General features: G+C 55.4%; 7 protein-coding genes across 9 annotated transcripts in view; 3 read left to right on the top strand and 4 right to left on the bottom strand.

Moving 5' to 3' along the window:
- ONECUT3 (one cut homeobox 3) overlaps window positions 1-10,857 on the top strand; it is a gene marked incomplete at both ends in the record, with an annotated part of 18,853 nt that extends 7,996 nt beyond the window's left edge. The window contains one exon of the mRNA XM_081093416.1: window positions 10,568-10,857. Within this exon, the coding sequence (XP_080949542.1) occupies window positions 10,568-10,857 (290 nt within the window). The remainder of the gene's footprint in view (window positions 1-10,567) is intronic.
- Window positions 10,858-14,988: 4,131 nt separating this feature from the next.
- On the bottom strand, window positions 14,989-39,411 carry ATP8B3 (ATPase phospholipid transporting 8B3; the record flags this gene model as incomplete). Its single annotated transcript, XM_081092732.1, has 29 exons — window positions 14,989-15,020; window positions 16,649-16,820; window positions 17,986-18,113; window positions 18,317-18,455; window positions 18,650-18,883; window positions 19,713-19,796; window positions 23,198-23,421; window positions 23,516-23,897; window positions 24,159-24,276; window positions 24,493-24,568; window positions 25,324-25,435; window positions 25,567-25,731; window positions 27,710-27,822; window positions 27,911-28,099; window positions 28,789-28,945; window positions 29,040-29,062; window positions 30,811-31,019; window positions 31,115-31,305; window positions 32,341-32,429; window positions 32,855-33,013; window positions 34,301-34,383; window positions 34,810-34,880; window positions 35,006-35,078; window positions 35,590-35,651; window positions 35,958-36,056; window positions 37,104-37,217; window positions 37,952-38,043; window positions 38,518-38,576; window positions 39,323-39,411. 29 exons carry the CDS (start codon window positions 39,409-39,411, stop codon window positions 14,989-14,991), a joined length of 3,738 nt encoding a protein of 1,245 aa, XP_080948858.1.
- Window positions 39,412-42,068: 2,657 nt separating this feature from the next.
- REXO1 (RNA exonuclease 1 homolog) lies at window positions 42,069-64,463 on the bottom strand (the record flags this gene model as incomplete). The annotated part of the gene is made up of 19 exons (XM_081092731.1): window positions 42,069-42,788; window positions 42,875-42,959; window positions 43,056-43,176; window positions 43,336-43,474; window positions 43,609-43,724; window positions 44,293-44,403; window positions 44,620-44,693; window positions 45,310-45,423; window positions 45,571-45,708; window positions 45,845-45,958; window positions 46,632-46,755; window positions 46,844-46,975; window positions 49,587-49,741; window positions 51,523-51,733; window positions 52,517-52,621; window positions 53,871-55,618; window positions 55,815-55,853; window positions 63,708-63,746; window positions 64,307-64,463. 19 exons carry the CDS (start codon window positions 64,461-64,463, stop codon window positions 42,767-42,769), a joined length of 3,744 nt encoding a protein of 1,247 aa, XP_080948857.1. The 3' UTR covers window positions 42,069-42,766.
- A 3,158-nt stretch (window positions 64,464-67,621) lies between these two features.
- Window positions 67,622-77,382, bottom strand: KLF16 (KLF transcription factor 16; the record flags this gene model as incomplete). The annotated part of the gene is made up of 2 exons (XM_081093424.1): window positions 67,622-69,854; window positions 76,926-77,382. The coding sequence occupies 2 exons, from the start codon at window positions 77,380-77,382 to the stop codon at window positions 69,553-69,555; spliced, it is 759 nt and encodes a 252-aa protein (XP_080949550.1). The 3' UTR covers window positions 67,622-69,552.
- Window positions 77,383-87,418: 10,036 nt separating this feature from the next.
- ABHD17A (abhydrolase domain containing 17A, depalmitoylase) lies at window positions 87,419-96,327 on the bottom strand. The gene is made up of 5 exons (XM_081093418.1): window positions 96,173-96,327; window positions 91,975-92,514; window positions 90,656-90,850; window positions 88,012-88,191; window positions 87,419-87,908 (listed from the first exon to the last, which is right to left on the bottom strand). The coding sequence occupies exons 2-5, from the start codon at window positions 92,304-92,306 to the stop codon at window positions 87,683-87,685; spliced, it is 933 nt and encodes a 310-aa protein (XP_080949544.1). The 5' UTR covers window positions 92,307-92,514; window positions 96,173-96,327; the 3' UTR covers window positions 87,419-87,682.
- An 18,854-nt stretch (window positions 96,328-115,181) lies between these two features.
- On the top strand, window positions 115,182-120,623 carry ADAT3 (adenosine deaminase tRNA specific 3). Its single transcript, XM_081091874.1, has 2 exons — window positions 115,182-115,260; window positions 119,183-120,623. The coding sequence occupies exon 2, from the start codon at window positions 119,200-119,202 to the stop codon at window positions 120,262-120,264; it is 1,065 nt and encodes a 354-aa protein (XP_080948000.1). The 5' UTR covers window positions 115,182-115,260; window positions 119,183-119,199; the 3' UTR covers window positions 120,265-120,623.
- On the top strand, window positions 115,182-136,810 carry SCAMP4 (secretory carrier membrane protein 4). Of its 3 annotated transcripts, XM_081091876.1 has the most exons (8): window positions 115,190-115,260; window positions 121,553-121,645; window positions 121,736-121,783; window positions 124,987-125,115; window positions 125,414-125,570; window positions 126,583-126,684; window positions 133,752-133,869; window positions 134,821-136,810. In XM_081091876.1, the coding sequence occupies exons 3-8, from the start codon at window positions 121,777-121,779 to the stop codon at window positions 134,998-135,000; spliced, it is 693 nt and encodes a 230-aa protein (XP_080948002.1). In that variant the 5' UTR covers window positions 115,190-115,260; window positions 121,553-121,645; window positions 121,736-121,776; the 3' UTR covers window positions 135,001-136,810. The 3 variants fall into 3 exon arrangements, with proteins under 3 accessions (XP_080948001.1, XP_080948003.1, XP_080948002.1); XM_081091875.1 differs by lacking the exon at window positions 121,553-121,645 and having other exon boundaries at window positions 115,182-115,260; XM_081091877.1 differs by lacking the exons at window positions 121,553-121,645; window positions 126,583-126,684 and having other exon boundaries at window positions 115,182-115,260.
- Window positions 136,811-139,049: the final 2,239 nt, after the last annotated feature.

Genomic DNA, 139,049 nt, shown 5'->3' with positions numbered 1-139,049 from the left:
TGGGGTCCGGGTAGCACTCAGGGAGGGCGGGGCGGCGCTGCACGCAGACCACCTTGGACACGTCGCTTCCCATCCCCCATCCCGTGCGCACCTCCTTCCCCCAGATGAAGACTGGACTCCCCAGCCCAGAGCCGGCGGGAAGTGGATAAAGAAAAAGGCTCCCCGCCCCACCCCCGCCCCCCCCAACCCACCCCCGCAGTAAAAGCAACGACAAAGCCTCCGCTCTCTCCCTCCGCCTTTCTTCTGTCCCCACTTCTTTAAAAACGCCTAGTACTTTTTAAAGTTCACACATTCTCCAGGCTCCAGGCTTTTTCTGCTCCTAGAAAGAGGTTACACTGAATATTTTCCTTCTCCTTTTCTTGAAGAAATACACACACACACACACACACACGCGCGCGCGCGCGCTGGAGAGAGTCCACTCTGTTCCCTTCCAGACCCCAGAACATCCCACATCGGGAAAGACAGCGCCTCCAGGTCGCTCTTGCCGCCGCCGGGTGCTCTTCCCTTTGTCCGTTTCCTTCTTTCTTCAGCCACCGACCTGCCCAGTGATTCTCTGTCGCCCTGGGGCTGTGGCGAACACCTGTGCGGGGACCATCCCGCATGGGGGGTGATCCGTGCCTTTGTTTCTCAGTTATTGAAAGGCTGGTGACCCTCACCCCTGGTTTCTGTGTTGGCCTCTCTGCTCTTTTTCTTATCACTGGGTTCTTTCCTGTCATCTTTTTCAAATTCATTTCCAACTGTTGGCTGCTGTGACTTCTCAACATTTAAAAAAAAAAGCTGGGGGGGGGGTGCCCCTTTGTGACTGTGCCTGAATGGGGGGAGGAGTCTCCGAGCCACGCCCCCCCCCAACCTGGTGGTGCAGCCTCCCGATGAAGGCCCAGGAGGGGTGGCCCAGAGTCCAGTGGAAACACTTATTTTCCTGATAAGTCACTGAAAGGCTCAGAACTAATTTGAAAATGTGGCCATTAAAATCTCATCTAGGGGAGAGGAGGGAGGGAGGGAGGGAGGGAGGCAGGGCCTTTCTGAAGGCTGGGCTGCAGCCCGGCACAGGTACCTGCTGAGGCTGGGCAGGGAGGTGTAGGCCAAGCTAGCAGGGGAGAGGAGGAGACACAGAGTGGAGAGGCAGCAGGAACGGAGTGGGGACAGATGAGGGGCTGCCAAGGCCTCCAGGGGTCCTCATCTGAGGGCAGGGGCCTGGCTCAGCTCTGACTTGCCCCCCCACACACACACTCACGGGAACCCCTTTCCCTCAGGGGTGCAGGGTGTGGGTTAAGAGGGTGGGCACATGTTCTCCAGGCCCCCCTCAGAGTGAGCTCTGTGTCACCTTGGGCTAGTCACCCACCTTCCTCGGCCTGGGGAGGCCAGCAGAGGATGCTCAGGGCAGCTCAGCCCAGTGGGACAAGCCACAAGGTGAAGGCATCAATGTTCCCCACATCTGGGGCTGGGCAGCTGGTGGCCCGGGGCGGGACTCGTCGCCAAGGAAACCGGTCATCATCCCAGCCGGAGACTGGGCTCCGTATTGAATTGTCTGCTCCGTGAAGCCAGAGCTGGGCACTGGAGGTGGCCAGAGGGGAGGGGACAGCCAGCTCCAGCTCTTGCTCCCACACCCCCACCCTTTATGCCCCATTTGACAGACACTGGGGCAGGAAGGCTGGGGGTGGGGCGGAGACAAGAATGCTCAGTCGCTGCTTTGAGTACTGCACACACAGCACCACGCAGACGGACAAGAACTGTCACTCAGGTGCTCCATCATCAGTTTCAGGGACACCATCCTGTTGTCCTTCCCTGTCAAACCCAGCCTTGTAGGTGGGGGGCGGGGTGGGGGGCAGCTCATCCTCCTGATGCCACTCTGGCTCATGTCTCTTCTCCTCCCCTTGACTTTACTGTCCCCCCCACCCCCACCCCACCGTCCCAGACACCCAAGCTCTGTCTCCAGTTCCATCCTCCTTGCCCAGGTCTGTCCCCACATGGAGGTCTCTCAGAACCCAGACCTGCTCACATCTTCCCCCCACAAATTCCCCACCCGGACTCCACTTCCATTCCCCCACCTCCTGCTGCTCTGAGGCCTGTTCTGGAACCAAGATTGATAAATGTATGCGGAAGGAAGAAAGAGGTTGCAGAGTCCCGTTCATTCAGCACTTACTGCACAGATCTCATGAGCCCTGCACAGTGAGACCGCTGTCACCCCACTTGTAGACAAGGATGTCAGGGTCATGGGTCACGGTGTTCACTTGATAAGCCAGAAAACTGATGTCCATAGAGTGTGTGTCAAGGCCACTTTGCCTATGGAGCCCGGGCCTGCCGTCCCTGCTGACCATGAGTGGCCACGGGGGGAGTGGGCAGCTGCCTGGAGCCCGGCAGACAGGACCTGTCCTGGAGGAGGGGGGTCTAGATGGACACAGCCTGCATCCCATGGACTCAGACATGGAGGGCTTCCACCCACCCGATGTCACAATGCCACACCCCGTTGTATCACATCACACTATTAGCTCTTCACACGCATCCTCCTGTTTAACATTCACACTGTGCGTCCCAAGGCCAGCTGCGATCACACGTCACACTGAGCGCTGCAGCCCCGAGCGCTTTCCCTCTAGCTCTGGGCCTCTTCCCTCCATCGTCCCTCAGGTCCCCACGCTGCTGCCCTTCTGTCCCGCCTAGATGACCCCTGTTACCATCACAGGTTGTCCCGGTTACTCAGAGGCTCACACACGTGTGGACACACAGCCCGTAGCAAAGAACACCACACACCCATGCCCATACTGCCCTTCAGCCAGCCAGGCCCCACATTACCACACTCAGAGGACAGGAACAGACAGGTGCTTGCACATTCAGTCCGCTCAAGGCCAGGGATAGAAAGGATGAGCAGGAGACGATGAAGAGGGAACAAGACCGACCAACCGACCAACCTAGGAGAGGGAGGCAGAGGGGGCGGGAGGAGAGGGGACAAGACAGGGAAGGGGAAGGAGAAGGGAGAAGTAATGGAAGAGGAGCAGGCAGAAGGAGGGGGAGGATGGAGAAGAAGACGGGTGTCTTTCAGGAGATGATGGGGGTGAACAGGGTGGGTCCCAGCTTCCTGAGGTGCAGACCTGATTCTGCTCAACCCACTGAGGAGTGACTGAATCTGGGCTCCCCTTCTCCCCCTGCCTGTGAGCAGGCCCAGCTGCTCCCTCACTGGCTGGGGGTAGGGTGCTCCCTGCTGAGGGTGCTCCCAGGGGTCCTCCAAGGCAGTGGCCAGCTGGGTCCCCCCTAGCAGGGTCCTGAGTCTGGGCTGAGTCCCCTTACCGTCACATTACCCAAATTGGGGTGTCACCAGGAGCATCCGTCATTGGACAAACACCCAGCCAGCAGCCTCCTGCGGATGATTCCATGCTGGGGGTCCCGGAGGAGGGAGCAGGAGCTCTGATGGGGGAGGGGGAGGGGAAGGTTTTCCTGGGGGAAAGGCCACTGCTGCAGGGCATTGAGGGATGTGTAGGAGTTCTCTGGCTGGGGCAGCCCGACCCCCGGCTCCTGACCTCAGGTTCTCCATCCCCCCTCCCTCCAGTAAGAGTCCAGAAGAGGTGCTGAGGCTTGAGGCCTGTCCTGAAAGGGGGAGAAACCTCATGTCCTCCCGGAAAGTGGGTCCCAGAGCTGGGATCCTCCCAGGGATTCTCAGATAGGAACTTGGGGTCTCATCCCAGTCCCACCAGGGTCTTCAGGACTTTTCTAGCTAAATCCCTTTCCACAGCCCAGCAAGATAGAGGCCATGGGTAAGACCATTTTTCAGCTGAGGAAGCTGCGCTCAGAGCTGACATCGGACAACAATCCACCAGCTGGTGGCGCCCCGGCTCTTCCTTGGCCCCTGGAGGAGTCCTGGTGGGTGGGGGTGGTCTGCTGAGCCCAGCACCTTTCTAGAAAGGCTGGAAGCAGGAAGAGAGAGGAGCTGTGGGGGCAAGTCCCAGGGGGTCTGAAACGAAAGGGCTTTCATCTGGAACTGGAGGGTCCCAGGATTCACCTCCTTGGCACCGGCCTGGACGCGGGCCTGCGGCCCTGGCCCCGCCCCTCCTGCGTGAGCTGGTGCAGGACAGCTGCCCTCTGCCGGTGGCGTCGGGAACCTCGGGGCAGGTGCTGCAGAAGGGCCCCAGGGAGCGCCCTGCCTGGGTGATGGGGCTGGGTGATGGGGTTTCCTTTAATATCCTCCCAGAGCCTCTGCCCAGCAGCCTGCCCCAGACCCTCCTCATGTCCGGCCTCTGAAAAGACTCGGAGCAGAGGGGGGGCAGGTTGGGGTGGGGCACCGATGTCCTGGGATCCGAGGGTCTGATTCAGCGGTTCTTAGCACCAGGCTCTGAGTCCCTGGGGTCCCCCAAGGCGGACGGGAGAGAAAGTTGGGACCCAAACCCTCACCAAGGGGCCTCTGGACAGAGTGGGTGGAGCGTTGTAAGTGCTGTGGACAAGTTGCAGTATTAAATTGAGGGTCAGGGAAGGCCTCACAGAAGAGATGTTTGAGCAAAGTCTCTAGATGGAAGTGAGAAAGCCATAAAGAAATGGGGGGGGGGGGGAGATTCAGGCAGGGGTGATGCCAGTGCAAAGGCTCTGAGGTGGGGCCATGCCAGGGATGAGACCCATGTGACATGGCGTGAGGGCAGCAGTCAGAGGTGAGGACAGAGAGGTGACTGAGTCGGTGGGGGGGGGGCTCACTGAAGTGGGGAGAGCTTGGAGCAGCTACGTTCACTGAAAAATCTTTGAAGGAGGCAGTGCCCCAATTTTGCAAGTGGGGAGACTGAGGCCTGCAAGGGACTGACTTGCCCAGGGTCCCAGAGGGTGTCAGATGCCCCAACTCCCCCAACAAACCCTGCTGGCTCCTCCACCCGCTGTCATGGCAACCACAGTTAGTGGTGAAGGTCTGTGTCTGGGGCCACTCCCTGTCCCCCCACCCCAGGCTGAGTCCCTTTGTGCTGGGCGCATTCCAGGTGGACCCTGGGGTGGTGTTTGGTGAGGTAGATGAAGATAATGGAGGAGATGGTGGTGGAGGTGCTGGTGCAGGTGACAGTGACGGAGGTGAAGAAAACAGTAGCTGGATGGTGGTAATGAAAAGGCGGGAGTGATGTAGGGGAGGTGATGGCAGCGCAGGTGATGAAAATGGAGGCAATGCTATTGATAGAGGTGATGGTGGAGGTGGTGGAGGTGGTGGAGGTGCAGGAGCTGATGGGGTGGAAGGGGTACTGATGGTGAAGGAAGTGATGGTGGTGGAAGGGATGGAGGTGGGAGAGAGATGAATTACTGGTACTGATGGAGGTGATGGTGGAGAGGTGATGGCAGCGATGATAGGAGGCATGATGAGGTAGAAGTGACATTGAAGGTGGAGGAGGTCATGATGGAGGATGCAATGGAGATAGAAGGGGTGCAGGTGGTGGAGGAGCTGAGGGTGGAGAAGATGATGGATGGAGGATGGATGCAGGTAGAGGAGGTGATGGTGAAGGAGCTGAGGGTGGAGAAGATGATGGATGGAGGATGGATGCAGGTAGAGGAGGTGATGGTGAAGGAGCTGAGGGTGGAGAAGATGATGGATGGAGGATGGATGCAGGTAGAGGAGGTGATGGTGAAGGAGCTGAGGGTGGAGAAGATGGATGGAGAAGGGGTGCAGGTAGAGGAGGTGATGGTGAAGGAGCTGAGGGTGGAGAAGATGATGGATGGAGAAGGGATGCAGGTAGAGGAGGTGATGGTGAAGGAGCTGAGGGTGGAGAAGATGATGGATGGGGAAGGGATGCAGGTAGAGGAGGTGATGGTGAAGGAGCTGAGGGTGGAGAAGATGATGGATGGAGAAGGGATGCAGGTAGAGGAGGTGATGGTGAAGGAGCTGAGGGTGGAGAAGATGATGGATGGAGAAGGGATGCAGGTAGAGGAGGTGATGGTGAAGGAGCTGAGGGTGGAGAAGATGATGGATGGGGAAGGGGTGCAGGTAGAGGAGGTGATGGTGAAGGAGCTGAGGGTGGAGAAGATGATGGATGGAGGATGGATGCAGGTGGTGGGGAAGGAGGTGATGGTGAAGGAGCTGAGGGTGGAGAAGATGATGGGTGGAGAAGGGGTGCAGGTAGAGGAGGTGATGGTGAAGGAGCTGAGGGTGGAGAAGATGATGGATGGAGGATGGATGCAGGTAGAGGAGGTGATGGTGAAGGAGCTGAGGGTGGAGACGATGATGGGTGGAGAAGGGGTGCAGGTAGAGGAGGTGATGGTGAAGGAGCTGAGGGTGGAGAAGATGATGGATGGGGAAGGGGTGCAGGTAGAGGAGGTGATTGTAGAGGACATGGTGCAGGTGGCGGTCCCCAGTGGAGATCTTTGTGGAAGGGGTGGCCATCACAGTGGCAGCACAGACTGGTGAGGGGTGCCCCGGGGAAGTCCAACACTTCTCATGCTGAACCTCCGTCCCCTGGCCTGCTTCCTGGCCAGTCATTCTCTCCCAGCCTCAGTTTTTACTTCCGTAAAAGGGGTTCATACCCAGGGCCTCTTCCCCTCTTGGGGCTGCCCTGGGCAGCACAGGAACGGCCGTGGCCTTTAGAGCTGTTGGGGAGGATCCTGAGTGCCAGGAAGGATGCTGATGGAGGGGCGTTCGGGCCACTGGCAGGGGCCTCCAGGCTGGCGAGGGGCCTGTGGGGGATGGAAAGGATGACAAAGCTGCTCGGGTAAACAGCTCCAACTGGAGCCTGGATCGATTGGGGCTGTGAGGAGCTGTAATTAGATTGAACGCTGGGAAGGAAGGGGGCGGGTGAACGGAGCCTCTTTTTGCTGTGATGGACAAAACGCGAAAATTTTTCTCAACTCTGTTTCCCCCAGGCCCCGCCCCCGGCCTCTGCACCCACTGGGCGCTTGGTTGGACAAAGGGGAGATGGGTGGGAAAGGAGCGACCCACATCTTCACTCCCCTCCTGTCTGGGCGAGTCAACACTGATTCCTGTTCTGTTCTACCCTGCCTGGCTTGCTGGGCAACCTGGGGCAAGTGGCTCGCCTTCTCCGAACACTGAAGGAGAAAAATCCCTGCTTTATGGAATTATTATAGGATTAAAAAATAACGTTCTTGTGAGCTTTCTGAGGAGCTTTTGCATCTCTGTCCCTACTGTGAATGTATGATGAATCTGTGAGTAAAATGCTAAGTGAATGAGTGAGTAAATGAATGGATGGAAGAGACAGGGATTAAAGACCTGGGGCTGTTTTGACTCTTCCCCCTCCCCGGCCCTTTGAAAGAATGGGAGACCCCCTCCCATGACCCAGGCTCGGAGGAGATGGGAGGTCAAGCCGTTCCTTACACTTCCTTCCAAAAAATGAACATTAAAAAAAAGGACCTAAGTTCTTTCTCCTTTGTTTTGTATACAGAAGGCTACGTAGCACCCTATTCCTCCCCTGGGTTTGCCTCACCATCATTCCATATTCATAGCACACCCTCTCCCCCTGTCAGCTTTTCAATATAGTTACAAATGCATTATTTTGCCTAAATCAATATTCAGTATTAACATTATTATGATTTCAGTGAATATCATGACAACTGGAATACTGGGACTGCATTTCCTTTCCCGCACAACTGTTTGTTTTCCACAAGTTAATAATTGTCAGTCACAAATTCTTCCCACACTCTCCAACAAAATGCAAAAATAATTCAGTGGGATTTCCCACACATCTTGGGTCATCTCCCCTACACACCTCTGGCGGCGCTCCTGCTCTGATCTGGGTGTGGCTTTCCTCCTGCCCTCGGTGCAGTTGTCCTGCTGTCTTCTAGGCCTCCCCTCCTCGTTTGGGGGACCTCTTTTTCCTTTCTCCTAGTTTGAACCACACTTCTTGAATCCCTTCCTCTTTTTTATTTAACTCCTTATTTTGATGGAACACATCCTGCAGCATCTTTCTCAGAAAGACGTTGGCTGTCTGGCTGTATTTTCATTCCCACCGTCATGCTTGATGTTTGGCAGGCCATACAGTTTTAAATGAACATAACAGTCCCTCAGAATTTTAAAGGCATCACTCCACTGGCTGTTAGTATTTTAGACGTCCAAAGCCACTCTGAGTCTTAGTCCTTTGTAAGATACCTGCCTTTGCTCTCTCAGGGCTTTTACAATCTCCTCTTTTTTCTGGGTCACGAAAACGTCACAAGGATGGGCCTTAGGAGTGCCTTCTTTCATTCCTTGAGCTGAGCACTTCCTGGGCTCTTTTAAACTGGACTCTCGTGTCCCTCGAACCTGCATTCTTTTTTTTTCATTATTTATGTGACAGTTTCCTCTACTTTTGGATTGCCTCTTGACCAAATGCCAAACCTGCTCAATTCATCGCCTAACTTTACTATCTGTCCCTTATTTTCCATCTCTGCGCCTGCTTTGTTCTGTTTCCTGGGATATTTGCTTAACTGTATGTTCCAATCCTTACATTGATTTTATTCCAGGCATTATAGTATATATTTATATCCTAACACACTGTCTGACCCTCCCATGATCCTTTTTTTTTTTTTTTTTTTTTAGTATTTCTTTTTAGGGAGATAGTAGATCTTTTATTTTATTTTATTTTTAAAATTATTTTTATTGATTTCAGAGAGGGAGAGAGAGATAGAAACATCCATGATGAGAGAGAGTCATTGATTGGCCACTTCATGCACACCCCACACTGGGGGTCAGGCCCGCAACCCAGGCATGTGCCCTTGACTGGAATCGAACCTGGGACCCTCCAGTCTGCAGGTCAACGCTCCATCCACTGAGCCAAACCAGCCAGGGCTCCATGATCCTTTTTATGGAAAACCACCCTGTTCCTGTTTCGTGGATACAGCATTTTTCTCACACCGCTCCGAGAATATTAATTACAGCTTTCCCTGTTCTGTCTGTTTCTTTTGAGATCATCATCCCCCTCACCTCCTACCATTTCTCTCTTTCTCTCTCTTTCATGTTAGAAACTTTTCTAAAATGTCCAGTAAGCTCCAGCCATCACTCCTATTTAATCATAAAGCCTGAAGCAGCCAATAAGAAGTGCCATGAGTTCCAGGTCCAACAGGGCGACAAGGAGTGCAGCGGTGTCAGTTCACATGAGAGGACCTGTTGTCCCTGAGAACTGAGCCACAGCACAAGGAACATTCGTCTCTTTTTATGGACGTGTGCGGACATTGATCTGGTTCACACTGTTCTGGAACCGAAACAGTGAGCTCAGTGTGTGGGCCCGGCGGGGCGGGGCGGGCAGTGGAGGTCTGCTGGGACAGCCTGCACCACGGCCACTGCTGGGGAAGTAGCTGAGGGTGTGGCCTTCACGTGGAGGCGGAATAGGGCGGACTCTCCGCTGCCTGCTGTCCTGGACTGTGTGTGACAGGGAAATTAGGACTCTGATAGCATTTGTGCTGAAGCTATAAGCGTGCCCAGCCCTGGGTGGAGGTAGCCCACTCAGGCTGACAGAGCCCGTTTTCTCCACCCACTGGCCCCGACGCTACTGCATTTGAGGAAGGAGTCCCCTCAGGAGCTGGAGGGGGGCGGGGCGGGAGGACCACAGGTGCCAGCTCTGCTCCACACCCCTGAGCTGCTGCTGCTTCACCTTTGCAAGCATCTGCCAGCCAGAGGCAGCCTCCTGCAGCCTCTCCCTGCTCTGCACCAGGTGGCCCAGTAGAGGGAGGGGTGGTCCTGCACCCACCCTACCCCCATCCTCAGATCCTCCCAGCTCCCTTGGGCACTTGAGCAAGGCCAAGCCTGGGTCTCAGCCTGCCGATGGGGGTGGGGGGCCTGCCGATGAGGGGGGAGGCAGGACAGAGTGGCAGCTCAGACGCTGGAATCAGACTGGACGCCAATGGTAGCCTGATAGCGGGTCCCTCCGGTAGGTCAGGCCTCCGATGACAGCCCAGGGAAGGAGGCATGGACCTTGACAGTCCTGAGAACTGGACTGCCCGTCATCCCAGGGGGGGGTTACTGGGATTTGTGACTCACCCCAAGGACCTATTAATTAACTGCTTCTTTTGCCCACCTACAGTGAGGCAAATAATTCAATTTCCAAGTCATTTTCCCCAACATCCTCCAGGTGTGGGCTGCGGCGGGGAGGCGGGGGGGGGGGGGGGCGGGGGCTGGAGAAGGGGGAGGGAAGCCACCACCACCAATTGTTGTACTCTTTGGGGTGGGGAGCCTTCGGCGGGGGTGGGTCAAGAGGTTTGGGGGTATGAGCTGGGGACGGGACTAGCCCGCAGAAGAGGCATTGGAGGGTGGTGGGCCATGCCTGTAGAGGTGCTCACACTGTTCCCCTTCTTTGTCTCCCCGCCACCCTCTCTACCTGCCCCGTGCCCTTGTCTCCTCACCTGTGACTGTCTGCCCCCCCCCCTTCTGCTCCTGTATGTCTGCCCCACCTTCTTGCTGCCTCTTGGTCTCTTCCATGTCACCCTGCTGACACTTCTGTGTCTCCCATCTCTTTCGGTCCTGCCCCCCCCCCCCTCCCCCCCCCCGTGTCTCCATCTCCCCGTGCTTCCCACCTGTCTGCTTTCCTGATGTCCCTGCGCTCGGCGGTCTCTTTCCGGTGCTGCCTGTCTCCTCCCACCCGGCCGCGCGGTGGCGCTGTCCCCGCCCGCCCGCCCGCCGGCGCGCCGTGGACCGCAGCCTGCAAGCGCAAGGAGCAGGAGCAGCAGAAGGAGCGCGCACTGCAGCCCAAGAAGCAGCGCCTGGTGTTCACCGACCTGCAGCGACGCACGCTGATCGCCATCTTTAAGGAGAACAAACGGCCGTCCAAGGAAATGCAGGTCACCATCTCGCAGCAGCTCGGCCTGGAGCTCAACACCGTCAGCAATTTCTTCATGAACGCGCGGCGCCGCTGCATGAACCGCTGGGCCGAGGAGCCCGGCGCGGCCCCCGGGGGTCCCGCCGGCGCCGCCACCTTCTCCAAGGCGTGAGGCGCCCCAGCTCCGCGCCCTCCCTGCGTCCATGGTCTGGGCGCTGCCCTCCCGCACCTCCCACCCCACCCAGACGGCCCGGAGACCCGCCCCTGGGGCCACCTGGAGGGGGTGCAGTCCGGGCCTCCCATACCCAGGGGGGGACGCAGCACGTCCCTCAGCCCAAGTGCACAAAAGGGCCCCCCTCCTCCCTCCGTCCCACCCCTCCAGGCCAAAGGAAGCCCTCCACCTTCCCCACCCCCAGGGCGGGGGTGACGGAAAGGGGCTCCCCAGCTCCCTCTCCATTTAGGATGCACAGGGGCCTTGGGAAAACCAGGGCTCTCCGCGTCCTCCCCGAAAGCGGGTCAAGAAGCACATACTAGAAATATAAACCGGGTATTTAAACAAAGAAAAGGAATTTTCAGAATAATCCCTTCTTAGCCAGACCCCCCGACCGCCCCCCCCCCCCAGATCGCCCCTTCTAAAGTCGCCATGTCCAGCGAGATCCCTACAGTGTCCCCTCCCAACACCAAGACCAACCCCATCTGATCGCTGACCTGCCACCACAGCCAAGAACCCAGCTGCCCCTCCTAGCGGCAGCCAGGATTCCTTGTGCCAAGAATTGCTTGCCTTAATGACTGGGAAGGGGGCCTGCAATGGCGACCACCCAGCACCAATAGGCGAGCACCCTCTCCCACCCCATCCCAGACTGGAGGGATGGCACATTCAAACCTGCCGGTCAACTCCAGACGCTTCCCCTCCCCCTGCACCCGTCTGTCAGTTCACTTTAGCTTTCGACACCTTGATGAATGACACCCAGGGAGAGACAGACCACAGGAAACAGAAGAAGACATCCAGATTCCACAGAGAATTCCACGGACACCGAGACAGCACCGGAGCTGGGGTCATGGTGTTCCTGTCTGCTTGGAACCCCTTGGAAATCACTCACCACCTTCCAGCACTTGGGGTGCTGCGCTGGGCCTGTAGGGGCAACAGGGGTGGACCTGTGCTTGCCATGTCTCTCTCCACAGAGAAGAAGGTGGAATCTGCTTGCTCCGTTTTTTGCCAAAAAAAAAAAAAAATTTTGACTAGGGGGTAGGAAGGGTCAGAAATGAAGATGAGCGCCACCCACCTCCCCTGCTCAGCTGGTCCGGGAGACCTCCAAGACTGGCCTGCAGCTGATCCCAAGAGCCCACCTCCTGGGGGTTCATGATCTAGAGGCTAGAAGGAACCTTCCCCAAACCTGGGCCTCTCTGCTGCCTCGCCTTGAGAATGCAAGAGACACTTGTAGTGAAATGCCCTTCCCCCTTCCCCAGGTAAAGGCTACCTCACTCAAATGTTCATGTCTGTGATTGGAAAAATCACACCTGATACCAAAGATTCCCCCCCTCCCTCCCAAGGACTTGTGCTGGTTGTTAGAATTCCCTCGATCGCCTCTGACTGTGTGCTCCAGGGCCTGCCCGGAGCCTGCCCTCTAGGTACCCGCCCCCCCAACCAAAGAGAGTGAAAGAAGAGAGGGAGAGAGGATAGTGAGGTCGATGAGTGCCTTTTTCTTGAACCAAAGATGTGTGTGAAATGTTCTCTTGTCCTTATCGACTCGCTATTGTCCGGGCCTTTTAAGCAACTGGATCTAAGTGATGCTTCTAAAGCCTTTGGGTGTTGGGCATTATCCTAAGGATGCCCATTCTGGCTCAGCAACCGACTCCTTCCCCCCAAACACAGGTGGACACAGCCCCTTTTCCCCCCGCATCCACCTCCATACCCCACACCCACTGACACCTGGCCCCACTGGCCAGAGCGCCCGATGGCAGGGACACAGCTTCTTGGACACTCCGCTGGGCAAGCCACTTGCTCTTCCCAACATTTGAGGCCCAAGGATAAGGGGCCAGGAGCCTCCGGATTGGTCCCCTGCTGGGAATTTAGAAATTGTCTTAGGACCCTTCTGGTGGTAGAACATTCTAGTAACGGTGAACTGTAGTCAGATCAGGTCAAGCCCCATTGACACGGGTCACAGAAGCATCCTCCCGTTCGTTCCTGGTTCCCTTTTGAACACCTTCACATCACACACGTGCACACATGCACACGCACACCAGCTCCTGCACCCCCTGCCCCGGCTGGCCAGTCCCCCTCCAGCAGGCCTGCACCCGGCCCCCTCCCTGAGCCCCCTCGGGTCCCAGCCCTCCTGTCGCCAACACCCAGCTGGTCATCACAAACCAAAGACCATCCTCCATGCAGGGAACACCACCTCCAGCACAGCTCCTTCGAGCCTTTGACAATTTTCTCTGAAATACCTCAAAATATTTAATGTATAGTTTATGTGATTTAAAAAAATCCTTAGCTAGTTTTTGGAATACGTGACTTGAAGCTTTATACCGTAAAATTATAATTTTGCAGACGATGGTATGTCATTTCTTTGACGAGTTCCGTGGGAGACATAATGAATGTTGGGGCAGCGAAAGCTGGGTGGTCAGAAGAGAAAGACAGAGGGAGCGAGAGCGAGAGCCTGAGCTCGAAGGACTGAAGGACCAGGCGTTTACAGATTTCTTATTTAAACGAGTCCTTTAGGAAAGAGGAAGAGAGAGAGAGAGAGAGGGATACTTTTGTGTTCTCTGGTGTGTTCTGCTTCTTGTTTTTGGAGTCATGTCTTATAAGAGTATTTATTATTCTATGTGGTCTGTGTTCAAATGTAATTTAAGAAAAAAAAAGGAAGAAAATGGAAAAAAAGACAAATGGAACTTGATTTGATGCATGACTAATGTACTCTTTCTTGATAATGTACTAGTGGATGGGCGGGGGGTGGGGACGGGCGCGGGCCGGAGCCCGCAGGCCATGTGCATCCGTGTGTTTTGTGCCGAGCCGCCGTCGGGCCCCTGTGCCCTGCTCTCTGTTGACTCCCCCCTTCCCAGCTGGCGGGAGGTGGGGAGGAAAGAGGAAGGCAGACAGCAGGGCTTCAGCACCCAGACCGGCTCCCACCTCCTGGCACCCACGTGCCGCCCGCCTGTGCTGCGGAGTCTCCCGCTCCAGGCGCTTGGGCGCGGGTGGCTGTCGCTGTCATCCTGGACCCCCGTTGGTTTCACGTTCGCATGAGTTCCCAAGTGTCTTGTTCAGAGGAGAGAGACAATCAGTTCGAGTCTTGTCGCCCAGGGCGGTGTGAGGCTGGGGTGTACCCCAACTTCCCGAGGTCCTAACAACCCTCCTGAGACACCCCCCAGGGACCCAGGACAGGCACCTGGCCAGGCTCCACCCAGACACCCCCAGCCTCCTCAGCTCTGGGCTGGGCTGAGTATACCTCTCTGACTGGCCTGGGAGGTCGGGGGTTACATTTCCTCCTTCCAGCCTACACTGGGACCCTACACAACAGAGGGGACCCCAAAATCATACAAGAGGACTCCATGCCTGTAACTCCACTTCCGGCACGAGGCCCCACACATCCACCTGGATAGCCCACCTTCTAAGACAGGCCCCAGGAAGGGGGTCCCTCATGCCCTGAAGGACAAAAAGCCAGTTTGGAGGGTCAGCCCCCCCCAAAATGGGGTGGGGGAGCACATGCCTCAGGGCACTGTCACCCAAAGCAGTTCTCTGCCCAAAGCAGTATAAGCCCATCAGATCTTGGGCTCCTCCTTGTGGCCCTGGCAGACCACCACCGCCCCCCTTACCCCCCCCACCCCCCGCCCCCATCCCAGGGGCTGGTCTTTGGGTGGATTTCCTCAGCCGGGGGTGAGGGAGAGCCCTGAGTGTTCAATCAAGACTGGACACTAGGGCTGTTTTCAGGGGAGACACTACTGGGGTCATCCAGAGTCCCTCCCAATGCTAGAGGGGACAGAGCCCTCTTCACCCCACCCTCAGGCGACAGGCTTAAAAGTAAAAAAAAGAAAAAAAGAAAAAAAAGAATCATCGTCATTGTTAACCATTGCTGTGCTGGATTTGTTGTTTTGTTTTTCTCCAATAAATTATTTTCTAGTCACTCACCTGGGCGTGTGTGTTGGCCGACAGTGTGGAGGTGGCGGGGTGCAGGAGGGGGAGGGAGGGGGCTCGCCCACCATGAAATGGGGAGGAACAGAGGGGCCCAGGGAGGAGGAAGTCTACCCCCCCAGCCCAGGCCTCTCCGGGCAAACCCTGCCCTGCCCCATGGCCACAGCCACCCCTGAGCCCTCAGCCCCACAGGGCGCCACCTTCTCGGGAACCTTAAAGAACCAGAGAAAAACTCAAGGCCTTTGAGCCAACCAAGCCTGACAACAAAGATCCTGTTGAGACTCGCATCTGAGGCATCACTGCCCACGGCTTCCTGGAGCCTGAATTGTAAGGTGGTCCATTCGAAGGGAAGAAAGCGGGTGGCCTGGTAAGGGAATGGGCTGGGTTGGTGCCAGGATTGGACCTCATCAACTGCCCTGGGAGGGGCCAGCAGGCAGCAGCCAGGGGCCAGGACTGGTAAGCGGAATCTGCTCAGCACATTTCTCTATTTTGAGAGCAATAAAGTTTTATCCACATTACCTACCCCAGGGGGAAAGGGGGAAAGTAAACCCATAAATAAAGCAAGCTTCAGTGCCCTGGCTAGCAGGCTCAGTGGTTAGAACGCTGGCCTGCACACTTGGATGGTCACAGGTCTATTCCAGGTCAAGGGCATGTACCCGGGTGGCAGGTTCAATCCCTGCCCAGCCCCCGGGCCAGGGGCAGGGGGCAACCAATCGATGTGTCTCTCTCACAAGGATGTTTCTCTCTCCCTCCCTCTGTCCCTCCCTCCCTCCACTCCTTCCACTCTTTCTAAAAATGAATGAAAAAAATATCCTCAGGTGAAGATTAACAACAAGCTTTTCCTGCAAATCCTCCATCTGGCCACTAGAGGTGAGTGTTTTGATTTTTAAAACCCGGAAAGACTTCCAGGTTGCATCACAGAAAGAAGCATAGGAAAAGAGTGACCTCGGGAGCCCTGGGGTCAGACAGACCCTGGTTTATTAGAAAAAGAAAAGGCTGTGAAGCCCTTGTCATAGTGGGGAGGGGGGGAGGGAGCGGGGGGGGGGAGTCATGCTTGCCGGCTGACGTTTCCTGAGCCGGGAATTCCTGTTCCTCCCGAAGCAGGCGTGGCTGCCCCCCCAGAACAGGTGGCACTTGGCTCCCAGGGGCACTGGCCGGCTCTCCATGGATGACGGCTGCCTCTCGAGGGCCAGGGCGCCACCTCTGTAGGTTCTTTAATTGTGGATGATTCTCTCTCCTCCTCCACGGATGCTGGCTGGTTCCCTTTTTTAAATGACTGGCCGGGTCCTAGCTGGTTTGGCTCAGTGGCTAGAGCGTGGGTCCGCGGACTGAAGAGGCTCAGGTTTGATTCCGGTCAAGGGCATGTACCTTGGTTGCAGCTTGATCCCTAGTCGGGGGGCGTGTGGGAGGCAGCTGATCAATGTTTCTCTCTCATTGATGTCTCTGACTCTATATCTCTCCCTTCCTCTCTGCAAAATCAATAAAAATATATATATTTTTAAAATGACTGGCCTGGAGGCCACGGCTGGCTCTTAGAAAGTGGCACCTGGCTTTCTCTGGGGGACGGCGGCCTCTCCTTGGTTGCTGGCAGAGTCTCAGGAGAATACGGCCTGGCTGCTTCCCTGGCAGTTTCCCGGGGAAAGAACCAGACGGCCTGTCTGTGGAGGGAGCCTCGTTTTTGGAGAAAGAGCACTGCTCCTCCCCAGTAAAGGAGGAGCTCATCGGGGAGGTGGGCTGCGTGTCCTGGGAGGACACCTTCCCGCAGGGCGGGTGCCCCTTCCTCCCCAAGAATGGCATCTTCTTCTGGTGCGAGGGCGACTCCTCGATGGGATGGTGTGACCGGCTGGAGTGTTGCTGCTGACCCCTGGTGACCTCCGCAAACCTGTGCCCTGCGTGATCAGGTCTGCGTAGCCTTCCCGGTGGGAGAAGGCATAGCTAGAGCGCCGGGCACGTGACTGCCGGCAAAGGTAGGGCAGAGGCTCCACTGCGATCTCCTCCGCCGTCTCTTCCTCCTGCAGAGCACAGGGCAAGCAGGGTCCTCAGGCTCCCATACTCTGTTGGATGCTCTCGGGTCACCTGCTCCCAGTGGGGGCCATTCATAACCCTTGGTCACCATTCTCTGGCCAGGCTCTTCCCTACCCAAGTGCACCCAACTGCAGTTCTCCCTTGGACCTAACTCTGGACCAGCCAATCACAGTCCTCCCCTGGGACTGCACTCCAGATCAGCTACCAGGTGCCTTAAGTGCTCTGGTGTGGCAAAGCCGGGGAAGTTAACCGGGGGCAGCCTGGCTGCAGCCTGTGTGGCAGAACATAGCAGGTTTGTGGCCAGGTCTTGGCCCACTGTTTCCGTCAGTCCTCCAGCCCTGCCCAGCTGCAACTGGTCCTTCTAGTTTCTTGTTACCTGATCCAGTAAGTCCCCCCTCCCCCGGCCCCCCACATACACATTTTTTTCATTTGTGGTAAAATAGACATAAAATGTACCATTTTAACCAGTTTTAAGTGTACGTCTCAGTGGCATTAAGCACATTAACATTGTTATGCAACTATCACTTCAATCTCCAGAACTTCATCTTCCCAAACTGACATTCTGTCCCCATTAAAAACGAATCCCCCAGCCCCTGGCTCCCTCCAGCTACTTTCTGTCCATAAATCTAACGCTCTAGGGACCTCCTGTGAGTGGAATCACAGTATTTGTCCTTTTGTGACTGGCTTGTCTCACTGAGCATAATGTCCTCCAGGTTCATCTGCATTGTAACAGGGTCAGCATTGCCTTGTTTTTAAAGGCTGAATGGTATTCCACTGTGTGGACGGATGAACCACACTGTGTTTATCCATTCATCTATCGATGGACACTTGGGGTGTTTCTAAGTTCCCCTTTTTGCCTAAACCTTTTCCAGGTCATTTCTGTCATCTCAACCCCCAAGTCCTGGACAATTCATGGTGGAAGTCTGACCACGTCACTGCCGGAACCAGGCTGGCCGCCTCCATCCCAGGAAGTATGGTTTCCTTCCTGAGTTCCTGGGGCCTATAATTTGTCCCTCCTGAGAGCACTGGGTGTGCATCTGGGTCTCGAACCCTCTACCCCCAGCTCCGTATCTCCTTGGAGTCCCTGCTCCCAGCACCAGCTCTGGCTGATGGGTCCCAGGAATGTGCAGGGGGGACCCCAGCCGCCCTCACCTTGGAGTGTGGCTTCTGGAGGGCCTGGTAAATGACAGGCAAGGCCAGTCTGGGCAGGGAGTTTAATGACACATTCAGCAGGACCACCAGCAGGGTGGCGGGGTGGGACAGCACGTTGCGGTCAGCATCTGGTGACAGAGCAGAGTCTCAGCCGGGCCCAGGGGGAAGCCGCCCCGAGCCTGCTCCGTGCCCCCTCTTCCAGACCCCCGCCTCCTTCCTCACCTTCACCCCCGGAATGCCTCTGTGCAAATTCTCTAAAGACACAGGCCCCACCCATTTCCAGGGCTGCCACCCTAGTCCCTGCTGCGGGTGGGGGTGGGGTGGGGCTCACACAGAAAGGGGAAGGTCTTGGGGGAGACGGTGAAGAGCCAGGAGCTCTGGCTTGCCCAGGTCGTCACCGTGTAGAAGCAGATGCTGAGGAAGATGGCCAGCGCAGCCAGGACCGTCCAGTACCTGATGATGAGGACGACCTGAGCGGGAGAGGCGGGTTCAGCCATGGGGGCGGGAGCACCAGGCAAGGCTACGTAGAGGAGGGTGGGGACCCAGCCCCCAGGTTCAAGGGGCACCTGCTAAGGCCTCTCAGGAAGGGTCACCAGGCAATGAGACCATCATGGTCTGTGTCCAAGTTCTCACCAGGGGTGGGGTGGGCAGCAGCCCTGCCTACCTCCATGGTGATGGACAGCAGGCCCGACAGGGCCACGACCACGGCGAAAGACTGATAGTCACTGAGGGGCCCAGCCGTGTCCTGACTGATGCACAGGGTCATGAAGAAGTTGACCAGGGAGGTGGCCATGCCATGGCCGATGGCTTGGAGGAAGACCCAGTAGTTGAAGAGCTCGTCCTTCTGGCCGGCAATGTACAGCTGGGGCAGCTCCAGGCTCCGCTCAGCACTCACATCCTGGCGGGGGTGGAGGGATTCTAGAGGCGATTCTAGAGGCTGGCTGCACAGCAACAAGCTGCTGAACCATGCGCGTGAGAACGGTGAGATGGCGAATTTCGTTATTGGTGTTTTACCACAGTTTTAAACTTTTTAAAAAAACGAAATGAAAGCCCTGACCGGTTTGGCTCAGTGGATAGAGCGTCGGCCTGCGGACTAAAGGGTCCCAGGTTCGGTTCCGGTCAGGGGCATGTACCTTGGTTGCGGGCACATCCCCAGTGGGGCGTGTGCAGGAGGCAGCTGATCGATGTTTCTCTCTCATCAATGTTTCTAACTCTCTATCCCTCTCCCTTCCTCTCTGTAAAAAAATCAATAAAATATTTTTTTTTAAAAAAAATGAAATGAAAGTCTTGTTCCTCAGGTCACACCAGGCCAGCCTCAAGTGCCCATCATTAGCCACCTGTGGCTGGTGGCTCCCAGCTGGACAGCACAGGCACGAGACACTTCCATCATCCTAAGCATTCGACTGGACCACCCTATTCTGGTTCTCTTAGCCAGACCCGCTCGGGAGGAGGGCAGGGCAAAGAGGAGGACTATCTTCTCTGATCCCCTCCCCACTGTGGCACGGATGGGCCGACAGTGGGACTGAGCTTTGGGAGTGTCCCAAAAGGGTGGGGGTAGCTGGGCAAAAGGACTTCACCCACCATCAGGTTGAGCTCCGGTGGGAACAGTTACATGGTCGTGGGCTAGGAGCCCTGCCCACATCCCACCCCAGCTCCCCAGGGGAGAAGGTGTGGCAGAGACAGGAGTATCTACAGGGAAGGGGGAGGCACGTCCTCAGCCTGCTCACCTGCTCGAAGAGCCCAATGTACAGAACTGGGAGGCTGGTGTACAGCAGATTGAAAAGCACCAGGAACCAGCCTTCGTACAGAGGCTAGGGAGGGGGAGGGGGGAGAAGGTGGTCAGTGGCCAGCCTTCAGGTGCCAAATGTCCAGAAGCAGATATGCTCTTCACCTGAGGAGACACCCACCCCCCAAAGGCAGCGCAGCACCTGTGGAGGGTTCCAGGTGAGTGAGAAAATTCGTTACAATCAAGGGTTGGGTTAAGTCAGTGGTTCTCAACCTTGGCTGCACATGAGAATCACCTGGGAACCTTTTTAAAATCCTGATTTCTGGGCCTCATCCTCCGGAAATTCTGTTTCTTTGTTATGGGGTGGGGCCACAACATTAGTAACAAAGAAACAGAATTTCCGGAGGATGAGGCCCAGAAATCAGGATTTTAAAAAGATTCCCAGGTGATTCTAATGTGCAGCCAAGGTTGAGAACCACTGCGTTAAGTGACGCTGGAAGGTAAAAGGCAAAGAGGAAAAGCCGGGTCTAATTCTTTTAAAACAGCACTTTGGAGTATTTGTTGTCATTGGAGGGCTTTCAAAAGAGCTACAGGAGGGAAAGTGGCTAAGAATGTGGTTTTGGTCATTTTAGATTTATGGAGTCACGGACGGATGGACTCGGAAGAGACCCCACAGGCAATGGGCCCAGCGCCTTTCCCAATGCAAGAACCTAGTTCAGTTAAAGGGTGTGGGTTCAGCCCTTGCTGGTTTGGCTCAGTGGATAGCACATCCGCCTGTGGACTGAAGGGTCCTGGGTTCTATTCTGGTCAAGGGCACATGCCTGGGTTGTGGGTTCAACCCCCAGTAGGGGGTGTGCAGGACGCAGCTGATCAATGATTCTCTCATCATTGCTGTTTCTCTCTCTCTCTACCTCTCTGAAATCAATAAAAAAAATATTTTTAAAAAAGGATATGGGTTTCCGTTCCAAAAACGATTTTATGTTCATTCTTCGAGTGAGCAAATAAGTAATGATCAATCATTTTACAAGACTCAAGTTTTTCACAGCTGGACAAGAGTCATTAATGAGTACCTGGAAAAGGCTAAGCTGAGCCTTGTTCTGTGGGCCTGGAATCAGAGACATCAGTGGGAGCTCATAGTGGTTTTTAAAAAATATATTTTATTGATTTTTTTACAGAGAGGAAGGGAGAGGGATAGAGAGTTAGAAACATCAATGAGAGAGAAACATCCATCAGCTGCCTCCTGCACACACACACACACACACACACACACACACACACACACCTGGGGGGATGTGCCTGCAACCAAGGTACATGCCCTTGACCGGAATGGAACCTGGGACTCTTCAGTCCACAGGCTGACGCTCTAACCACTGAGCCAAACTGGTCAGGGCAACTTGTAGGGTTTTAATACACACAGGATAGATGATAGATAGACAGACATAGCTCAAGCTGGTTTGGCTCAGTGAATGGAGCATCCGCCTGCAGACCAAAGGATCCCAGGTTAGATTCTGGTCAAGGGCACATACCTCGGTTGCAAGTTCCTCCCAGCCTGGGGCCCTGGTCAGGGCGGATGCAGGAGGCAACCAATCGATGTGTTTCTCTCAGATCAATATTTCTCTCTGTCTTTCCCTCTCTCTTCTACTCTCTAAAAATCAATGGAAAAATATCCTCGGGTGAGGATTTTTTTAAAAATAGACAGACATAGAAATAGAGAAAGACATAGAGATGTGCGTCTATCCATGGGTTAGTATGTGTACATTTCCTAGCTCTGTCTGCTGAGAGAGGAATAGAACCCCAGCAGCAATGAGACACCAAGAACGAACTACCATTCTCTAATGAAAAGGATCAGGGCTCCTTATGGGAGTGCCTGATTCCAGGGCTGGGGCAAAGAAAAAACAGAATGAGCCTGGAATCTCTTATAGTGCCAGAAAGTGAAGACATGCTCAGAGAGAAGCAGGCCATGTCAAAAAGACACTTCGGGGATAAATGGAGCAATAAAACATACAATCAAATAAATGTCCATGGGTCCATACTGATAAAAATGAATAATTTCAGCCCTAGCCGGTTTGGCTCAGTGGATAGAGCATCGGCCTGTGGACTGAAGGGTCCCAGGTTCGATTCTGGTCAAGGGTTGTGGGCTCAATCCCAATTGGGGGCCTGCAGAAGGCAGCTGATCAATGATTCTCTGTTATCATTGATGTTTCTATCTCTCTCTCCCTCTCCCTTCCCCTCTGAAATCAATAAAAATATATCTAAAGCCCTAACCTGTTTGGCTCAGTGAATAGAGCGTCAGCCTGTGGACTGAAAGGTCCCAGGTTCGATTCCGGCCAAGGGCATGTACCTTGGTTGCGGGCACATCCCTAGTAGGAGGTGTGCAGGAGGCAGCTGATCAATGTTCCTTTCTTATCTATGTTTCTAACTCTCTATCTCTCTCCCTTCCTCTCTGTGAAAAATCAATAAAATATATTTAAAATATATATATCTAAAAAAATAATAAAAATAAATAATTTCATAAATAAATGAGGGAGAAGGAATGGTTGGTTCTTCCTACAGAAGAATTCTAGTTAACAAATGTAGGAAGACGGAACACTGTCCTCACTAAATAAGGTTGCCAGCCCTCTCCATCTCACTGGGTGTTCCAGCCAGAGGGAAATAAAAGGCGTCCACATGGAGAGAAAGAAGGAAAATGATCTCTATTTTCAGATGACATGCAGAAAATCCCAAAGGATCCGCCAGAAATCTCCTGGAGCCAATAAAGGGAGTCAGCAAATGCACAGGGCACAGATCAACGTGCAAAAATCATCTGTGTTTCTCACACCAGCAATGAGCCACCCCCAGAGGGCATTAAGAAAGCAATTCCATGTACAGCAGCAGCTAAAAGAATAAAATATCTAGAGACAAAACAGTAAAACGAACAACATGTAGTTATCCAGGTGCCTCTGTAAAGCTCCCTCTCAAAGCCTTGGTATCAGTGACGGAGCTACTCCCTATCAGGGCCATCTGTCTTCAGACGACGTCCTTACACACAGGAAATCATCTCTCTGTGCCCCTTCTGAGGCTCCGGGCACATCCGCGCCTCACCGTGCTACTGCTGAGAGTCTTGAGGCCAGGGACCCAGCTCCCACAGTCTTCTCTTCTCTGGGGCTCAAGCGTATCCTGTCTCCCCTAGAAAGATCTACCTTTGGAGTAGCTGCCCTGCCTGGCTTCCCAGCTCAGATCTGTCAAATGTCCCTGGGACTGCTGGGCACTCAGCTGGGCAGGAAGATCCCTCCCTCTATCTGGACACTATACTTGCACGAATGCAGCCAGGGAGAAGGTCGCATTGCCCTGCGACCTCAGGCCAGCCCTGCCCCAGAGGACCCCAGAGGACCCCAGAGGACCCCAGAGGACCCTGGACAGTGTGTGTGAGCCTGTCGCCCTCCTGGAAGCCAGGAGAAGGGCCCAGCAACCCAGAGAATCCCCAAAGGGCTGTTGCCTCCAGCGCACCTGGGCAGAGAAGCCACTGTAGAAAGCGAACCAGATCTGGGCCATCATGCTGGCCAGCGTCTTGTAGATGAAGTAGCGCAGGAACTTGCACACTCGCATGTAGGACCAGCGCCCGTGCACCAGCAGCAGCCGCCTCAGGAAGCGGAACTGGGCCAGCATGTAGTCGCTGTTCTGCACCAGCCGCATGCCCTCCTGGCCCGCCAGCCCTACGCCGATGTCCGCAGCTGCGGGGGCACACGCGGCCTGTTGGCCCTGGCCCACCCCACCCCCTCCCAGCCCGCCACAGGCCTCCCCTGGGGCCCGGTGCCCACCACCCACTCTTGATCATGTTGACATCGTTGGCACCATCCCCGATGGCCAGGGTCACCACGTTCTGGTACTTCTTGACCAGCGCCACCATCAAGGCCTTCTGCCTGGGAGTCACCCGGCAGCAGATGACGGCTTGGCATCGCGAGGCCAGTTCCACGAAGGCCCGCTCCCGCCGCGCCTCGGGGCTCTCGTGGGTGTTGGAGTGCTTGTTCTTTGGCACCAACCCCGGGCGCCTCAGCTGGCCCCCCAGGGTCTGCCACACGAGAGAGGTGCGCCCGGCCTGCCGGACGTCTGTCCTCCGCTCAGCGGGCTCCCGCCAGGGCTCCTGCCCACCCACGTGCACATTTCCGACGAGCACCTGGGAATCCTTGCTCAGGGGCAGCAGTTGGTCCTGGCCAGCAGAGAGGTGGGGAGAGCGGGGGGAGGGCACATCACTCTGCCTGCACCCCTTCCCTTCGTGAACACCCCTCCTGCCCCTGCCCCCACCCCAGGCTAGCCTTGAGCTCATGGCTCCCGTCCCTCTGAGAATCATCTCTGGGTGTAGCATTCACTTGGGCTTTTCCAATAGTCCACCCCCACCCCGAGTCTGTGCTCCTCCCAGCCCCCTCCCACGTGCCAGAGGCCCCACAGTTAGCCCTGAGCTGACACTGACCAGGAACTCTCCGTTAATGACCATGGCCGTTTTGACCTGTGGCAGGAACCGGTTCTTCAGAGACCCCTGGCCACTCAGCAGGTTGTTGTTGCTCTCCCAGTAGGCCTCCAGAATCTGACTGCAGAGACCCACTGGGGCTCAGCCACGTCCGCGCACAAGCTTCCTTCCTTCCCCTCCCCCGATGTGCCTCAGTTTCCCGCTCTGGGAATCCAGCCAGGTGGAGGCTGAGGACGTTCTGCAGACCCCCAGGGCCACATCTGAGCCATGGATGTCCCCGATCCCCCACCCTCACCCTGCTCCCACCAGCTCATCCTCCCCCACTCCCACTCCTTACACGATCTCCTTCTCCTCCAGAATGAGCATGTCCTCGGACAGCAGCTGGCAGGCAAAGCTGATATTCACCGCAGTCTCTGAAAACCAGCCTAGCTCAGCCCCTGGCAGCCCCCTGCCCAGGGCCATGCCCACCCTGCCCCACCCCCTGGCAATGGTGATTGGTTCAGAGGAGGGTATGTGACCCAGCCCGGCCAGTGCGAGCCAACCCTGAGACTTTGGCTGCAGCTCTGATCAAAGGGGCCTGCACTCTGGCTGGCCGGGGCTGGGCTACTAGAGGGAAGTGAGTCTGGGCCAAGGATCATTATTAGATATATCATGCCTAGAGCCCACAGGCACTTCTAGGAACCCACAAAAATGACTTAATTTCTTTAAAATCAGAAGAAGAAGAAAAAGTGAATGTATTCCAACCTGGACATTTGTCTTTATTCCAGCACAGCTGTAAACTGTCATTTTAAATCTTTTGTGTGTGTATGTGCCTCCCGCCACAGGAGTGAATGCCAGCTTTGTTTCTAAGTGGCTGGGCAACCTCCAGCAAGTGCCCTGAGGTCGCTGAACTCACTGTGCCCATCTCCCATGCATGGGTAACCAGTTTCCAACTCATGGTGTTGCCATGAGAACCAAATACTCCAGAAGTTCTTGGCGCAGTGCCACCCATCTGAGGGAGGTGCCTGGGGGACCCCACCAGTTCTGATCATCCTATTTCTCCCTTTCCCAGGACAAGGTGGGCGGCAGGGCTGAACCCCTACAACTGGAACAGGCTGATGGTGACGCTTGAGTTGCCTCCCACCCATCTCCCTTCTCTCCCTGCTGGGGCGGCTGCCCTGGGACCTACCTTGCTTGTCTCCTGTGAGCACCCACACTTTGATGTTTCCTTGCTTGAGACACTGGAGGGTTTCAAGGATGCCGTCCTGGAGCCTGTCTTCAATGGCTGTGGCTCCCAGCAGCTGGGGGTGGAGGTGGGGGCACAGGGAACAGACTGAGCAGGGACTCAGCTATCCAGGCGGGGGAGGGAGATCTGGGGACCCAGGGCTGGAACCAGGATGTGGAGCCCCCTCACCTCCTGTGCCGCGCCCACCTGGAGGTTCTGCTCCATCTCCTCGTACACTTGGTGCAGGGCCTGGGCCCGGTTCTGAAGAAGGCTGCTGGCTTCCTGGTGCCGCTGGCGCCACTCCTGGTAGGTGTCCTCACCTACCTGTTTGTAGGCCAGGCACAGCGTGCGCAGGGTCTGCTGGGCAAAGGACTGGCGGCCGCCGGGCAGCAGGCGCCGCCCTGTCACCACCTGCTGCCCGGGCACTTCTCCAGTCAGCTCCTCTCTCTTTGCCTGGGCTCCCTGAACCTTGACCCCCCACAGTCTCTCCTCCCCAGCGGGGGCCGGGACCACGTGCTGCCATGCTCCCTAGTTGCTGTTCAGCCCCCCAAGAGGCCCAGTTCCATTCTGTCTCCAGAGCTCCCTACACTCTGTGTGGCCACTTCTAACTCTCCCTGAAAACCCTCAGTGCAGCTCTGCCAGACCCCTCCCCGGCCAGGGCTCCCGCAGCCCTTGGCCCTTGACCCCCTGCCTTTGGAATGTCTGTGCTCCGCACTCCGCCTCATTTCTAAAGGGGCTCTGGGGGTGGAGAGGGAACAGAAAGAATCCTGTGGGCCTCCAGCCCCCCCCCCCTCAGCTCCCACCAGAGGACCCAGAGATCCGGGGGTGCCCTGGGGACTGGGTGGCCGCAAGAAAGGTGTCTGTGGGCCCCTTACTTCCCTACTTCCCCATCCCCCAGGCTTTCTGCCCAGTGGGTGGCCCCAGGTCTTGCTTTTGTTCTTTTTTTTTTTTTAATATATTTTATTGATTTTTTACAGAGAGGAATGGAGAGGGAGAGGAATAGAGAGTTAGAAACATCGATGAGAGAGAAACATCTATTCAGCTGCCTCCTGCACATCTCCCACTGGGGATGTGCCCGCAACCCAGGTACATGCCCTTGACCGGAATCGAACCTGGGACCCTTCAGTCCGCAGGCCAATGCTCCACCCACTGAGCCAAACCGGTTAGGGCAGTGGTCGTCAAACTGTGGCTCGCGAGCCACATGCGGCTCTTTGGCCCCTTGAGTGTGGCTCTTCCACAAAATACCGACTTCTGCGCATGGGCCACGAAGTTTCAATCGCACTGCACATGCGCGCCCACACGTGGTATTTTGTGGAAGAGCCACACTCAAGGGGCCAAAGAGCCGCGTGTGGCTCGCAAGCCGTGGTTTGCCGACCACTGGGTTAGGGCATTGCTTTTGTTCTTGACTGGAAGTGGGCCTCAGAGGTTGGGCTTGGATATGACAGGGGCTCCCTGGCCATCGGAAGCTCCACACAAGCCTTTGCTCCTCTCGGGCCTCGGTTTACCTCTCCGTTCCATGGGGCAGTTGAACCAAGCCATCATGCCAGGCTCCTGGGCTCTGGGTCATTGTTCTGACTGCGCTCCTCAGTTCTTAGTCAGAGACCAGCCACCTGGCCCGGACTCCCCAACCTTGCAGAGCAGGGCACTCTGGGAAGTCCTGAGTGAGGAGCTCGGGGCATTCTTTGCATAAACACCCCCCTGGGCCCTATGCTGGGGACCCAGCAAAGCCCTTAGGGAACCCCAGAAGGTCAGGGCTTGGCCAGAGAGGGGTCACCTGGCATGACATGACAGCCCCATGTTAGAGTCAGGTAGGAAAGTCTCCCTGGAGGTGGAGACCTGGAGGTGGCAGAGCCCCGAGGACCAAAAGTTCCTGAGTGACAGAGCAGAGGAAGGCGTCCAAGCAGAGGGAACAGTGTGTGCAAAGGTCCCGGGGCATCACCTGAGCAGGAGGAAAACTGCAAGCCAGAGACTAGCATCCTGGGGAACACCCTGGGGGGCGGAAGAGCCAGCCCAGAGTGGTCAGCAGGGAACACAGACACAGCTGCGAAAGCGTGGCTGAGTCTGGGCTTCATCCACAGAGACAAAATGTTTGGGGCAGGAAGGCTGCCTGTGTCCGGGAACCCAGGGCTGGCTGGGGACGGGGTCAGTATCCAGGGCCAAAGCCTAACCAGAGAGGATCCTCGTATGCCTTCCAAAGATGCCCCTCTGTGCAGGTGCAGCTTGCGGTTCAGCTCCTCCCTGCCCATGTGGACACGAGCACCTGGATGCCTGAGGCAGTTTCTCTGCACACCCCCTCCTCTGCTTCCCTCCCTCTACCCCTCCCCCTCCCTCCCTTCCCACAGCGACTCACCGTCAAGGCCTCTTCCGTGGCCCCCTCTGTCAAGCCCCTCTTATACAAGCGATCAAAGATGACGGTGTCTGCGCCCTTGGTGTAGAGGTAGACGGAGCCCTCGGGGTTCCGGACTGTGGAGGGAGAGGCTCGACTGCCCATGAGCATCCCCTCCCACCCCCACCCCCACCCCCACCCCCATCCCGGGCCGAGGGCGCTCACCCAGCACAGACATGCGCTTCCGGACGCTGTTGAAGTCCATCATGGCCAGGACCTGGTACACCCGCTCCTCCCCGAGCTCCGTCACCGTGATGCTGTCCTGCGTGCGCGCTGTAAACACGTAGCCGAAATTCCGGGCGGCCGTGACCAGGGCCTCCTCATCCGGGGAAGCCGCCTGGTACGACAGCTGGCCTGGTGGGGGAGGGGACCATGGGAGTGGGCTGGGGACCACGTTCACTGAGAGCCTGTTGTCTTCTGGGGACCCACCACCCGTCTGCGGCAGGTTCCCCTTCCCTCTCTGTAGCCCCGGGGACGGAGTGGGCCCAGTGGGTGCTCACCAGAGAGTGACAAGACAATGGGCCGGTACAACCTCTAAGCCAAATAAAAGAAGGCAGGACCTAACCGGTTTGCCTCAGTGGATAGAGTGTCGGCCTGCGGACTGAAGGGTCCCAGGTTCGATTCCGGTCAAGGGCATGTACCTTGGTTGCGGGCACATCCCCAGTAGGAAATGTGCAGGAGGCAGCTGATCGATGTTTCTCTCGCATCGATGTTTCTAACTCTCTATCCCTCTCCCTTCCTCTCTGTAAAAAATCAATAAAATATATTAAAAAAGAAAAAAAGAAGAAGAAGAAGGCAGACAGTTGGGCCCTAGGCCAGATGACTTTCCTCTCCCAGTTCAGGAGCAGATCTCGAGCCCCAGGCTTGGACACCCGCTGGGTGCAGAAGAGGTGGAGCCTGGGACACGGGCCTGAGAACCTTCTAGGCTGGATGACAGGAGCCCTGGGGGGGGTGGGGGCTGGACAACCTCTCAGACCAGAAGACACCACAGGGGCCCCAGGGCCTGAGCACCCCCGCAGGCTGGGCAGCCCCAGCCCACTCACTGTCTTCCTCCTGCACCATCACCGTGTGGCAGATGGCCAGCAGGCGCCAGAACTCCCGCACCATCACGTCCTGGTTGCCACGCACCGCACTCAGGAGCCTCGCATTTTGGAAGAGCAGCTTCCCATCCGCAGATTTGCTCCATAGGTAGGGGTTCTCCTGGGGGGGGACAAGCCGGTTCTGGGTAGGTCAGTGCCCGACCCCCCACCCCCGACTCCCCACCACCATCCAGTGCTGCAGGGCCGGCACTCACCTTAGGTGGGGTCTCCTCCTCGTCTGGGCCTGAGGAAAGACCCTGCTTCAGGCCTCAGCACCCCAGACAGCTTAGGGTCCCACAGTCCCCGCCCCAATGCCAGTCTTCCTAGGGTCTGAACCCTAAACAACAGCGGACCCCCAGCTGCAGCTTTGCCTTCTGCACAAGGAGGGACAGATGGGGCCCCATCTCCTGGGGGAATCTTGCTGTTGTTGTTAATCCTCACCCAAGGATATTTTTTCCATTTATTTTTAGAGCGAGTGGAAGGGAGGGGGAGACGGAGAGAGAGAAACATCCATGTGAGAGAGACACATCAATTGGTTGCCTCCCATACGCGCCTCTATGGGGGCTGGTTAACCTGCAAGCGAGGTATGTGCCCTTGACCAGAATCCAACCTGCCACCCTGCGGTCCAAAGACTGTTGCTCTAACCACTGAGCAAACAAACGGCCAGCGCTCCTGGGGGGCCTTAGAAAGACTGTCCGGACAGGGATGCGGCCTCATGGAACACATCTTGTTTGAACTATTCATGGTGGCTGATAAAACTTGGCTGCTACTTTGAAAAAGTGGATGATTTCAAATAAAAGTCTGGCCCCAGAGTGCTTATAGAAACATGAGAGAGAGAAGAAAAACAGAGAGAGCAACATGAGAGAAACCAGCCACTTACCACAGACCCCCCCACCCTGCCCCCCGCTCTCTATCACCCACCTCCCGGGCCCTGGCTCAGGGTCAGGTGGAATTTCCATTTCTCATGCTGATGACTGCCTGCTGCCCCAAATAATTACCCAGCTGGGTCCTCTACCAGCTCCTGCTCCAAACGGAGCTAAAAACTAGACCAGGGGCTGGCGAGCTTCGCCCTGCACCATCACCAGCTTTTCTGTGACCTGCAAGCTAAAAAGAGTTTTCACATTTCTAACTGGTTGGAGGGAAATTGAAAGAAGAATATTATCTCGGGAAACTTGAAAATGCTATGAAATTCAAAATTGGTGTCCTCGGTACAGTCTGTGACAATCAGAAGCAGAAACTCTATTTTGTGACATGTGAAGATGCTATGGATTTCAAACGTCAGAGGTTTGTGAAAACCAAAATAATACTTTTCCGTGACACGTCAGCCGCACTGGAATTCGAAGCTCAGCGTCCACCCGCAGCAGAGGCTGCTTTCCGGGGACCAGGGCTGAGCTGAGTCTCCACAGAGACGGTGCCGCAGGGGAAGCTAAAAATATTGACTTGCTGACCCTGACTGGTGTGCTTGGTGTTTAGAGCGTCGGCCCGAGCACTGAAGGGTCCTGGGTCCGATTCCTGGCCAAGGGCCCATAACTGGGTTGCAGGTTCGATCCCAGCCCGGTCGGGGTGCATGCAGGAGACAACCAGTCAATGTTTCTCTCTCACCTCCATGTCTCTCTCTCTCTCTCTCTCTCTCTCTCTCTCTCTCTCTCTCTCTCCCTCCCATTCCCTTCCCTTCCCTTCCCTTCCACTCTCTCTAAAAGCAATGGGGAGAATTTCTTCAGGTGAGGATTAAGTATATGTGCACATTGACTTGCTGGCCTGTTACAGGAATAGCTTGCTGACCCCCAGAGAGGAGGCCTTTGGCTGCAGCTCTGAGCTTCAGATCCCCATCGGCCTGCAGGGGGTGGGGCCCAGGGGGCAGGCCAGCTGACCCTGAGACCCACTCAGGTCTCCTGGTGATTGCAGCGCCCCAGGGCCCTCCTGCACCCCAGGGTCAGGCGTGCTGGGCGGCGCCGTGGGGGGAGGACAGGTCAGGGAAGGCCCCACCGTAGACAAGGCCGTTGATGCAGCACTTCCTGAAGGTCATGATGTTCCGTGTGAGCGTGCCGGTCTTGTCCGAGAAGATGTACGCCACCTGGCCCAACTGGTCACTGAGGCTGGTGTTTCGGGCTCTGGCCGGCATGTTCTGGGGCTGGTAGTACATCTGCCTGTCCCAGCTGATGAAGATGCTGTTCCCCAGGTAGATGAACTCGGTTCTGCAAACACACGCTGGGTCAGGCCTGGCCCATGGCCCACCCCAGCCCCCTTCTCTCTGGCTGAGGAGTAGGTGGGGGGAGCCCCAGGGACTCACAGGATGAACATAGCCATGGGCACCATGACGCTGAGTAGAATGAGGAAACCCCAGAAGGTGAAGAAAGACTCGGTGGGCACGCTGTACATGAGCTTCTCAGACACGTAGTGGTGCTTGGCCTTGAGTTCCTTCACCTTGTCCCAGAAGCCCAAGGTCAAAGCCACGGAGATCAGCACCAGGGACACGAAGATCTGCTCAGCAAACGGGATGGTGGAGCATGTGGAGGGGCCCAGGGCAGCACCGAGACACCCCAGCGACTAGCCAACAGGGACACAGCCAGTGTAAAAGACAAACAGGAAAGGAGAAGCTCCCCCCACCCCCAAGTTCTGCCATCAGGATGGGGGAGTGGGGCTGGGGGGAGGTGGCTGGCAGTCCCAGGGGGAGGGGAACTTGCAGGGGTTTTGCTGGGTTTTGTGGCTGCTATTTTAAAAGTTATATTACAACAACTTTTAAAAAGATAAAGTTGAGCCCTGGCTGGCATGGCTCAGTGGTTAGAGGGTTGGCCCGGGCACTGCAGAGTCTCGGGTTTGATTCCCGGTCAAGAGCACATTCCTGGGTTGCAGGTTCAATCCCCACCGTGGTCAGGCTGTGGGGCACTTGTTGGAGGCAATGTGCAGCTCTCATATGATCTCTCTCTCCCTCCCTCTCTCTTCCTCCCTTCCACACTCCCTCCCTCCCTTCCACTCACTCTAAAAAGCAATGGAAGCCCTCAGTAGTTGAGCATTGACCTATGAACCAGGAGGTCATGGTTCGATTCCTGGTCAGGGCACATGCCCGGGTTGCAGGCTCAATCCCCAATAGGGGGCGTGCAGGAGGCAGCCGATCCATGATTCCCTCTCATCATTGATGTTTCCACCTCTCTCTCCCTCTCTGAAATTAATAAAAATATTCTTTTTTAAATAAAAAATACAGATAAAGTTGATTAGGCAAAGAGTTAAGAATTATTAAATGAATGTCCATGGAAGGTAGCTGAGCATTTTATAATCTCCTGTGGATTTGGAAAAAATGTCAAGATCAACATTTATTTTATAAAGACATTTCTTACGTGTCATGATTCTAAGAAGAGTCTTTGGCCCACAGACCTGTCTGTAGGGTCAGGCTGCACATTTTGCAGAGGCGGGAAGCTGAGGCCTGAAACATGACAGCCAGGGCTTCTGTCTATGGGGACCTTTCCCTTCCCTCTTCTGTGTCCTCCCAACCCCCAGGCTGGGGCTCAGGCAGCTCACCAGGATCACCAGCCTGTTCATCAGACGGTCTATCTTGGTTCTCTTCAGATGGATTTTGCCACAGTTCCTCATGATCTTCGTGTCTAAACCTGCAGGGGTTGCATCCATCTGTCTGTCCATCCATACATCCATTCATTCATACATACACACATACATCTATCCATCCGTCCATCTATTCACTCTTCCATCCATCCATCCATCCATCCATCCATCCATCCATCCATCCTCTATCCCTCTGTCACCCCTACTCATCCATTCACCTGCCCAGCCACCCAGCCATCTACATACAAGCACCCCACATTCTCCAGCCAAGTAACAAGGGTGTTGTCTCAATATGCACATTTCCACAGTTTTAGAACCCAAGCCCCATAGGAACCATGTCGGGAGCCCCACACCTATGGCAGCAGACACACAGCAGCCAGGCCTGGCCTTGTGACTTCCTGCCAACAGTTTCAGGGTCCCCCCCCCACCCCCACCAGGACAGCTCAAGCTGCAGGGCCCAGCGCGGCGGTACCGGCATAGATGACCAGTCCATAGCAGGTGTCCGTGTTCCGGATCTTGCAGCCACGTAGGAGGATATTGCCGCTGCCCAGGGAATATTTCTTGCCCTCCCACTGCAGGCACCCCAGAAAGCGGTGCATCTGACCGTTGGGTTCCTCACAAACCACCGTGCCTACGGGCGACAGGGCCATCAGGAAGCCGAGGGCATGGCTGGGGTCAGGCCACCCCTCTCCAAAGCAGGTGGGGCAGGCGTGGGGAACATTCTCTCACCTCTGGCTCTAGCAACCCCCAAGGGCCCTGCACTGCCCCAAACTTGCCCCACTGGCACCTCCATCTGCTTGCCACGCAGCTTCCCCCTGGATGCTCCAAAGCTGGCTGTTAAGCCTCAGGGGTTTTGTGCATCCTCTTCCCTGTGCCAGGACGCACACCTCCTCAGGGAAACCCTCTCTGATCCTCCAGCCAGATCAGGTCCCTGCCCCCTGAGTCCCCTTCCTCCTGGTTACAATCCTGCAGTGGTGTCCTGAACCCCTGTGAGTTCTGTGAGAGGAGGTGCCAGCCGCATCTCCTCCATGCTGGGGACCCTGGGGCCTAGCCCAGCGCCCGGCCCACAGTGGCTGGCCTCCATGTAAGCGAGGCCTTTTCTCAGATGCCGTGAAAACAAATGCAACCAACGCTTGAATATCCAGAGCAAAAGGGCTGTGTTTGAGAGGACGATTCTGCTCTAGACCCGATTTGATTAACTTGTCTTTGCACTAAGACAGGAAAAAAAATACTGTAGCCCCTTGCTGGGCTCTGGCAAACGGTAGTTCTGCCCACAGGTATGAAATGTCTCACTTTTCTGGTGGGAAATAAGAAGCTGCGATGGATGGCCCGGTTCCCTGTCTCTGTGCACAGAGGCTGCCTTTTTGATTAAACAACCAAAAACATTTGCTTTAATGTGATCACGTTTTAAAAATAAAATGTAACGCCTGATACAATGGTGCAGCATGTTTTCTAACAATAACAGAAAACTGCTCCGACTGTTACATGGATGTAAAGGACATGAAACAGGCCTGGGATAAGCTGGCCTATTAAAAGCTATCTTGCCCTGGCTGGTGTGCTCAGTGGTTAGAGTGTGGGCCTGCACATGGAAGGATTGCAGGTTGGATCCCTGGCCCGGTCCAGGTGTGTGCGGGAGAAAACCCATCGATGTGTCTCTCTCACATCAATGTTTCTCTCTCTCTCTCTCCCTCTCCCCCTCCCTCCCTCCTTTCCATTATCTCTAAAAATCAATGGAAAAAATATCCTCAGGTGAGGATTAACCAAAAAAAACACCAAAACTATTTCGACCCCCAACACCCCCCTCCAGTAGACCCCTATCACCGTCCCCCAAACCCAGTGAAATGGGGACGTTCCATGCCTGCTGTACAGAGGGGCAGACAAAGGCCCAGATGGGGTGGATGAACTCGCCACCTCTCACCTTGGAAGGAAGCCATCATTCTTTCACTGGTCAGCGCCCGGTGCGTGCCCATCGGGGCCTGCCTGAACTTCAAGTTGGTCTCCCTGGTGATGAGAAGAGGAGTGAGGTGAGAGGTGGGGACAGGCAGCGACCAGGCAAGGCACCCCAGCCCCTTCCAGAGTCACTCAGACATTTCCACGGAGCCCCTACTGCGGCTCAGATGCCAACGAGGAGGCCGAGGGGCCTTGCCCCATTGACGCAGGACGTTTGTGGAATGGCGCAGGCTTCTCGGTTTCGGACGGCCGCACCTGGAGCACAGCAGGGCCTCCAGAAATGTTGGTGCAGAGAAGGTGGGTCCCTTTCTCTGACTGAATGTTCTTGCCCCCTGCCGCTTGCAGGTCCCCCACAAATGCTCCCAGGATGAATGCCCACAATATCCCCGTGGGCTCGGGGACCCACCCTTTGTGGCCACTGGGGAAGGCCTCGCTGGCTCCCAGGCCCCCAGCCCCTAGTGCTGAGCTGTGCCTCACCCGTCGATGTCTGCTGTCTCCACGTAGCACAAACTGCCGGGCTCCGTGCTGGCCAGCAAGAGCACGTCGGCCTGGGGGGGGGGGGGGGGGGGAGGGAGAAGACACACTGGGGGAGGGGCGTGCACAGGAGGAAGACAAGCAGGAAGGCCGCCCTCCCCCAGGAGCGGGGAGTCTGAGCCAGGCGGACCCAGCTCACCGGGACAACGTTGTCCTTGTGCAGACAGACCAGGTCCCCCACACACAGGTCCTTCCATTTTCGCCACAGAAAGCTGCAGGGGGTGGGCAGCAGGTGTGAGAGGGGCCCAGCCAGGCTTGTCTTTGGAACCCTTAACCCCCCACCCCCCACCCCCAAACTGGAAAACAGGGGGAGCAGGGACTGCCCTCTGAGCTTTGCTTCCCTGCCTGCCCACCGCAGGTCTTTGTGGGGGACTCTGGGCCCAGGGGAAGTCCAACCTTCCCTAACCTTGCCTCCTCCACCCGCTTCAGCATCCAAGTTCCTTCAGACCTGCAGCTGAACTCTCAGCCCTGCAAGGTTCGCGCTCGGCTCCCAGCCTCTTTCCCCATCACAGGGCCCAGCCCTTAGCCTGGCAGACAGCAGGCTGGGTCCCTGTCAGACATCAGACTCCACCAGGGTGTCTGGGGGCATGGACGTTTCTGGGCACTCTGCTGGGCACCCCTCCCTGATATGTCCTCCACGCCCCCCCCTCCCCGGCCCCTGCCACCAGCTGTGAGGGAGTCCCCGTCCTCAGGGTGCACCCCCCACAGCACCAGCGGCCTCACCTGCTCCCCACCAGCATCTGGCAGGGCCTGTTGTTGATGGTCCTGTCACTCCTGTGTCGGCCCTGAGTCCACAGAGGTGGGTCAGAAGGGTGGTCCCACCCCTGCCCCCGCCCTGCCCCCGCCCAGGATGATCCCACCCCCAGCCACGCCCCTATGCTACCCCCACACCAGCCACATCTGCCAGGGACCCTGATGGAGGAAGGGGGGCTGCTGGGGCACTGCTACGAAGAGAAGGAAGGCCCGGTCCACCTATCACCCAGTGTGGCACCGAGGGCCATAGAGCTATGGGACACCTGTCCCTGTGGCAGCAAGACAAGGACCCCACCCGGCCCCCAACCCTTTCCCAACTGTCCCTGGGCCCCACTTACGATGTCATCTGCCAGGTCTCGGGTGGCCCGGATGATGAGGAGGCAGGTGAATGGGGCGAAGAGGGTGAACCAGGGCAGGGTGGAGATCTCGGGGATGCCCTGGCACAGAGGTTGGGTCATGCCGGGAAGGCAATACCGAACCACCATCCCGAACACTGCCCCAAACTGCATCCCCCTGGCCTCCCAGCCGGCCCCTCAACCTGGCATCCTGTGTCCCACCTGCCGACCCCCGGGGCTCCAGGCCAGCCACCTCCCCCTACAACTCTGGGGACAACTGCCCCTCTGCTTCCCATTCTCCCCACAAGCTCCTCTCCATGCCCAGCTCCCAGTCACATCCTCCAGGAAGCCCTGCCAGCCCCAAGTTTGCTCCCTCTTCAGAGCCTCGGCTTTACTCCCTGTAACCCGGCTCCTCCCAGTCACCCTTCAGGCCTGAGCGCCAAGCGAACCCCAGGCCAGCGTGGGTTGGGGTGTGGGTCCCCTTTCCATCACTGGTCCCCTCCATGTGGTTCAATGGCAGTGGGTGTCAGGGCCACCGGCAGGTCCTCAGCGTCTAGCATAGGCCCCGCCCACAGTGTGTTTATTGCGTCGATGGATCAAAGCAGAGGGGGTCAGCACGATGAGATATTGAGGGGGGTCGGGGTGCTCTGTGAGCTGCCCACTCACCGAGAGAGGGAGCTGCCCAGGTAGGACATCTGCCCATCTGGCAGGGCCACCCAGGTGCTGGGAACCTGCTCTCAACCTTCTTTCCTCCTCACCCTTTGGGGTCAGCTCAGTGGGCCGAGGCCCAGAGGGTCACGTGGCCAAGGCTGTGCATCCTGGGGAGGGGCTGTGCCCGCCTTGGGCCCAGAGGAGCCACTCATGCACCTTCATCATTGGACATCTATCCAGAGCATCTTCTGTGAACCAGGCCCTGGACTGAGCAGTGGAGACTCAGCCATGAGGGTGCTCCCAGTGTGTGAGCAGCCAGACACCGGCCCCTCCTCCCAACCACACAAACACACACTCGAACCTCCATGTGTCTACAGAGCCATGTGGCAAAGCTGGTCAAGGAGGGCTTCCTGGAGGAGGCAGGGTGAGCAGATGGAAGGAATGGTCTGTGCTCAGGTGTTTGTACTGACCCCTGGAGCCACCCCTGTCCTGCCCCACCTGGAGAATGATGATAAAAAGGAAGTAGAGGTTGGACATTCGGTGGAACTGCTCGTACAGGTTCAAGGGCAGGAAGGAGAAGAAGTTGTACTTGGCTGTGTGGATGATGTTGCCCTGGAATGAGAGCCAGCATGGAGGTGCTGCCCAGGCCAGGGCCCCACCTTAGCCTCACCCTGCCCTTTGAGCACAATCAGCAATGATTAAGTACCCGGTGCATGTAAAGCCTCGAGCCAGTACTACCTATCTACCATGAGCCAGCTCTACTGAGCACCTGCTGAATGCAGAGCCTTCAGACCAGCATTACTGAGGGCCAATTGAACGCAGCCTTGAGCCAGCAGTGATTGAGCCCCTACTGAATGCAAAGACACCTCAAGTAGGACTGTGACCCCGGTATTTCTCAAAGCGAGACACACCCAGGGGGGTTTTAGGCAGAGTCTGATGGACACGTTGTAATTTGAAGATTTAGTATTTTCTTTTTTTTTTTAATATATTTTTATTGATTTCAGAAAGGAAGTGAGAGGGAGATAGAAACATCAATGATGATAAAGAATCATTGATTGGCTGCCTCCTGCACACCCCCTACTGGAGGCCAAGCCCACAACCAGGGCATGTGCCCTGACCCGGAAACTGAACCATGACCTCCTGGTTCACAGTTGGATATCCAACCACTGAGCCACGCCGGCTGGGCAGTACTTTCACATTTTAAGGTGAACTGGGGTAGGGCTAAGGGAACAGTGGGCACTCCAGCACCAAACTGGTGATTCATTCGCGATTAAAATTCCGTGTGTGCGGGAGAGGGGGCTGGTTGGGAGGAGGTAGCAGGGGACGGTCGGGCTGGGGCCGCCTACCTTGTACTTCTTCCTCTGCCAGCACGGGAGGACCTTCTCCTTGAGTTGGTTGTTGTAGGTCCGGTTGTTGGCCTTCACCTCCCAGGTGAACGCTGGAGCCGGAGAGAGCAGGGTGTTGCCTGGGGTGCAGCGAACACGGCCGCAGGATCCCCCAGAGGAGGTCTAATGGGTCCCCCGGGGAACCGCCATGGATGTGGGAGCTGGTAAACAAACACCACCCTGGGCCAGTCCCTAGGCTCAGAGGACGGGCCTGGGAGACCCACTCATGCCCTCCTTCTACAGACGGGGAAACAGGCCTGGTGCCGGCCCTGCGGGGAGGCTCCTCGCCCAGCCTGGGCGGCCCAGCTGTTTCAGGTCTGCAGCCCCCAATTCCTGAGTCTAGCATTCAGTTATGGGATTTGGGACTATTTGTAACCCAATGAGAACATGCTGGGCCTGTTGAATGGACTGGGCCGGGGTGGGGGGGGGGGGTCTCCTCATCCCCATATTTCAGCCACTATACTCTGCAATGCCCCTTGGCTTACTCTACAGATCCCACACCCCACACTTGGCCCCAAAACATGCACCTGAGTTCTTCTCCTCCTCAAGGTCCTCGCCGTAGGCCAGACTGTCCGCACTGGTGGTGCTGTCGGGGAGAGGGGCCAGGGTCACACCAGCTGCCCAGCCCTTGCCACACGCTGTCCATTACCCTGCCCTCTCCAAAATGTCGCCTCCCACTTCTATCGGTTGCCACCTTCCCAGCGCTGAAGGTCCAGCCGATGGCTGAGTGTCCTTCCCTGAATATCTGGGGCCCCCACCGATCCCCATCCTGCAACAGCCCCATGTCCACCAGTCCCTCCAGCTACCAAGCTGAAGTTGCTTGACTTCCTTTACAGCAGGTCTCCAGAATGGGTTCTACCTCTGGCTGCTGCTGCCCACCCCAGGTCCATCCTCTGGCCAGGCCACCGTTGCCTCTCCTGGGATGGCCACACCCACCTCCCCCTGGGTCTCCCTGCTGTCCCCTCTTAACCCATGTCCACAAGGGACGCAATGCCCAGCCCAGTGAGGGGCTCCATGCGTGTTTGTTGGCTGATGACATGGGCCCTAGATTATTCATTAATTGCTAAGCTTGTATAAAGGTCCAAGCTGCTCTGAGAGGTCTCAACGTGGTCTCAGGGCAGTTAACTGTGGTGGAGCAGACACCAGGCTTCCCACAGAGCCCAGAGCCTCCCACAGCCTCTCTAGTTCACGGCCATTCCATCAACGCCAGGAATTCATCTCACCAGAGGGCCCTCCGCAGGCAGGCAGCTCTCCGAGCCCTGGCCAGGGCTGCCCCCTCTGCCCCGCCCTCGGGGGAGCACCTTCCCGCATGCTCGGTGCCTGCCTCCTCACCCTTCTGGTCGCCGTTCCCAGTTCTCAGACAGGCCGGGCTTCTTCAGGCAACTTCTCTGGGCTCCCCCGCTACCCGGGGTGTCCCCCATCCCAGATCTCATCACCTTCTGTCCTCTGCTTCTTTCCCTTTCAGGTCAGGATGGCTGGTGTCTGAGTCACAGGTTTCCCTGGAGCCGTCGGGGAGGACCTGGCCCAGGGCCAGCTCAGAAGCTCCCGGGAGCCTGGGCTGTGCCACGTCTATTCCCCAAATGAGAAGTGAGGTTCAGCCAGTGGGACCCGGAGCCCAGGAAGACTCTGTGCAGGATGGGGGTTGGGGGGAGGTGCTGGGATGGCCAGAATTTACCCAAAATGTATCTGGGGTAGGAAGACGTCCTAGCGCTTGCCCCCTCATTTCCACCCAGCTCACCCGAGCACCCCATTAGTCCATCCCCCTACCCACCTCCCCCCACACACACACACACATAAGGAAGCCTCAAGGCAAAGGATTCCAGGATTCCAGGCCCAACCTCCTCCCTCCCCCAGGGCCTCCCTGGGCCGGAGATCCCTTTATACAGACAAGAATCCGCATCCCCTCCGGAAGGTGGGGCCCAGAGAAGTGAGGGCAGGGCGTTGCAGGGAGGGCCTGGGTAGGGGCGAGGTAGGGCAGGTCCCGTGGGTGGGGCCAGGGCAGAGGCAGAGCCTGGGATCATCTCTGGAGTGGTGCCAGCCTAGGGGTCTTGCAGTGGGTGAGGGGCTGCAGTGGGTGGGGTCTTGCACTAATGGAGAGAGGGGGTGTCTTTACTGACATTTTTAGAGAGAGAAGAAGGGAAAGAGAAATATCAGTTTGTTGTTCCACTTATTTATGCATTCATGGATTGTTTCTTATTGTTTCTGACCAGGGATTGAACCCACCACCTTAGCATATCCAGGTGCTGCTCTAACCAACTGAACTACCCAGCTAGAGCGAGGAGTTCTTAATAGCACTAGAGTATTAAGGGGCCTAGCATTTGGGGGCGGGACCTTGTAAAGGGGCTAAGTAAAGTGGATTGGAGATGGGAGGTTCCCCGGGCTGTCTGGGACCAGAAGTGGAGGAAGGACGCACGGATAGGCGGATAGGCGGATAGGCGGATAGGCGGATAGGCGGTAACTGCAGGTTTTCACACCTCCTATGCGAGGGGAGGGCACAAACCTGGGCCCTGGGCTGGGTGAGGCTATTAGACACCATGACCATCCTAACGCCAGGAGGAGGAAACCGTAGGGCTCTGTGCTGGTGTGCGCCCACTCAGCGGGCGGCCAGGGCTCTGGTGGGGGAGGGATTCCTAAAGGAGGTGACGCTGGGGGAACCCCGGTCGGAGATGGAGAACTACAGCCAAGTGGGAGGGTGTGTGGAAGGAGCTACTGAAGTTAGGGTCCCCTTGAGAGTTGGGACTGGGGGGAGGGACAAACTTAGGGGCACAAAGGAGATGATTAAGCTCCCTGTCTCATCACATTTCACTTTAGGAGCCCCCTCCAATGCAGAGTTAGGACGGCAGTGGGCTCTGGCACTTTACTCCATCCCTGGGCCCCTCGCTTTACCCCTGTCCTGACCCAATGGGGGTGCGCATCTGATGCCCCAGTGTCTTCTCCCCACCTGGGGCTCGGGCCCCCCTGAGGCACCAGCATCACTATGAGCAGATGCTGGGTGAGTGAGTGAACAAATGAAGATCGCCCTTCCCCATTAGAAGCGGGGTCTGCATGTCCTGCTTGGCATCTGGGGTGCCAAGTAAACCTCTCCTTTCACTCACTCACTCACTCACTCACTCACTCACTCACCAAATGTCCATCCTGCCCTCCCCAGTGGTTCAGGAGAAAGACCTTGGGAGAGGAGCTTAGGAGAGAGCTTGCTGGGTGCGGCTGTGAGGAGTCAGGGGACCTGCTCCCCTCCCTGGGGTAGGAACGGCAGGGAGAGGAGCTCCCTGAGCAGTGACCAGCCAGCTGGAAGCTTGCACACCTCCTGAGCTGGGGAGCTCCTCCCCAGCGTCCCCTTTCGTGCTGAGGGGCACAGACACCACACAGAAACGGGTTTCTGTAAAGCCACTGGCACCACCTCGTTAGAAGACGTGTTCACAGAAGAGGAGGGTACAGTCACTAGTCACCAAAAGGGCCCCGGAGGGATGCAGTGGCAGCGCCTGACCGGACCCAGCCGCCACCTCCAGGGCACCAGGACCGAGAGGAAACCCAGACCAGGAAGCCCTAGGAGAGAGGCTGCTCCGTCCTCAGCACAGGCGCTGCCCTCCTGGCCTCAGCAGAAGCCAGAGACAGGGTGGCAGGGCCTCCTCCTGGCAGCCTTCTTCCCAGCACCTTTCTGCGCCCACAGCAGGACCGGGCATTCCCAGCATCTCTGTATCACAAGGCTTTTTCTGGCTTCACTTTGGATAAATTAAAAGCAGAATCATGAACAGTCTGGCTGGCCCTCCCACCCCCCAAGAGCCACGAGACACAAACGGGTGGATTCGGGGCCCTGCGCACACATTTCTGGGGATTGGCAAACGGTGCACCTCTCCATGGTAGTTTCTCCAACATTCAGCCCCTCACGGGACCTGCCTGGAAGCATGACAGGCCCCAACCATCAAGACTGCTCGGGAATACTTCGTCCCCAGGGCAGGGGCAGCCGGGAACCAGAGCTGGCTTTCCTGCTCCATTGGGCAGGTCCTGCCCAAGGGGACAATGACCTCCACAGTGTGTGGTCACACCTGGCGCCAAGAACACCACTGGACCCCACGGCATCTAAAATCCATACAAACATTTATTCCGTCCCTGCCCGGGGGTTGGGGCATTGGGGAGGGGGCTGTGGGCCTTGACAAACAGCTCCCAATGAGGCGGGACTCGGATGGGAAGTGTTCAGATGCCAGGGCCCTGGGGACTGGCTCAGTTCCTGGAGCTCAAGGAGTCCCGGTGGGTTGAGGGGGACCAATTCCCACCCAACCAGGCCCAGGCCAGGCTGGACCCTGGGGTCCTGGTGGCTGTAGCAGCACCAGCTGATTGCTCCCCCCACCCAACTCCCATCCCCCAGGAAGGAAGGCAGCACCAGGGTCTTGCTCCTCCAGGTGGGGGGAAGACAACTTTGCAGGTCATCAGATTTAAATTAAAAATAATAAAAATAACATACAAAATAAAAAAAGACAACCCCTGTCCAAACAAACCCATGACAAGACTGCCTGGCCCACTGGACACTCTGGCAGGTGAGGGGGGAGGAACAGGTGGTCAGCCTACAAGGGTCACTGCTGGGGACACAAGCAGGGCCCGGATGGGTGGTCCAGCCTCCACTGTCAGCAGCAGCAGTCTCCAGAGAACAGCAATTGGGGGCAGACGGGGAGGCCGCGAGGGGCTACCCAGGGCCGGGGTCTAGGCGGGTCTCAGCTGGGTCTGGGTGCCACGTGGCTCCTCCTGTGCTCTCCGCTCCGTATCTTGGTGATGTGGACAGGGTTAGCTCTCGAGATTTATTGCACTGTTTTGGAAGAGGCCTGGGGCTAGAGGATGTGCCAGGGGCAGTGGGAGGCAGGAGCAGGAGGGTGAGGGGCGGGCGGCAGTCACCGCTTGGTCTTGGCATCTTCTCGAATCTTCCAGATCACCAGGTGCATGCAGGCGCTGGCGTCCTCGCTGGAGCTGTGCCCATCCACTGTGGAGTGGGCAGGCAGGTCAGAATGAGCCAGCCCTGGGGACGCACCGAGCTCCCACCAACTCCCCTCCGGCCGCCCCCCGCCCCACTATTCACCATTGTCCTGAATGATCTGTCTGAGGTAGTCGGCCATGAGATTCCGAAGGGAGCGCTTGTAGGGAAGGCCCAGGCGGTGTGGGAAGAGCACAGACGTGTCCACCACGGTGCTGTGGATGACCTGTGGGACGGCAAGCCTGTCAGGGACTTCAGGGTCTAGGGCCCTGGAGGGCTGGGCGCAAAGGCATCCAGGGCTTGTGAGGATTCCAGAGCGTCTGTCTGGCTACTGACCCACAGCCCCACCCGCCCTCTGAGGACACAGCCTGGGGGGCCAGGATACCTTCAAGGCCAGCAGGTCGCTCTCCAGGCTGTGGCCAATGAGGATGGTATCAGCATTGAACATACTCAGCAAGACGGCCTGGACGTCCCGGAGCGAGATACTTGTGTCGGCAAGGTCAGCCTCAGTCACTCCTGAAAACCTGGGGCAGGAGGGGCAGGGACCTTAGGGTGGCTGGGAGGGCACCAGGGGTCCCCAACCTAGGAGCTGGGTGGATCCTAGTAGGGTGCAGGGTTACCACCCTCGGATCCCAAGCCCTGGAGGGTCAGACCATACCTTGTGTTGTAGTCCACAATCTCATTGTCCGGCTTGACGAAGGTGTCGTAAACAACCTGCATGTCGGTGTCCACCACTGTGACCCGCGTCAGCTCCAGGCCATATGTGGTATAGGACTGCAGGCCAGAGGACACTGTTCAGACGTGCCCATGGCCCGCCTCCCTCCCTGGGCACCCGGCCAGACAACCCAGCCCAGTGCTCACAACCCAGGCTGCCCCTGGTTCCTGAGCCCTGCAGCAGAGGTGCTGGCCCCAGGCCAGAGGGCCTTCTGGGGCCTATCTAGGGGTCAGAGCAGGTGTGAACCAGGCGCCTGTCTCAAAACCTGCATTTGTGCACGAAATCTGCACAGCACCTGAGTGCAGAGGGAACCGAGTAAGGCTGTGTCCAGAGCGTGTGCTATGTGCTGGGGTCAGATAAGAGCATCTACTTGGAAACGGGAGAAAAGCCCTTTCTGAACAGATGCTGGTAAGGCTGTGAGTGAGCCTCAGGGTTATAGACACAGTGTGACCCACAGGGAGGACCTAATTCTTGTTCACGCTCTTCATCTGCTCTTTATCCTAAAATCTGCACAGGCCCAAAGCTTCAGGCAGAGAAGCTGGGACAGCCCACGGAGCAGCAAGACCCCTGCACCCTGTAAGGGCCAGGAGTCCTTAGCAAGGGCCTGTGGTCAGCCAGACGACTCACCATTTCACAGTCAAGGGCGTAGATTCCAGGGTGAGCATCTTCTGGAAGCTCTTTATCAAAGGTCTTCATGAACCCCTCAAGGTTTTCCTTGCGGCCGTCCTGCACGTGTTGCTGAGAGGAGGAATGTGAGGGTGGCAGGCTCAGGGGGTGGGAAAAAAGCCAACGAGGCTGAGTTCTTGGGGCCAGGCTTGTGCGTGGACTGAACCCCCTTTCCAAGGCAGATAAACCAAAGGACAGGAAGAGGGCAGCTGAGGGTAACCTGCTCCCACCAGCACAGGGTGGGGGTTTCTGGGAAAGGAAGTATCAAGCAGGGCCCAGGACACCTACCTTGGCAACCTGGCAGCCAGTGGAGCCGATGGCGGCCGAGCAGCACATGTACTGAGTCTCCCAGCCTCCAGCCACTGAGAGAGACAGAGGTCAGTAGCAGTGCCCCTTGCCCCCTGCAGGTAAGTTGCTGATACCCATTGTGCCTGAGCTGGCAGGGCTTCCCAGGAGAGGGGACCCCAGCCCTGTGAGGCCAAGGATTCCAGCCCTACTCCTGGGGGCCACGGGCTCTACGGGGTTGGATTTGGGATAGGCCAGTCCTTCACCCCGCAAGGGCCCTCTCTCAGATTGGCAATGAGTGCAATGCAGTGTGAGCCCCCTTGGGGCATGACTAAGGGAATGCTGTGCCCCAGGGAACCCTCCATGTGCCCCCAGAGGTGGGTCTGCAGGCAGCCACAGACACTCCAGACCTGTGCATCCCCGCGGGTGAGAACCCGGTAACATTGGCCATTAAGTGAAACCAGCAGCTGCAGGAGAGGACAAACCCTTTGTTCCCAAACGCCCACGTGTTTCTACAAGCACCTATGTATCGAGAAAGGGCAAGGGGGGTGACGAGGTTGTGGGGAGGCCTTTGCTCTGTGTCTAAATGTTGTGACAGAAAGGTCTTTACATTACTTTTGTCATAAAGTAGACAAAGGAAAACTGAAAAGGGTTGAGGAGGTCAGAGGGGAGGGGGCCAAGTTGGGATCTCACCTCGATTCCGGCGGAGGCGCCCCCAGTGGTAGTAACATTCTTCATCACGCACACAGCGGCCCGAAGGGGACACGAGGTACTCGGTGCCGCAGCGACAGCAGACCCTGCAGGAGGCTGTGGGGTGCAGAGGTAGACGGGGGAGGGCGAGGAGTCAGGCCTGAACCTCTCTGTGTCTGCACCCACCCGACCATGCTGCTCCCTCTCCCCAGATGGACTTCCCTGTGTGCCCTCAGAGCAGCACGGTGGCAAGAGACAACTCACAGTCTTTGGGCAGCTTCTCCTCAGCAGTGAAGATGACAGCGCCCCCCGGCCGCTTGGGGTGTGGGAAGGGGTAGCCGTTCTCCTTAAGCTGGTCCTCGGTGAGCAGGTACTCTTTGAGGCGGTCGTACAGGGCGGCCCCTGCAGATGACCCAGGATAGGCATCAGCCCACAATGAGGTCAGGGATAGCCAAGGGTCAGGCAGGCAGCAGGTGGGAGGGAGGGGTGGCGGTGGGGGCAGACACTGCACCCCAGGCTCTGGAGGAGCCAGGTTTACCTTTCAGATCCTCCACGCGGGGGCTGCTTGGGCGGTTGAGTGAGAAGCTGGTCTTGGCAGCCAACTTGCCCCCCAGCACTGCCTCATGGGACACCACCCTCCGGCCACTGGTTTCTGGAAAGGGGGAGAGGAAGGGTAAACTAGGCTCGACTCCCTCGTCCTTCCCAAGTGCTCCCCTACTTCCTCTTCTGCTTCCAGGACAGCCCCTACCACCTAGAGACAGGGGAGGCCCAACTGCATGTGGCCCTGGGCCAATTACGCCCCCCCCCCCCATTAACTCAGGACCAGCAGGCTTTGTGCTGCCTGGAAGCCCCCCCCCCCCCCCGCCTTCCTTCCCCAGGGGGTTTTCACCCTCCTAGGGAAAGCATTTAACAGGAGATATAATGGCCATTTCGAACAGGAGGTGTGGATGGCGGGTTGGGAGGACAGCGGAGAACAGAGCAGGGAAGCACCCATTGATGGCTTAATGTGCCTGGAGAGGCACCGCGACCGTCTTCCCAGGTTAATGCACAGAGCAGGCAGGCGAGCTTTGAAGAGGCAGCCCCATTAGCAGGCGGGAGGCCCCTCGCTGGAGAGATCCCGCTTTCCGAGGAGGAGGGTGGTTAAGAGCGAGAAGAGGCTATTCTGAGGGCACGGGGCCAATGCCAGCTTAGACGAAGCCTGACAGCCAGGGACCTTTTGTCTGAAAATCTTAGCACTCGGAGCAGCAGAAAGGCCGCCAGGAGGGTCCCTACCACCCTCTGCAGGAGCCATAGGGCCTGAATCTTCTGGATGCTGCCTGACTTACTGCTCAGACCAGGCACAGTGCTGGGGACCAGGCCCCGCAGCTTCTTGAGCGTGTTCACAGCCACATTCAGGTAAATGTTCTTGCTGGGGCTTCGGTCGTAGGCCACCTTCTCCTCATTCAGCGCCTAGACACGACACCATTCAGTCCTGGGCACCCCACAGAGGGTCCCCGCCCCTCTGCCCGGACCTGGCCCTGCACCCAGGGTCACCCACCTTCTCTATGGCCTCCTGGTTGGAGGGGCAGAACTTGAGACACTCCTCAATGAACAGGTTGAGGTATCGTTGGCGGATGACGGTGGGGACTTTGCCCCCAAACTCTTTTGGGATAATAGGCTTCTTTAAACTCTGGAGGGAACATGGAAACAAACAGTGAGGGTGGCACGCCCCTGCTTGGTCCTCTGACACACTTCTTGGAACCCCTTCCACACAGAGTAGAGCCTGCTGGAATCTGGGCCTTAGTGACCACAGGGGTCATCATGGTCTGGCTGGTGCTAAGAGATGACCACACCAGTGTTGACAAGAGGGGGAGGGTTCATGGCAACTCTGTCTTCTCTCTCTCCTCAATGTTTCTGTGAACCAAAACTGCTCTAAAAAGTGAAAGACTGGGAGAAAACCAAGATGGCGGCATAGGTAAACACCAGAGATTGCTGCCTCACACAACCACTTCAAAAATACAACTAAAAGATGGAACGGACATCATCCAGAACCACAGGAAGGCTGGCTGAGTGGAAATTCTACAACTAGAAGGAAAGAGAAAAGCATACCGAGACTCAGAGGAGGTGCGGTGCGGAAGTAAAATACAGAGGTACAGAGGCGCATGCAGAGCGGGCTGGCGGCTGAGGACACGGTTGTCTTTTTCAATTGGGAGGGAGTCTCAAGCTCTGAGCTCCAGTTCCGGGCGAGTCTCTGGGGACCCAGACCCATACGGGAGAAACTGGACTGTCTGGCATCGGTCGGAACTCGAGGGCAGCTTTCTCTCAGAGGTGCTTGCAGCGATTGCTGGGACACTGAGAAGCAGGGCCTCTGAGGGCAGGACTGAGAACAGCCATAACTGCTCACTCCGCCCTGTTGATCCCCTGGGACCCCGCCCTGCCCAAGCCTTGCACTGAGGCTTTTGCATATGAAAGGCCTGGCCCTTTGCAATCTGATAATTACCTAACGAACTGCAGCAGGCCCAAGGCCCCAGGGCAACTTGCATTGTGTCACAGCTGACTCCTGCTGGGTAGCCTTAGACAAAGGCTAGATTAGCACCTCCTTAGAGATTCAGGAGCCAGTGTGCCCGGTGGTCAGAGTGGGACCATTCAGATTGGAGCTCCTCGGATCCATAAAGGACACACTCAGGGGGCAGACTCAGTGAGCACCAAAGCCCCATTGAAGCAAGTCTTGCCCCAGAGGGGTGTCTCCAGCACAGAAGTTCTCCCACTGCAGACACAGCTGATTCTCACAGCCAATTGGCCTGGAGGTCAATTCCTCCCAGTGTTACCTACAACAATCAAGGCTTAACTACAACAAGACTGTGCACAAAGCCCACAGGTGGGTGCACCAAGAGTGTCCACCTCAGGTAATTGGGGAGGCTGAGCCACTAGGCACTATAGGACACCTAGCACAGAAAGCCACTCTATCAACACAGCGAAGCATAAAAAAATGCGGAGACAAAGAAACAGGACACAAATGACAGAAATGGAGGAAAACAAAATGCTGGATATAGAGTTCAAAACCACACTTTTAAGGTTTTTCAAGAATTTTCTAGAAACCGCCGATAAACTGAATGAGACTCACAAGAAATATAATGAGACCCTCGAGGTTGTGATAAAGGACCAACTAGAAATTAAGCATACACTGACTGAAATAAAGAATATTATACAGACTCCCAACAGCAGACTAGAGGATCACAAGAATCAAGTCAACAATTTGAAATATGAAGAAGCAACACCCAACTGGAAAAGCAAAATGAAAAAAGAATCCAAAAATACGAAGATAGTGTAAGGAGCCTCTGGGACAGCTTCAAGCACACCAACATCCAAATTATGGGGGTGCCAGAAGAAGAGAGAGAGCAAGATATTGAAAACCTATTTGAAGAAATAATGACAGAAAACTTCCCCTACCTGGTGAAAGAAATAGACTTACAAGTCCAGGAAGCGCAGAGAACCCCAAACAAAAAGAATCCAAAGAGGACCACACCAAGACACATCATAATTAAAATGCCAAGAGCAAAAGACAAAGAGAGAATCTTAAAAGCAGCAAGAGAAAGAAACTCAGTTACCTACAAGGGAATACCCATATGACTGTCAGCTGATTTCTCAACAGAAACTTTGCAGGCCAGAAGGAAGTGGCAAGAAATATTCAAAGTGATGAATACCAAGAACCTACAACCAAGATTACTTTATCCAGCAAAGCTATCATTCAGAATTGAAGGTCAGATAAAGAGCTTCACAGATAAGGAAAAGCTAAAGGAATTCATCACCACCAAACCAGTATTATATGAAATGCTGAAAGGTATCCTTTAAGAAGAGGAAGAAGAAAAAAAAGGTAAAGATACAAACTATGAACAACAAATACACATCTATCAACAAGTAAATCTAAAAATCAAGTGAATAAATAATCTGATGAACAGAATAAACTGGTGATTATAATAGAATCAGGGACATAGAAAGGGAACGGACTGACTATTCTTGGGGGGGAAGGGGTATGGGGGATGCGGGAAGAGACTGAACAAAAATCGTGCACCTATGGATGAGGACTGGGGGTGTGTGGTTAGGGTGGGGGGGTGGGAACCAGGTGGAGGGGAGCTATGGGGGGAAAAAGAGGAACAACTGTAATAATCTGAACAATAAAGATTTAATTTTTTTAAAAAAGTGAAAGACTGAATTAAAGAGAAAACAAGGAAACAGGAAGACTGTGGTGCTGGGTGCATCATGAGTGTGGTGTCCTGGCTCCTGCAGGGAAAGGCAGTTACCTGTAAAGATGGGCTGTGTGCCACACGCTTGGGGGTAACGGTGCTGGTGGTCTTGGACGCCATGCCTGACAGCGTGCGCGTCTTTAGGAGCTGGCTGCCCGGCTCGAGGCCATTGGGAGGCTGGCTGCTGCTGGCCGGGAGGGTCCTCTTGGGACCTGTGGAGGTTGGCGTGGGACAGGGGATGTGAGTGCAGGAAGACAGCGCACCCATCACCGAGCTGCAGAGCACTAGGCAGCTGCGATCATTCAGCATCAGCAGGATGTGCATCTCAGAGCACAGGGGGAAGAGCAAGGGATGGGAACAGGGGCTATGGAAGGACATTAGGTTCTATCTGCTTTTGGGCAAGTCCATCGAGAAGGGGGACACAAAAAAGGGGCTGTGAAGACCGGCAGGGTAGTCCGGTGAATGGCTAGGGGCATGGGGAGCCTCTGCCACATGTTCCAGCCCCTGACTCCAAAGCATTGACGTCTGAGAGAGGAAAGGCCCTGGTTCCTGGACTGAGGACCAGAGGGTCTGAGCCACCCCAGCCTGGTCATTGTGACCCAGCCGGCCTGTCTGCTGCTGCCTCTGTGTTCTCCTCTCCCTTTGATGAGGTCACAAACCAGACAGTCTCCCGCCCCCAGGTAGGGCAGTGAGGCAGGGAAGGTGCATCCCTGAGTGTGTGGGTAGGGGACCTCTGACCAGCTCTGAGAGTGGGCTCAGCCCTGATAAAGGAACAGGAGCAGATGAGGAGACCAAGGCACTGAATGGAGGGCCCAGGTCCCTGGCTCCTGGGAATCCTGTGCCAAGGTTGGCCTTGCAAGCCACGTGGGAAGAAAGGGAAGGACACGCACTTTTCAGCTTTTAGACTCATGCAGATGCAGGATTTCCTGCAGGGCAAGTGCGCAGCACTGGGTGGGTCTCCCAAAACTCTAGGAGAACCATAGGCTCAGCAGAGCCAGGTGGGGTCTAGGAATGCTGGCTGCCACAGTGGTGACTATGGATGGCTGAGTGCAAGTTTATGGAACTGTCCCCGTCTCAGAGTGCAATCTCCATTCCCCGGGCCTAAACCGTGGCTGAAAACCCACAGTCATGCCCGTCACTGTCAAGTCCTAACTCAGGTGCTCTGGGGAGGGAGGGATCAGAAGCTGGGCACATCAGGGAGAAACGGGAGGGCTGTGGATGCTTGTACCTGCAGGACCACCACGTGGAACCTGACTGCCCATTCGGCTGGCTACCCAAGGGGGTCTTTAAACCAGCAGCAAGGACACCGCGGAGGGGGGCAGACCCCTGGGTTGGGAGGGCGAGCCTGCATCTGAAGAGGCTTCCAGGTGGCTCCACAGCCTGACCTGCCACATCTCCTCAGCTCCAGGTACCACCACATAGAGACACTCCCCCTGAGTGTGCAGGCCCACTTTCAGAAGTCTGCCAGGCCCAGTGGAGAATACAGCAGCCAGCCCCTCTCCCAGATCAGCTGGCTCCGTTCAATTGGAGCCTGGGACCTTGGGCTCCATCCCCAGGCCGGCTCCCTCTTCCTAGCACCACTGTCTGCAGCCCAGTGCCCACACTCAGACCAGCCCCCGCCAGGCCACAGGCCTCCAATACCCCAGGAACACGGGGGAGGCAGGGACACAAAGACCAGGCAAGGACAGAGCAGGAGGGCCACAGGGTGACCTCTGGGTCAGGGCCTTGGAGGGAGGCGGGAGGACAGTGCTGAGCAGGCTTGGGTCTGGCAGACAGACACCCCTCAGACTCTCCACAGCCAGCCCCCCAAAGCCGGGAGAGGCCCAGAGCCACTGGGCACTGTGCCAGGCTGCCCTAGCCTCCCGCTGACAGTCAGGAGACGTCCCCCCATTTTATAGATAAGCACACTAGGGCCAGGCCAGACCCTACTCAAGGCCACCACTGCAGGGACACTGGGCGCCTCGCCTCCCGAGACCCCCGCCCTGGGACTCACCTGCAGCCAGGCAGGGGTTGGGGACGTGGGCAATCCTCCTCTTCTCTCCGGGAACTGAGATGTGGATGGAGGTCGGCTTCTCGGCCGGCTGCTGGGCAGCCTGGAGCCAGCTGGCTGACTCCCTCTGAGCCTGCTGAGCTCGCCGGTAACATACTTCCTGGGCGGTGGGGAACCGGGTGGGGGGGCCCAGACCTCTCCTCACGGGCTCTGACTGGGTGATGAGAAATCCCAGAACCCAGCTGTATTTGAGGGGCACCCAGAGAAGTCCGCCAGGGGCAATAGGCTGATGGTAGGGCCACTGGCAGGGAGGCAGGGGCTGCAGGGTAGGGGCTAGGCAGGATGCACCCAGCTTCGCCTTCAGAGCTTGCAGATGCCCTGAAGGAAGCCAGCTCTGCACTGTGGCCCTTTGGGGGGCTGGAACACACGTTGCTCCACTTCCGGGGGCCAGCATGGTCCTGTTCTCCTGCCTCTGATCAGACTGACACACTGATCCAACCCTATTCAATCTGATCTTCTCTGGACTGACTTCTGGAATCTCAGGGCTCCCTCAGGGCTGAATCAACAGGAGGGAGCTCTGAGTCCAGAGCGTGGGGCGCATCCTCTTCTCAGCCCTCCCTGTGTCAGGTCACGGAGTGCCCCACAGTGATCTGGCAACCACTCCTGTCTCTGGGCCAAGGGGAGGAAGCTCAGGCTCAGAGAGGTTTGGCCACTTGCCCAAGATCACACAGTGCAACTCGGAGCAAAACAGGGACCAGGCACTGTGACCCTGTGGGAGGGCTCACCGGCATCTCTCTCCCCCTGCTCTGGACCCTGCCCCGCCCCAGCATGGAGCACAACTCAGACTGGATGTGGGTTCCAGGCACTTCTCTGCCAGGACACAGGGAGCGTTGAACTGCGTCTGCCAAAGAAAGCCATTGACCTTGTTCTGCAGACCGGAGATCCTTTCGCTGGGGTCCTGCCAGCCTCCACCCAGGACCCCAGTGCAGACCCTTACCTCCTTGCCTTGCTTGGTGAGATGAGAGATCCTCCTCTTCTGCCCAGGGAACAGAGTGGTCAGACCCAATTGTTCCTTGTCCTCCACCTTCTCTTCTTTGGGGGGCTGGAACACATGTTCATCGCCCAATGAGGTTCTCTCCCTGGCCTCACTACCCACACCTACACAGTCAGCCTAGGAGTCAAGGATGTGCCTCTAAGACTAACATAGGGAGTAGGGTGGGAAGGGTGGGTCCTCGCCCAGCCCCACCTTACAGGTGAGGAAACAGACTCAATGCCCCCCAGCCAAGGACCTCGGGTGCAGCCCAGTCCTGAGCAAACTTCCTATGCATTACTAGGGATGAATTCTGCAGATATGCCCAGCCACTAACTGCTTCCTGCTCCCTGCCCTCCTCCGCCCATCTGCCTGCCGACCCTGCCCAGGACAGGGTTCAGAAACAGAAACCAAGGGGATGAAATCAGATGGCAATGCCTCAAACGGCTGTGAACAGGACAGTACTAAGGGAACAAGGAGCCAGGGGTCAGACCCTGAGGCCCCACACAGAAGCTAAAGGCTTCTATGCAGGGACTGATCTATCCTGCTGTTTTGCCCGGCCGAGTGGCTCAGAGGTTGAGTGTTGATCTATGAACCAGGAGGTCACAGTTCCATTCCCAGTCAGAGCATTTGCTCGGATTGTGGGCTCAATCACCAGTGTGGGGTGTGCAGAAGGCAGCCGATCGATGATCAATCGATGATTCTCTCTTATCACTGATGTTTCTATCTCTCTCCCCTCCTCTCTGAAGTCAATGAAAAATATATTTAAAGTAAATAAATAAAATAATGCAAGCTCCCTCTGGTGGCTGTTATGGGAACATGGGATAAGGAGACCCAAACAGATTGGGGCTGGCAAAGGTTTGGGAGGGGGGGAGGGGAGGGGAGGGAGGGGAGAGGGAAGAGAGATGAGAGCGATGAGAAGGGGTCAGGGAAGAGGGAGACAGGGTAGAGGGGAGGAGAAAGTAGTGAAAGAAGGGGGAGGGACTGCAGGAAGAGGGGCTGGAAGGAGGAGGAAAGGGGCTAGGGAAGGGAGAAAGACACTGGGAAGGAGAGGGGGTTGGCAGTGCCCGCTACCCCACTGCTGGATGCTCTTAGACGCTGTCACAGAAGCCCCACCGGGTAAGCCAGAACGCTGCCAATGGCCGTAAGTCAGTGTCCTCCTCCTGGACAGGGCTCAGGGGGACAGCAAGCAGCCACCGAGGGTTCCTGAATTTTGGATAAGTTAAGAAGCCGTCTCCACCTCTGCACTGAGACTCCAGTCACAGGCAGACTCTGAGGAAAGAGTGCCAGCAGCCTTCCCGAGCCCAGCCCAGACCCTCACCTGCCGGGCCTTCCGGCCCCTGTCCTCCATCTTGACACAGGTGGATTCGTTGAAAATGCGCAGGCACTCCTCCATGGGGTCAGAGTCAAAGTCGACCTCCTTCTCCAGGGCAGAGTAATCCACGTCTGTGCCTGCCCCCGAGGAGGAGGAGGAAGTGGAGGAGGATGTGGAGGAAGATGAGAGCGAGGCTGGGCAAGGCGATGGGTGAGGGGAGGCCTTGAGGTGCTTGTGCGGCCCCCGCGTGGCTGAGAGGCCCAGGCTAGAGTCCGAGTCCGAGTCCGAGTCCGAGTCCGAGCTGGAGCTGAGGTCGGGGAGGGCAGGAGGGCACAGTCCAGGTGCCGTGGGCCCTGGGTCCTCATCCTCACTCTCATCCCCAAAGAGGTCTGCATGGCTCAGGGTCCGCCTCTGCAGCTTGGGGGCCTGGGAGGTGCCCTCGTCCAGCGAGTGGGCCTTCCGCTCCACCAGCTTCCCAGATGGGGTTTTCCCACCCGTCCTGTCTGGCAGCTGGGAGGCATCCCCGCCAGTGGGGCTGGGGCTTGGCTGCAGCCGAAGCTGGTCAGTCCGGTCTTTCCCTGAGCTGACCACTGAGGTGGCCAGAGATGGCTTTTTCTTGGTCCCATGGGGCCTCTCGGCCCTGCGCTTGGGGGTGCTGGCCTGTGAGACCCTCTTGTCTACACTGGGCTTCACAGCTGGCCTCCTGTGCTCTCCATCCTTACTCCTGTCTGTTTTCCGGACACCATCCCTGGGGCCAGGGGCCGGTGGCACCCCACTTTTCCTCTTCTTGAGTCTTCCCTTCTTGGGGCTGCTGCACTCTTTCAAGGCCCTGGCTGGCGGGGAGCCAGGCTTGGCCGGGCATGCCCCACTAGGGTCCTTGGGAGGCTGCCCAAGGTCCTCCACATCATACTGCACAGCTATCTCCTTGGTCTCCCGAAGGCTGCCCTCCTCGGGCTCCTGGCCCTCCCTGGAGCCTGACTTGCCAGGACCCTTGCTCTCAGCTCCTGCCTGAGCCCTCAGGGGGCTGGCAGTGGTTGCAGTGGTGTCATCATCTGAGTCAGAGAATCTGGCATCGCAGCCACCGAAGGGGTCGCAGGGCTTCTTGAGTGCGGGTGTGTAGGGCTCACTGTTGCCACGGGAGCCCCGGGGCCGTTTAGGGGCCCGGTTATCCTTGGAGCTGGCCCTGCTGAGTAGCCGAGCGGAGAAGTTGGACAGTGGGTCATACTCCAGGTCAGTGGATGGCTTGGAGTCATCCACCACGTACTTGCTGCTGGAGACGGGGCGGCTGTACCGTCTGGGCTGGCTCACGGCCTTGGGGACGTACTCCAGAGCACCACTGCCCCCTCCGCCACGGCCCTGAGCAGGGTCCAGAGAAGCCAGCAAGTACTTGCTGCCCAGCTCAGCAGGAGCAGCCAGTGGGGTGGGCTGGTAGCTAGCATTGGGGCTTAACAGGCTTTGGCCACCAGGGCTGTAATCAAAGGACAGTGGGAAGGCATCCTCATCCAAGCTGGTGGCAGAGCCATGGGGTGCCAGGGTGGGGACCTCAGCAGAGACGTGCTCACGGGCTGTCTCCAGGAGCTCCTGGTACCGCCGCTGCTCTATCTCCACCTCAGAGCGCACGGCCTCGATGGCCTGGTTGACCAGCTCCAGCTCCAGGATGTCTGAGTGGGGCTCGTCCCCTCTGCCCAGGACGCCATTCTCCCTCTGTGCTGGGAGCTTGGGCAGCTCAGGGTTGTACGGATCATAACCAAGCCCTGAAACAGTGAGAGGTAGGAAACAGTGGTGAGCAGGCCTGTTGTGAACTGGCAGCCACATGAGGCAGCAACCAGCCACTGCCTTGACCCAGATAACTGGCCTTCCAGAACCTAGCAAGGGCTAGGCTTCCAGCAGACCCCCACTGAGGCTCAGCCTGCACAAGGATTCCAGAGCACTCCTCCATCCAGGCCCTACCTTGCAGAGGCTGGTAAGAGGGGTGAGAGGTACAGAACCCTGGCACCAGAGACAGCCACAAGGTTAAGAGACTGGCATGGCCTCTGGGACAACAACTGGAAGGGGTGGAGACTTGACAGATAAGAAGGTCCAGAAGCCGGGTGAGATGGCGATGCGATTTCCTACGCGGTAGCTTCCCCCCACACTGCTTCCTGCATCTGGGAGCTAGAAGAATGCTGAAGGGGGCCTGACATCCAGGCAGGTCGTAGGGCACAAAGATGCTTGACAGGGTGGGATAGGAGTGTGTTCAGAGCTCCCTGATTCAGGGCTGAGGGTGGGAGGGGAGCAAAAACCAGCAGGGTCTGAGGCATGCAAGACTCTGTCCCACACCTCCCCCGGCAGGGCTGCGTCTGTACAAGTGAGAAAATGGAAACTACCACCAAGCAGCACGATGGACAAAAGACACCCACACGCTTTCAATGGAAAACAAGAGGCAGAAGGCAATCAAGGGGGTGACCCCATGGGGGTAAAAAGGAAAAAGGACATGCTAGGGATCAGCACAACCCCAGTGCCAACAGTGTTGGCAGAAACCTCAGGACTCACTTATCGACAGGGGTACAGACATCTTCAATGAAATATGAGCAAATACAGCACATTTCAAGAAAGGAGTAATGTACATATTCAACTATACCAACCTACCATAAACATTCCAGAGTTTAAAGTGTTCATCACTAGACAGTCTATCTGATATAATTGTGAAGCATCTCTAAAGCAAAGCCAATGGAGTTGATGTCCTGTGGTTGGAGACTGACAACCGATTCTCCCAGAGTCAGCCCTGCCCGTACCTGGACTTAGATTGTGAGGCCGAGAGTGGACCTCTGGCGTCCAGGACGGTCAGAGAACCAACCTGTGCTGTTGGGAGGTGCTCAGGGTGTGGTGACTTCCACAGCAGCCCCAGGAAACTCATGCAAACTCATTTAGGGAGAAGTCCACGCGGCTGGCCGCCCACAGGTGACCAGCTTTGCAGGGGACAGTGGCTGGGCCTGGGCTGCCTTTGGGAGGGGCTGAGGGAGGGAGGAAGGAATTCATTGTAGATGCGTAGTCTGGCTTTTAACTTGCATCCCATTTTTGAAATTATATTCAGAAAGGAGAAAGGAAGCATGTATCCAAGCTTCAGGTGACGGAAGACATGCCAGGTCTGGGTGGGAGACGGGAGGTAGAAGGACACAGGATTAGATGCCAGTGACAGAACCAGGCGCTCTCCTGGGGGGTGTTCTCCAGCCCAGGTCACCTCACTCCCTAACCTGCCTCCTTCAGTTAAGACGGCTCCTGCCCTCCTTGTGGGGAACGGGAAGTCCTTCCTCTCCCAGGACAGGCTGGCAGGACCAATGGATGGGGGTCAGGACCCAAGCAAAACCATTTCTCCAAGGTCAGGTCAGAGTGCAGACCTTGGGGATTTCCAGCCACTTTGGATATGAATCAAAAGGGTTTTCCCTGAGGGGTCTATGCTTTGGGGGCCGGTGGAGGAGGCACTGTGCCTGGAAGGAGGGGGGAGGGGTGGGGACCCTGCGAAGTTCCCGAGACCATGTGGTCTCACTGGCTCAGCTGGACCAGAGGCAGAGCTCTGCTTTCTCAACGGGAGCCGGGACCAGCATGTTTCCTAAGGGTCATTACACCTGCTCCACCCCCTCCGTTTCCAGGAAGCCCATGAACTTGCTTGCAAGGTAGGAAGGGTAGTGCACTGGGGGGTCTGAGCCACTCACTCTGAAGGGATGCAGCTCCTAGCCCAACCCAACCTTGACCTGAGCACCCAGCACTGCCAAGGTGGGGCATTCTCAGACCCTCCCTGCTCCACCCGCTGCACCCAAGAGCAAAAGAAACCGCCCAAGGCAGGCGTGGGTCAAGCGCCTGACCCTGCCCTTCTGGAGCCTCAGTTTCCCCACTGGTACCAGAAGGCTAGTGTAACCAGCTTGAAGAACTCTAGACAGGTCTGGGAGCTTCCAGCACTCAGGCCAAGGGCTTTGCTGTAGCCCTGAGGCCAGAGCTCAGCCCCCAAAGCAGGCGCTGCCTCCCCAAGCTGCCCCAAGGTTATCTGAGGTTGGTGGGGGACATAATACAGAAGGTACTTGTTCATGCCATCTAGCCCCCTGTCCCACCTGCCTTGGAGGGCCAGGTCCCTCAGGGCACCTGTCAGAACTGGAGAAGCTCCCAAGAAAATGTTTGCCAGCGGCCTGATGCTCTGGGGGCCCTGTCAGCCCGCTGGTGGGGGCAGTCAGAAGGCAACTCAACAGGTGGCCCTTGAGGTTGGGAAGGGCCATAGGCACCTTGTAAGGGGTCCTCCAATTACTGGGGGTTAATTTGGGTGGAAGACAAAAGCTCTCCTTTGAGAGTTCACACCAGTAAGCATGCCTCTAGCAAACAAGATTAAGGGGCTGTTTTTCAGAAAAGGGAGCAATCTGGGAATGACTAGAAAGAACCCAAAAGCCTGGCTGAAGGAGCTACACTCTATGAGGAGTCAGACCCCCAGGCCTGGTTCCTGCCGCCTACTCCCTAGCTCCTGGAATAGCCGTGAGGTGCAGAGCCTGCCTGCTGGTCACTTGAGGGGTGTCCCTTGGGAAGACCCCTCACTGGGTCAGGGAGAAAGGTGGGGAGAGGCCTCTTCCAGCCTCCACAGCTTACCTTCCCCTGCTCACTTGTGTTTGGCTCTGTGCACCCAGCACCACACACCCATTAGGACCTGGCCCAGCGGAAGGGGAGAGCGATGCGGCTCCTCTCCTGGTTCCAGCACCAGGGGGTAGCTTCCTTAGTGACCCTGTCCTCTCCCCGACTCTCTGATCCTGTTTCTGGGACAGGCGTCTAGCACGGCAGAGACCAGGCCTCTTCCCCAGCTTCTGGGCCGTGGGACATTGGACGGGAAAATATTCAGGCCGGGGCATGAGTGAGGAAGGGGGAAGGTGGGGGCGGAACGGCGGGGGGGGTGGGGGGCGTGGAACACTGCTGACCACTGAACCCTGACAGGTTGACCCACAAACAAGACAGGCACAGGCCCTTCCCAGTCCTGGTGGGCACCTCCAACCCCTCCAGGTCTTTCCTCTGCACGAAAACCCTTCCCCGCTCTGGCCCTATCCCAGCCTCTGCTCCTCCCTGCTCCCACCACACCCTCCATTCCAGAAAACACAGGCACCCGTCCCTAACTGCTGCACACGGGGTCAATGACAAGACACTGAGGGTAAGGACCCGCTCGGGGAAGATGTGACCCCGCGGTCTCTGGCTTCTGAAAGCCCAGCCATCGCCCACCCCTCTTCTCCCCCTAGTCTGCCCAAGGACTGAAGGTAAGTGCGGGACTGCACAGCGGATCCCCCAGCTTCAAACCTGGTAAGACGTCAGCAGGGACTCCTCCAACCCAGGTGCCAGTCATAGCCTGTTGGTCTGCCCTCCCACCGCCAGCAGAAGTACTGGGGACACCAGAAGGAGACACAGTCCCTGCCGCACAGGAGATAAGCGGGGACTCAGGACTAGTCATGGTGGAGCTAGACCCACGTGGAATGGCAGAGGCCTTGAGATGGAGCCAGAAGACCCAGGACATTCAAGGCTGCAGGGATAGAATAGGTGCCCGGGGGGGGGGGGGGGGGGGGGAGCGGGCAAGGGCTCAGGGTCAGAGTGCTCCACACTTGGGGCTTTTCTGGAAGGTGGGATCTGGCAGACAGTACCCCCGAAGGCTATCACCACTGGAGGGCCCCCCAGTTCCTTAGAGGGCTGGCCGCCACTCCTTCCCCACAAACCCAGCCTCTCTGCTCCTGGACCCCCTACTCCTGGGCAATGGCGAACTCCAAAGGACAGGCCAGGAGCCGGAAGCCTAGAAGTGAAGGCACCTGGCGACTCACCCAATCTGAACCAGAGGAGAGGGCCCCACATTGCCCAGGGTACCCTGGGGAGAGAACAGGTAGGCCACCAGGAATGTGCTCCCAGGTACACATGGGGGACGTCCAAGACATGCCCCTGCTAAGGCTGGCTGCATCTAGAGCAGCAGGTCTGGGGTCCTTCTCCCCACTTGGCAGGGACCCCACGGAAGAGCTGGGACACTGGTTTGAGGCCCAGACCCTGGACAGCCTCAACTAGCACCCCTCAGCTCTAGGGAAATAGGGCAAGGCCAGGGACTCAGTGCAGTTGGCACCACACTGCCAGCTCCAGGGGAAGGAAAAGAGGGCCCCGGCCAGACCTGGGACCAACACAAAACCCACTGCATCATTACATTGGCTGCCGGACCACCCTGCTCCCCAAATCTGGATCCCGGGTCCAGGCTGCCCTGGAAACACCCACTGCCTGGGGCTTCGCAGCCTGGATCCTAACGACAGGCTATGCTTCAAAATACACAAAATACCTAACAGCATAAAAACTCAAGGAAAGAACCAGAGGAGTGGGCCACAAGGGCAGACAGGCACCCTGGGGTGGGTGAAAGGTATCCTTTTCTCCTTCCAACGTGTCCGTCCTCACAGTCCGTGACAGCACGAATCACTTCAGTGAGCCCAATAAAGAAAGCTTCCAAATAGAGTGGCCCCACTCTTTCTGGTCCCGGTGCATCTCCGATTGCCCAAACCCGTGGGACACATGAGTTTTCTTTCCAACGGGTGATTCTGGGGTCACCTCCTCCCCTGTGCAGGCTCCCAGGAGCGCCCGCCCCAACAGTGACCTAGCAACTCCAAGCACCTTCTGATGTTCCGAGTGAAGACAGGGGAAAGCACATCCTAGTCAGGGGACTGAGGCTGCACTCCTACAGGCAGGCAGGACATGGGGCCAAGACGAGCGGGGTGCCAGCTGCATCCCCTAAGAAAGAGTCCACACACAGGGGTTACACATGAGCACAGTGGCTTTTATTACTTGACTCTGCAGGCAGGTGCTGGGGAGGGGGTGACAGGGCTGGCTCCTGAAACAGAGCCCACACCCCTGCTCGGGGAAGGCCTCTGGGGCTGCGCTCCCACAGAGGGGACACCAGTCTCTCCAGACAAGCAACTGTGACATGTGACTGCCAAGTAGGTGGGGACAGAACTGGCCTCTAGGACACAGAGGGACAAGTATCACCAGGATGTGCCTGGAGTGAGTGTGGCCCCGTGCCCTCTGGACACACCCGCCCATCACCTCCAGGCCTGCCTCCTCTATCCAGCAGCTCCACACATTGACCCCCTGACCAGTACAAATGTCTGCAAAGGTCTGTGAGATGGATGACTGAATGAAATGCCAACCAAGAGCCACAGGCCCCTCAATGCCTGGAGCATGTCCATTCCTGAGGACACAGGCCTCTGTCGTGATCAGAAGACAGTCCCTTCAGGACAGACAGTTACCAGCAGCCACACAGCACAATTAACTGGCTCTGAGTCCCCCATCTCCCTGTCCTTGGGGCAGAGTAGCTGGACTGCGGTGGCACTCCCAGGGCCTGTGCTAGGAAAGGACAAGTTACAAGTCACTGTGTCAATGGAGACCTCTGACAGGACTGTTAGGGATGGTGGTGGTGCTGGGGGACAGCCTCTCCTTCCCTTTTACGCTCCTCCAAACCAGAGCATACGAACAGCCCAGGTCTTTCAGCGTCCTGACTCCCTGTCTAGAATCCTGGATTGCGGCCTGCCTCCCAACCTGCTTCCAATACCAGGTAATACTCCTGCTCACCCTCAAGGCCCAGCTCAGTAACCACATGCACAGGGACACATGCCTCACTTCCCTGCAATCCCAGGGCCAGTGCTCTCCCTGGACCCCAGCCCACATCTGTTATGCTGGACACGCCCCCTTTGCTTCCAAAGCCAGGTCATAGATTCCACTGAACTCACACAGACCTGGAGGAGCCCTTTTGGAGGTCCCCAGGGCCAGGTCCTGATCTTACAGGTGACCTGCACGTGTGGGTCCAGGCCAAGGCCACAGCTTGCGAAATGACCAAGTCCCACCCCTCAGCTTCCCATCCTATTCTCCTTCAGCAACCAAAGCAGCAAGCAGGAAAGCAGTTCCCCATGAATGCTTCTCGGCCTTCAATCCTGCCTGCTACCTGAGGCTCTGCTGACAGGCACTCCACAGAGCTGTCCCCGGAAAACCTAGTGTCCAGAAGCCACAGGACCAATCTCCCCAAAACTGCCTGCATACGTGCCTGCTTCCTCCAATGATGCAGGCTGACCACTGCAGGGGCTCCCGAGGACCTGGCCATCACAAAGGACAGTGGCCAGGAGCCACCTCCATGATCAGCGTCTGCCCAGACTGGCCCTCCCTCCCCACTTTTCTTTTCTTTCTGTATTCCAGTCTCTGCTGTAAGCCAGATCACACCAGCCAGACTCCACCTGCTGCACACGTGCAGCTCAAAGAATAACAACCCAACTCCGGAGCACCCACCACTCAGGTTAAAGAACATCTGATGGGCATTATTTCGTAAAGGGATCCGGAGGTGGGGTGGAGGTGGAGGAAGACCAGAAAGCAGGAAAAAGGTTTCCGCAGCAGCTCAGGAGTATCAGACAGAGAGGATGCGGCGCTGCTGTGTGTTGAGATCTAGTTTGCAGAAAAGGTAACTGAGGCAAATAACACTAACCAGTGGGAAGCCAGGCTGCCCCCTCCCTGCCTGGCTTTTTGCACAATAGAAAGTGAAGCCAAAATGCCTTCACTTGGGTGCCACACCCAAGCGCCCCTCCCCCCCCAAACCACAGTGGTCCCCCAACCCCATCCAGGGTTCTTGGGCTCCTGTGCATCTAGCCTCTGGGCCTAAGGAGCTAAGGGAGGTGGTGCTTTTCAGGGTCTGTCATCCCTATAGGCTTTGGCAAGCTCCCCCATCACATTTCCAAAATATACAACAGGTCAGTGCTGGGATACTGATCACGTTGGTACCACAGACACTTGGGGCTGGTAAACCTGTGTGTGTAGGGAAAGGAGCCACCCTGGGCGCTGTGGGGGGCTGGGCAGCATCCTTGGCCCCACCCACTCAATGCTAGCAGCACCCAGCCATGACAATCACAGATGTGCCCAGACACTGCCCAGCGTCCCGTCAGCGGAGGCAGAGGGCATTGACTCGTTCAGGTACTGCACAGGTAACATGCACGCTCTGCATGACACATCCGTGTCCCTCCTCGTACAGCCACCTTCCCCGGCCCCTCCACAAATCCCACCTACTCACCACCCACTTCTGGCAAGCCCGGGCCCAGAGTCTCACTGCTCTCCTGAGCCACACTAAGCAGAGCATCCCAAAACACACACGCCTGGATGGGGCGAGAGGCCGGCTTTTACAGATCCTAGGCCATCTGGAGGGGCCACCTCGGGAAACAGAGCCCAAAAATCAGTGTGGCAGGACCACCACTTTGGTAAAAAGACACAATGCCTCTTGCTTTGAAGGCTGGGAGGAAGAAGGGCAAGCTGGCCGAGGGGGCACTTGGGGCAACGTACGAAACACTTGTCTTTTGACTTTCTGGTGCGCTCCACTGTTTTTTTAAATGAACATTACTCTGAGTCCTGAAAAAAAACCGATTTGAAGGGAAGGGCCTGTGTGAGGCTGAACCACCCACAGACACTCGGGTTCATTTCACCGGGGACACCGCTAGTGTGAGCCGTGAACTCAGCGCTGGTGACAACTCCAAAAGGACTGCTTTGCCGACGGCACCTTTGCTTCGGATCCCGTCTTACAGAAACAGCAAGAACAATAGAACCACCCACCCTGTGCAGCAGGAAGGCTCCTCCCGTGGGAGGCCTCCGGCTTCCATCCCCGGAACCTGGCGGCCCGCTCCCTGGGGGGCGCTGGGACCACACGTGGACGCACAGCTTCCGGGGAGGAACAGAGAGCGACAAGGGGCCTCAGCGAGGAGAGAAATAGCCTCTGACCGGAGGCTGCTGATGTCTCAGCTCAGACCTCACACCTCCTAACAGAGGCCCTGCCAGATCCCTCGCCGCTCTCACCAAACTCTGCCACGGCGCTGACCGTCGCCGCGATGACATCTAAAGAGAAGCAAGTCCATTAACCATCCCGGCTGGACCCGAAGCAGGACATTCCTTGGAAGCCTGGCCCCGCTCCCGTTCTCGGCACAGGGTTTTGACTTATTCGCTGGACAGTCTCGTCTGACAACGCGGCTTTACACGGAGGCGGCGCAGTCGGGGGCCTGGTGCGGAAACAAGCAGGGGCGGCCACGGCGCTCGGGGTCCGGGAGGCCGCGGGGAGGGACCCCCGCCAGGGGCTCAGGCGCCAATCAGGGCCGGGGTCCCGGGCCCGCCGACCGGGGTCAGCTCGCTCGCTTCCCGAGCCCCGCGTTCTCTCACTCCACCCTCGCGACACCCCTACGAGGGCATGTTCTCCCACTGCTTACATTTTATACTTCGTGGAAACGGAGGCCTACAGAGGTCCCGCTACTTGAACCGGGCCCCGAGGTGGGTGGTCCCCGTCCCGCAAGAGTGCGGGGAGGGGGCTGGGCTGGAACCGGGGGACCGGGGAAGCACCCGCGGTGGAGTTCAGGCCCGGGCCGGGAAGCCTAGCCCGCGGCGGGCGAGCGGGCGGGCATTACCTGCTGCGGGGGGCGCCGCTCCGCCGCCGCCGGGCGCGCCCGGGCCCCGGGCCCCGCGGTGCCGGAAGTGGCAGTAGGGCCGCCGGCAAGGACCCCCGGGCGCCCCAGACCAATAGGGGCAGTCGATGGCCCGGAAGAAGCCGGTGGAGCGTAGCATGGTCCGTCCCGTGGGGAGGCCCCAGCCCGGAGCCGCCCACGTCCCCGGGCCCCTCACTGGCGCCGCGATCGCCTCCGCCCGCGCTTCACAGACCCCGACGCCGCCATCTTGCTCTGAGGCCCCCAGAGGCCCCCGGACGCTGCCGTAAAGCTCCGGGGGAGCGGCTGTCCACAGCGCGCCCGATCAGAAACTCCTGATCTCGCGGGATCGAGGCGGGTCGTGAGCCCCTGGGCAGAGACAAGCAGGCGTGAGAGATGGGCTAGAGGATGCAGACTGTTCTGCCTGAGGCCTCCGGGAGCCTCGCCGGCGCCGCCGCCCGGTCTTCAGCGGCGGCAGTAACGCCATCTTGAGCCCAAGGTCCCTTCGGCGTCTGAGCTGTCCACGGCGCGCCTGACGAGAAAAGCGCCCCCCCCCCCCAGGGCCCGCCTATGGCTCATTTGCGTTTAATTTGCGTCATTAGCATGTTCTAAAGCGCCCTCTGTTGGAAAAGATGAGTCTTGCACCTAGCAACCCCAGTGCTTCATTACTCCACGCTCTAACGCTCACCTCTGCCCTGGTATACAGTTGGTTCGCAGTAGTGCTTAATTTCTTCCACCTGTATTCATGTCAGCAGTCTAAAACCCAGGCCCACAGGAGTCCTGTTTTCATTCATTCATTCGTTTGTCCACCAAAATACTGAGCACCTGCTCTATGCCAGCTGTTCTAGATGCTATGCTGAACCGTATTTTGTTTAGCCATTAATCCGATGATGGACATTTGGGTTGTTTCCACCTTTGTCGATTGTGAATTGTGCTGCTGTGAACACAGGGGTAGGTATATTTGATTATCATTTTGTTTCAGGACTAGTGTTTTAAATGATGTGAACGTGTTGCCCATGTTTAGAACTTGGAGAGATGTCACATAAAAACTGCAATCCCCACCCTCTATGAACCGTTGGCTACCCTGGGCCCACCAGATGGCAACTGCTAAGCAGCCCCCTGTGAACAGGGTGGGGAGGTCTGTGCAGGTCCCCTCTCCCCCAGCCCACCTTTCCCCTTACTTCAGCTAACTGGCCCTGTGGGCATTTGAGCTCGAGACCCCTCACCCAGGGGTCTCTCACACCTCTCCACCAAGCACAGAAGGGTTGAGTATAGTCCTGACAATGCTAGTGAGGTGAAATAAGGTCATCCCTGAGCTCACACTCCTAAGTGCTCCATTCATACTCAAGGGCCTTGACCATTCATTCCCCAAATGTTTACTAAGTATCTACTCCATGCCAGACACAGTGCTAGAAAATCAGTGAGCAAAGCAGAGACCCCCTACCCTGATGGAGGAAGACAGACATAGGAAATAAGTAAATGTGATAGTGTGATACAGGCAGAAAGTGCTGGATTGGGGGGAGAACAGGGTAGGGCTGGGAAAAGAAGTGATCCACATAGTCCTATGGGGAAAGTGGGATTTGAGCAGTTCTGAAGAAGGCAAAGAGGAGCCAAGCAGACATCTAGGGGAAGAGCATTCCAAGTGGAGAGCACAGCACATGCAAAGGCCCTGGGGCAGGTCTGTACCTGGCACGTTGGAGGAAGCCTGTATGGCTGAAGCACAGTGAGCAAGGGGGAGAGAAGAGGTGAGAGCAGAGAGGAAAGGGGGGTGGGATGGAGCAGGACCTTTTGGGCCTCGGGGAGAACTTGGGCTTTTATCCTGAGGAAAGAGAGAACCCTGGAGAGCTGTGGGCAGAGGAGGGGTGGGGCCTGTCTCAGATGTTCACAGGCGCCTTATGCTGGCTGCTGAGGGAGAACTGTCAGGATGGGCAAGGGCAGGATCTGACTCAAGCGCTCACGGGCGCCCTCTGGTGGACACCAAGAGGACAGACTGTAAGGGTGAGGGTAGGAGCCAGGGACCAGGGCTGGGGGAGCTAAGCTGCTCCAGGTGGACCATGATGGAGGCTGGAGCCGGATGGAGGCAGAGGAAGAGGGCAAAGTGGGCAAATTCTGGGTATGTTTTGAAGGTACAGCTTCAGGGAGGCTCCCGGACGGACTGGATGTGGTTGGTGAGACAGAGTCAAGGTCAAGGGTAATCCCAAGGACTCTGGCCTGCACCCTTGGAAAGATCGGGCTGCCAACTGAAGGGGTGATGCAGGGCAGCCTGGGGATGGGCTGGGAACATCGGGTCTGGGGTGGAAGGCAAGGTCTGGCTAGTGATGGGTCAGGGCGTGTTGTTTGCACACAGGGGAACCTGAGGGGGGGACAGGGGGGCAGTGGTTGCAGGCCAATGGAGGGTCCAGAAGGCAGGAGGGGACGTCTAGCTGTTCCCAGGGCACGTGGGAGTGTGTACAGGAGAGACTGAGGGAGGGGATGGGCCCACGGACCCTGCTTTCTAGGAACTGCCTCAAAGCGACAGGGAAGCCTGCCAGAGGGGCACAGGGGTCCGGGGAGTGAATGTCTGAGGTCTTTCAGTGCAGAATCCGCTAGAAAGAGAACATGGGTGGAACAAGATCGAGGGGGTGCAAGAGGGAGGCTGTCCTTGAATAAAGGTGAGAGCCCATGCTCAGAATAGCAGTGACTCTTAAGGCCACAAGGGCAAGACCCTGAGGAATGCTGGGTGGGAGCCCACCCCCCCGCTGAGGGTCTGCACTCCAACCACAGCCCCACTTCAGGGCTTTGGAGGCTGCCTGAATCTGGGATGCCTTTTACCTAGGAGGGTAAAGTTCACACCAGCTTCTCAATGCTCCCGGGGATGCTAATCTCCCTCCCTATGCCCCCCACTCCCCGCCTTCCTCCCAATGGGGAGCATACAGCACAGGAGCCTGTTGGCACACAGAAGCCCTGAGAGCGGGACTCCCCCAGCGCTGTCACTGCGCCTTGGTAGCCGGGTAACAGGGCGGGAAGGTGGGCGATGGCGGCAGCTGCATGAGGCGTGGGTGACAGTAGGCGGCAAGCATGTCCTGCTGCAGGCAGCCTCCTCCCTTCCCGGGAGTCTACGGCTGTGGGGTATTTTGTGTCCCAGCCACTGTGGACTTGCCAAGACCCCCCCCACACACACACACTAAGTCTCTGAATTCACTAGCCCTTTGTCTGTTTCCTCAAAAGGTTGGTGACCTTGAGGCCACATTGGTGAGTGGGGCAGAGCCCACCTGCTGGGGACCAGCAGTGGGAAAAACCACACTGGCTCTGAGCTGGGTTTAAAAAAGGGCTTATTTAATTAAATACAAGGATAAGGGCAGGCAGGGCAAGGGAGAGGGGTGCCACCAGAGAAAGCACGAGTCCCTAGGGATGCGACCCCCTACCCCCCATCCCCCCGTGAAAGGCCACAGCTACCACTGGCCCATTGGAGGAGGGGGGCATGGGTCTCTTCAGGCCCCTGAACAGAGGCCAGACATTAGAGTTCTCAGCTTCCCGGGCCCCGAAGCCCACTGTGGACAGGCACGGCCAGGCCTGGGACATCTAGGGGACATCCACACAGACACAAAGGTGAATGGGACACACACCTCTCTGCCCTCAAGGACAAGGGCATTCCCCTCTGGGAGAGAAGGACTGAGGGCAGATGGGCCAACTCTGCAAGGATCTGCCCCTGGGCTGAACCTGCGGGCAGACCCTCCCCTCCCCAGCCCAGCTCCAACAGGACCTGAGGCACCCAGCCCTGGATCCTGCCAGGCTGAGGGTCCAGGTCCACAACAGTGCCATCCAACCCCCCAGCCCCGTCAGGCCACAAGGAAGGCTCTGGAACAAATGCAGATGCCACAAACCTCCTGCAGCCAATGGGGGGTAGGAGGGGGGGCAGACAAGCCCTTTTAGGGTCTGGGGGCAGGGAGCCTGGGTCCCTTCCCACGCCAGAGCAGGGGGGCTGGATCCTCAGTCCCTTGGTCCAAAATGAAATCTAACCGGCTCTGCCAGAGGACATGGCATCCACCCCTCTCCACCCTAAGTTTAGGTCACAACGACACTCCCCTCACCTCCTTCTCCTGAGGACGACAGACCACCCACAGTGGCCCTGATCAAAAAAGAGATTGGTGCCTGAAAAAATATTCTACCCGGTCCAAAAGCACACACACAAACCCAGCTCTTCCTAGGGGGTTCTGGGCCAGTCCTCCTGCCTCCTATCCTTGTGGGCGGCAACTCAATCACTGGTCCAGGCCTGGCAGCCCGGGGGGACATGCAGCAAGGGGCAGGATGGAGCCAGGGCTCCCACCTCCACCGGCAGGGTGGGGAGGGGTGCATTTAGCCCAGTGGCTGTCTGGTCCCTAAAAGGGAGGGAATGATTGTCACGTGATGCTGTGGAAGGCCAACGTTGGGAGCAGGGAGTAGCTGCGGCACCAGCTTCTCACTTACACTAACACACCACACCCACCCAGGGGGGCAGGCAGCACCCCAGCCAGCAGAGACAAGAAAATAAATAAGCCAGCATTCACTCCATCCCCATATCCACATCCCCCCAAAGTGAGGCAAATGCTCTTTGGAAGAACCCTGCTCCTCTCCCACCCTCCCCCATCTCAGAAGCAAAACCCGGACCCTATGGTTACCCTCCCCCTCCCCCTGCCCACCTGCCTCCCGTGGGCAGTGGGGCAGAACCTGTTAACACCTGAGATCGAATACCCGAGTGGGGGACGGCTGGGCCGCACCCCATTTCCCTGAACATCTCCAATGGCTTTCCACGGGGTGAGGAGCCCCAGGCGGGTGGGCCCTCGGTCACCCCTGGATCCTCTATGGCTCTTTGCTCACTTCTTCCCAATCTAGAGAGGGGCCTGGGGCTGATTCCAAGCACTGGGCAGGGGGTACCTTTCCTGACCCCCTCCACACACATATCCCCCCCCCCTAAAGCAGGGAAGTGGCAAAGGGGAGAGAGGAGCACCTGCCAGCCACCCACCTGGGGTCCCAGTTTAGCAGATGGGAAGAATTATAGGTCGTGGCTATTTACAAACACGGGCCCCAGCCACGCACGGGGGGGCATATCCAAAAGGTCCAGCTGAGCCCAGTCTAGTCTCAGGCCCCCTCCTTGCTTTCTTGAGGGGATCAGAGGCCTCAGGGCCCTCAGGGGAACGCTGGAAGGGTGCCTGGACAACAGGCATGTTGCTGGTGCTCTGGGCGGGGTGAGATCCGGGTGGGCTGGATGGGCCCTACAGGCCGGCAGGGGCTGGGCTGGGTGCTGGGCTGGGTGCGGGGCTGCCAGCCAGGCTGCAGGGCAGGGAGTCGCTGGGTGAGGTACTGCGGGCGCCTGGGCGTCGGAGCAGTTCTGGGCGGAAGCCAGGGTGGCGGCGTGCGTGCTTGGTAAGGTGGTCGCTGCGGGTGAAGCGTTTGGAGCAGAGCGGGCAGGGGAAGCGCTTCTCCCCTGTGTGCGTCCGGTGGTGGCGGGCCAGCTCGTCGGAGCGCGCAAACTTCTTGTCACAGCCCGGCCAGTCGCAGGCAAAGGGGCGCTCACCTGGGTGGAGAAGGCAGAGGGTAGAGAGACAGTTGTCAGTGGGTTGAGGCTGGGGGGACAAAGAGAGGGGGACGTCCCATCAGCTCCCAAAGCAACCCCCTAGTTCTAGAGGCTGAATTCTGGGTGTGAATTTAAACCGTGTAAATGCAAAACATAAAGGACCCCCCCTCAGATCACAAACCCCTAATGAATATCCCCGTCCTTGATTTCCTGGGAACTTGTAGTCCTTGCAGGGCTATGCACACTCTCCGCCGGTTAAAAGCAAAGCCTACAGAGACGGGCTTCTGCCGGCCTCCCGCACCACCGCGGCGGCGAGGGTCTCTGTGCGTTTGCCACACAAGCGCAGGCTCAGGTGCATGCTGGGTTTCTGGAGGGGCTTCTCTTCATGCAAACTGGTCTCCCCATCCCCACCCTCACACTCCCCTCGCCACTCCTCCTCTAGGGGATTCAAGGTGTGAGTGACCACAGTTAAATTCCCTCCTTTTGGAAATGACCACCCAGGGTGCGAAGTGGGTAACATCATCTGGGCAGTTTCTAGTGCCCAACCTCTTGGCTGGCCTTCGTGGCCCCTCTGTGTGTGGACGGACATGTGACGGGCCGTCCCGGGTCACCTGCATCCCTGCATCTTCAGGTACAGCGGCCCCACTGGCAGCCCCATGGCAGCGCCTCCAGGAAGGGGCGGGTGGCAGGGGCATGGGCGGGTCCTCAGCCTGCAACTTCCTCTGAAGACCACACCCACTGCCCAAGCAGACTTCGCCCATCCTGCCCACCCCCCACCCAAGCCCCACCCCCCCAACCCCATCTGGGGTCTCTGCTGCCCCACAACCATGCTGTACCCCACCCCAAGAGTCTCAAAGTCTCAACTGCCAACTTCTCCACAGCTGAAGGCGGGGTAGAGGGGCAAGGGCCAGCCTGGACCTCCACCATACCCAAGGCCAAAGGGCCGGGCACCTGGGACCCTGAGGTCCCCCTGGGCATTGCTCCATCTGATCCCCAGAAGTGTGTGTGGGCGTGTGTACATAGAATGTGGATATGGGGGGGGGGGGCAAAGGGGAGGGACACAGCCTGGTCAGGGTGTTACCTCCTGACTTATACACTAAAAGGCTTACTCTGGAACACGTCGGTGACTAGGGCTGACCCTTTTTCTGGGAACACGTCCACCAGTGGGGGGCAGGTGGTGGGGAGACAGATAGAAGAGGATCCTCGCCAGGAGTCAGATAAGACTCCCAAAGCAGGACCCCATGGTGAGGGATACAGACAGAGATGAGCAGGAGACAGCAGGAGGGACCACAGGACAGACCTGCAACCCTGGGGAGAGCAGGACTGGCATTCTCAGGGTGACCTGGAGACATTAAGCTTTCAAGGCCTGCCCTGGGGGAAAGGGCTGTGGTGGGGGACACCAGTGGACTCCACAGAGACTCAGTCATCACCCTGGCCCAGGGAAGAGCTGTACTAAAGCCTTCCCTCCCCCATCCCTTCCTCCAGGCCACACATGGACACCCCCAGCATGACAGAAGGGGGGGGTCGGAAGCCTAACAGGCGCCCCAGGAGGTTTCTTGTGGGGCACCTGTCAATCTTGCTCACAGCTAGAGGAGGGCAGCCCCTAGGACAGTGGTGGCGAACCTATGACACGCGTGTCAGAGGGGACACGCACACTCATTTTTTGGGTTGATTTTTCTTTGTTAAACGGCATTTAAATATATAAAATAAATATCAAAAATATGAGTCCTTGTTTTACTCTGGTTGCAAAGATCAAAAAATTTCTATATGTGACACGGCACCAGAGTTAAGTTAGGGTTTTTCAAAACGCTGCCACGCCGAGCTCAAAAGGTTCGCCATCACTGGTCTAGGAGGATGTGAGCCCAGGTGTCTGGGAAAGGGCACTAGTGCCACCTTCCCCGGGGAGGTGCTGAGGGGAGAGCAACTGTCCCCAAGACCGCAGGCAGCTGAAAATCCCTGGGGCTGTCCCCTCCACACCCCAGGCCTCCCCAAACAATCCACAGGCAGGGCCAGCAGCAGCCGGGGGAGGAGTCGCAGCAGGGACGTCCTCTACAGAATCAGGGGGCTCAAGAGAGTCTGGAAAAGGATCCCAACCACACCCAGTGGTGGCGACCACTCAGAGGATGGATCTGGGAGAGGGGAATCAGTACAGGGGTAGGGCTGCTGGCTGTGGACTAGACCTGGACGGCCCTCTGAGGGACACGCAGTCATGTAGCCATCTTGCAGGACACAGGCGGGAGAGCAGAGGGAGGAGTCATCCCGTTGCTTTTGGAGCCCGCAGTAGGCTCACTTCCCCATTTGGGGCACTGGGGCTGGTCCCCACCTTCACCCCTCCGCCCAGCAGTTCCACCTTCAAAGAGCAGGTTGCAGGGGTGGCGACAGTGCCAGCCAGGGCAGGTCGAACGCAGCTGAAGCCGCTCAGAGCACAGCTGCCGCACACAGCTCACTGGCACACAGCTCACTGGCGTGGGGACATCCACAGCCCCAGCCCTCGCTGCTCACGTGGTCCCGCTCCCACAATGTTGGGCAAATGCCTGCAAAGATGCCAGGCCCTGCCACCCTCTCACAGTCCGGGAAAGGGGGAACGTTTAGAGACTCAGGGCCAGTGAGGGCCCCAGATATGGCCAGTTGGCTGCCCCGGGCATCCTGGCTTGAACGGGAGCTAGGGAGCATGCCATGCCGTGGGTAAGGCCATGGTGGACTTAACCCTGTGACCGGCTGGGCCGCGGTGAACTAGGGACAGCCAGGAACCAACAGGAAGGATCAAGTCACACCTCAGAATGGTCTCTCCTTCCCCTGCAGGTGCCTTACCCCACCCCACCCCCGCCCCCTTTCCTGGCTTTTAAATCTTTGTTCTCAGCATCTCCTGGGTGTGATACTGCTCCCCACCCCCATCCTGGTATGCCCAATACATCTCTGGAAAGAGTCTACAGACCCAGAAACTCAAGCTCAGACTTCCGGCTCGAGTTGGGCCGCAGCTAACATGTTTTCCCATCATCTCGTTTACCCACCACCCCAGTTTGAAGCTATGACTACTCCCACTTATTTAAAATGATGGCCATAAAAAAATAAATAAATACAAATAAAATAATATAAAATGGTCATTTGCAGTCCCTCCCTTGTCCCTCTCCTCCCTCCTGGAGGACCCAGGCTGCCCCAGCTCGCTCCCTAACCAGACTGGCATCTTTGGCATAAAGGGGGGTTCTTGGTGCCGGAGGTAAGGAGGCACAGCTCCCACAGTCACCCTCCCCCAGTGTGTGTGTGTCAGAGACCTGATGTTCCGGAAGCATCAATGGGCAAAGGCGATCCACCCAGCCCCCCTCCCTCCCTGGGAGGCCAGCTCCTCACTCCCATATCATTTGCCCAATGCCTGGCCATCTGGGCCACCTTTATCAGGGAGCCTGGGTGGTGGGTGGTTATCACCTCCTGCAATGTTGGGGGGCCCTCCCCCACCCCCCAGCTGGGGCACAGGCACCTGAAGCCAGTTCTAGCTGCTCTCTGCACCCCTGCCTACTGGAGAAGGGGACTAGGCGGGAGGGCAGCTCCTGGGCAACCATGCCCTGCTCAGGCCCAGCAGTGTCCCCCTGCCTGACCCCAGATAAGCCACCAGTCTCCTGAGCCCTGCCTGGCCTTAAGAGAGCTCCAGCTCTGCCTGGGGGGCATGGCTACTACCCCCTCCAGGCCTCAGTTTCCCCATCAGCCTCTCCTCCTGGGGGCCTCTCCGGTAAACTATAATTATCACCACCACCCCGCCGGTCTGGGCTGTTGGATCGGAAAAATGGGTGTCACCCTAGCCCCTGTCCCCCACATCCTGAGGCTTCCCCCTCCTACCCAATTCATAAATCAGCCCCCCCCCCCACCTCCATATAGTGGCCCCGCTCCTCAACCCCTAATCCCTTCTCCATAAACGGATTTTCCTCTGCAAAGCCCAGCTCCCCCCGCCTGTCCCCCACCCTGCCCTTCGGATTAAATGAAGCCCTTAGGCTGCTCTTCCCCCTCCATACCTCACACCACCACCTCCTCAAAATCCACACCCTCGTGCCCCTTCCCCCACTCCTGCAATCCGGATGCTGTCTCCTCTCCTGGGACACACCCCTCCCTGCCCCACCTGATCCCAGGGCTTCAGGTTCCTACTGAGAAGCCTCTTCTTCCAAGGAAACCTTTTCCTCCATCAACCCCCACGGTTCCAGGTCCCTGGGGACAGGACTGCGCTCCCCAGAACCTTGCTCTGAGTAGGTGCTCAGCTACCATTTCTCAGACTAAGGTAGACAGGGTTTTAGAGTCAAGCAAGGGGGTCTGAACCGACCCTCCCACCCCCATGGGACACGGGGCAATGTCTGGGAACATCTACGACTGTCATAACTGGGGAGTGCTCCTGGCACCGGCAGGTGGAGGCTCAGGTGAACTAAGCCCCCTCGAGGCACACATGGCTGCCTGCCTGCTGGGCACTGGGGGCGCAGGCAGGGGAGCCCTCAGAGATGAGGGAGGCTGGGAGAGCATAGACAGCCAGCCTCTCCTCCCGCCCCCGCCCCATCTCCCTGCTCTCACTCTTGTATCCACAGCAACCGCAGTCAACATTTCCCGCAGCTTCCAAAGTCCTTGCCCGCCCCACGCAGACAAGCTCTGTGCTGGGCCAGGGGCTGTAGGCAGGGAACAGGGGACCACAGGACAGCCCTCTGCGCTCCCTGTGCAGTTGGGTAGCCCTGTGAAAAGATCCCAGCGCCCCTCCTGGCCTCTTCACCGCCCCCATGCTCCAAATAAAACAGGGATGATGGGGGCACCACACTCACCCCAGTGCCCGTCTGCTCATCTGTACTGTAAGGCTAGATCAGGATTGGCATTGCCTTTACAGAGAGAACAGACCTCAGTCTAGCTAGCTGGGTAGGGGCAGGACTCTCTCCCCAGGGCCCTTGGGAGGACGGCCCAGCAGACAGCTAGCGCTAATTATTCCCTGTTTCTAGCCTCGGGACACCCAGGATGAGCATGGATTCCCCACCCCCCAAGCAAGCTTAACAGCTGCCCCGTCCACTGGGGGCCAGAAAAACCAAAAGGCCTTCACACAGACTCCAGCAGGGCTTGGTGGTCCTGGGAGTCAAAGAGACACTGAACGTGCAATCATTAAGCACACGAGTGCCCAAAATCCTTGGGAAATGGAACCAAGGGGTACCTGCCAAACGGGTCCAGGAGCTGCGCCCCACTAGGTCCTTGCACTGCTGTTATAAATACAGCTTCAAGACAGGGCATCCAGAGCCACAGCTCTCACAGGGCGCAGGACCCAGCACGGAGGGCACTCTGTCCTCCCCACCACCTGCACTCACCCTTGCAACACCCCAACTCAGCCTCTTTGGCCTCAGTTTCTCATTAAAAACAGGGATGGCAATACTGAAGTACTGGCCCCAGCAAGGAGTCCCTCCTCTCCCCTGGACTCAGGGAGGTGGTCACCATTGCCTGGGGACCTACAGAGGCTCTAAAGGGTCTAGAGACACCCTAGAGGAGTGTCCCTTGGGAGCCCGGCCACCCCCTTCCCTCCATCCAGAAAGTCTGACAGACTCCAGGGGGCAAAATCAAACCACCTAGGGCACTGGGGGTCCCCAAAATGTTCTCAGAGAACAAATACCTCAGGCCAGAGGTGGGACAGGTGGAAGGGCACAGTGATAAGTGAGAGATGGGGTCCCTCTGTCCCCTCTGTCACATCTCCCACGTCAGCCGACCCCTCCGCACGCTGTTGAGCCACTGAACTCTTAGGTACCAACCCACTGCCCAGAGAGGCACTTCCCCATCTTCAAGGACCCCCTAAATGCCCCTCCCACAAACATGAGGATACCACTGTCTTTAAGAGCAAATAATATCCAGCGACTACACAGAGAAAGATGGTCGCTCCTTTTAAGAGAATGTAGACCGCACCCAAGTCCTGTCCTGGCTGTGCTCAGAGGTGGGCAGAGCCTCCATCCCCTGAGAACAAGGGACAGGACCTGAAGGAGCGGTGGGAAGAGTGGGGAAGGGGGAGGGGGGCTGCCAGCACGCATGTGGCATTTGAGAGCTGGCCACTGGCCTGGGGCTGCCTGCTGTGCGTGTCTGCCACACGACTGGGAACCTGCTTTCCTGCACCCTGTCCACGTGTTGCAACAATGGGAACCTGTCCACTGAGCCAAGGCGCGCCACCCCTGATCCCCAGCCCAAACTCACAGCTTGGTGGGCATTCTCATGGTGGAGGGTGGGAATCTATGGGGAGGAGAGGGGCCCACGGCAGGATAAGGGGAGAGGGTGACAAAATAAAAGGGTGGCCAGCGCCCCTGGCCTCCAGGCTCCCCTAGTTGCCCCACCACCCATGGGCTGAGAGGTGACAGTGTCCCAGGAACCTACTGCACAACCCTGTGCACCTTCCGGGTTCTGCAGCAAGTGGGGGCAACAACACGCTAGAAACAGGATGAGGACCTGATTCCTCCAGGGAGTTCTCTTCTCCTATCTCTCTCCTCCCCAGACTAAGGTCCCAACCCTCACTCTCAACCCCTCTCTCCGACTAATTAAAACACCCGCCCCCCCCCCCCATCCTGGCCCCGTGCCAGGAGCAGCGCCTTCCTCGGAGGAGAATCCACAACGCTACCGCGCAGACCGCGACGCGACTCCTCCTCCCTCTCTACATTTAAGGAAACTGAGGCAGGGGAAGGGGAAGAACGAGAACTCAGAGCTGGGTGCTCCAGCCACAGTGCACACCACCCAGACCCAAACGCCACAGAAAATAAAAAGAAAGCAGCCCCTGGAAGAGGGGGCTGCCTGGGAGCCCCGATCCCACTCCACGACTGCGCGGCGCCGCACTCCCAGCGAGCCCGAGCCCCTGCCCCTGCCCCTGCCCCTGCCCCTGCCGCTGCCGCCGCGCCCGCCATCCGCGCGCCACCCGACCGCGTGGCCGCCACGCCCCCTGCGCGCGCCCCACCCACCGAGGCCCCGCCCTCCCGGCAGGCGCGGCGGCAACCCGGGCGCGCCCCCCACCCCGCCCCCGACGCGCCACGCAGTTTCGGGGTCCCGGCGGGGGAGGGGGCCCGAGAGGCTGGCCTGGCGGGCCGGACTCACCTGTGTGCGTTCGCAGGTGCGATTTGAGGTGCGAGGACTTGTAGTACGCTTTGGCGCAGCCCGGGAAGGGACAGCGGTGGCTCTTGGCGGCGGCGGGCGCGGCGCCGGGGGCGCGGCCGGAGGACGGGGACGAAGCGGCCGAGGAGGAGGAGGCGGGCGAGGCGCCCCCCGGGGCCGCCGTGGACCCGCCTCGCAGGTCGGCCAGGATACTGGCAGCCAGCAGGTGGGGCGCGGCGGCAGCTCCAGGGCCCAAGCCGGGGGCAGCCCGGGAGGGCGGCGTTGGCGGCCCCGGGGGCCCGGGCGGGGCGGCCTCGCGGCGCGGCGCGCGCACATCCAGGCCGGCGGCGGGGCCCGCGCCCTCGGGGCCCGGCCGCGCGCGGTGCACCACGGCGCCCGAGGAGATAGCCATGAGCACGTCGGCTGCGAAGTAATCTACGCAAGCTACCGCCGCCGACATGCCGGAAAAGGGCGCGCGGCGCGGACCGAGCAGAGGTGGCGGGAGCGGTGCCCGTCCGGCCGGCGGCGGCTGCTCGAGTGCGGGAGGAGGAGGCCGGTGCGCGCCGCCGCCGCCGCCGCCCGCGCTCAACCCGCCCCGCCCCGCCTGACGCGCCCTGACGCACCGGAGCCCGCGGGGGCGGCCACGTCCCGCCCCGCCCGGAGGACGCCCCCTCGGGGCGCCGCGGCCACGCCCCCAGCCGGCGCGCCCTCCAGCGAGCCGCACGCTGCCGCCTGGGGCGGGGTCCGGGCGGATGGAGCCGCCTCCCTGGCGCGCCCCCTCCGGCCCGGGAGCGCGCCCTGGCCTTCGACCCTATGCTCTCCTTCCCACGCGTGGTTCCAGGCCTGGAGCTCGACTCCTGGTGCGCCCCTTCTGCTGCTGCAAGGCCCCCAGTCACCTCCGCAGAGCGCCCCCTCAACCAGAGTGCCACGCCCCTCCTTCCCGGACTGTTCCGCCCCCTTTCGGCGCACCCCTCCCTTCGCGCGCTCCCCGCCCCCTCGCGGGCGCGCCCATCCCACGGCGCGGCGCGCGGCGAGCAGAAGACCGCCCCTTCCCCAGACGCTTCCACCCGGGCCCCAGCGCGCCCCCGTTCGCGATGGGGGAGGGCTCCACACCCCACGTGGCTGGGTGGGGGTACGGAGGCGGTCAGCCCCGCCTCCCGGCCACGTGCGCGACCCTTCCCCCCCTCCTACCGGGCCTAGTGCCCCGCTTGACTGCGCGCATCTGTGTCCCCTCACCGCCTTTGGTGGTAGTCCCCAAGCTGCACCCTGAGGCCCCCCGCGCCTCCCTGGCCTAGGTACCGGAGGACTGGGCCGCCCCACCCCCCGGGTCGAACGAACCTGTGTTCGTTCCTCTTTTTGCGCCCCATTCGGGAGTCACTCTGCTCGCCTCATTAGGGCTGAGGATTGGTGTGCGTTCGGGAGGGCGAGAGGAAAGGGGTTGGGAAAAGGAACCTACTAGAATCGCAAAAGCTGGGCTCGGGGCGCCTTGGCGAGGCAGAGCGTCCGGCCCTGCCGAGACACGCGGGTCGCGGACACCGCTCCCCGGCGCTGGGCAGGGATCCTTGTAGCTTGAACGATGAAAGTGTGGTCTCTCTAAGCTCCCGAGGATGTACAGACCAAGTTTAATAGCTGGGGACGCAAATGGCCGGGGCCCGCAGCCCCAAAGTGGTGAGTGCAGGCCAGTGGGCGACCACGCCCCCGCCCCTTCCTATGCCAGCGATAGCGGCGTTGCAGTGGCCTGAGCGGCCTCCAGGGGGCCTGCACGGCCTCCCTGCCAGGTTACAGTCCCCAATGCTAGCTTGGCGACCTACGTGTGGACAGGGGCCGTGACCCTGGCCCCATCCCGGAACTCTATCCTTACCCTCTCCACCCGCAACTCCTAACTGACCTGACACCGCTGAGCTCCTCTGCCCCCAGGCTAGCCACTGTCCCCTGGGCTCCTGCCCCTTGGTACTAACTTGTGGCGGCCCGGAGGGAAAAGAGGGGAATGGAGAGTTGACTTCAGGATGCAGAGGTGAAATGCAGCCCAGTGGGCTCCCTTTGACAGACAAGCCCACTCTCCCAGGCCTGGGGCTCCGAGGCCCACTCTGGACAGCCATTATCCAGGTGGCATTCATTGGGCGCTGGTGGTCAGCATTCCTACCGACCTGGGCCCCTTGTACCTTTGAAGATCTAGGTGGGTCACCTGGGCAGGCCCCCAAACCCCCCATCTCAGCAGTCCCACCCACAGGTGCTGCTCAGTCCCCACAACTCAATTTCTCCAAGTCCAGAAGAGGCAGGCAGCCCCTTGCAGGATCTCCCCACCAGGCAAATAGCAGGGTGAGAAAGAGGCTGGGACCTTTCGTTCCTTCTGCCCATGTTTATTGGACCAGAAGCCCCACAAAGGCTGACCTCCAGGGGCTCAGTCTAGGGCACGGCAACTGGAAGTCTGACAATGGCATGGGTGAGCAGGCATAGGCCTGACAAGTGGAGGAAGTAGGGGTAGTGTCCCAGAGGCAGATCTACCTGGGGCCTGAAGTGTGAGAACCTCAGGCTGGTGTGGCAGGATTACAAGGCAGTGGCTGAAGAGGTGCCCTCTTCCTACAGGGGGAAGGGGGTAAGCTGTGGCAAGGCAGGAGACTGAGTGGTCCGGACAAGTCATTCTCTCAGGGCCTCAGATGTGCACCACTCCCAGGGATAATGAAGGGCACCCTCCATCTATGGGCCACGACAGCTGCTCTGCAGGCAGGAGACCCCTGCTCCACTTGTGGAATTTCTCTTTATACCCGGGCCACCAGCACATATATAACCCTCAAACCCCCATAACCCCACCCCCTCCCCCTCTCTGACCCCATGCTCAGCTCAGCCTTGTACCTGGTCACTCTGGTCTTACTACAACCCTTCAGTTGTCATGCAGAAATCAAGGTTGCAAGAGGGCTGAGCAGCAGCCTTCCAGTGCACAGAGCTAAGTGGTAGTGAGAGTTTGGGGAATACACAAAGGGAGATGGCCTGAGCTTAGTCCAGATGAGCACCCCCTGGTGTTAGTCCCTCCTTTCTCCAGACCTGTTTCCTCAACTAAACCAGAGACCATCTTTGCCCTTCACTGAAAGCACCAAGGGGCTCAGGGATGGGGGCAGATGCAGCCAGATGTGGAGGTGGAGGGCACGCAGGTGCAGGTGAGGGGAAGGCTACATAAAGTGGGGTGCACCCAGGAGCACATGTGCCCATAGGGAAGGTACACAGATAGGTCAGGTCAAAATCAAGGCTCCAGGGTATGTATGTGTGTGTGTACGTATAGGCATACTGGAATGGCCAATATCTTCTTTTAAGATAGTGAAGCCTTAATTTTTTTGTTTTAATAGTACTTCCTGTACAACTTTTACCCATGTGTATTTTTTATTTTTATTTTCTTTAAATGTCAACAGGTATCTAGGCAGTGCAATTATGGGCCACCTGTCTTCTGTTTTTTATACTTTTCTATATGAAAAACGATTTTTTAAATAAATCCCCCCTTTAGTGTGAACTGGACGCAGGGACTCACTTCCTAAGAACAGGGGAGGAAAGGGGGGGGACAGCAACCTGCAGTGGTGACACCCTGCTGGACCCCACCTCAGCCAGGTGGTGAAGGGCCACCTCAGGTTGATGTCCTGTGTGTGTTGGGAACTCCTGATGGGATGTGACCAGAGGGCACCTCACATTGGTGTGCTCTTCCCAAAAAACCCACTGCCCGAGTCTATTCGTGAGAAAACAGAAGGCCAAATTAGGGGACATTTCATAAAATGCCCCCAAACTGTCAAGGTCATGGAAAAAAAAGGAAGACTTGAAGTGCCCTGGATTGTAAGAGACTGAGGAGATGTGATGTGGGGATCTGGGTTGGATCTTGGGACAGATAGGACGTCAGTAGAAAATATGAGTCTGGCATGTAGTTGATGGGAATGCACACAAGCCCATTTATTGGCTTTAACACAATGTTAATATGAGGGGCATTGGGTGAAATGTAGATGGGAACTCTTTAAACTGTCTTTGCAACTTTTCTGTAAACCCACATGATTCCAAGATGAAAATATTAAAACAAACGTGGAGAGGGAACATGGGAATAATTTAATAACAATGACCGCATGGATAGTAGCAGCTTACATCAGAGGAACTACACATGGTTTCATTGCTCTGTATACAGCTTACCAAAACTGCCAATTTTGTGCCCTTTGACCCAGCAATTCCACTCCAAAAAAGGTACCAAAAAATATTCATAAAGAAGCAAGTATGGCCTGGCCAGTGTTGCTCAATGGTTGAGTGTCAACCTATGAACCAGGAGGTCATGGTTTGATTCCCAGTCAGGGGATATGTCCAGGTTGCAGGCCCAGTGTGGGGCATGCAAGAAGCAGCCAATCAATGATTCTCTCTCATCATTGATGTTTCTCTCTCTCTCTCCCTCTCTGAAATCAATAAAAAAAATTTTTTTTTTACAAAGAAGCAAGTATGTATAGCTGCACTATTTGTAATTGGAAAAAAGAGACACCACCTCAACACTGGTTATTAAATTATGGAGAAAGTGCCTTGGGAGAACCAGGACGCAGGGCACAGGGTCAGGAAGGAGGAGCCAGCTCCAGCTCCTGAGGAGGCCCGTTCATGCTGTGATCTGTGTTTTCACCGGTAGCCTGCCCACAGTGATTACCTGTAGAGGGGCCTGCAGGGACATGGGAGGAGCAAGATGGGATACGGAGGTTTAGGAGGCAGTGGACCAGCTCCTCAGAGGAGCACGTCAGATAGCACACGCCCTATTCAGCCACCTGCCTGGCGTTGGGTGTTGTCAGATATGACCCTAACCACTCAGTGTTTGTCCTGTTCACTACTCTGGTAAAAATACTGCCCTAGCCCTGGCTCGTAAGGCTCAGTTGGTTGAGCACCGTCCTGTGCACTGAAAGGTCACCAGTTCCATTCCTGGTTAGGGCACATACCCAGGCTGTGTGTTCGATCCCCAGTCAGGGTGCTGCAGGAGGCAGCTGATCATTGTTTCTCTCTCTCCCTCCCTCTCTAAAAGTCAATAAAAATATATTAAGCCCTAGCTGGTTTGGCTCAGTGGATAGAGTGTTGGCCTGCGGACTAAAGGGTCCCAGGTGCAAGTCCCATCAAGGGCACATGCCTGGGTTGTGGGCTCAATCCCCAGTAAGGGGTGTGCAGGAGGCAGCCAATCAATGATTCTCTCTCATCATTGATGTTTCTCTCTCTTCTTGTCCCTTTCTTTCTGAAATCAATAAAAATATATTTGAAAAAAAATAAAAATATGTCAAAAAGGCCTGGCCAGTGTGTTAAGTGGTTAGAGCGTCGATCTGCACACAGAAGGGTCACAGGTTCGATTCCCAGTCCAGGGCATGCACCAGGGTTGCAGGCTAGATCCCTGTCCCTGTCAGGGTGCATGCAGAGACAAACAATCAATGTTTCTCTCTTTCCCCATTCTTCCCTTCCACTCTAAAATAATCAATGGAAAAAATATCCTCAGGTGAGGATTAACAAAACAAAACAAAAAAAAAAATGGTTTCTTTAGATGCTACCCAGCTGATCTTCTCCTTAATCCAATTCTGATTTCAAAGAGTCACCAGAGTTTATATCTATCTGCCACCCCTCCTAGTCAAGCCAATGTTCCAGCAGTATGTCAGCCTTTTGTGAGAGAGCATTTTAGAGATTAATGCACACTTCCCACTCTCTTAAGGCATCCGTGTTTATTTCCAACATGTGTCAGACTACTTACCATGGTCCAGGGAGCCCTCACAGCCAAGAGCTCAGGGTAGGACAATGGACGTGGCCAGGATGAAGCAAGCCCCAGCCAGGCCTAGCCAGATAGTGGGCATATGACTGACCTACTCCTGGCATGCCGCACAGAATGCACTAGCCCTGCTCAAAGCCACTGGGGACAGACCCGGGGGCCCCATTCTCTCTCCAGGAAGTTGGAGGGACAGAATCTGGCTCTAACCTGGTGTTCACTTACTTCCTTTCACATGGGGATTCCCTCCCCAGAGCTCTTGCTCATCCTCACTCCTTGGCTGACCCAGGACCCCTGGAAGTAGAGGCTCACAGAGGCACAACGCAGGTTTCCGTGTGGCTCTCAAGGTTACCCATGGCCTGGCCTCCGGGCCGCCTCTCACAGGCCCATGCGCCTCTAGTCCCTACCTGATCTGCTGAAGGAGAAAGCCATCTTCAGGATGCCCTCCTCCTGTTAGCATGCTGGGCTTCAAAAAAATGGCCTCGGCCAGGCCCAGCCCCTCCGAGTGTCACCTGCACGTGCTACAAACACACACGACTGTGGTCTGTGCCCTGCCAGTGCCAGGCACTGAGTCTGATGGCTCAGAGTTCACTGTCCAGCAGAGGCATGAAGTGGCCCAAAACTATAAGCATCACAGGCATCGAGGCTAGTGCCACCCAGGCAGGTTCCCAGGGCTGGGCCCTGGGGCAGCTTTGCCTGAGCTGTCTCCCCTGTAAGTGGAAGCAGTAGGGATGGTGAACCCAGCAGCTCAGGATTTTCATAAAGATCAACTTGGCACATGGCAGCAGCTGTGAAATGTAAGGAAGAGGGACTCTGATGCTGGGCCAGCATTCTGGTCGGATGAACCCCACAGCCAATAGTTGGTCCTGCACCCTAACCATGAACCCTAAGCACTGCCCCAGCGGGGAGGGAGCTGCCCATGCCTTTAGACTAGGGTGCGTGGGGCCCCCACTAGAGGCCTCATCTCAGATCTGGGCCCCACAGTCATGCACTGCCTTCCTGGAGAGGGGGGTTTGCGCTCAGGGTCCCACTGAGCAACAGAACGCCACTGCCAGGTGTGAGCACATGTCCGGAAAACTTACAAAATGGAGAACAGAAAAGTTGGCCCTTCTTCTGGGCAGCCAGGCCCATGGACGATAGCAAATGAGAGGAAAGGGGGAGCATTCTGGAATGTACCACAGGCTTCCCCTTATCACTGCCACTACGTGGTAACCCTGAGTCTGGAGAAAGGCCCAGGTGAGCCCCTCACAGGCATCCGGTGTGGAGAGAGCCGTCTCAGCAGACTGCCTCATCAAGGTCAACATCATGTGCTGTGGGGGGTAGCGGGGACGACACATAGTTAAATTTTCAGAATCCTTTCTATATGGAGTGTGTCTTGTGGAACTAGCATTGCATGATATATGTGCAAGGGATCACCTGTTTATTATAAGATGACAGTTTTCTCTCAACTAAATCTGTAAATCTAAGCAATGCCACTTCCTGCAAAAATAAAAACTCAGGGTGAGGGAAGTGGATAAGCCCATCTAAGGTTGACAAGAAAAAAAGAACCTGCAGAGGAGACGGGCTTCCAGACCTCCGCGATCAAGACAGTGGGGCTCAGGCTAACTGGGATGGCAGCCTAGAACTACCCACACGCAGGCCAGGGCTCAGCACACCATAAAGATGGCACTTCAGTGGGGAAAGACAGCTTTTCCAGGACAGGGAGTTGGGGCAAATGATTTAGAAAAAGCAGTTTGTGTTCCTACCTCACTCTTTCTGAAGAGTAGTTTCTAGAATTAGACCAAAATTTAAGTTATTTTAAAAAGAAACCATTACATTTCCAGAAGAAAACATCAAATGTTATATTATCTTGGACTAGAGAAAATGTTTCTGAGTGTGACACAAAATGCAGAAGCCACATATGAAAACCACTAATAAATAACTAATAACTTTAAGTGCCTGGCATAAATAAATAAATAAGAAACACAAACAAAAAGACACAATCCAAGTCAAAGACAATGACAGAATGGGAAAAACACTTTAACAGACAATGGGCTAATTGCTTTAATATTGAAAGTGCCTAGAAAAGAGTAACACCAACAATCCAATAAAAAAATGGGCAAAGAATATGTAATACAAACAGCTTTTAAATATAAGCACATTTATAACAAATATAGGTCTTTCCAGTTTCAAAATGGTAGAAATTATCAACATAAAAAATAAATCTGACAAAAGCATTGAGATCCGTTGTACTTCCTAGGAAACAAGCAAAGCTACAATGAAACTATTTTATGTCTACCAGTTCTTCAAGATCAAGCAATGGGGGACACCAGCCCCTTCCTTTGTTGGGAGGGGGACAATTTGGCATGACTGGTGAAGAGATTATGTACCCAGTCAGAGATCTGCACAAAGCCTTTTGACCTAGCACTTCTGCACCGAGGAATTCAGCCGACAGAAATATTCCTACTTGGCTATAAGTATAATCAACCTAGCATTGCTTGTTATAAGACTGGAAATAACCTACATTTCAACCAACAGGAAATAGGATAAATACACAGTACTAATAAAATATGATACAGCCATTAAGACGAATGAGTTCATAAAAGCACTCTCCAAGTGGGATCACATGGTGATGTTTTGTACAAACAAATTAGATGTATGTGCATAGACTTTCTCAGTTGATGCATAAGAAACTGGTTTATCTTTGCCGCAGGGGACGGGAAACCAGGCCTTGGAGGTCAGGGGTAGGAATGACATAGTTTTCCCCTGGGACCCTTACATGCTCTGCATTTTTTACTCTGGGTATCTGAAAACATTTTTGTTCAGTTGTAAGCAGTTGCTTTGAACTTGCTGTATTATGGGGCCCCGACTCTCAGTAAACTTATATTCATATCCGATAGGGTGAAAAGACAACATACTCTGTGACAAGTGCAGCACCAGGGGTCAGTGGGAGGGAGTACAGGGCTGAGTCAGGAGGCGGGTTGCTTTGGGGAAGAAAATGAAGCAAGAGACTGCGAGCAGGTCAGACTGGTTAAGAAGAGTGAACTATGCTGGGGGCCTTGGGCTTAGAGAGGGTATGTCAGACTCAAAGACCAGTCTGTGCAAATGTCCTGGGGTAAGAGCAACCAAGAGCTAGAGCCAAAGATGCTCTCTACTCTAATGCATACATATCTCATGTGTAGTTTGGCTTCTACACGTCCCGTATTATCAAAAATGACCCCAGACTCCCAGCTGGAGGGGCCCATGGGGCTCGGGAGGGGCGAAGGCACCAGCAGCTTCCCCACCCACTCCCAGGCCAGGGCACTTTCCACTGATAGGGACGGGTGGGCCAGGACTCCAGACTCAAGGCTGCGCTGCCCAGAGGCCAGGACCCGGAGCAGCCTGGAGGGACGGCAGAGGAAAGGTTTGGTAGAAAAGGCGTCTTCCGCGTGACTCCCGGTGAGTCACCTTCGGTCGGACAGCGACCCTCTCTATGGCCCCGGCGGCCCATTCTAAGCTCTCTGAGCACCCAAGTCTCTCCTTCCCCATTACACGCAACCAAAAGTTCTGCGGAGCAAAGCACTACGAGGCCAAACCGGCCGGCCTGACGGGAGCGATCTGCCGCCGCCTGACCCCACCAGTGTCCACACCGAGACCAGCGGAGGCGCCTGGGCACGGTGGGCCTGCGTGCGGCCCGACCCCGCGGCAGCCCGTTCTGCACGTGGAGAGGCTGAGACGCAGGGGAACGGAGGGGCACCGTCGGGAATGGCGGAAAGGGCAGGGACCGGCCGGGCAGGGTACGAGCCTCCGCCACTTACCGGCGAGGCCGCGGCCTCCTCGACCATCCGCCGCCGGTTCCGGGCGAGCATTACGCCACTTCCGCTCCCGCCAGACCCCGCAGGTGACGTAGCTCTCGACGGCCGCGCCCCCTCAGCGTCGTCCCCACCCCCGGGCTGAAGCACCGCCCCCTCTTAAAGGGCCGCGCAGCGCCACAGGATTCGGACTAGGCTAGGGCCAGGTGGAAACAAGCAGATCTGGGCGGTGGCCGCCACCCGGGATTCTGCAGCACAAGCTAAGCCTCCGCCAGACCCTGGGGTGGACGATAGGTCACTCGTCTCCGAGGCTTTCCCGGCTCTAGGGCTTTGTCCTTGGAGGTCGCAGGAGGCACTCTAGGCCCGGTGGTGAGCCTGGCCTCCAGCCGGGGTACAGAGAAACCCGGGATCTCAAGGGCACCTCAGGCAAAGACAGCTCAAAGCCCCCAAAGAGTGTAGCGGAAACCCAGCCGGAGTGGCCCCTTTCCTTGGGAAGACCCCATAAGGCCCTCAGACCTGACTGTCTCTGTCCCCGGGGTTCAGCCTCATTTACAAAGGAAGTGACCTGGCCCGGCCCCTCAGAACCTTGGTGAGCCTCTTGGCACTCTGTGCAGCCCGCCCCCAAGACAGGAAGTGGAGCCTTGTGATTGCAGTGTCGTTATCTACCAGGGGAGCGATTGTGCAGTGTCCTTACCCATTATGGGGGCGGAAGGGTGCCTCACTGGGGCCCCGGAGCAGGCCCAGCACACTCACCCTACCCCTCAAGGGTTTTGAAAAGACAAGGCGCCCACCACCCCCCCAGGTAATATCACCACCCAGACAACAGCAAACTCAAGGGGTGCTCGGTTGGGACCTAAACCCTACTCCTTCCGTAGGGAGTGATGGTGGCACCTGCATTTGTGAACTTTCCTGGGGGGTTGGGGGCAAGCTTAGCACCTTCTGAGAACTCGCTGAGGGCTGGGGAGAGCACACATGAGCCATGAAAGTAAGGGAAGGAACGTTAAAATTTTTAATCTTTAATTTTTCACCTTTTTCCTTTGTTTTGCTTCCAAAAGAAAAGGAGAGCGTGGCTCTGCCCCTTGCACATCGTCCACAGCCCCTACGCAGGGGCAGGCAGTTTGGACCTCATTGCCGGCCAGCTGCCTAGGGGGACTGGGGCTCACGAGGGGTACACATGCAGCCCCTGGGGCCGGGGTGCCGCCTTATTGCTGAGGTCTGTTCCTGGCTTGGCTCCGGGCGCAGCAGCTCCGCTAGGCGCGCTGGCTGGGCAGCTCCTGGGAGATGAAGCGGCGCAGGCGCTCCAGGTACTGGCTGTAGAGCTCAATGTCGTTGTGCCCGGCGCCCTCCACCCACAGTGGCTCCACGGCCTTGGGGCAGCGCTCATAGAGCGCCAGCCCGTGCGAGAAGTCGATCACCTCGTCCTCCGTGCCATGGATGATAAGCACCGGCGATGTGATCTTGGACACCTTCTCGATGCTGCAGGGTGGGGCGTGTCAGGCCTCCAAGACCCGCCCCCCACCAAGACCCGCCCCACCAAGGCCCTGCCCCGCCCAGGTTCCCAGGGCAGCCCAGTGCTCACTTGGGGAAAGCATCAAAGCAGTAGGTCTTCCTGGTGTCTGGGAAGGCAACACGCATGCCCGAGGTGAGCGGGGAGTGCAGCACCACCGCGGCGCACTCGTAGCGGGAGGCCAGGTCCACGGTGGGCACTGTGCCGATGCTCTGACCATACAGGACGATGCTATCTGGGCTGATGCCGTACCTGGCAGTGGGACAGGGTCAGCTGCAACTGGAGCACTCCCCTCCCACAGCCCTCCCTCCTTGGGCAGTCTGTCCCCCCTTCTCCTAGGACAGTTCTAGGCAACTAGACTGGTCCCAGGGACCCGACCCTGGCCCCCAACAGAGGCGGTGCACTTAGTAGGGAAGCAGGGCTCCTGCAGGTGTGAAGACAGCTGCTCCCACTCCTCCCCAACCAGGCCACATTCCTAGGTCACCTGGATCTACTCTCAGTTTCTCCAACAGGATCTACTTCCTCATGCGCAAGGAGCGCACCTGGTGAGGACCCCACAAAGGCTGCTGGGAGCAGGGTAGCTCTGGGGCCTCTCCTACTTCTCCAGGTCACTCTGTCAACCCCCAACCCTACACACACTTGACCAGGGCCACATCCAGATTCCGCTTAGAGTTTTCCTGTCCCTGCTATTCTAGATTAGTTAGTTCTTTGAGGAAGGGGGGGCTGTCTTCCTGCCTGCACCCCTTCCCCACCCCCTTTGCTGTGGGGAATTGAGGCAGCTGTCCCCATGTGTCACCCCTTGGTATCCTCCATGCCCAATTAGGTGCTCAGTACAACACTGGTGAGCAGAATATCCACTGCTGTGGGGAGGTGGATGGGTGCTAACTCCTTCTGGCACCTTCTCTATATAGTGGCCAAGTCCTGGGCCACGCTCCTCAGCACCAACTCCCACCTTCAAGCCCCAACCCCAGCCCTGTCACCTCCCACATGCCTCCCTAGGGTCCCCCAGCACAGCTGATCCAGCTCCAAGCCATTTCCACGGCCCCTACATGCCTATTCCCAGCCACATGGGGACCCACCTGCCACCCTCCCCATGCAGGTGGCCTCCAATGTTCTCCTCCAACACATCAGACCCCAAACCCAAAGGGACATCCCTCTTCCTGGTGGACAGGGGCCAGGACAGTTCTGCATCTCACTTGAGGAACACACCTGAAAAGCCAGATTCCACCTCCCTGTCTACAGCGTTATCCCCACCTGTCTCTGTCCTGGTAACACTACAGGTTAACCCCAGCCTACCCCCAGGCCTCAAGGATGCTACCTGGTCACTCCTCCCCAGTCTGCTCCCAGGTTGCCATGGCCACCACTTTGCTGAGCACCAGCACAGCCCTATCACCCAGCACCAAGCAGGGACCCCAACAGCCCCTGGCCGTCTCCACCTGAATAAACTCAACAGGTGATAAGTGGAGTGGCTCTTCTCCCTTAGGCCTCCCCAGCCCCAGGCACAGCTTGGGCACAAGCCTCCTGCTGCCTCTAAGCTGTTGGAGCTTAGGGACCAAGTCTCTGGAAGTCAATGCTGGTGAGAGGATAGATGGACGATGGACAGAGCTCCTAGCCCTCACCCCACAGTGGGGTCTGATTCTGCCAGTAACCCCCAGCGCAAGCAAGGACAGAAGGAAGGGTTGAGGCAGTTGAGGGCAGACATGTACCTGTACCACACCACCTATGACAGGTCCCTGGTGCCAGGGGACCCTGCTCCCAGGGCCTGCCAAAGGGACTGCCTGGTCCATCACTATGAGCCCCATCTCCCCAGAGCAGACTGACTTTGGGCCTCGAAGGTCCAGCAGGTCAGCCAGGCAGGGCTGAAGCAGGGTATCCCCCAGCAGACAGTGGATAGGGCTCCACATCCAGGAAGGCCAGGGTTAACCTCCTTCTGGAGCAGTTCTGGGCACAGGGCGGCACGCTGCAAACGCTGGCTCAGAGACCGATAAACGTGCTTCAGTGAGTATTGGGGGAGAGGGGTCTGCCCAGGATCTGGATGACCAGGATGGTGGAGGTCCAGAGAGGGAATGGCCATGAGTCAAGCATGTGGGTATGTCCTCTGCTCACTGACCTCCCACCAGCCATCAGAGCTGTGCTAGGCACCAAGCTGCCCAACAGAACCCTCTAAGCCTAGAGGAGCCCCACCCCTACCCATTGTCCCAGGATGAGGCCAAGTTCCATGACTACAAGTACCTCATAGGCCTGCCCCCAGAATCCTAATGCAGTAGCCCAGCCTAGCCCTGAACCCCATGTGCTTCCTTGGCTTGGGACTCCCACAATTCATTCACACAGCCCTCACATGGTACCACTGGGCCCAAGGTCCTCTGCCTAACATTTCTTTCTGAGGGAACCTCCACTCCACTGGAGACAGCCCCAGCCCATCCCTGCCCCTGCCCAGGGAGTTTTGAAGACTGCCGACATGCCTGCCTGCACACCAAGCATATCTGTTACCATGCTGAAGAGACACGGGTCAGGACTTGTCTTCTGGACCACGGTGGCCACTGACAGTTCCCCTCTCCAGCAAGGCCACCCACAAAAACTTGGCCCAGGCTTCCTTCCTCCCCAGGGAGGTAGGCCTAAGTTTCTAGTGGGCCTACCTTCCAACCCCCGTCTCACAGCTTCTGGTCCCCCCCAAGGGGACACTTTAGGTTGACCAAGTCCCCGGCACACAGCTCACCTGGTGCGCAAGGCCTGCCAGGCAGCATCGATGTCGGCATAGAGGTTCTTCTCAGAGGGCCTGCCCGAGCTAACGCCATAGCCCGAGTAGTCATAGGAGAAGATATTACAGTTGATGCGTGTGCCCAGGCCAATGTAGAAGCTGCTCATCTGGCCCAGGTCCACTGCATTGCCATGTGAGAAAAGGACTGTGTACCTAGCAGGGTGGGAGAAGACAGGGTCAGAGGGCAAGAGAAAGAGGGGTCTACTCACACCTCAACCAGGAAGGGACAGGAGCGCTGTGGGGGAGGGGGAGGAAGATAGGCGGCCTGTGCCACAAAACAGCCTAGCTCCTCCTGCCTGCATAATCTCTGTCATGTTGAGCACAGGATGGGCCCAGCCGCCTCTCCTCGAGTCCATTCCTTTTGGAGGGACTCCAACAGCCCGAGGATAGCAGGCATGTGGGCCTGCTGCTCAGAGACTTCATTGACAGGGCTGCCCCCTCTCTTCCTGACAGTTGGCCCGTCCCCTGCCCCACAAGTGAATAAAGCCAACCCCTGATCACAGTGGTTTGGGTCTCCTTCTCCTGCAGGAAATGACCATGGCACTCATTTCAGCTCTTGTGTCCCATGACAGGCCTGCCAAGCTGCTGCTAACAGGGCCTGCCCAGGGCCTGCCAAGAGAAGGCAACCAGGTGACTCCACGCCAACAGACTCTCAAGGTCCTCTTCCTCCAGCACAACTGGGTCCCAGCTCCCACTCCCGCCAGCCCTGCCTGGCCCAGAGGAAAGGTAAGACCTGTCCCGCTGAACTTAGACCTGAAGTCACAACCTGCCTGGTGTGAGGCAGAAGCACCTGGAAAACCTGCCTCTGCCCCACCCTCAGGCTCAGGAGAGAGCTCTGCTTGCAGGTCCTGAAGTGCCCTGTTAATGGGAAGGCAGACTGAGCCTGAGCCACCAGCACCTCAGGTACCAAGATTTCACCGGGCACCGAGCGCCTGAGACCCTGCTCCTTGTAGAGTGGTGTGTGGCACAGCCACGTGAAGCCACTTCCCTCAGCCTCAGGGTCCTCATCTGCAAGATGGGGTACTGAGAGGAGCTGCCAATGGAAGGGCACCTGGCAGTAAGAGCTTAAGGGAGCTGGGCAGCGGCCGTGAGCAGAGTGAGGCACACCCTTGGTAGCTCTGGTCGGCCAGACCTTGGCAAGAAGCACCCCAGGCACCCACAACCCCCGGTGGTCTGTAATCCCATTGTGGCATTCCAGGGACCATGAGGATGAGCATGGATCCCGCCCTCTGCCCTTCCTGGCTCTGGGTCTGTCTGGTCCAGTCCTAAGGGCTCACCTGGCTCCGGGCACACAGCGCACATACATGCAGGCAACGCGGTTGCCCCGGCTGCTCTTGGTCAGGAAGACCTCAATAGTGTCCAGCTCACGCTGGCTGTACTGGAAATCAGAGCGCTCCATCAGGTGGAGCTTCCAACGTCTGGGGGTGCCCGTGGAGGCCCGCAGGGTCCCCAAGGCCGTGGTCCCAGCCCCACCAGGCCTGGGCTCAGGCTCAGGCACCAGGGAGTAGGTGGGCTCCGGCGGCAGGAAGGCGAGCTTGGCGGCAATGCGGCCAGGGCAGGGCGGGCAACAGAAGAGGCAGCAGAGCTCAGTCACCGACAGGCCGTTCATGGCGGGCACCGGGCCCCAGGACGGGCCTCACTCAGCAGCAGAGGGGAAGGGTTGCTCCGAGATGCGGGTGGGAGGGGGGAGGGCAACCCCCAGCCACTGCCCCAGACAAGAGCCCTGTTAGGAGGCAGCAGCCCAGCCCCATCTCGGTCCAAGCCGAGCCCTCGGGAGCCTTGCAGCCTCACGTCTCCATGTCCTGCACAGGGAAGCCCTGCAAAGAACAGCAACATGTGAGTTTCCCCAGGGCACAACCAGTCAGGGACCCGATCTCACATGGCCTGAGCCTCTTGGCCTTCCCCAAAGCCCAGCCCACTCTCTCCTGATCAGACTGCTCCACCCTCTGCCCCACAGACCTGCAAGCCCAGCTTACCCCTCTCAGGGGACCATGCACCTCCCAAGTGGCCTCTGTGCGATCCAAAACTGACTTGTCCCCGCCTGCTACCACCCTTCCTCAGCTTGCAGTCACCGACTCTTGCCATGTAAGCCCATTCGTCAACCCAGCCACAACCTGATGGCTGTGCTGGGCAAGCAAACCCCCTGGCCCACTCCAGCTCTCCTCCTCCTGCTCTGGGCCCAGGGAAACCCTGTCACCACCCCCCCCATGCTTCTGTCTAGAGGGCTGGACCAGACACTCCCCCCCACCCCACTCCCCAACTCGCGCACAGAGCAGCTGAGGGAGGACAGACTTCAGACAGGGCCCTAAAAGCTCCCTGATAGGGGGGCTGGTAGGGGTTGTGCCCGCCTGAGGACATGAGACAGAGGAGCCCAGGCAGAGGAAACATAACAAAGGCTCTGAGAACAAAAGCAGGACACATCTCAGGCTCCGAGCTGAACAATGGCTCTCCCCTGTGCTGGGGGCCAAGCCGAGGGGCCAGGCTGTAGAGGGGGTGGGGAGTCATGGGAGCTGAGGCTCCTTCTCCAGCTCTGCCAACTTCAGGGTCTGGGACCTTGGGCAAGTCACTTACCCTCCCAGAGCCTGTTTCCTAATCCATCAACTAAGACAGCACTCGCACCACAGGAATAGTAAATGATAGTGGCGGGCAGGGGGCCTGGCTCAGAGTAGAAGTTCAAATGTTCTTCCTTTTGACAGAGCGTGGTGAAACTACATAGACCACAGCTAAACTGCTAAAGCTACTACAATCATATACAGAGAGCTGTGAAAGGAGCGACTAGGGAAGAAAACAGGTTTGCGAAAACCTGACCACTTATTACACTCTCCCTACAGACTAGACCGAGGGAGACACACACTACTCAGCTTTAGCATCAGAGGACCTTGGCACGTTCAGTTTTGAGGCCACAGCATTTGAAAACCATTGGGGCCAGGGACACTCGAATTCAGAGTAGGTCAGAGAAGTCTGAGGTCCAGAACACACCTAATCCCTCCAGATCTGTGACCTGCGACTACGGGCTGGAGAGAGCCACATCCTGCTGTCACCCAGATCTGGGGCACAGAGGGGAGTGGGAGAACTGAAAAATCCAAGGTGAGGGCGGAGACAGTTTCCAGGAGTCCCTAAACTTCCAGGCAGGATGCAGACCTTATGTGCAAGTATTTTTCAGAGGAGAGGGTCTATCATACTGGTTTCAGATGGGAACACTTGCCAATGTCTGGAGACACTTTTGGTTATGAGGATTAGGGAAGGGAGCTCCTGGCATTAAGAGGGTGGAGGCCAGGGATGCTGCCTAACACCCCACAGTGTACCCCCCAAGAAAGAATTGTGTCCCCAAATTTCCACCAACATATTCTCAAAGAGGTCCAGGCCCCAACAGGTGATGGTCCATTGCTGCAAGCAGGGAATGAAAGGTCTGAAGTTCAGGTGGCTCTGTGAAAGCTGTTTTTTTAAAAAACAACAACAACATGTTTTTATTGATTTCCAAGAGAGGGAGAGATAGAAATATTGATTGGAGAGAAATATTGATCAGCTGCCTTCTGCACACCCTCTACTGGGGATCAAGCCGCAACCCAGGCCTATGCCCTAAACGGAAATTGAACCAGTGACCTCCTCATACATGGATCTACACTCAGCCACTGAGCCACACTGGCTGGGCATGAAAGCTGGTTTTGAGAGGAAGACCTGGTTGAGAGCCAGGGGGCAGGTAGGAGGTCCCCCACAACCCTGAGGATAAAGTACACCAAGGTGGCCAAGCCACGCTGACCAAACCAGGAACCTGGATGTGGTCCTTGACTCCTCCCTGTTGGCTCTTTCTCTCTTTAACCGCCACTGGTCCCCTCCGCTGTCATCACCTAGACTTCAGCAGTCTCCTTCCTTGCTGGTCCCCCCTTGGCTACCACCACAGCACTCCAGGCCATTCTCCCCACCCCCCAGCAGCTGAAAGACCTTTCACAACACAAATCTGACCATACCACCTCCCAATTTTCAGAGTAGAGATAAAATCCCTCATCACAGCCTGCCAGGTTGGCAGTTGAGAGGTCTCTCCAGCCTCATTCATCTGGTGTCCCTCACTCTCCTCAGATAAGCCACATTGCCCACTCATGCCTCAGAGCCAGAACCCAGGCAGCTTCCCTCCTGGGGACCCCTCCCCAATCTCATTTGATGGTCCTTGCTCTTGTCCTTTCCACCATTCAGATCTCACTTCAGATCTCTCAAAGAGGCCTTAACCTGGTCAGGTACCCCCACCCCACATCTACCATGCTCTCATGGTTCCCAGTTCCAACCAAAGAAAAACCCCATGAGGGCAGGACCACTATCCGTTTTTGCTCAATAAACAATGGCTGAACGAGTGGGCAAATGACAAGGGAAAAAGAGGAAATGGGAAGGCTCCAGAGTCTGCCAGATTTGACAGGGAGCAGGGGCAGCTGGGACCTCCTGCACATCATTTGTGAGTATCACTGAGTAGTGGCCCAAGAGCCAGGCCTCAGACTGGGCAGTGCACCTTCAGGTGCCTCCATCACTGGGCACACACCCCTGGCACCCAAGCTCCGGGGATTCCACTCACAAGCAGATGCTGCCAGGTGCCATGCAGGCTGGAGGTGTTAAGAGGACCAAGGCAATTGCAATACTCTAGGACGACCTAAATACTAACGGCGGCGACGGCAGCTCACCCAGCCAGTCAGAGTAGGAAAGCTGCCTGGAAGGTGCAGTCTGATCGGTGGAGACAGCGGACAGGGGACAGGGGACAGGGCGGAGGGAAGAGCTTGGGCAAACCCCAGTGGTGGCGGCGCCTTCCAGGAACCGCGGGTCCTGGCTAGGGGAGGCACTGGGACGAAGAGGCGAGCAGAGAGGCCCCGGAGAAGGCCAGGGCCAGGCCGCGCCCGTGAGCTCGGCTGCAGATACTGGACTTCATTGTGCGGGGAACAGGGAGCCCCGGAGGAATCCGGGACCGGGGTTAGACTGTGGATGTTCCTTGAAATGGAGCGGAGGCCGGGAAGCCTGCGACGGGGCAGAGGCGTCTGGTAGACGTTTAGGAAGCAGGGCTTGGCGACGGGCCCGCAGCCCCGGGTGTTGGGCTGGAGGGCCGGTTCCGGGGCAGGGGCAGAGTCCGCGGCTCGGGCCGCTCACTCCAGGAAGGCGGAGGCCGCATCCCGGGGGGTTTGGGGGGGCGTTCTCCTCCACGCCGGAGGGCAACATGGAGGGGGGGGAAGCGGGGACCGCGTCATAGGAGGGTGGGCGTCCACCCCACGTCGCAAGGCTGAGTAGAGGGGGGACAGGGCTCTGCCAACGTGGGAACCCGCGGTCCTCGCCCCCGGCGTGGGATCCCTTCGGGAACACCGCGGCTACCCCGGGAGTGCGGGGTTTCGGGGGAGTCCGACCAGGCTGCCCCAGCCTCGCGGCCGGGCCCGGCTCCGCAAACGGCCAGGGCGGCACCGAGGCCGCCCCACGCCGCCATGCCCGCCCCTGGTAGGCACTCACCGCCGCGGCCCGCGCACCCCAGTCCCGGGGCCACACTCCATGGCTCCTGGCCGCCCGCCTGCGCGCCCGTCGGTCCCTCGGCGCCGCGGCTCGGCCTCCTACTCCTGCACCGCCGCCGCCGCCGCCGCCGCTCCCCCGCGGCGGAAGTCGGCCTCGCTCCCGCTGCCTCCCCGGAAGTGACGCGCAGGCCAGCCCGGAGGCCCGAGGGGCCGGAGCCTGGACCTGGCGCCTGGGCCTGGGCACCGGGCGCCGGCGCAACCGGACTTGGGGGCGGAGCTAAGCGCAGGGTGGGCGGGGCCGAGTTGTGCTTGACGGGTAGGTCTTGATTGGGGGCGGGCTGTGGTGGGCGGAACCGACACGGCGGGAGGCGAGGCCCGGGTTGCAGGTTCCAGCATTAGTGTTCAGGAGCCGAGCCTCCTCATAATTCCCACGTTCTTTTACTCATTCCAGGGTAAGGACTAAGGTGAGAGGAGTGAGGCAAGGTGCAAGTGCAGGGTCGAGTCCTGCCTTTATTTAAAATCATGATATTTTCACCCTGGCCAGGGTGGACCAATGGTTAGAGCGTCAGCCCGTGCACCGAGAAGACGCGGGTTCTATTCCCGGTCACGGCACGTACCTAGGTTGCAAGTTCAATTCTGGCCCCAGTTGGGTGCGTGCGGGAGGCAACCAATCAATGTGTCTGTCTCTCTCCTAAAAAATCCTCAGGTGAGGATTAACAAATAAAATTTTTTAAAAATAATATGATATTTTGTTTCTCCTGGGTTTTTTGCACCTGTTTCACCTTTTAAAATACTGCATGAACATATTATGAATTTTGGTAGCTGAGTTTTTTGGCATTCCTTAAATTTTGTGCCTGTGGCAAGTGCCCCTAACACCTTACCATAATGCCTCCCGGCTCTGCTCGTGCTGCTTGGGAGAGGATAAGGGTTGTGAACAAAATGGGGGATATGGCTAAAGGTGACTAGTGTGACCAAGGCAGGCCTTGCTGAGGTGGTGGCTGTGACAGAGGCAGAAAGGCTGGACTGTGAATTCGTTGGACAGTGTTATCCTTCCAGGCCTCCAGTCTTTGCAGATGCCTTTCCCCCAGCCTGCATGCCTTTTCCAGTTCAAATGCCCACCCCCAGCAGGCAGTCCCCACCCCACCCCAGCTTCTCCCCAAAGATTCTAATCTTTAGCTTCCTTTACAGAGATAAGCCTGAGTCTCTGGGCTCCCCAGCCAGCCCTCCCCCAGGGCTCCATTCCTCCAGTCACCTACCTACCAGGCTCAGGAGTGGACACTGCCCAGGGCTGGTTTCCAGCTGGTTTCTCTGGCCTTCAGCTCTGACCTCTAACCTGTGCTCAGCCACCACTTTCCCCACTGTGTGCTAGAGGGCTATCCAGGGATGCCCCGGAGTCCCCCTGCCTCTGCTGCCCCACCCCCCCACACACACACCCACACACACACACCCCACTCACCCCCACCCCCACCCCCCACGGTTCCCAGCATCAGCTGAGGTTCACCTGGGGCCCAAAGGTCACAACCTGGCAGGTTCTTTCTGATTTCCTTGTGACTTCTTCAGACACTGGAGAAGAAAGAGGCCTGCCTACAGGCTCCTTCCCCAGCCCCATCTCCCCATCCAGCCCTTCTTCCCCCGGGCTGGAAAGGCCCAGAGCTGCAGCTGCACCAGAAATCCCAGCTCCACCTGCACCAAAGGGAACACGGGCCGACACTGTGAAGGGGGTGGCCCAGGAGGTGGGGAGGGGGCTCAATTCCCATCCAAATGTGGCCTGCCCCTGCCCTCACCAAGTTCCCCCACCGGCCAAAGGGGACTCTGCAAAGACAAAGGCGCTGCTGTAAACTTCCCAACATCTCAGAAGTCACCCTTTCTCCTCCCTTCCAAAGGCCCTGCAAGGTCCAGCCATTGGCATGTATATATGTTATTTCAGAGAGGAAGGGAGAGGGAGAGAGAGATAAAACATCAATGATGAGAGAGAATCATTGATTGGCTGCCTCCTGCACGCCCTTACTGGGGATCGAACCCGCAACCCAGGCATGTGCCCTTGACTGGAATTGAAGCCGGGACCCTTCAGTCCGCAGGCCGTTGCTCTATCCACTGAGCCAAACCAGCTAGGGTGCCACTGGTCCATTTTTACCCCCTCACTTCCCACCACCCACCACTTTTCCCCTTGCGTTCTCTGTCCCAGCCACACTGGCCATGCCAGATTCCTTCCTACCTCAAGGCTTTTGCATGAGCTATGCCTCCTGCCTGAAGTGCCCTGTCCCCAAATAGCCACATGGCTGGCTCCTCATCTTTAGGCATCCTCTCACATGTCACCCCTTCAGAGAGCCCTCCCTGACCACCCGCCAGCCAAAGTTCCTACTACATGCACTCCAGACCCTATACCCTATTTATTTCCGTCAGAACTTGTCACCTTATAGCATTTTATTGAGCTGTTTCCTTGTTAATCATCTGTCTTCCCCGTATTTCACCCAGTTCCCAGGGCGGGGACCCAGACTCTCATCCACCATGTTCCCAGCTGTCTCCCATGCTGTCTGATGAATTGATGGATGCATAACAAATAGGATAAAGATAATTCCTGACTCAGGAGACGGCTTCTGTGAGGGTGGAGGGAGGTTCGCTGAGCCTTTGAGTGACACCCAGCACAGACTTCTGGCCTTCCCTCACTCTCTCCTGACTTGAGAAGCTCAACCTGTCTGGAAAATAAGTTGACCACAGGAATTAATGTGTCGTACAAATGCTCCCACTAGGGAGCCATTATTCCAGCCCCTAGCTGTCCAATATGGAACCATTACCCCAAATGGCTACTTATTAAGTATAAATGAATTGATTAAAAGTCAATAAAATTTGTCCTGGCCGCCCAGCCGGTGTTGCTCAGTGGTTGAGCGTCAACCCATGAACCAAGAAGTCATGGGTTTGATTCCCAGACAGGGCACATGCCCAGGTTGTGGGCTCAATCCTCAGTAGGGGGCGTGCAGGAGGCAGCCAATTTATATTTCTCTCTCATCAATGTTTCTATCTATCCCTCTCCCTTCCTCTCTATCTAAAATCAATGAAAACATTTTTTTAAAAAATAGGGTTTAGAAAACAATTTTTGCCCTGGCTGGGTGACTCAGTTAGTTGGAGAGTTATCCTATTCACCAGAAAGGTTATAGATTCGATTCCCAATCAAAGCACATACCTAGGTTGAGGGTTCAATCCCCAGTCCAGGAAGCAACCAATCAATGTTTCCCTCTCCCCCTAAAATTAATAAAAACATATCCTCTGGTGAGGATTTTAAATAAAGCCAATAAAATTATGTAAAATTTAGTTCTTCAGTCGCAATAGCCTCATTTCCAAGTGCTCAAGAGCCAAGTGGGACTGATGGCTCCCATATCGGATGGCACAGATGGAGAACACGGAAAGAGCCATAGTCTGGAAAGTTCTAGAAACACCAGTCTAGATGGTGAGTTCCATCAAAAAAGGCATCTGTGTCTATTATTTCCCCTTGTGTCCCCAGTGCCCAGCTCAGGGTTTAGTATTCAATAGGTGCTCAATAAATGTTGATGGAAGAAGGGAAGGAGGGAAGGAGGAATTATCTTCTAAGGATCCAAGTAAACAACATGAAAGACAGCCTCATAGCTGGCTCCTCATAGATGTCCATCCCTGCATTAATTATAATAGTGAAAACCAGAAAAATGTCCCTAAAGTTTGGCCAGAGGAGGCTGGATATAAAGATTACAGTCAAGCACTGACTGGTTTAGCTCAGTGGATAGAGCGTTGGCCTGCGGACTGAAGGGTCCCAGGTTCGATTCCAGTCAAGGGCATGTACCTTGGTTGCGGGCACATCCCCAGTAGGGGGTGTGCAGGAGGCAGCTGATCGATGTTTCTCTCTCATCGATGTTTCTAACTCTCTATCCCTCTCCCTTCCTCTCTATAAAAGATCAATAAAATAATTTTTTAAATATATTTTATTGATTTTTTACAGAGAGGAAGGGAGAGGGATAGAGAGTTAGAAACATCGATCAGCTGCCTCCTGCACATCTCCCACTGGGGATGTGCCCGCAACCCAGGTACATGCCCTTGACCGGAATCGAACCTGGGACCTTTCAATCCGCAGGCCGACGCTCTATCCACTGAGCCAAACCGGTTTCGGCATAAAATAATATTTTTTTTTAAAAAGATTACGGTCAAGCCGTAGCAGAGGTGGCTCAGTTTGGTGGCCGTCGTCCCGTGCACTGAAAGATTGTTGGTTCAATTCCTGGTCAGGGCACATGTCTGGGTTTTGGGCTTGATCCCTGGTAGAGAGATCCATGTCACACTGATCCATGACACGCTCTCACATCCATATTTTTTTCTCTCTTTCCCTCGCCCTTCCTCTCTCTCTAAAAATCAAACTGTTTAAAATAAAAGATTATGGTCAACCTGATGCACAACCTCGCTTTTCCCATTCTCCTCTTCTCCCCCTCAGGCATATTACCTTTGCCTTTCTCTCTCCTCTATACTTTCTAAATACAGCGGAACCTCATTTCGTGAAGCGATTTGTTTGAAAACCCAATCATTTTTTCCCATTAGAAATAATATAAATTGCCCTAATCGGTTTGGCTCAATGGACAGAGCATCAGCCTGAGGACTCAAGGATCCCAGGTTCGATTCTGGTCAAGGGCATGTACCTTGGTTGCAGGCACATACCCAGTAGGGAGTGTGCAGGAGGCAGCTGATCTATGTTTCTCTCTCATCAATGTTTCTAACTATTCCTCTCCCTTCCTCTCTGTAAGAAATCAATAAAATATATATTTTTTAAAATAAATAATATAAATTGAATTAATCCATTCTAGACCCCCAAATGATTCCTTGTTTTAACCTTTCTTATATACTAGAGGTCCGGTGCATGAATTCATGCATGGGTGTGGTCCCTCAGCCTGGCCAGCAATCAGGCCAATTTGGCCAGCCAGCTCAGGGGAGGGACCATGGGAGGTTGGCTGTGGGAGCACACTGACCACCAGGGGGCAGCTCCTGCATTGAGTTTCTCCCCCTGGTGGTCAGTGTGCATCATAGCTAACAGCTGGTGGTCTGGTCGTCTGGTCATTCGGTTGTAATGGTCGCTTGGGCTTTTATATATAGAGAGAGTGAGTACATGTCTAATGTACTGTTTAATTTATAAGTAAATGGTTCTTTTCTTAAATTTATCAAACCACCTCCTACTAGCCTTAAACAAATTTTTCATATATCACTGCCTCAGAAATGTTCTGCTTTTCGTTTATCCAGTCAACATTTTTTCTACATATTCAATTGTCTGTGATTGTTTTGTGAGCAATTTCACACTCTTAGCAACTTATCATTCTTGATGGCCTCTTTATGTTTTAAAATTGTGCTAATCATCAATTTATCCAGCAATCAAGGCATTCTCTTTTTTGTTTGTTGCCCGAGAGACGCTTTTTGTCATGCAGAAGTATCAGCAAGAAAGTGTTTTGTCATGTCGAAAACTGAAGTTTTGGTCGACAACCAAGACATTTTTCTGTGAATCACTTGGTTGAGAACCGAATTGTTCAAGATGGGAGATTTGACTGTAAACGTTCTCTCTCTCTCTCTGTCTCTCTGTCTCTCTGTCTCTCTCTCTCTCTCTCTCTCTCTCTCTCTCAATATATTTTTATTGATTTCAGAGAGGAAGGGAGAGGGAGAGAGAGATAGAAACATCAATGATGAGAGAGAATCATTGATCTGCTACCTCCTGCACCCCTCTACTGGGGATCAAGCCAGCAACCCAGGCATATGCCCTTGACCAGAATCAAACCCAAAACCCTTCAGTCCGCAGGCCAACACTCTATCCACTGAGCCAAGCGGGCTAGGACTCTCTTTTAAAAAAGAAACAAACTATATATATATATATTTCAGAGAGGAAGGAAGAGAGAGGTAGAAACATCAATAATGAGAGAGAATCATTGTTTGACTGCCTCCTGCACGCCCCTTACTGGGGGCTGAGCCCACAACCCGGGCATGTGCCCTTGACCAAAATCGAACCCAGGACCCTTCAGTCCACAGGCTCTATTCACTGAGACAAACTGGCCAGGGCTAAACTTTCTCTTTTTAAAATTAATTTTTTTTCTAGAAGTGTTACTATTTTTAAAAATATATTTTTATTGATTTCAGAGAGGAAGGGAGAGGGGGAGGGAGATAGAAACATCAATGATGAGAATCATCGATGCGCTACCTCCTGCGCGCCCCCTACTGGGATTGAGCCCGCAACACAGGCATGTGCCCTTGGCCAGAATTGAACCTGGGACCCTTCAGTCTGCAGGCCGATGCTCTATCCACTGAGCCAAACCAGCTAGGGCCAGAAGTGTTTACTATTGATTTTAGAGAGAGGAAAGGAGAGAAAGAAAGAAAGATCTTTCTAAGAGAAAGATCAGTTGATTGGTTGCCTCCCGTACACTCCCGACTGGGATTAAACCCACCATCTTTTGGTGCACTGGAGGGTAGTCCAACCACGTGAGCCCCACTGGCTGGGGCTAAATAAACTTTCTCTTATAATTTGAAAAAAAAAAAAAAAGATGATGGTCAAACCTTGTTAGAAAACAGTGTGGCCCTGGGGTATGGAGACCAATACAAGGTTGTTGGTTCGTGTTTTTTTAAAAATATATTTTATTGATTTTTTACGGAGAGGAAGGGAGAGGGATAGAGAGTTAGAAACATCGTTGAGAGAGAAACATCAATCAGCTGCTTCCTGTACACCCCCTACTGGGGATGTGCCCGCAACCCAGGCACATGCCCTTGACTGGAATCGAACCTGGGACCCTTCAGTCCACAGGCTGATGCTCTATCCACTGAGCCAAACCGCTCAGGGCTCGTGTTATTTTTTTTTTTAATTGTTTTACTTTTATTCATGTGTTTATAGAAAATACATTTACACGGTTCAAATTTCAAAGCATCTAAAAGGCGGTTCCCCAGGAAGCAGACGACTCCATCACAAGGCTGCCAGTATTCCCAGTAACTCCTGACTCAGTGCTGAGAAACCCAGTATCTGTGTGCAATTGCACCAATATCTGACCAGAGAAATAAAACTTTTTTTTTTTAACCCACATAATAGCTTATAACAAACACCATGCTGATAGTCACTTCTTCTGCCGTGGCCTAGCTGCAATGCTCTCATGAAACCCCCAGGGCTGACCCACCATTTGCATACTCAGTCCCCTCTTTTTATTTTTTTTTAATATTTTTAAAATATATTTTTATTGATTTTTTACAGAGAGGAAGGGAGAGGGATAGAGAGTTAGAAACATCGTTGAGAGAGAAACATCAACCAGCTGCCTCCTGCACCCCTCCCCCCCACCCTCCTGGGGATGTGCCCGCAACCAACGTACATGCCCTTGACTGGAATCGAACCCGGGACCCTTCAGTCCACAGGCCGACGCTCTATCCACTGAGCCAAACCGGTCAGGGTTCAGTCCCCTCTTGTTGGACATGGAGGTTGGTTTCCCACTGTGGCCAGAACAGAAATGGCAAGTGAAGCATTTCACCCTGAGGGCGGAGACCTTCGGGGAAGATTCCTGGAAGCAGAGGCTACTAATGAGAAGGTCTACTCAGCTGCATCCAGGAAACAAAGCAGTCATAGATCCCCTCCCCACTCAGAAAAATAATACCACAGTGGGAACAGTGGTGATGTGGGGAGATGAGAACACTGGTGTGTTTTTCCTCTCCTTCACACCTTAATACCTGGGTTTGTTCTGCTTTTATTTTATTATTTTATTTTATTTTTTTATTGATTTTAGAGAGAGAGGAAGGAAGAGGGAGAGCAAGACAAACATTGATGAGAGAGAAACACCTATAGGCTGCTTCCTACATGCCTCCCACTGGGGATCAAGCCTGCAACCCAGGCATGTGCCCTGACCAGAATTGAATCCTGACTTCCCGGTTCATAGATGGACTCTCAACCACTGAGCCACACTGGCCAGGCCCTAATGAGGAGTCCTGCATTTTTATTTCAAACAGGGATCTGCAAATTACATGGCCAGTTCTGGTTTGGGGAAAGGACAGGGAGGCCCAAGGTTGGGGTCTGGGCCCCTGAGGCTGGTGGAAAAGCACCCCAATGTGCAAGTTGTCTGCCCCACCCTGAGGGGAGAGAGTGAGACCTAGTCAGGAAGTGGGTTCCTGAAACAGCCAGGAAGGAAGTTGGGGGGCGGGGGCTCCTAAAATAGCAGCAGTTGCTAGCTGATTAGGTGGGAGGTTGGAGAGGGGAGGTTGGACAGGAGTGAGCCAATCCTCCAGGAGTCATGGGGGCTTTCCTGAGGAATCCCCTTCCCCAACTCAGGTCTTCTTCTTCCATCTACACAGATGAAATAATGTTTTGTTTTTTGTTAATCCTCACCAAAGGATATTTTTTACCCACTGATTTTAGAGAGAGTAAAAGAGAGGGAGGGAAGGGGAGAGAGAGAAAAAAAAAATCAATGTGAGAGAAACACATCGATTGGTTGCCTCCTGCACTTGCACAGGGGATGAAGCCTGCAGCCGAGGTGTGTGCCCTAAACCACAATAGCACCTGCAGCCCTTCAGTGCTCAGGCTGACGCTATAACCACCGAGCCAAACCGGCTAAGGCTAGAAATAATGTTTTAAAAATTAAGCTATAGTCCTAGCCGGTTTGACTCAGTGAGTAGAGCATCGGCCTGTGGAATGGGGGGTCCCAGGTTTGATTCCGGCCAAGGACACATACCTGGGTTGTGGGCTCAATCCCCAGTGTGGACGTGCAGGAGGCAGCCAATCAGTGATTCTCTCTCATCATTGATGTTTCTATCTCTCCGTCCCTCTCACTTCCTCTCTAAAATCAATAAAAATATATTTTTAAAAAAGAACAAAGCCATTTTCTTTAAAAAAAATTAAGATATAACTTATAGCCTTGGCCTGTGTGTACAGTGGTTAGAGCATCGGCCTGAGCACTGAAGGGTTTGCAGGTTTGATTCTGGACCTGTATGGATGTATACAGGAGGCAACCAATCAATGTCTCTCTCTCTCATGTTAATGTTTCTCTCTCTCTCTCTCTCTCTCTCCCCCCTTCCATCCCTCTTTTTACTCTCCCTAAAATCAATGGGGGGTAGGGGGTGGAGGTGAGGGAGGAGAGAACATATGTAACTAGAGGCCTGGTGCACAAAATTTGTGCATGGGTAGGGTCCCTAGGCCTGGCCAGCGATCAGAGCCGATCAGGGCCTTCAAGGGGCTGCCAGTCAGGGCCATCCTTCATTCTGTGCTGACCCCTGGTGGTCAGTGCATGTCATAGCGAGTGATCAGACTCCCAGTTGAACTCCTGTGGGGACAATTTGCATATTAGGCTTTTATATATATAGATACTTTCAACAATAACGATTAAAAATTAATAAAATCAATGGAAAAAAAATACCCTTGAGTTAAGATTAACAAAGCAACAAAAAAGATATAATGTACAGACTGTAATGTGCACAAATCCCATTTGTGCAGCGTAATTAAACTGCACACATATTGATAAAACCAAGGCTACAGTAAAAAGACCAGTGGATGCTGGGGTTTGTGGGAGAAGTGAATGAGCAGAGCATAGAGGATTTTTAGGGAAAATGCTCTGTATGACATTATAATGATGGATACATTTGTTCAAACCCATAGAATGTACAACACCTAGAGTGAACCCCAGTGTAAACTAGGATGTTAGACGTTAGCTGATAATGACGTGTTAGTGTAGATGCATCCTTGTAATAAATGTCCCACTCTGGTGGGGGAATGTTGATAATGGGGGTTTGTGCATTGTTGGGTCAAGGGGTATATGAGAAATCTCTGTACCTTCCTCTCACATTTTTTTTTTAAATATATTTTATTGATTTTTTACAGAGAGGAAGGGAGAGAGATAGAGAGTTAGAAACATCGATGAGAGAGAAACATCGATCAGCTGCCTCCCGCACATCTCCTACTGGGGGTGTGCCTGCAACCAAGGTACATGCCCTTGACCGGAATCGAACCTGGGACCTTTCAGTCCGCAGGCCGATGCTCTATCCACTGAGCCAAACCGGTTTCGGCACCTCTCACATTTTTTAAAATCCTTATCTGAGGGTAATGTTTATTGATTTTAGAGAGAGGAAGGGAAAAAGAGAGAGGGAGAGAGAAACATTGATGTGAGAGGAAAACATCAATCAGTTGCTTCCTGTACTCCACCTGACCCAGGGTCTGAACTCAAAACCTAGGTATATGCCCCAACCAGGAATTGAACCCACAACCTTTTGGTGTACTTTCTGTAAATAACGTCACATAGTATGTTCTCCTTTGTTTTGGCTGCTTTCACTTTACATTGGGTCTGTGAGATCCAGCCATGGGGTTGTGTGTGGTACATTTTTGGTTACTGCACAGTATTCCACAAACGTACACTTTTCTTTATATATGTTTTTAAGCTGATTTTATTTTATTATTATTTTTTAATATATTTTATTGATTTTTTACAGAGAGGAAGGGAGAGGGATAGAGAGTTAGAAACATCGATGAGAGAGAAACATCGATCAGCTGCCTCCTGCACACCCCCTACTGGGGATGTGCCCGCAACCCAGGTACATGCTCTCGACCGGAATCGAACCTGGGACCTTTCAGTCCGCAGGCCAGCGCTCTATCCACTGAGCCAAACCGGTTTCGGCTTAAGTTGATTTTAGAAAGAGAGGAAGCGAGAGAGATAGAGAGATAGAAACATCGATCAGCTGTTTCCCGCACACCCCCTCCTGGGAATCGAGCTGGCCACCTGGGCATGTGCTCTGACCAGGAATTGAACCGGTGACCTCTTTGTTCATGGGTCAATGCTCAACCATTGAGCAACACCAGCTGGGCCCAGGTTTTTGTGTCTTTTTTAAAAAATCCTCATCAGAGGATATTTTTCCATTGATTTTTTATTTATTTATTTTAATATATTTTTATTGATTTCAGAGAAGAAGGGAGAGATGGAAACATCAATGAAGAGAGAGAATCATTGATCGGCTGCCTCCTGCACACCCCCTACTGGGGACTGAGCCAGCAACCTGGGCATGTGCCCTTGTTGGAATCGAACCCAGGATCCTTCAGTCTGTAGGCTGATGCTCTATCCACTGAGCCAAACCGGCTAGGGCTCCATTGATCTTTTAGAGAGAGTGGAAGAGAGAGGGAAAGACAGAGAGAAACATCGATGTGAGAGAAACACATCAACTGGTGCCTCCTGCACGTGCCCCAACCGGGGCCTGAGCGGGGGAGGAGCCTGCAACCAAGGTACGTGCCCTTGACCGGAATCGAACCCAGGACCCTTTGGTCCACTGAGCTAAACCAGCTAGAGCTGGGCCACTTTTCTTGGATGCATTCTCCTGCAGATGAACAGTTGGGTTGTTTACTATTTGGGGCTATTGTGAACAAAGTTGCTGTGAATATTCGTAATTCTTTGACTTGACAGACGCACTCATTTTATTGGGTGCTGTATTAGTTTGCTGGGGCTGCCGTAATGCTGTAGGACAGATGGGACAGCTTACACAACTGTCATTGGTTTTCTCCTAGTGCTGGAGGCTGAAAGTTCAAGATCAAGGTTTCAGCAGGGCTGGTTTCTCCTGAGTTCTTCCTCCTTGGCATGACGATGGCCATCTTCTTCCTGTGTCTTCATGTGGTCTTTCTTCTGTACAAGTCTGTGTTCTAATGTCCTCTTCTTATAAGGACACCAATCATGTTGGATTAGGGCCCACAGCAATACCTTCATTTGCTCTAAATCAGCACTTTAAGTACCCTATCTCCCAATACAGTCACATCCTGAGGTCCTAACAGTTAGGGCTTCCATGTATTGTGGGGGACACCATCCAGTCTGTAACAGGTGCCTATCCTTTCAGGATCTGATTTGCTGGGTCATAGAATATACATGAGTTTAGCTGTCGTAGAAACTGCGAGAGGGTTTCCCAAGTGGCTGAGCTCTCTGGTTTCATCTCCTCCACGAGCCACGGTGCTCCCCAAACATTACCCTGTGGGATCTTCCTTGTTTGAATATGCTCAGCCAGGGCCTGCCTGCCTCAGGACTTTTTTTTTTTTTTCTCTCAGGACTTTTTTTAAAAATATATATATTTTATTGATTTTTTACAGAGAGGAAGGGAGAGGGATAGAGAGTTAGAAACATCGATGAGAGAGAAACATCGATCAGCTGCCTCCTGCATACCCCCTACTGGGGATGTGCCCGCAACCAAGGTACGTGCCCTTGACCAGAATCGAACCCAGGACCCTTCAGTCCGCAGGCCGACGCTCTATCCACTGAGCCAAACCGGTCAGGGCTGCCTCAGGACTTTTGCATGGGCTGTTCCCTCTGCCTGGAACACCCTTCCCACAGAAAACCTCTGATCATTTGAGGCTCGGGGAAAGTGTCACCTCTACAGAGATGCCGTTCCTGACCATGCCATTTACCGCAGCCACTCGGTCACTGTGAAGGCAACACATGCCTTCGGCTTTCCGCATAGAACTCCACTGGAAATGATCTCGTCTTTATTTTATTTGACTTGGTGCATAGTTGGCATGCAATCACGACCTTCTCCGCAATGTCAAGTCATCGGGCAGTGCTAACCAAAACCGTGGTTCATAACACTTCACACCAGCTAGGAGCTGTACTAAAAGAGATAGGTAATAACCAGCATTGAGGAGGGTATGAAGACATCAGAACCCACACGGGAGGTAGGGGAAGTAGAAGGGGCAGCCACTGTGGGAGAGTGTCACAGCTCCTCCGAAGGTTAAATACAGCCCTACCCGGGTTGGCTCAGTGGATAGAGCATTGGCCAGCGGACTGAAGAGTCCTGGGTTCGATTCTGGTCAAGGGCACATGCCCAGGTTGTGGGCTCAATCCCCAGTGGGGGGCATGTAGGAGGCAACTGATCAATTATTCTCTCTCATCATTGATGTTTCCATCTCCCTCTCCTTCTCCCTTCCTCTCTGCAATCAATACAAATATATTTTTAAAAAGGTTAAATACAGAGTCACCCTCTGATCCAACAAGATCTTTGTCCAAGGTCCCCCACTATGGTTAGCAAAGGGATTGCTTTCCTTTGGCATAGGTGGGATAGATGATCCAGCTATCCAGCCAGGGCTAAAGGGTGGATGATTCTTGATTTGGGATCATCCTGGGAACTGTGGAGGGTTGAGCAGCATCCCAGGTCCCCACCGCCTCAATGCCAGGAGCACCCCCAGTCGTGATGACCACAGATGCCCCCAGACATTGCAAATGTGGGGGAGCAAACTTGAGTGTACACAGGAAGTCCAGGGTGGCCAAGCCTAGCCCCAAGTTTGTGATTCAGCAGGTCTGGAGTGAGACCCAAGAACCTGCATTTATAAAGGACTGCAGCCCGGCTGGTGTGGCTCAGTGGTTGAGTGTCCACCTATAAACCGGGAGGTCATGGTTGATTCTGGTCAGGGCACATGCCTGGGTTTTGATCCCCAGTAAAGGGGGGGTGGTGCAGGAGGCGGCTGATCAATGATTTTCTCTCATCATTGATGTTTCTATCTCTCCCTCTCTCTTCCTCTCTTTAAAATAAAAATATATTTTAAAAATGATAAAGGACCCCAAGTACTGCTGGAGCCCGTTTGGAGCCCCACTGCTTGTGCACTGTCCCTGCAGGAACCTGGAGCCCAGGGCCAGCCTGACTCCGAGGGGCCAGTGGCACTGGGTGTGGCTGTTTGAGGAAGGACTTCTTATCCAGTCTGAAGCCAGATATTCAGCCATGCCTCCTTTGGTCAGTAGGTGGCAACAGTGATTGCTTGATATTAGGAGGGTCCAGGAAGAAGGGAGGCCAGATGCAGGGGCAATGCCGTTTGTCTTGCCAAAATAACAACAACATCGTCTGTTCCCATGCACGGAGAGTACACACTCTGAGCCGGAAGTGCGGATTCACAGTGAACAAAATCTCTAGCCCTCATGGAGCAGACATTCCAGATAAATAAGATGTCACCAGGCAAGTAATAAGCATTAGGAAGACATTACAATAAAAGGTGGGCCAGGAGCCCTAACCGGTTTGGCTCAGTGGATAGAGAGTCGGCCTGTGGACTGAAGGGTCCCAGGTCCGATTCCGGTCAAGGGCATGTACCTTGGTTGGGGGCACATCCCCAGTAGGGGGGTGTGCAGGAGGCAGCTGATTGATGTTTCTAACTCTCTATCCCTCTCCCTTCCTCTCTGTAAAAAAGCAATAAAATATATATTTTTTAAAAAGTAAAAGAAACAGGAGAAATAAATTAAAAAAAAAAAAAGGTGGGCCAGGAGAGAACAGGACTACCAAAACAGAAGAGAGGAGATCCTCCCACACGCCAATCCCACGTGGCCAGGGCTTTAGGAGAATCTGTTGTGAAACTAAGTACCCAGCCCTGGCCTGTGTGGCTCAGTTGGTTGGGTGTCATCCCATGCACAGAAAGGTAGGGAGCATGCAGGAGGCAACTGGTTGTTTCTCTTTCTCTCAAAGAGAGAGACTGTGCCCGGTGGGGTGCATTTCCTGCCCCCTGAAGGCTATGGCATTGATACTATCCTATAGATTAAATGAAATGATGTAAAGTACTTAGAACCAGAATGGTGTTTGGTTCCAAATAAGTACTCAGAAATATTAACCACTATTAATTAGTAATAATGGCTATTGCCATTGTTACATTATCCTATATAATAAAAGCCTAATATGCATGTTGTCCCCTTGGGCGGTCATTCAACCAGGAGACCAAGAGCTCAACTACTTGCTATGACGTACCAGGGAGTGGCAACCAACCTCCCGTGGTACCCAGGTGGGGATCTGCGACCTCTCACCAGCTACCTGGGGGCGGGGGTGACAAGGACAGAGGTGCGGTGAGAATGCGGGGTGTCCACCAAGCTTGCTCTCAATCCGCCTGCTACCCTCCCTCAGGACGCCAGGGCTTGGGCACCAAAGAAGCACCACCCCCCTCCATTACCCCCCATGCTCAGGTGCCGGGTGCCCATGAGGAGCCCACCCCACACCCGTGTGGCCTATTCCGGGTGAGCCAGGACCACAGGGGCTCCCGTGGGTTTGTGCAGGAGCCAGTCTGTGAGGCCGGCTGGGAGAGAGCTGCTGCCCGCCCAGCTTCCATGTGGCGCTGCTGGGCCACACATCTGGCTGAGTTCACCACAACTCCTCTTGGGAACTCGGGCACTGTGACTCAGGCAGAGGGGGGTGCGAGCAGGCCCAGGGGCCCAGGTACTGCCCAGGGCCCAGAGTTCAGCTGGGCCCTGCCCTTCCATGCCAGACGCTCGCACTTCAATCACTGGCCAGGCCTAGGGACCGCACCCGTGCATGAATTTCGTTGCCTGGGCCTCTAGTATTATTATATCACTAGAGGCCCAATGCATGAAATTCATGCACTTGGGGCAAGGGGAGGCATCTCTCAGCCCCGCCTGTACCCTCTCGCAGTCTGGGAGCCCTTGGGGGATGTCTGACTGCCGGCTTAGGCAGCCAGACATCCTTAGCTCTGTTGTGGAGGCAGGAGAGGCTCTTGCCACCGCCTCTGCACTCGCCAGCTATAAGCCTGGCTCAGGGCTTCTGGCTGAGCGGGGCTCCCCCTGTGGGGGCTTACTAACCACCAGGAAGCAGCTCCTGAATTGAGCATCTGCCCCCTGGTGGTCAGAGTGCATCATAGCAACCGGTTGTTCTGCTGTTGGTCAATTTGCATATTAGCCTTTTATTATATAGGATTAGTGTCAGCCTCTGGGACCTGGGGAAGCAAAAAACCCAGCTTGGTTATTATTGTGTGCAAACTAAAGGTTAAAGGGCTGTGAGCAAAGAGGCTGGGTTTTAGAAGGTGACACTTGAGTTTGCTTTTTAGAAACATGTTTTCAGGGAAGAGGAAGTGATAGTGGCTGATGAAGTGTGTGTGTGTGTGTGTGTGTGTGTGTGTATGTGATGGGGTCATGGAGCCCTCTAGACCAGCGGTTCTCAACCTGTGGGTTGAGACCCCTTTGGGGGTCGAACAACCCTTTCACAGGGGTCGCCTAAGACCATCGGAAAACACATATATAATTACATATTGTTTTTTGTGATGAATCACTATGCTTTAATTATGTTCAATTTATAACAGTGAAAATACATCCTGCATATCAGATATTTACATTACGATTCGTAACAGTAGCAAAATTACAGTTATGAAGTAGCCACGAAAATAATTTTATGGTTGGGGGTCACCACAACATGAGGACCTGTATTAAAGGGTCGCGGCATTAGGACGGTTGAGAACCACTGCTCTAGAGTCTGGGCAGGAAGGCAGGAATTCATTTATCAAGAGACCTGTTGGGGGCAGCAAAGTGCCCGAAACTGTAATCAGGAAACAAACAGGCCATGATGGCACTTTCCCCTCTGGGTCAGGGTCCAGAGGCTTTGATTGGCCTTGCTGGGGAGTTAAAGGAAGTCCCCCCCTCCACCCCGTTTCCGGAAAGAGTCCGGCCTGAGGATCACCACAGAAGTGGGAAACACCTGGGGCCCACATGACTGCCCCTGGCAGCCTCAGAAAGGCAGCCGGATGATAAGCTGGGTAAATATGGGCCACACAACTTGTTGGGAAGAATGTGGAGGCTTGTAGGCAAGCCCCTCCCCTCCCATGGGCTCATTCCTTAACTGCCTTACCGACATGGACAAGCTTACGGCCACCTGGGCAGTTAGCAGCTAACCCAAGCTTCTGGCGGACTCCAGGGCACTCTCGCTACCTTTAAACTTACAGTTGGGGAACAGACTCCATGTTTTCTCCAACCTTTTGGTGCTGGACAAAAACCTGTTGCCATGAGCTTTGAGGGTCATGTTATTTGTGGACAATGAACATCAAAACAAAAGGAACTCTGCCCTGGCTGGGTAGCTTGGTTGGTTAGAGTGTCTACTATACGAAAAGGTTTTGGGTTCGATCTCTGGTCATGGCACATACAAGAAGCAACCAATGAATGTCTGATTAAGTGGAACAAGTCAATGTTTCCCTCTCTCTTTCTTTCTCTCTCTCTCTCCCTCCCTCCCCCCCTTTCCTCACTTTAAAATCAATCCATTTTTTTAATATTTTTTTATATTTTATTGATTTTTTACAGAGAGGAAGGGAGAGAGATAGAGTTAGAAACATCGATGAGAGAGAAACATCGATCAGCCGCCTCGTGCACATCTCCCACTGGGGATGGGCCCGCAACCCAGGTACATGCCCTTGACCGGAATCGAACCCGGGACCCTTCAGTCCGCAGGCCGACGCTCTATCCACTGAGCCAAACCGGTTTCGGCCAATCCATTCTTTTAAAGGGACTATCAGTAGAAGCTCTTGGTGTATAAAGGACTGAAATTAAGACTCAAATTAGCTTAAGTAAAAACACACACACACACACATACACAGGAAAGCTCAACGACAGCTGTTTCAGGCATGGCTAGATCCAGGTGCTTAAACAACGTTCTCAAGGCATCGACCCTCCTTCTGGGAACTCCTCTCTTGTGTTTTGGTTTCATTTACAGACAAGCTCCACTGCTGTGCAGCAAAAATGATTCCTGGCAGCCCCAGGCTACACTCTATATTACACCAACAGCAACTCTGCTTATATTTTAAAGTCTCAGGGATGACTCTCATTAGTCTTACTTGAGTCACACGTCTATTTCTTCCCCCACTGTGGCCAGGGGGTAGAAAATGCTCTGATTGACAGGGCTGAGTTGGCCCTGAGGTCCTAGCACATGAACTGAGAGTGGGGGAAGGACAATTTCCCACAAAAAACCCAGGTGCCTGGTCCAGAAGGGGAGCTGGGTGCCGAGTGGGCAGGATGCAGATGCCACCTGTAGGGGGGCTTCCACTTTAGGGGATGCCAATCCACTTCCATTCCCACCCCAATTCAAGTCCTGGAAACATAACTTCAGATGTGCTCCCTCACCTCTTCCTGATCAGGGACCAATGCTGAATAATATTCCATTGTGTGATGAACCAAATTGTGTGTATCAACTCATCTGTTGATGAACATATAAGTTGGCTATTGTGGCAAATGCTGCTGTGGACATGGGTATTGGGTGTACAAATCTCTGAGTGCCTGCTTTCAATTCTCTTGGGTATATGCTTAGAGTAGAACTGCTGGGTCACAGGGTAATTATATTTAACTTTTTGAAGAAACACGAAACTGTTTGTGATAGACTGCTGCACCATTTTACATCCCTACCTGTATGTCTTTTTTTAATTTTGAGAAATGAAAAATGGGCAGAAAGTTACATTAAAGAGATTCTTTTATTTTTCCGTTAGGGATTCACTTTATGATATGTAGAAAATTTAGGCAGTTTTTAATGACTTGCTAATCAAAGATCATCAGATTGTTGTTTGTTTGTTTTTTACTAATCAACAAACGGGTTTTTAGACCTGGATTTTTTTCCCTTTACTTAGAAATGGGGTTAAACTGGGGTTTTCCAGCCTTTGCAGTGTGGACCTTTGGGCCGGTTCTGTTTAGAGGGAGCGTCCTGTGCACTGTAGGGTGCTGAATGGCATCCCTGGCCTCCAGGTTTTGATGCCATTTGATGTCAGGTGCACCACCCAGCCAAGACAGCCACAAATGTCCCCAGACGTTGCCCCTGGTTGAAAAGTCACTGGTTTAAACCTGTTTAACTAAAATGAATAACTAGATTTGCACATAAAATGAGCATGTTTTGTCCAGGAAAGTCAAGAGGCCCTCTTCGCCTACTGTACAGATGGGAAAACTGAAGCCCGGCGTTGGCCAGGGCCTCAGCCCAGAATGGGAAGGTAATTCCACCCAGTGGGGCAGCCTCTCCGGAACTGAGCTCTGTGAGCGACTGCAGCGGGGGCCGTGTGCCCCTCTGACTCCGTTCCCTTACTCTGCTGATTTTCCAAAAGGCCGCCTTCCCGCCCCTCCCCCGCCCACGCCCCGTAGGGTCTCGAACCCACAACGAAAAGCACGCTGGGCGCTCCTGCGGGTCACGAGACCAGCAACCCCACATAGGGGCGGAGCGAGGCGGCCGCGGCCGGCCCTGTGGGGATTGTAGTCCCGGCCCCACCGCCCCCTGGCGCCAACCCCTCCCCTGGAACTACGCTCCCGTCGTGCCCCGCGGCGCCAGGCGGAGGTGGAGCGGGCGGGCCAGTTGCTAACGCTTGGTGAAGCGCAGCGCTAGCGTCCGTCTCCTTAGGTAAGCGCGCGGCCTCCGGGTCTCGGCTGTCGTGTCCCAGGCTCCCGCGGAGGTGGGGCGAGGGCGGCCGCGGGGGACTTGGCTGAGGGGGACGCCGGCCGCGCTGGGGCGAGGGGGCGACCGCGCCGGGCTCGCGCGCGCCTCGGGCGGACCGGCGGAGCGTCGCGTGTGCGCGTGCGCACAGGACAACCCGGCTCCTGGTGCCCCTCCTCCTTCTGCGCTTGCGTGCGCCCCTGAAGCGTGGTGATCAGACCCCGTGTGTCCAGCTGTTTCCGGCGCGCCCTGCCCCCGGATCATCAGGGCCTGCCCCTGCCACCAGGCTGCGGGGTGACCTGCCTCTTGTGCGCTTTGGGCGAAGCTCCCTAATCTTGATGTACATGCTAAACATTGGTGGTCCTTCTGCTCTTATAGGAAGTGTGAGTTCTCAAGGCCTTTTCTTACTCCGACCGCGGGGTAAGAGGTCTCTCCCAAACCCAACAGCCCAAGGTTCTCCAACTCTTATTGCGCAGAAGGCCCACTTGTAGGGTGTCAGGCCTAGCAGACGCTCAGGGCGCCCCATTAAATTCTAATTTCACTAACGAATAATTTTTTTTAGTATGTCCCAAAAATTGCATGGGACACACTTACGCTAAAAAATTCCCCCCCTCATCTAGAATTCGAATTTAATGGTATCCTACGTGTTATCTGGCGACTGCACTCCATTGGAGAGTTTGTTAGAAATGCAGATTTCGGCCCTCTCCTCTTTGTAGAGCCAGGACCTCGAAACTGCATTAGGAACTGTGGGTGCCTCTGAGGCTCCAGCACTCAGGTCTCCTTACTGCTCAGGTCTCCCTACCCTCCTTGCCTGGCTTCCAGGCCCTGCTCTGAAGAGCCCTCCTGCTGCCACAGACAGGGACAGGGCCCTCGAGGGGCTGTGGGATTGTTTATCAGTCCAGGACAGTTCTCTTGGCCTCGCTCACTTTCTGCCCCTGCCCCCCCTGCGTGGTGGTGATGGATCCCCATTTCCCAGAGGGGAAAGCTGCCGTGGGGGTGAGTCAGGCCGTCTGGTCAGGACACAGCCAGGTGCAGGCTCTGGCCTTCCTAATCCAAGGGTAAAAGAAGGCCTCTTGTTTGAGATTTACATTGTCACCTGCAGAGCCTGACCCAGCTCACTGCAGAAGCACCATTTACCAAGTCCCTCCTAACGCCGGAGTCCACGCATCCTGGGACCCCAGGGCCACGGCCCTCCTCTCTCCCGCCCGCTCTGCCCAGTGTTGCCAGGAATGCCGGCACACACCTGTTTTCCAGTTTGGTGCCTTGGGGCAGCAGGTAGTCTTAAGCTGCTGAGGGGCCTTGCAGTTAGGGTTCCATCTCCCTGGCCCACTAGACCAGGGGTCCTCAAACTTTTTAAACGGGGGGGCCAGTTCACTGTCCCTCAGACCGTTGGAGGGCCGGACTATAGTTTAAAAAAAAACTATGAACAAATTCCTATGCTCACTGCACATATCTTATTTTGAAGTAAAAAAACCAAAACGGGAACAAATACAATATTTGTATTTGCATGTGGCCCACGGGCCGTAGTTTGAGGACCCCTGCACTAGATCCTCCAAGATCTGCCAGTGCAGTTGAGCGCTTCTGGCCCTGGACAGTTGGCACCCGGGGCAGAGGCACCACTACCATAAGTGTGACCAGGTTGTCTGCCTCCCCCTGGAGACCAGGGCACAGACGTTTTTAGGAGGCAACTATCGCTGCAGGCAGAGGAGATGGACGCACCCAGGGAAGGGACTGAGCTGGGCAGGACCTCGTGGGGGAGGGCTGTAGGGGGAGTCGGGGTGCCGTACTTAAGATCCCTGGATGTGTTTAAGCAAAAATGAGCAGTTTCTGTTTGTAGGTGGACTGGCATTCCCCGCGGGGCTTTCGGGATGGGGGCTCGGGTTCTCTCTGTGGAACCTGTTTATTTCTCATCTGTAGAATGGGCTCAGGACCTCTGTCTTGCAGAGGGACTCGGAAGGCAGTCAGTGAGCTGGTGAGCAGCAGCTGTGTGCCCTGGTCAAGAGCCTCCACTCAGGGAGCCTGGTCTTGTCCTGTAGAAAGGGGACAGTCCCACATTCTCGCTACCAGGTCGTTGGGAGGAGTAGGGGAGCCCATTGGTGAAAGCGTGAGGACATGGGCATGGTATTACGTAAAAGCAACTGTCTTCCGACATGCTGGGCCTTGTTTGGGGTCTGCTGACCTAGTGGCTCGCCGGGTGTCCTTTCCTCTCCCCAGTTTCTCTCGTAGCAGTTTTATTGAGATACAGTTCACATACCGTGTAGTCCACTCATTTAAAGTGTACATTTTAGTGGTTTTTAGTATAGTTGCAGGGTTGTGGAAATGTCATCACTATCTGACTCCAGACAATTCCATCACTTCTGTCCGAATTAGCAGTCACCCTCACCTACCTCCCCCAGCCCTTGGTAATCAGGAATCTACTTCCTGTCTCTGTGGATTTGTTTGTTCTGAACATCTTACATAAATGAAATCACATACCGTGTGGCCTTTTGTGTCTGGCTTCTCTCACGAGCATCATGTGTTCAAGGTCCTTCTGCCCTGTGGTGAGTGTCAGTGCCTCATTCCTTTTCACGGCTGAGTAATATTCCACTGTATTCACGGGCCACATTGTGTTTATCATCGGTTGGTGGACACCCATTGCATCCACCTTTTGGCTGTTGTGAATCCTGCTGCTGTGAACACGTGTGTACAGGTTTCTGTGTGGATGTGGGTTTTCAGTTTTTCTGGGCTCATGCCTAGGAGTGGAGGGAAGTTGCTGGGTCAGATGGTGGTCATCCTGTGATATTTATCCGTCCTCTCTAGGGCCCAGCCAGACGCGTCCCAAAGGCAGCCTCCGTTATTTGTCATTTGTTTTGTTTTGGTTAGATAGAGGTTGCACTTTTAGAAGGACAAGTCAGACTGTGTTTGCCGTACAGACAGTGAGAACTTCTGTGGTCCAGGGAAGGCCGTGTGGGGCGTGGGATCCTGGGCATGGTGTGTGCTCGGAGCGGATTTCAGAGTTGGCATTAGGGACTCTATTGTGGGCGCTGCCCAGCACAGGCATTGTGGGCACATGAGGGTCACCCTTCATGAGTTCCACTTTTTGTGGCTGCCTCTGGCACCCTAGTTCAGTATGTTTGTCAAACCGGTATTGTGAGCCTAGGACACATTGTGGTGGGCCAGGATCTTACGTGCCCTCTGAGGGGCCTGGCTGATAAATAAATGAGGGCACATGGAGCTTAGGCGTAAGCCGCGGGGCATGTCATGAGCAGTAAAAGCCGACTGTTGTAAAACGATTTCAACACTTGCTTGTCCACAGGGAAGAGGAAGGAGGGGCTGGCCTACTCCAAATCCCCAGCTGGGCAGTGAGTTCTGGCTGGGCAGCTGCATCTGAGCTCCCTCCTCCTGAAGCCAGTTTAGGTTATCTGTGATTTATCTCTAACATTTGCCAAGGCAGCCCTGACCAATGGGAATAAGAAGCTCATACATAATGTTAAGTTTTCTAGAAACCATGTTTTTAAAAAGTACAAAGTAACAGGTGCAGTTAATTTTAATACTGTTTAATTAACCTAAAACACATAGTGTCATCACTACAACACTTAGTCAAAATGAAAACAATTCACGAGATAGTTTACGTTCTTGTCTTTGTATTAAGTTTCCAAGATCTAGTGTGCATTTTTGCTCACAGCACATCTCAAAGAAAAAGGAAAAAATAAAAAGTCAATGGCGGTTTAAACTTTGCAATCAAGAGTTGGTAGGACCTGAGTGAGAACATGACCAGTGATGCATTTTACTTGGGCTGGGGCTCTCGGATGAGCCCTCAGATTCAGCACTCCTAGGATGGACTCCTCGGCTCACCCAGGCCTCCTGTGGCTGACAGATGATGCTCTGCTCCAATCTCTGTCTCCCACAGTCGGAGCCCTGCCAAGGATGGATCCCCTGGGCTGCACGGAGCAGTGTGAGGATAAGAAGGCTGAGAGCCCAAATCGAGAGCCTGCGCTGTGGCAAGCCCTTCCTGTTCTGTCCGAGCAGCAGTCCAGGGACGTGGAGCTGGTGCTGGCCTACGCCGCACCCATCCTCGACAAGCGCCAGACTTCACGTCTCCTCAAGGAGGTGTCAGCCGTCCACCCACTGCCTGCACAGCCTCACCTTAAAAGGGTTCGCCCGAGCCCTGATGCTGGCCGTCCACACGTGCTGGAGATGCTGCTCTGCCTGGCAGGGCCCGCTGCAGGCACTCGATCGCTGGCTGAGCTCCTCCCACATCCGGCAGTGGATCCCCGAGGCCTGGGACAGCCCTTCCTGGTGCCTGTGCCTGCCTGGCCACCCCTGACCAGGGGCCAGTTTGAGGAGGCGCGTGCCCATTGGCCCACATCCTTCCATGAGGACAAGCACGTGACCCGTGCCCTGGCCGGGCAACTTTTCTCAGCGCAGGAGCAGGCTGAGATGCAGGGCCACATGGAGCGGGCTATACAGGTGGCGCAACAGGCAGCTACCAGGGGCCTGAGGGCTGTGGGGGCTGTGGTAGTGGACCCGGCCTCAGGCCGGGTACTGGCCACGGGCCATGACTGTAGCAGCTCAGCCAGCCCCCTGCTGCATGCCACCATGGTGTGCATTGACTTGGTGGCCCAGGGCCAGGGTCAAGGCACCTATGACCTCAGGCCCCACCCGGCTTGTTCCTTCACCCCAGCCTCAGCCTCCCAGGGTGTCCAGGCCATCTCTATGCACACACTGGATAAGGACATGGACGTGGATGATAATGGCCTCCCCTATGTGTGCACCGGCTACGACCTCTACATTACCCGCGAGCCCTGTGCCATGTGCGCCATGGCCCTGGTGCACTCCCGTGTGCAGCGTGTCTTCTATGGGGCACCCTCTCCTGATGGTGCCCTGGGCACCCGCTTCCGCATCCATGCGCGACCTGACCTCAACCACCGTTTCCAGGTGTTCCAGGGTGTGCTGGAGGCCCAGTGCCGCCAGCTGGACCCCGACACGTAGGTGCCAAGCTTGCTGGTTCCAGACCGTTCTCTGCTCTGCCAGCCTCAGCCTCCTCACAGATCCACTTGGGCCCTGGCTCCCTCATTGTCTAAGGGCTGCGATCCTGTCTGTGGATTTCAGGGCCGTGCCTCCCAGCCGCGGAACCTGGGCCTACACTATCTTCATTGGTGTGTGGTGCTGCATTTCTGCTAGACCAAGCTTTTCCCGGGGCTGGAGCACAATGGGGCCCAGCCGGGCCTCATCGCTGGGCACGCAGGCTTCCCTCCTTCTGCCGCCTTCACCTGCGTCCACGGGTCTACTGGGATTGTATCCCCTTTATCTCAAGTCTGACCCATGAAAATAAACTCAGCCCTTAAACCAGGTTGGTGTCTGTTGACAATTGTGGGGCTGCCTCCATCGAGGGCCTGGGTGTACACAGCTGGAGGGGAGCTTCTGAATCAAATGTGACCAGAGCTCTGCCCGAGTTGAGTTGTGGGTCTGGAACGGTGTTGCTGGCTAGGATGTGTCTGGACTCAGCTGATGGAAAGGCTCCTTCAGGCTGTCCCATTTCCGCTCCATCTCAGGTGGCCAGAGGAGTCCCCAAAGGCCGACTGCCACAGAGCAGTCAGCACCAGAACCAAATTGTTTGTTTGGGACTTGGAGCAGGCTGTTTGTCCGTCCAGCAACCATGCACTGTCTGACCACAAAGGCACTTCAGGGATTCCAGGACATCCCTGTCCCAAGCGATGCTCAGGCTCCTGGGGACGCTCCCATCTTGTGGGAGCAGGGCAGGCGGGGGCTCCACCTGCGAGCCAGTGCAGTGGCCAGACATGGGTGGGGCATGAGCCTGCCCGCCTGCAGGGAGAGCCAGCCAGAGCATGACAGAGGGTCTCGGGAATATTGCTAAGCTGAGGGATGGGCTCCATGGAACTCAGTATCACTGGAACCTTCTTGCCTGGAATAGGTGAGGAATATTCCTAGCGCTTAGCCTCAAGCATGGCTCCTGCCCCACTCTGGTGCCAAGGGTCCCCTGGAGCTTCACTTGGGTTGCAGTGGGGTCCTCAGTTTTGCAAGGCTCATGGGGCAAAAACTACAGACCAGATTGTGTGAACCCAGTCTTGGTGATTTGGCAGTTGGGCACTGCAGCCATAATGAGGCACTCGGAGCTATCTGTGGATAAAAGGTGGGGAGGATGAGGTGGCAGGAGGACAGTAGGCATGGTCACTGGGATCCCAGAAATGTCCTGGCTCCAGGCTGGCCTGTGGATGGCAGGGGCTGCAGTCTAACCCTTTCCCTCCCACCATCGCAGATGCTGCCCAGAGGTGAAGTGATGACACATTTGGTGACACGTTTGGGTGGCCTTCCAGGCAAGAGCCCAGACACCCCTGTGGATAGCCTGGAGGTTAGGACTCTAGCCACAGCAGTTGCACAGGCTACCCCTGGTGTCAGGGTCACCTGGCAGCCAAGGTGACTGTTGCTGTTTCCCCTCCAGGTGGCTGCAGGCTTCAGCCTCATCAGGCCATCACATTGGAAATGCCAGGTGAGTCTTTCCTGGGCGCCCTGGGGGTTTGTGTCTCAGTTCCTCGGGGAAGTGCCCTCGGGTGGCCAGACCCTTTAGGACCACTGTAGGCGCCCACCTCATGCCTCCCATGATGGCTGTTGGAGTCGCCTCCTGGCACTGAGGGGATCACAGGGAAGCACAGTTTCTTTTCTTTCTTTTTAAAAATTGATTAGAGAGAGAGAAGAGAAACATTGATTGATTGCCTCCCATACATACCCCAACCTGGGATTGAATCCACAATCGAGGTGTGTGCTCTGACCGGGAGTGGAACCTGAAACCTTTTGGTATATGCGATGATGCTCCAACCAATTGGGCCACCCAGCCAGGGTTGCTGCTGCTTTCTTTAAAAACTTCATTTTTATAGCGTTCAGTTTCCACATGGGTTGTCAGGTGGTGTTCAGCGTGGCCAGGCCTTCTGCCTGGGGCTCGTTTTATTGACACCACAGGTGGGCACTGAGGTTTGTCACCTGGGTTCATGCCTATACACATAAGATGACGCCCTCATTTCCTCGTGAAGTCTGCAGTGAGCCCCCCCGGTGGCCTGCCTGGTCCTGCTTGAAAACAGGCAGAGCGTACACTGAAGTGTGGCGGCCCCTGGGCACCCTGCTGGTGGCAGAACTGGGATTTGAACCCAGGCCCATGGGTTCCAAGTCAACGCAAAATGTTTGGCCAAGAAAACAGGGTTTCAAGGAGCCTCAAGATTCAGCCAGTTTCCTGTCTCCTTCCTGTCACAACACGTGCTGGTGGGACTGACTGTTGCAGACACCCTGTTCTTGCTTTGGGGGTTGGATGTCAGTCAGGCAGGGAAAGGGGTGCCCTGCCGTGTCCTGGGAGCCAAGGGACTAGGGAATGGATGGCTGGGTGGGGACTGTTGTTGGGGCCTTGGGTGCCTGGCCACAGGGCTTGGTCGGGCACTGTGAGTGAGGTTAGTGACCAGCTTGGGGGATCCCTCTGGGTGGGCTCACTGGAAGAGCGGAAGCCTGGAAACCCTGCCTCTCATGGTCTCCTAGAGCAGTGGTCGGCAAACCGCGGCTCGCGAGCCACATGCAGCTCTTTGGCCCCTTGAGTGTGGCTCTTCCGCAAAATACCACGTGTGGACGCACACGTACAGTGTGAAGTTGACTTAAAACTTTAAGTAAAGTTTATTAAGTTAATTTTAGGGAACGTTGTGGAGTGAAAGAAGATGTAGTGTCGAGGATTGAGAAAGGTGTGTTGAGATGGTTTGGACATACAGAGAGGATGAACGAAAGGAAATAGACGAAACAACTATACAAGACGAGTGTGGATGGGAGAGTTGGAAGGGGTCGACCTCAGCGAACATACCTCAATCAGATTGAGGACGTTTTTAGCAAAGGCCAGCTTAGGAGTACCCTAATTAAGTTACTAACAATGTACCTACCTATATAGTTTAAGTTTAAAAAATCTGGCTCTCAAAAGAAATTTCAATCGTTGTACTGTTGATATTTGGCTCTGTGGACTAATGAGTTTGCTAACCACTGTCCTAGAGAGTCAGGCAGGTCAGGACACTTCTGGCTTCTGTGTTCCTTGGTAAATGTCTGAGGCTTTTCAGTGGCCAACAAGGTGTGGCTACTCCAACCTTCTCCTTCCTCCAGCCTCTGATCTTACTGCTCCAAGACAGGTAGGACCTCACCTCAGGGCATTGCACTGGCAGCATCCTCCCCCAGAATCTGCTGAACTCCCTTCTTCACTTTCCTGAGTCTTAGTTCAAATGCCACCCTTTAGTAAAGCCACCCTGACCCTGCTTTTAGGTCAAAGCGGATACCCCTAGCACTGCCCTGCTAGCCCCCACCTGCCCTGGTGGCTCCTCTTTACAGCACCCAGCATGCCTCAGCTCTCCACCTAGATACCCACCTGTCACAGTGATTGTTGGCCCCCTGTGGGAAGGAGCCGAGGACAGGGCTCCGTGTGTGTTGTCTTTTGTTACCCGGCAGGTACTCAGGAAGCATGCCCAGTGGCAGTGGGGTGAAGTGGAAGGACACTGAGAGGCAACAGGGCAGCACTGACTTTACCATGCTGTTGGTCTCCAAAAAGACATGTTCAAGTCCTGACACCTGGTACCTGGGATTGGAACCTATCTCATTTGGAAAGAGAGTCTTTGCAAGGGTGTTAGTTAAAATGGGTCACACTGTGGTAAGGTGGTCCTAATGCAAGGACAGGTGTCCTTATAAGAAAAGGGGAATTTGGCCCTAACCAGTTTGGCTCAGTGGATAGAGCGTCGGCCTGCGGACTCAAGGGCCCCAGGTTCGATTCCGGTCAAGGGCATGTACCTTGGTTGTGGGCACATCCCCAGTAGGGAGTGTGCAGGAGGCAGCTGATCGATGTTTCTCTCTCATCGATGTTTCTAACTCTCTATCCCTCTCCCTTCCTCTCTGTAAAAAACCAATAAAATATATTTAAAAAAAAATAAAAAAGAAAAGGGGAATTTGAACACTAACACAGGAGGAGGCCATGTGACCATGATGGCAGACACTGGGGTGATGTGGCCACAATCCAAGGACCCCTAGAGCCCCCAGAAGCTGGTAGAGGCTGGAAGGACCCTTCTCTGGAGCCTTTCAAGGAAGCGTGGGCCTGGGACACCTTGATCTCTGACCTCTGGCTTCCATATTATAAGAGGAAAAATCTGTTGTTTTAAACCCGCAGTGTGTGGCTGTTTGTTATAGGATCTCACAAATTCCAAGTGCCAGAACCTTCCCCGGCGACAGGTGTTAACAGTATCTGGGTTCTGCCTATGAGCCTGTGTGAGTGTCCTGTGACGGTTCTAAACAGGCTTTACCAGGAGTCTAACAGACTAACTCATGTGGCTAAACCCATTGCGGGCAGGGCTAGTCCTTCCCTTTGCAGCCTTTTCCAGTTTCTTAGAGGCGCCACATCCCTGGCATGGCCCCCTCCTCCATCTTCACAGCCAGCAGCTCAGCCTCTTCCATCTCTGCCTCTGACCCTCTTGCCTCCCTCTTAAGAGGACCCTGTAAGGACACTGGGTCCCCCCGGGAATCCGGGGTCGTGCCCATCCTAGGGGCTTTGATTTAATCCATCTGCCAAGTCCCTCTGCCGTGTGAGGCAGCATGTCTGCAGGTCCCAAGAACGGAACAGGGACATCTTTGGGGCCTTTACTGTGCTGCCCCCAGCATGGCTTAGTCCCATGGTGTTCTGTGTCCCCATAGAAAAGGAGAACAACTTCCCGCCGCTGCCCAAGTTCATCCCTCTGAAGCCTTGTTTCTACCAGAACTTCTCCGACGAGATCCCCATTGAGCATCAGGTCCTAGTGAAGAGGATCTACCGGCTGTGGCTGTGTGAGCAGTGGGGTTGGCTGGGGGGTGGGGTGGGGGGCTCCCCACACCACTGCAGAGACCCAGGCCAGGCCCAGGTCATGAAGCTGCCCCATCCTCGAGCTGGGAGAGCTTGAGGTTTTTGTAGTAACTGCCTTTCTGATAAAATTCTGTCCCGGAGGCGGCATGGTGTGATGGACAGAACAGGTGGGCCACTGGGCAGGAACCTTTGTCTCCCTCTGGCCTTCGGTCCCTATGTAGTGGGGTGGAGGTTCTCTAACCCCCAAACCCCGGCTGAAGCCTCCTTGTCTCCCCTATCCAGTCTACTGCACCACACTGGCAGTCAACCTCGTCGCCTGCCTGGCCTGGTGGATTGGAGGTGGCTCAGGAGCCAACTTTGGCCTGGCCCTGGTCTGGCTGCTGCTCTTCTCCCCTTGTAGCTATGTGTGCTGGTTCCAGCCGGCTTACAAGGCCTTCCGGTAAGTGGGGGCCTGGCCATGCCCTCATGGGGCCTTGGGGTGTCTGTGCTGGCTGTGGGTTCAAAAGTGAGTAGCCAGGATGCCCCCAGCTGTGTGTGCACATCTCCATGCTGATTCCTGCACTTGGAACCTGTGCTTGCTCTGCACCTGTCACCCTAACCCAGGTGCTAGTAACCCTCCCTTTCTCTTGTCTAGTTTGGATGACATCTTGTATCGGGGTCTGCGCACTACAACCCACAGATACCTGTTGTATTGTCTTTTAACAACTCTACTGAGTTATATTTCACATTCCATACAACTCACCTAATATTTGAGTGTTTCTAGAGTCTTCACAAGGTTGTACACTCATCACATCCAATTCCAGAACATTTTCACTGCTTCAGAAGCCCCATCCCCCTTAGCAGTCACCCCTGTCCCCTCCCCAGCCCCTTTGGACATAACCTGCTTCTATGAACATTGGCCCCTAGTCAGCCCCCTGCTACTCAGGTGTATTGCTCCTGGATGGTCCCTAAGTCCCATCCTTAGGAGGTAAGAGTTCTTATACACCAGTGATGGCGAACCTTTTAAACTCGGCGTGTCAGCATTTTGAAAAACCCTAACTTAACTCTGGTGCCGTGTCACATATAGAAATTTTTTGATATTTGCAACCATAGTAAAACAAAGATTTATATTTTTGATATTTATTTTATATATTTAAATGCCATTTAACAAAGAAAAATCAACCAAAAAAATGAGTTTGCATGTCACCTCTGACACGTGTGTCATAGGTTTGCCATCACTGTTATACACCTTTCCAGTAAGGAACCCATCAGTGCAGCATCTTCTCAGAGGGGCAGTGTTTAGGCCCCTCATGGTCAGAGACTTGTGTGAGCATGTGTGCAGTAATTCATGCAGGTCGTACCTGAAGAAGGGAGAATATTTCTGGGTTGCTGTCTCTGCCTCACATTCTCCTCTGGGTTGTTGTCACTGAGAGGCTGGGGCAGCCATAATGGTCATTCCTCTCGCTCTGCAGGGCCGACAGTTCCTTCAATTTCATGACATTTTTCTTTATCTTCGGAGCCCAGTTTGTCTTGACCGTCTTCCAGGCTGTCGGCTTCTCAGGATGGGGTGCTTGGTAAGTCAGTGAACGTGGCCACCGTGGTGGGTGTTAACTACAGACATGTGCGTGAATGCCTGGGTCTGTCCGTGCGGGCTGAGACTGTAACGTAGACCCCAACTTCTGACGGCTGATGGAGAACAGACATTTACTTCCTGCTTTTGTAAATGCTCCAAGGGTGCCAGGTTGAGGGGCAGGGTGTCTGCTCCACATTGGTCCCAGTGCCTGTGAATGCTTGGTTACCAGCCACGCTGGCCACAAGGAAGAGACCGGTAGGCATGGGCCAGCAGTGTGTCCCAGGAGGAGAGTTTGGAGAACAGCAACCTGTGAGCCCACCCTCTAGAGCAGTGGTTCTCAACCTTCTGGCCCTTTAAATACAGCTCCTCATATTGTGACCCAACCATAGAATTATTTCGTTGCTGCTTCATAACTGTAATGTTGCTACTGTTATGAATTGTAATGTAAATATCTGATATGCAGGATGGTCTTAGGCGACCCCTGTGAAAGGGTCATTTGACCGCCAAAGGGGTCGCGACCCACAGGTTGAGAACCGCTCATCTAGAGAGCAATCTGGCCTCTGTTTGCTTGATTTTAGAGTATTAGATGGCATTTCCATAGGTTCTGTAACAAGTTACTTCCAACTTAGTGACTTAAAATGAAACAAACTTCTCATTTCCAGATTGGGGGAGTCCAACATGGGTCTCATGTGCTAAACCCAGGTGTGGGTGGGGCTGGTCCTTTTGGAGGCTCCAGGGGAGAATCATTTCCTGCCTTTTCCAGCTTTGAGGGTGCCACATCTCTGGCTCATGGCCCCTTCCTCCATCTTCACAGCCAGCAGTGCAGCCTCTCCCAAATTTCTACTGTCCTTCCTCCCTCCCTCATGTGAGGACCCTGTGATGACACTGAGCCCCCTGGGTAATCCAGGGTCATCCCCATTTCATGGCCTTAACTTTGTCCTACCTGCAAAGTCCCTTTACCACATGCGATGACAGACGTGTCGAGAGTTACTGGGACCAGGACATGGGGGCTGTTACCAGCCACAGGTGGTGTCTTTGGTGTCCAGTGTTGGGTAAGAGGCATTCGGGTTGGCTCTCTTCACACTGCCTGGGAGTGCCATGATGTGTTTGGCCTTTTGGTTGATTGTTTTCCGAATGACAGGAGCTCATTCTCTCTGTAGTTAGAGCTCCCGATTCAGGAACATTTTCTTCCTTTTTTTAAAAAAATATTTTTTATTGATTTTTTACAGAGAGGAAGGGAAAGAGATAGAGAGTTTGAAACATCGATGAGAGAGAAACATCGATCAGCTGCCTCCTGCACACCCCCTAATGGGGATGTGCCTGCAACCAATGTACATGCCCTTGGCCAGAATCGAACCTGGGACCCTTCAGTCCGCAGGCCGACGCTCTATCCACTGAGCCAAACCGGTTAGGGAAGGGATATTTTCTTATGTCATGTCCTTGAGTCCTCTTGGTCCACTTTTTCTGGGTCTTTTTAAAAAAATATAATATGCCGAAACCGGTTTGGCTCAGTGGATAGAGCGTCGGCCTGCGGACTGAAAGGTCCCAGGTTCGATTCCGGTCAAGGGCATGTACCAGGGTTGCGGGCACATCCCCAGTAGGAGATGTGCAGGAGGCAGCTGATCGATGTTTCTCTCTCATCGATGTTTCTAACTCTCTATCTCTCTCCCTTCCTCTCTGTAAAAAATCAATAAAAATATATTTAAAAAATATATATAATATATTTTTATTGATTTCAGAGAGGAAGGGAGAGGAAGAGAGAGATAGAAACATCAATGATGAGAGAGAATCAATCCACTGCCTCCTGCACGCCCCCCACTGGGGATCAAGCCCGCAACCCGGGCATGTGCCCTTGACTGGAATTGAACCAGGGACCCTTCAGTCTGCAGGCCGATGCTCTATCCACTGAGCCAAACCGGCTAGGCCTGGGTCTTTCTTTGGGATGCCTATTGCCATCATTTCTGTGGTTTTCCTCCCTGTCGTTCCCTGTGTACACTGGGAGAGCCACCGTGGCCCGTCCTCGGCAGTGAGAAGTCATACACTCTCGTTTGTTTCTTGAGGCTCATGTGAGTTTTCACAGCCTCTTCAGACCCCGCCTCTCAGCTCCTTCCTTACTGTCCATTTCCTGCTGTCTCTTCTGCCCTTCTCTGTAGAGCCTCAGAATCATCTGCTTTTCTCCTGAGATCATTTCTAGAATGCATGTCCCTACATCTTCCTGTTGTTGCTCTTCCTGTTGGTGATGACATGCGCTTTGTGTGGGCCAAGGTGCTATCTCAGTCTTTCAGGTGCAGTGATTCTCGGAGAGGACCTCAGGACTCCGCAGATGGTTGTGCTCTTGGCTGTGGTTTATACAGAAACAGGACAGCAAAATGAGCTGAGGGGATAGGTGTGTAGGACAAGTTGAGGGGGGATCACATGCAAGCTTCCAGCGTCCTCTCATGGTGGGGTCCCACAGAATACACTTAATTACCCCAAAATGAAATGTGACATTGTGCAGAAGGTGCAGTACCTAGGGCTCTCATTGGGGTTGGTCATGTGGACCCCGCTCTGCCTGGCAGGTACAAGATTCCAGACTTCAGGAGGAGAGCAGGTGCTCAGTGCGAATGATGTAGTTGCAGAGGTATTTCAGGGCCAGGCAGCTCCCCTATCGGGGAGAGGAACCCCCAGAGTTCAATTCCCAAATGTCCCCCCACCATCTGGTTTGCACTACAGGCATGCACGGGCATCTTATTGTTGTTTTGTTAATCCTCAGATAAGGACATTTTTTCCCACTGATTTTTAGAGAGAGTGGAAGTGGGGTAGAGACAAATAGGGAGAGAGGGGGAGGGAGAGGGAGAGGGGGAGAGAAACATCGATAGGTTGCCTCCTGCATGCACCCTGCCAGGGGCAGGGATCTAACCTGCTACCAAGGTACAGGTACATGTTCTCTTTTTTTTCTTTTCTTTTTTAAAAATATATTTTATTGATTTTTTTACAGAGAGGAAGGGAGAGAGATAGAGAGTTAGGAACATTGATGAGAGAAACATCAATCAGCTGCCTCCTGCACACCTCCTACTGGGGATGTGCCCGCAACCCAGATACATGCCCTTGACCGGAATTGAACCTGGGACTCTTCAGTCCGCAGGCTGACGCTCTGTCTGCTGAGCCAAACCAGTTAGGGCCAGGTACATGCTTTTGATTGGAAAATGAACCCTTGACCTTTCAGTGTACGGACAAATGCTCTAACCACTTAGCACACCAGCCAGGGCACTTGGGCATCTTTTTTTTTTTTTTTTTAATATATTTTATTCGCCGAAACCGGTTTGGCTCAGTGGATGGATAGAGCGTTGGCCTGCGGACTGTAAGGTCCCAGGTTCAATTCCGGTCAAGAGCATGTACCTGGGTTGCGGGCACATCCCCTGTGGGAGATGTGCAGGAGGCGGCTGATCGATGTTTCTCTCTCATTGATGTTTCTAACTCTCTATCTCTCTCCCTTCCTCTCTGTAAAAAAATCAATAAAATATATTTAAAAATATATATATTTTATTGATTTCAGAGAGAAAAGGAGAGGGAGAGAGAGAGAGAGAATCATCAGTGATGGGAGAGAATCACTGATAGGCTGCCTCTTGCATGCTCCACACTGGGGATTGAGCCCACAACCCAGGCGTATGCCCTTGACTGGAATTGAACCTGGGACCCTTCAGTCCACAGTTTGATGCTCTATCTGCTGAGCCAAATCGGCTAGGGCTCAGGCATCTTTTTTCTCCAGGGTTGAACAGGGTAGAGGGACTTCCTGGTGGGGTGAGAGCAAGGACCAGAAGGGACAGTTTTCAGGGGAGACTTTCAGCTCATCCCCAAGCAGAAGCGATGCTCTCAAGAGTCACCCTGTGACAGTCACCCACTCCCGCCAGTCCTGTGTCATGTGGACCTGTCACTCCCTACACACTGGTCTGCTCTGCAGACACATTCCTGTGAATCTATAAAAAAGAAGGACACTTAGGATATCTAAACATATCATAGGTAAATATGACCATGATGGGAGGGAGAGGAAGAGAGAGATAGAAACATCAATGATGAGAGAGAATCATCGATTGGCTGCCTCCCGCACGCCCCACACTGGGGATTGAGCCCACAACCTGGGCATGTGCCCTGACTGGGAATCGAACCATGACCTCCTGGTTTATAGGTTGATGCGCAACCACTGAGCCATGCCGGCTGAGTGGCTCCTGTTCCTTTTTAAATAGCCTGTTAACCTTGCTACCCCGAGGTTTACAGAAGGTACAGGGACAGGATAGAGTGCTGCCATCCACCCATCTCCCTGACACCTTTGCCCCCACCCAGACTGCAGGCTCCATTTGCATTTCTGCAGCAGTATCCATGAAAGCCCTTTTTAAAAAATCCTCACCCAAGGACATCTTTATAGAGAGGAAAAGAGAGAAAGAGGGAGAGAGAAACATTAATGTGAGAGAAAAACACTGATCACTTGCCTTCGGTATACTCCCTGACTGGGGATCAAACCCGCAACCAGGTATGTGCCCTGACTGGAAACCGAGCCAGGAACCCTGCAGTGCACGGGGACGACGCTCAACCAACCGAGTCCCTCCAGGGGCTCTGTGGCAGGATTTAATTGTTGCTTTAGCAGAGTGTGCACGTCAGACCCAGGTGAGCGGCGCCTGTTTCTATGAGTTGGTGTCTTTTTCTGCCTCTCCCTGATCTGTGGGCTTGACTGTCCTGTGCAATGTCCCACATTTGGGTTTTTAGAGTAACAGCTTTATTGAGACACATTCCACACACACAGACAAAAAATTCACCCTTTACCGAATGTCAGGGATGGGGAACGTCTGGCCCACAGGCTGTATAAGGCCTGTGAAATCATTTGGTCTGACCCTACCAAGGCATTAGGGGTGATTAATTAAATGTTTGACCAAATATAGCAGGCTAATTTTTACGTTAATTTTGTATGCCCTATGAGTGATGTTATAATATCCAAATGGCCCTTGGCAGAAAAAGGTTTCCCAACCCTGCTTTAGGTGTACAAATCAGTGTTTTTAATACATTCACAGGGTTGTATGTAATCATCTAATTCCAGAATATTCCATCACCCTTCAAAGGAAACCCTGTTCCCATCAACAGTCACCCCCTTCCTCTAACAACTATTAATGTATTTTTTGTCCCTGTGGATGTGCCTGTTCTGGACTTTCACATGAGTGGAATCACATACTGTGTGGCCTTGTGTGTCTGGCTTCTCTCACTGAGCATGTGTTCAAGGTTCATCCACATTGTAGTGTCAGTACTTCACTCCTTTTCATGGCAGAATAATATTCTATTGTGTGGATGAACCACACTTTGTATATCCGTTCATCAGCTGATGAACACTTAGGTTGTTTTTTACTTTTTTTTGCTATTGTTAGTAGCGCTGCTGAGAAATTTCTATGTGTTTTTGTGTGGACGTGTGTTTTTCTTTTGAGTGTATACCCAGGAATGGCATTGCTAGGTGGCAAGGTAACTATTTTAATTTTAACCTTCTGAGGAACTGCCAGATTCTTCCACAGATTTTGCAGGCTGTGTCCCCTGCTGTCTTTTCTCCTGTTCTGCCCCTTCTCCCTAGTTCTGGCCCCTTGTGCCCCTGGCTGAGTGGCTCTGGGGGAGCACCTGGCACCCCTGGCTCCCTTGTTCCCCGCCCTGTCCCTCCCTCTGTGCCCAGGCCTCTCTCCATCCTCCTGTTCTCCGTACTGCATGTCTTGGCCCCTCTGGATATGGTTGGGGTATAGAAGGCTTACTCTGTCGTCTGTTTGTAGCTGATTGAGGCCAGTTTATCACCTGCTGTTGCAAGGGATGTCATTCTGGGTCATAGATGAGCTTGTTCTTTGGGAAGCTGGCAGTTGCCAGCCCACTCCTTGGTGAGTCTGGGAGGCAGTGCCACGGAGCAGGCTCCCCATTCTACAATCCCAGCTGTAGGTATGTTGACCCTCAGAGACCATGTTCCTCAGACTGGGCCCCACCCCCACCGCCACCTACTCGGCCTCCTGTTCTAGGGCTCCAGATCTAGTGGGAGATCCCCATCACAGGCAGTGCCTCCTCCCCTCCAGGAGCCTGAGGGTGATCCCCTTCCCTGTAGGACAGGGTCCAGCTGCCCCGCCTTAGCTGCCTGTCCATCTCCCCCAGTGCCCACCTGAGCCCTCCAGTGCCCAGTTTTGCTCACAGTGCAAAGCAGTGTATGTAGAATGTTCCTCCTCCATTCACAGAGCGGGAGCGGGTACCGTGTTTGCATGTGCCTGTAGTATACACATGCATGTTTTCATAAACATTCTGTGGAAGAATACGTAGCAAACAGATCACATTGGTTCCCTCTGAGATGGGGGGGGGGCGGTGGGGGTTGGCAGGAGAGAGATTGTTTATTGTATATTCTTTCAAATTTCCTAATCTTTGAACTCTGTGGTTTTACTACTTGTTAAGAAAAAATATTCTAAAAAATACTGTGTTTCTTGACTTCCCTTCCCAGAGGGAGCATGTATAAACAGATGGACATTCTTTTTCATGCGGGCCAATGATGTTCTTATTTCGTAGACCTTGCTGTGCCGGCTGAGCTTCAACTTCCTTTTCCCCTCTTATTTTTTACCATCTCCTTAGTAATCTGTCGTGTGGCTGTAGCATAATTTACGCTCTTGTTCCCAGCCGGTGGTCGTGTCGGGTACTCCCAGTTTCTCATTATTCCAAACAATTGTTGTCGTGTAAGTTCTTAGAATTAAAACAGTTGGGGTAAGAGTCTTTTTACAGATAATGCCACATGCCCTCCAGAAAGGGTGTACACTGCCACTAACAGAGTGGTGTTCATGTCTCCATTTCCTATATGCATGACATTTGCCCATAGACGGTAGGAGAATGACACTTGTTCTAACTTGCGTGACTATTGGTGGGTTTGGGCATTATTTCGTGAGTTTATTGACCCCTCGGTAGTCCTTGGGAGAATTTCCCACTGCTCTGCAGGTCGTTCACCTTTTCCTTTTTCAGAGCTCTTTACATATGAAGGGCAGTGGTCCCTTGTCCGGCAGATATGCTGGCGCCCACACTCTCTCTTACCCCTTGCAGTGGTTGGCTGGCAGCGATCGGGTTCTTCCAGACCAGTGTTGGAGCTGCCGTGGTCATGCTGTTTCCGGCCATCATGTTCACAATGTCAGCCGCCATGATGGCCTTTGTGATCATGAAGGTAAGTCCTCTGGGTCCTGAGACGTCTGGCTTCTTCCCATGCATCCTGTCACCTGACCTTCCTGGCCCTGGGGACTTGTCTTATTCCTGTTTCAGGAGCAAGAGACAGTACAGTGTCCCGGAAGTGACATGATTTCCATCAGCAGGGAAGTCTCTCTGAGTCAGGACCCTCAACGGCTCAAACCAACACCCCACCTGTCTGCCCACAGTGGCCTTCCAAGGACAAAGGACTTGGGGAAATAGCACAGTGTCAGCTGCTACTGACTACACCTACCTTTGGGTGTGTCCCCAGCACACACAGGTCCACACTGTGTGTGCTCGATCTGTCCACACTGGCTATGTGTTGTCATTTGTAGTTAAATTCAAATTTGTAGTTAAAGTAAAATGAAATAAAACAGCTTACCCCACGTGCTCCAGGGCAGGTCAGCTCAGCCTCTCTGGTTGGTGGGGAGTCAGTGGTCTGTCCCCAGGGGTCTCTGCTGTGGAGATCACTACTAGCACCCAGGGATGGCTTTGTGCACTGTCTGGGCCTGACACTCCCATGCCAGGAGGCCATCAAATGATTGTCATACAAGTTTGTTGTGGATTTCTCCATTCCAACCACTGCCCAAGAGTACCCAGAGCCGCCTCCAGGCACTGGGTGTTGGGTAGGGGCAGTCACAGGAAGAGAAAAGCCCCAAATCCATGACAGGATGAGCCTCTTTCCATGACAGACATGTGGTGGGCCTCACAGGGCAACAGAGGTCGGCACCAAGAGGCACCAGGGGCTGTGGCTCACAGCTGGGTCTTCTGAGTTCAGTCTTAGATTCAACATGTTTTCTAAAGTTTCCGCAGACCTTTCTGTGGCTTTTGTACTTCCTTTAAGAAAAACACAACCTTAAACGTGAGCGGCCTCCACATCACTCACAGAAGTACTGATCTTTGTCCTCTGCTACCACCCTCTGCCCTGCAGGTACACAGGATCTACCGGGGAACCGGTGGAAGCTTCCAGAAGGCACAGACAGAGTGGAACAACGGCACTTGGCGGGACCCACTGTCTCGGGAGGCCCAGTTCAACAACTTCTCAGGGAATAGCCTGCCTGAGTACCCCACTGTACCCACCTATCCAGCCAGTGGTAGCCAGTGGCCTTAGAGGGAGCTGACTGGTCTTGTTGCTTGCCTGCCACCACCAGCCCTCCTCCTCCTCCCTATCCATTCCCTATCCACTCCCTATCCACGCTGGGTCCAGTGAAGCCCTAAGCATCTGTCCCCTGTCCCTCCCAGGTGGCAGGTAGGCTCCTCCCCCAGCCAGGATGGCAGCAGGGGTTGGTGGCCACCGGGACCTTTTCCAGGTGGGATGGCAGACCCCAGCAGCTCTCAGGGACCTGTGCCCATAGCTCATCTCACATCCAAGAGCAGAGGTCCTTGCAAGCACTGCCCAGAAGTCGGCTGGCCCTGCCAACCAGCAGAAGGATGCCTCTCTTGCTCCTGAAAACTTTTGGTCACATAATGTCCACTGCAGCAGCCACACCCTCTCCCCTTGGGGTCTCAGAGGACTGATTTTGGAAGGAGGCTGGCCGCCCTCCATGCCAGTGCTGGGGACGCTAAGAAGGGCTCCTCAAATTCACCCCGCTCCTGTCAGGGCCATCACCCTCGCCCAGTGCTCAGGAAGAGGGAGGTTCTTCCCTGCTGGTGATGTAGACACGATGCACAGCTGGTTACTCAACATTTTGTCCTGAGTTTATCCATTTGCAGCTGGGGGCTCACGGGGATGGCCAGAGGCTAATTCACTGCCTCCGTGCCATGATCTCAGCTTTTCCCTGTCCATCTGTCCCAGTTCTCTGCACTGGTCCTCAACTGCTGTTCATGACTATTGACCAGCTTGCTTCCAGCCTTTCTGTCCACCGTTGCTCTCCCCCAGAGACGCTCTCTTCTCCCACGTGTTAGAACTCCAATGCCTGGGCTGGCTGCTCCTATACAGGGAATCTCAGCAGGATGTTCATCGAGATCCAGAACCTGGGACTAAACCCTTTGGTGGGGACATGGGCTTCTCTCCCCACCGTGCAAACAGGAAAACAGGTGCATCTCATCAGAGTGTGTATGGCCCCAGGGTTACCGCCATCTAGAGGTGTGAGTGCTGGGCCAGCCACTCAGGCTGTGATCCACACGGCCATTTTCTGGATGTGTGGAAGCAGATCACATTTCTCAGGAGAACAGCCTTTCAGGAGGAAACAAGATGTGACAAATCTCTGTGCCTTACTGAGGAATCTAAATACCGTCACTTCTTTTCTCCTCTCAGTTCTTCTAGCTCCTTCTGAGATGGAGGAACTGGATGTTGCCACAGCACCTTTGTGAATGGACGGGCTGAGGGAGGTGCCCTGATGGCCTCTCAGCCCATGTTGTCCAGGCTTCCAGTAATGCTGCCCCTTGGCTCCTGCCTGCCTGTCCCCTGGGGCAGGCCATGGACCCATCCCCGTCACACCACGCTCTGCTGGGATGCCATCCTCTCCAGAAGCTCCAGCATGGCCAGGATGTGTCCATGTTCGCTTGCTTTGCTTTGCTTGTGCCGAACGCCACATGGTGTCTGAAGGTGGCCATGGCCCCTGAGGAAGCGCCTGGGCCTGGGTCCCTGAAGGGCAAGTCCTCCTGGATGGAAAACAAAACCCTAGGTTCCCCGGGTTCTCAGTAACATCCCCAAGCCAGCTTCCTATGACTGACAGATGGCTCACTCTGGGCACATTGTGGACTGAATCTCATTGTGACTGGATGCCATTAGTAACGGAGCCGGTTAACCAGGCGCAGAATGAACACACAGGAGCACCCCACTCCCCACCCCACTGTACATGGCACCTTGGTTACGTTGTAGTAGGTGTTTTTGTTTTTTTGATTATGTTACTTTATTTTGAAGTAGTTTTTGTTACTGGAAAATATTCTGGAAATAAATCCATCCTTTCTGCAGCAGACCAGGCCTCCCAGGGGCTGTTTGTGGTGGGTGTATGCGTGTATAGCCTCAGACAGAATACCACCAGGACAGCCTGTGCTCCTGGACCCAGTTTCCATTGATAGGCAGGCCCTGCCCTATAAGCACCGAACCTCCCTGTGCACCAGGGACGGAGCCCGGTTCAGCCCAGCACTGTGCGCCCAGGCATCTGCCCTCATACAACGTCCACACGTCACTGCAGTGTGGTTTCCTTCAGGTCTCTTTTAAATCAACTTATTTTCTTCACATTCAATAGTTTTCATTTGAAAAGGGAAATTCACAGAAAATAAAAGTTTGTTTATCATAAAATAATGGTAGGTGTAGCTGGACTAGAAGTGACTCTTGTTTTACAGAGGCCGAGCCTCAGGGCCTGCCGGTGCAAAGATTGGGCACCCCCACATAGGAGAGAGCGTGGTAATCTTATTCCACAGGACACTACCACATGGGAAGGAAACTAGACCTAGAGAGGAACCGGACACTGTCCCCCCGAAAAATCACATGTGGAAGTCCTGACCTTCTGGGACCTCAAAATGGAACCTTATTTGGAAAATAGGGTCTTTGCAGGTGCACTTAAGGTGAGGTCATACTGGGCCAGGGTAGCCCTAATCCAAGTCAACTGGTGTCATATAAAGGAGACATTGGACACAGACACAGGGAGGCACTTGTGAAGATGGAGGCAGAGATTGGGGAGATGTGTCTGTGAGCCAAGGACACCAGAAGCTGGGAGAGATGGGAGTAACAGGAAATGTCAGGAAGTGAGGAGACAGATTGGGGAGCACTGTGCCTTAGGGACATGTCCAGTGGTGTATGGAACATGGATTGGGTGGACATGCCTTGAGAACGGGGGTCCCCCAGCTGGGTAGGAGGTGGGCTTGGTGATGGTGCAAAGCAGGAAAGGAAGGAACTGGGAAAGTGAGAAATAGGTGGGGGCGGGGGTGAGGAGGTGGAGGGCACCATTGTGGAGACATGTAGGGACCCAGGATGTGGTGGAGTTGAGAGGACCAAGGACAGTTGAGAAGGGACCCTTGGCAAGGGTGGCAGTGACAGGACCACAGATAGGTGGCTTAACTGCAGAGACTTAATCTCACATTCTGGGGCCAGAAATCTAAAACCAAACTGTCCCAGGGCCGAGCTCCCTCTGGAGGCTCCAGGGGTAGGTCCTGCCTGCCTTTTCCAGCTTCTGGGGGCTCCAGCATCCTTAGTATTGGGGCTGCATCACCACAGTCTCTGCCACCATCTTCACCCAGGCATCTCTATTTGTGTGTCTTTCTCTTGCAAGGACACCCTCTTGGATTTGGGGCCTCCCTAATCCAGGATGATCTCATCTCAATATTCTTAATGACATCTGCAAAGATGCCATTTCCAAATAAGGTCCCCTTCCAGGTTCCAGGGCGACACGCCTCCAAGGCTACCACTGGGTACCTGCAGGGGAACCACTGGCTTTGAAGCAAGAGGAAAGCTGAAGGCATCCCAGGGCTGGAGAATCTGCTGACTGCCAGGCCCTGATGAGGCTGCACTTAGGGGGTTGGGAGCGGGGAACAGTGTCCCTGGGACAGGACAAGAGCTGTATTCATGCAACAGTGGGCACAAAGCCCAAGGGTGCCTCAGGTGTGGCAGGAGGAGGGGACTTGAGGATGCCTGGGGGAGCAGTGGGCTGAGAAGACCCCTTAGCAGGATCCAGAGGGGGGTGCTAACCGTGGCCAGGTGTGGCGATGGGTCACCCTTAGTGGCAGGAGGCTGGTGGAACGGGAGGTCCTCCTCCTAGTAGTTTCTAGTTGCCAGCTTGCGAGACTTTTTTGTTTTTGTTAATCCTCCCCTGAGGATATTTTTTTCCATTGATTTTTAGGGAGAGTGGAAGGGAGGGAAAGGGAGAGTGCAAGGGAGAGAGAAACATCAATGTGAGAGACACATTGATTAGTTGCCTCCCACACATGCCCTGACCAGAGCTTGGGATCAAACCTGCAACTCCAGTATGTGCCCTTGGCCGGAATCGAACCTGGGACCCTTCAGTCCGCAGGCTTACGCTCTATCCACTGAGCCAAGCCGGCCAGGGCTGTTTTCACATCTTGAAAATGGGAATGTGCACGTCCAAGTGAGTCTCTGCACTATGTGGGGAGAGTCCTGCCTGCAGGGGACACTATTTCAATGAAAGTGAACCAGAGCAGCTGCTGTGCCGATGCAGCCCTGAGCCTGACCGGGGGTCTCTCCAGGAAGTGGGACAG

The sequence above is a fragment of the Myotis nattereri genome (genome assembly GCF_964212035.1).
Source record: "Myotis nattereri genome assembly, chromosome: 5".
Taxonomy (NCBI): domain Eukaryota; kingdom Metazoa; phylum Chordata; class Mammalia; order Chiroptera; family Vespertilionidae; genus Myotis; species Myotis nattereri.
The sequence above is the reverse complement of the archived record's forward strand: the minus strand, read 5'-3'. Positions and strand labels throughout refer to the sequence as shown.

Excerpts from the sequence above, each read along its gene's own strand:
- SCAMP4 (XM_081091875.1), top strand. Across the intron at positions 125,571-126,582 it reads CCGGCTTACAAGGCCTTCCG|GGCCGACAGTTCCTTCAATT; the intron begins GTAAGTGGGGGC and ends CTCGCTCTGCAG. Across the intron at positions 133,870-134,820 it reads TGGCCTTTGTGATCATGAAG|GTACACAGGATCTACCGGGG; the intron begins GTAAGTCCTCTG and ends TCTGCCCTGCAG.
- ABHD17A (XM_081093418.1), bottom strand. The coding sequence starts at position 92,306 with ATGAACGGCCTGTCGGTGACTGAGCTCTGCTGCCTCTTCTGTTGCCCG. Across the intron at positions 90,851-91,974 it reads CGCTGTGTGCCCGGAGCCAG|GTACACAGTCCTTTTCTCAC; the intron begins GTGAGCCCTTAG and ends CCACCCTGCTAG. Across the intron at positions 87,909-88,011 it reads TGCTTTGATGCTTTCCCCAA|CATCGAGAAGGTGTCCAAGA; the intron begins GTGAGCACTGGG and ends CCCACCCTGCAG.
- ADAT3 (XM_081091874.1), top strand. The coding sequence starts at position 119,200 with ATGGATCCCCTGGGCTGCACGGAGCAGTGTGAGGATAAGAAGGCTGAG.